General features: G+C 37.8%; 3 protein-coding genes and 1 long non-coding RNA gene across 4 annotated transcripts in view; 2 read left to right on the top strand and 2 right to left on the bottom strand.

Annotated features, from left to right (window-relative positions):
* The first annotated feature begins 33,009 nt into the window (after positions 1-33,009).
* tcea2 (transcription elongation factor A (SII), 2) lies at positions 33,010-91,548 on the top strand. Its single transcript, XM_072914691.1, has 11 exons — positions 33,010-33,168; positions 36,494-36,613; positions 48,689-48,751; positions 60,767-60,872; positions 65,874-65,973; positions 70,418-70,554; positions 70,644-70,705; positions 72,742-72,891; positions 77,855-78,001; positions 85,341-85,412; positions 91,322-91,548. The coding sequence occupies exons 2-11, from the start codon at positions 36,545-36,547 to the stop codon at positions 91,328-91,330; spliced, it is 915 nt and encodes a 304-aa protein (XP_072770792.1). The 5' UTR covers positions 33,010-33,168; positions 36,494-36,544; the 3' UTR covers positions 91,331-91,548.
* LOC133614509 (E3 SUMO-protein ligase ZBED1-like) lies at positions 33,548-36,081 on the bottom strand. Its single transcript, XM_061972513.1, has 2 exons — positions 35,870-36,081; positions 33,548-35,280 (listed from the first exon to the last, which is right to left on the bottom strand). Exons 1-2 carry the CDS (start codon positions 36,006-36,008, stop codon positions 33,731-33,733), a joined length of 1,689 nt encoding a protein of 562 aa, XP_061828497.1. The 5' UTR covers positions 36,009-36,081; the 3' UTR covers positions 33,548-33,730.
* Positions 91,549-102,819: 11,271 nt separating the features above from the next.
* On the top strand, positions 102,820-104,071 carry LOC133614504 (uncharacterized). Its single transcript, XR_009816588.1, has 3 exons — positions 102,820-102,903; positions 102,934-102,963; positions 103,022-104,071. It is a non-coding gene; the product is annotated as an uncharacterized lncRNA (long non-coding RNA).
* A 173-nt stretch (positions 104,072-104,244) lies between these two features.
* The window catches only part of plxna2 (plexin A2), a 665,104-nt gene continuing 639,348 nt past the window's right edge, over positions 104,245-130,000 (bottom strand). Inside the window, exons 28-32 of the mRNA XM_061925716.2 lie at positions 123,579-123,769; positions 115,094-115,296; positions 114,810-115,022; positions 111,119-111,269; positions 104,245-105,831 (exon numbers count right to left, since the gene is read on the bottom strand). Coding sequence (XP_061781700.2) covers positions 105,736-105,831; positions 111,119-111,269; positions 114,810-115,022; positions 115,094-115,296; positions 123,579-123,769 — 854 coding nt within the window. The 3' untranslated portion in view covers positions 104,245-105,735. The remainder of the gene's footprint in view (positions 105,832-111,118; positions 111,270-114,809; positions 115,023-115,093; positions 115,297-123,578; positions 123,770-130,000) is intronic.

Raw genomic sequence — 130,000 nt, 5'->3', positions numbered from 1 at the left:
ATTTAAGTTGATTGTTTTCAGTTTGTCTTTCTGGTGACATCCCACAATTATGCTCTGCACATTTCTGACACTTGATTTCACGTCCATCGTTCATGCTGCTCCTTTTAGTCCATGCCAAGTAAGTTTTGTTTATTAATGCTATAGTCTTTTGGTTTCATAGTTTGTTCTCCGCCACTGTGCGCGCTTTTCGTTTGTACTTTATTTTGATATATTAAATAAATCATGTATTTACATTCCCGTCTCGCCCGAGCCAACTTTCCGTTGCATTCCGGAAAAGCAAACACCCAGGACCAAGTCATGACAGTTTCAAATAATAATAATAATAATAATAATAATAATTAAAAAATATCAATGGCATATCAAATAAAATTTAAACAAAAATGTAATGCCTCTTTTCTATTTGCAGCTTTCTGAGGTAAATATCAACATTAACTTTTTCCACAGGCTAATAATACATTTGAAAAAAAAAAAAAACAATAATGAATGAATCAAACATTCAAGTAGCAAGAGAAAGTGCATGAATAAAACGTTAATTATTGCTCAGTTTGCTACACTGATTTGCTTTAACACTGAACATGGAACAAGCAACGCTTATATAACTTAATAGTGCAAAATCTACTTTCAAAAAACTAACGAAAAAACATCAATGGTATATTAAATAAAATGTAAATAAAAAATGTAATGCCTCTTTTCTATTTGCAGCCTTCTGAGGTAAATATCAACATTTGGTGGTAGCGGGGGTGTATATTGTAGCGTCCCGGAAGAGTTAGTGCTGCAAGGGGTTCTGGGTATTTGTTCTGTTGTGTTTATGTCGTGTTACGGTGCGGATAATGTCCTGAAATGTGTTTGTCATTCTTGTTTGGTGTGGGTTCAGTGTGGTGTATATTTGTAACAGTGTTAAAGTTGTTTATACGCATACTTGCCAACCCTCCCGGATTTTTCCGGGAGACTCCCGAAATTCAGCGCCTCTCCCGAAAACCTCCCGGGACAAATTTTCTCCCGAAAATCTCCCGAAATTCAGGCGGAGCTGGAGAGGCCACGCCCCCTCCAGCTCCATGCGGACCTGAGTCCGCTTTCCCACAATATAAAGAACGTCTACAGTAAAGCAGTCCGTCTGCCGTAAACAGCAATGTTGTGACACTCTTAAACAGGACAATACTGCCATCTAGTGCATTTGATGAAAGCACTTTTGTGCGTGCCACACAGCAATGCATCATCAGAGAGGGTGTTCAGCATGGTTAGAAAGATAGTGACAGAGAATAGAACAAGGATGGACAATTCAACCCTTAACTCAACAATGAGTAGATGAGTGTTATGTGTGTGTATATGTGTAAATAAATGAACACTGAAATTCAAGTATTTCTTTTATTTATATATATATATATATATATATATATATATATATATATATATATATATATATATATATATATATATATATATATATATATATATATATATATATATATAAAGCAGCATTAAAATGGACTTGTGAAAAAAAAATAAAGCAGCATTAAAATGGATTTGTGAAAAAAAAGGCAGCATTAAAATTGACTTGTTAAAAAAAAATAAAGCAGCATTAAAATGGATTTGTGGGAAAAAAAGCAGCATTAAAATGGACTTGTGAAAAAAAGCAGCATTAAAATGGTCTTGTGAAAAAAAAAGCACCATTAAAATGGATTTGTGAAAAAAAACAGCATTAAAATGGATTTGTGGGGGGGAAAAGCAGCATTAAAATGGACTTGTGAAAAAAAGCACCATTAAAATGGATTTGTGAAAAAAATAAAAAGCAGCTTTAAAATGGACTTGTGAAAAAAAAGCAGCATTAAAATGGACTTGTGAAAAAAAAGCAACATTAAAATGGATTTGTGAAAAAAAGCTGCATTAAAATGGATTTGTGAAAAAAATAAAAAGCAGCTTTATTTATTTATTTTATATATATATATATATATATATATATATATATATATATATATATACACAGTATATATAAAAAAGCAGCATTAAAATGGATTTGTGAAAAAATAAAAAGCAGCTTTAAAATGGACTTGTGAAAAAAAGCAGCATTAAAATGGACTTGTGAAAAAAAAGCAACATTAAAATGGATTTGTGAAAAAAAGCTGCATTAAAATGGAATTGTGAAAAAAAGCAGCATTAAAATGGACTTGTGAAAAAAAATGCAGCATTAAAATGAATTTGTGGGAAAAAAAGCAGCATTAAAATGGACTTGTGAAAAAAAAGCAGCATTAAGATGGATTTGTGAAAAAAATTAAAAGCAGCTTTAAAATGGACTTGTGGAAAAAAAAGCAGCATTAAAATGGACTTGTGAAAAAACAATTAAAAAAAGCAGCATTAAAATGGACTTGTGAAAAAAGCAGCATTAAAATGGACTTGTGAAAAAAGTAGCATTAAAATGGACTTGTGAAAAAAAAGCAGCATTAAAATGGACTTGTGAAAAAAAGCACCATTAAAATGGATTTGTGAAAAAAATAAAAAGCAGCTTTAAAATGGACTTGTGAAAAAAAAGCAGCATTAAAATGGACTTGTGAAAAAAAAGCAACATTAAAATGGATTTGTGAAAAAAAGCTGCATTAAAATGGATTTGTGAAAAAAATAAAAAGCAGCTTTATTTATTTATTTTATATATATATATATATATATATATATATATATATATATATATATATATATATATATATATATATATATATATATACAGTATATATAAAAAAGCAGCATTAAAATGGATTTGTGAAAAAATAAAAAGCAGCTTTAAAATGGACTTGTGAAAAAAAGCAGCATTAAAATGGACTTGTGAAAAAAAAGCAACATTAAAATGGATTTGTGAAAAAAAGCTGCATTAAAATGGAATTGTGAAAAAAAGCAGCATTAAAATGGACTTGTGAAAAAAAATGCAGCATTAAAATGAATTTGTGGGAAAAAAAAGCAGCATTAAAATGGACTTGTGAAAAAAAAGCAGCATTAAGATGGATTTGTGAAAAAAATTAAAAGCAGCTTTAAAATGGACTTGTGGAAAAAAAAGCAGCATTAAAATGGACTTGTGAAAAAACAATTTAAAAAAGCAGCATTAAAATGGACTTGTGAAAAAAGCAGCATTAAAATGGACTTGTGAAAAAAGTAGCATTAAAATGGACTTGTTAAAAAAAAAAAGCAGCATTAAAACGGATTTGTGAAAAAAAGCAGCATTAAAATGGATTTGTGGAAAAAAAGCAGCATTTAAATGGACTTGTGAAAAAAAAAGCATAAATATATATATATATATATATATATATATATATATATATATATATATATATATATACATATATATATATATATATATATATATATATGAAATACTTGACTTGGTGAATTCTAGCTGTAAATATACTCCTCCCCTCTTAACCACGCCCCCAACCACGTCCCCGCACCCACGCCCCCCCGCACCCACCCCCCACCTCCAGAAATTGGAGGTCTCAAGGTTGGCAAGTATGTTTATACGGCCACCCTCAGTGTGACCATTTTTTTCCCACAAGTCCATTTTAATGCTGCTTTTTTTCACAATTCCATTTTAATGCTGCTTTTTTCACAAGTCCATTTTAATGCTGCTTTTTTTCACAAGTCGATTTTAATGCTGCTTTTTTCCCACAAATCCATTTTAATGCTGCTTTTTTTCACAAATCCATTTTAAAGCTGCTTTTTATTTTTTTCACAAATCCATTTTAATGCTGCTTTTTTTCACAAGTCCATTTTAATGCTGCTTTTTTTTTCACAAGTCCATTTTAATGCTGCTTTTTTTTCACAATTCCATTTTAATGCTGCACTTTTTTTTCACAAGTCCATTTTAATGCTGCTTTTTTTTCACAAGTCGATTTTAATGCTGCTTTTTTCCCACAAATCCATTTTAATGCTGCTTTTTTTCACAAATCCATTTTAATGCTGCTTTTTTTTCACAAGTCCATTTTAATGCTGCTTTTTTTTTCACAAGTCGATTTTAATGCTGCTTTTTTCCCACAAATCCATTTTAATGCTGCTTTTTATCACAAGTCCATTTTAATGCTGCCTTTTTTTTCACAAATCCATTTTAATGCTGCTTTATTTTTTTTCACAAGTCCATTTTAATGCTGCTTTTTTTTTCACAATTCCATTTTAATGCTGCATTTTTTTCACAAGTCCATTTTAATGCTGCTTTTTTTCACAAGTCGATTTTAATGCTGCTTTTTTCCCACAAATCCATTTTAATGCTGCTTTTTTTCACAAATCCATTTTAATGCTGCTTTTTTTTCACAAGTCCATTTTAATGCTGCTGTTTTTTCACAAGTCCATTTTAATGCTGCTTTTTTTCACAATTCCATTTTAATGCTGCATTTTTTTTCACAAGTCCATTTTAATGCTGCTTTTTTTTTCACAAGTCGATTTTAATGCTGCTTTTTCCCCACAAATCCATTTTAATGCTGCTTTTTTTTTCACAAGTCGATTTTAATGCTGCTTTTTTCCCACAAATCCATTTTAATGCTGCTTTTTTTCACAAGTCCATTTTAATGCTGCCTTTTTTTTCACAAATCCATTTTAATGCTGCTTTATTTTTGTGGAAAAAAAGCAGCATTAAAATGGACTTGTGAAAAAACAATTAAAAAAAGCAGCATTAAAATAGACTTGTGAAAAAAAAAGCAGCATTAAAACGGATTTGTGAAAAAAAAAGCAGCATTTAAATGGACTTGTGAAAAAAAAAAAGCATATATATATATATATATATATATATATATATATATATAAATCTCCTGATGATTGAGGGTACCCCCCCTCATGAAACAGGCCTGTAGAGATGAAATAGTCTTGTGATTTTTTTTCACACACATACATACATATATATATATATATATATATATATATATATATATATATATATATATATATATATATATATATATATATATATATATATATATATATATCCATCCATCCATCCATCCATCCATTTACTACCGCTTATTCCCTTCGGGGTCGCGGGGATATATATATATATATATATATATATATATATATATATATATGAAATACTTGATTTGGCAAATTCTAGCTGTAAATATACTCCTCCCCTCTTAACCACGCCCCCAACCACGCCCCCACCCCCCCACCTCCAGAAATTGGAGGTCTCAAGGTTGGCAAGTATGTTTATACGGCCACCCTCAGTGTGACCTGTATGGCTGTTGACCAAGTATGCATTGCATTCACTTGTGAGTGTGTGTGTGTGTGTGTGTGTGTGTGTAAAAGCCGCATATATTATGTGACTGGGCCGGCACGCTGTTTGTATGGAGGAAAAAAGGCGGACGTGACGACAGGTTGTAGAGGACGCTAAAGGCAAATTTCATATCGCCTCAGGGGCCAGATGAAATTACACGGCGGGCCAAATTTGACCCGTGGGCCAGAGTTTTACACCCATGCACTAGAGAAAAGCGCTATATAAATTTAATTCACTTCACCGGTATCCAAAGTGCGTCCCGGCAACTATTTTTTTTTATTCCGCCCCTGGCAGAAATCCCACAAGTGCAGGGAAAAGTTCACTTTCTAATGCTTTAACCACAAAACCGCCGCCGCCATGAGGTGAGCCGGCGTCCGGCCCAGTCGACATGGCCAGGCGAGCGCGTCCAGAAGGTTCCAACAAAGCTCGGCGTGCCGACGGGAAGAAGGCGGGCCGGAACAGCCCGGAACGAACAGAATGGCTCCATCCATCCTCGGGAGAGGACACTTCCTGTCTGACGTCACCGCACACAATCCCTGGCGCTCAGGTAACGGCGGCACAGACGCCGTAGGTCCGCTTGAAGTGGAGGAGCACTTCCTGGCGACTTTGAAAGTCCATTTTCCTGTATTGGGTCGGCGAGAACTGGGACAAACACTTCCTGCTCCGGGGGGCGAGTCAAAATTGGGCCTTTGGGTGTGACCAAGGTTGGAAAGTTCAAATGTAATCTAGAAGCTAGTACTAGTATAGTATCGCGGTACTGATGAATCAAAAATGGTACTATAGTCTGTTTGAAAAGTACCTCTTCTATCTATCTGTGTCATCACCCTGTGATGAGGTGGCGACTTGTCCAGGGCGTACCCCGCCTTCCGCCCCAATGCAGCTGGGATAGGCTCCAGCACCCCCCCGTGACCTTGAAAAGAGACAAGCTGTAGAAATTATTTGTTTTTTTTTGGTATATTTTTTAAGCGGGTCATGACATTGCTGGTTTTAGGAGCAGGGGAGCATGTTCGGCAGCGCACACACACAGAGTACTTACAAGCAGACACAGTGTAAACAGAAAAGGGAGAATGGACGCATTTTGGTGTAAAAAGTCAAGATAAAGGTGAAGTTATAACACTGAAACAGTGTTTTAGCTACTTCTAAATCACTAATCCTGGCCTCCATGGCGACAAAATAAAGTAAGTTTCTTCCAAGTAGCATTATCACTGGAGGAGAAGGAATAGCTAAGCATGCTTCACTACACACCGTAGGAGGATACAATAGCTCACCGCCATCACAATGTAAACAAATGCCATGGGTGGATCTACACCTGACATCCACTGTAATGATACCAAGTACAGAAGCGTATCTAATCGATACTACTATATTTTTTAGCATCACAAAATCAATTTTTTAAAATTCATATTATGTTTATAAAGTCAGGAAATACGCCCTGGACACATGAGGACTTTGAATATGACCAATGTATGATCCTGTAACTACTTGGTATCGAATCGATACCTAAATGTGTGGTATCATCCAAAACTAATGTCAAGTATCAAAGAAGAGAAGAATAAGTGATTATTACATTTTAACAGAAGTGTAGATAGAACATGTTGAAACAGAAAATAAGCAGATATTAACAGTAAATGAACAAGTAGATTAATAATCAATTTTTTACAGTTTGTCCCTCATAATGTGTACAAAATAATAGGTGTATAAATGACACAATATGTTACTGCATAGACTAATTAGGAGTCTTTGTTTGTTTACTTACTACTAAAAGACAAGTTGTCTAGTATGTTCACTATTTTATTTAAGGACTAAATGACAATAATAAACATATGTTTCATCTACACTAACATTTTTTGTTACAATAAAGACAATAATGACATTTTTTGTGGTCCCCTTTATTTAGATAAGTATCGGAAAGCATCGAAAGTATCAAAATACATTTTGGTACCCGTACAGGTACCAAACTATTGGTATTGGGACAACCCTAGACACAATCCAAACAACCTTCCCTAGTCATGGTGCAAAAAAAAGAAAGAAGCAAAATGCTAAATTTTGGATACGTGTGAACGTCGTAGATATAATGAAACATTTTTACAGTTTGTCCTTTATGTGTACAAACTAATAGGTATAAATGACACAATATGTTACTGCATAGACTAATTAGGAGTCTTTGTTTGTTTACTTACTACTAAAAGACAAGTTGTCTAGTATGTTCAACATTTTATTTAAGGACTAAATGACAATAATAAACATATGTTTCATGTACTCTAACATTTTTTTGTTCAAATAAAGACAATAATAACATTTGTTGTGGTCCCCTTTATTTAGAAAAGTATCAAAAAGCATCGAAAGTATCGAAATAATTTTTGGTACCCGTACTGGTACCAAACTATTGGTATCGGGACAACCCTAGACACAATCCAAACAACCTTCCCTAGTCATGGTGCAAAAAACAAAAAGAAGCAAAATGCAAAATTGTGGATACGTGTGAACGTCGTAGATATAATGAAACATTTTTACAGTTTGTCCTTTATGTGTACAAACTAATAGGTATAAATGACACAATATGTTACTGCATAGACTAATTAGGAGTCTTTGTTTGTTTTCTTACTACTAAAAGACAAGTTGTCTAGTATGTTCACTATTTTATTTAAGGACTAAATGACAATAATAAACATATGTTTCATGTACAAACATTTTTTTGTTCAAATAAAGACAATAATGACATTTGTTGTGGTCCCCTTTATTTAGAAAAGTATCGGAAAGTATTGAAATAAATTTTGGTACCCGTACTGGTACCAAACTATTGGTATCGGGACAACCCTAGACACAATCCAAACAACCTTCCCTAGTCATGGTGCAAAAAAAAGAAAGAAGCAAAATGCTAAATTTTGGATACGTGTGAACGTCGTAGATATAATGAAACATTTTTACAGTTTGTCCTTTATGTGTACAAACTAATAGGTATAAATGACACAATATGTTACTGCATAGACTAATTAGGAGTCTTTGTTTGTTTACTTACTACTAAAAGACAAGTTGTCTAGTATGTTCACTATTTTATTTAAGGACTAAATGACAATAATAAACATATGTTTCATGTACACTAACATTTTTTTGTTCAAATAAAGACAATAATGACATTTTTTGTGGTCCCCTTTATTTACAAAAGTATCGAAAGTATTCAAATAAATTTTGGTACCCGTACTGGTACCAAACTATTGGTATCGGGACAACCCTAGACACAATCCAAACAACCTTCCCTAGTCATGGTGCAAAAAAAAAAATGCAAAAAGCAAAATTGTGGATACGTGTGAATGTTGTTTATATTATGAAACATTTTTACAGTTTGTCCCTCATAATGTGTACAAAATAATAGGTATAAATGACACAATATGTTACTGCATAGACTAATTAGGAGTCTTTGTTTGTTTACTTACTACTAAAAGACAAGTTGTCTAGTATGTTCACTATTATATTTAAGGACTAAATGACAATAATAAACATATGTTTCATGTACCCTAAGATTTTTTGTTCAAATAAAGACAATAATGACATTTTTTGTGGTCGAAACACATTTTGGTACCGGTACCAAAATATTGGTATGGAGACAACCCTAATCAGAATATTTCAAATGTACAGAAACACTGGTGGTGAATGACTATATTCTGAAATATTGCCTTTAATTTGTTTGTTATGTTTTTTTTATTGTAAACATTCCATTAGGCGGCGCTATATCTTCATGCTTTGACAGTGGGTTAGGGTTAGGGTTAGGGTTAGGGTTAGGGTTAACCCTAGGCATTTCGAATATAACGGAAGCACAGGAGTATTTTAACCATACTTGCCAACCCTCCCGAATTTTCCGGGAGACTCCCGAAATTCAGCGCCTCTCCCGAAAACCTCCTGGGACAAATTTTCTCCCGAAAATCTTCCGATTTTCAGCCGGAGCTGGAAGCCACGCCCCCTCCAGTTCCATGCGGACCTGAGTGAGGACAGCCTTTTTTTCACGACGGGAGGACAACAGGGTGACAAGAACTAAATCATCCAGCCTAGAGATACATTGTATTATTATGTTTATCTTACCTAAAAATAAATATATTTGTTAATTTAAAAAAAATAAAAATAAAAATTACTATATTTTGCTAAAAACATCAAAATTAATTGTATTTTTATTTGTATTTTTTCCTGACTCCTTATTACATCCAGCCATAGAATTATACATTAAAATAAACATATTTGAAATAATTGATTTTAAATTAAAATGACCATATTTAATTATTAAAATAATTGCTTGTTTATCAACAACTTTAGCATTTTATTCATTACATTTTGAAATTCTCAGAAGCCAAATTATGTTATATTCCTTAATATTTATTTATCAAGTTTGAAGTATCAATTATCTAAACACAGTTTTGTTTGCATATTTTCAGGATATATATATATATATATATATATATATATATATATATATATATATATATATATATATATATGTGTATGAAATACTTGACTTGGTGAATTCTAGCTGTCAATATACTCCTCCCTCTTAACCACGCCCCCAACCACGCCCCGCCCCACCCCCGACCACGCCCCCACCGCCCGAAATCGGAGGTCTCAAGGTTGGCAAGTATGATTTTAACTAAACAAATACAGAGAAATTAAGTAAGAATAAAATGTATTTATGGAAATAAAAGTATAAAATAAAATTAGAATAAAAATTAGGAAATCACAAAAATGTCAAAACACCATCAAACAATTGACAAAAGAATTGAATCTAAATCATACTTGCCAACCTTGAGACCTCCGATTTCGGGAGGTGGGGGCGTGGTTAGGGGCGTGGTTAAGAGGGGAGGAGTATATTTACAGCTAGAATTCACCAAGTCAAGTATTTCATTCATATATATATATATATATATATATATATATATATATATATATATATATATATATATATATATATATATGTATATATATAAGAAAGACTTGACTTTCAGTGAATTCTAGCTATATATATATATATATATATATATATATATATATAGCTAGAGTATATATATATATTTATTTTATTGTATATATATATATATATATATATATATATATATATATATATAAGAGAAATACTTGAATTTCAGTGTTCATTTATTTACACATATACACACATCACACTCATCTACTCATTGTTGAGTTAAGGGTTGTATTGTCCGTCCTTGTTCTATTCTCTGTCACTATTTTTCTAACCATGCTGAACACCCTCTCTGATGATGCATTCTGCTTCGTCTCCTTGTTGTGTGCGCAGTTGTGCATTCTCTAAAAGCCCTAGATGTTATTGTCACATATGCATGCACAGTAGATGGCAGTATTGTCCTGTTTAAGAGTGTCTCGACATTGCTGTTTACAACAGACAAACTGCTTTACGGTAGACGAAAACGTGACTGCTGTTGTTGTGTTGTTGCCGCGCTGGGAGGACGTTAATGAAACTGCCTAACAATAAACCCACATAAGAAACCAAGAACTCGCCCTCCATCATTCTACAGTTATAACGTCATTGGGCAGGCACGCTGTTTATATTGTGGGAAAGCGGACGTGAATAGAGGCTGTCGACACGTCACTCAGGTCCGCATGGAGCTGGAGGGGGCGTGGCCTCCAGCTCCGCCTGAATTTCGGGAGATTTTCGGGAGAAAATTTGTCCCGGGAGGTTTTCGGGAGAGGCGCTGAATTTCGGGAGTCTCCCGGAAAATCCGGGAGGGTTGGCAAGTATGATCTAAATAAATACATTAAGAGATAAATAAGTATACAACTTAAATATATGTATATTTATAAATGTGTTTTTAAACAGGAAAACAAAGTAAATTGAAGGCTGCTGTTTCGTGGCTTAATTTATTTTGTATGTACATAAAAACGAACGGTTCGAAACTGAGAATCGGTTCTTTTTAATCGGTCACCTAAAAGAACCGTTTCAAAATACTCGATTCGTTCGCGAACGTCACATCTCCAGCACCAGCCTGGGAAAGCATTTCAATGAACTGAATGACGTTAAGACGACATAACTCTCTCCAAACCTCTTTGGGGGAATCACATCTGCCACGGAATGTTTCTAGAAGGTGAGGAGGAAAAAAAGTCATTTGTCGTGTTTCGGTGTTTAATGTTCGAAGAAAGGAGGAACCGGAAGTCCATTTTTGTGTCGATATGGCGCAACTTCTAGCACAATTCGGTGACCCCGAAATTGTACATGTTTTGTGCTTCTTCTTCTTAAACTAAAGACGTAACTTTAAATCTATTTTATATTGCAGTGTTTAACGAAGCTAACTATGTTAGAAGAAAGGAGGAACCGGAAGTCCATTGTGTGTCGATATGGCGCATTTTCCAGTGCAATTTGGTGACCACCAAATGTAATATTTTTTTTTTGCTTCTTCTTAAACTAAAGACGTAAAAAAATCGAATTGACTCGAATTTAGATTTTAATGTAATTGAAATATACTTTACATTGTCGTGGGAACATTTTAAGCAGAAACAACATGACATGTAGTGCGGAAGTGCGCTGCTTTAACGAGCTATATTTACGTTACAAATGTCAATGAACTGAATGAAGTTCAGACGACATAACTCTCTCCAAACCTCTTTGGGGGAATCACATCTGCCACGGAATGTTTCTAGAAGGTGAGGAGGAAAAAAAGTCATTTGTCGTGTTTCGGTGTTTAATGGTCGAAGAAAGGAGGGACCGGAAGTCCATTTTTGTGTCGATATGGCGCAACTTCTAGCACAATTCGGTGACCACGAAATTGTATATGTTTTGTGCTTCTTCTTCTTAAACTAAAGACGTGACATTAAATCTATTTTATATTGCAGTGTTTAACGAAGCTAACTATGTTAGAAGAAAGGAGGAACCGGAAGTCCATTGTGTGTCGATATGGCGCATTTTGGTGACCACCAAATGTAATTTTTTTTTTTTTTGCTTCTTCTTAAACTAAAGACTTAACAAATCGAATTTACTCTCATTTAGATTTTAATGTAATTGAAATATATTTTACATCGTCGTGGGAACATTTTAAGCAGAAACAACATGACATGTAGTGCGGAAGTGCGCTGCTTTAACGAGCTATATTTACGTTACAAATTTCAATGAACTGAATGAAGTTAAGACGACATAACTCTCTCCAAACCTCTTTTGGGGGAATCACATCTGCCACGGAATGTTTCTAGAAGGTGAGGAGGAAAAAAAGTCATTTGTCGTGTTTCAGTGTTTAATGTTCGAAGAAAGGAGGAACCGGAAGTCCATTTTTGTGTCGATATGGCGCAACTTCTAGCACAATTCGGTGACCACGAAATTGTATATGTTTTGTGCTTCTTCTTCTTAAACTAAAGACGTAACATTAAATATATTGTATATTGCAGTGTTTAACGAAGCTAACTATGTTAGAAGAAAGGAGGAACCGGAAGTCCATTGTGTGTCGATATGGCGCATTTTCCAGCGCAATTTGGTAACCACCAAATGTAATATTTTTTTTTGCTTCTTCTTAAACTAAAAACGTAACAAATCGAATTTACTCTAATTTAGATTTTAATGTAATTGAAATATATTTTACATCGTCGTGGGAACATTTTAAGCAGAAACAACATGACATGTAGTGCGGAAGTGCGCTGCTTTAACGAGCTATATTTACGTTACAAATTTCAATGAACTGAATGAAGTTCAGACGACATAACTCTCTCCAAACCTCTTTGGGGGAATCACATCTGCCACGGAATGTTTCTAGAAGGTGAGGAGGAAAAAAAGTCATTTGTCGTGTTTCGGTGTTTAATGTTCGAAGAAAGGAGGAACCGGAAATCAATTTTTGTGTCGATATGGCGCAACTTCTAGCACAATTCGGTGACCCCGAAATTGTATATGTTTTGTGCTTCTTCTTCTTCTTAAACTAAAGACGTAACATTAAATCTATTTTATATTGCAGTGTTTAACGAAGCTAACTATGTTAGAAGAAAGGAGGAACCGGAAGTCCATTGTGTGTCGAATTTAGGGTGACCAGGTGTCCGGATTTAGGCCGGACAGTCCGGATTTGTAATGCCCTGTCCGGCGTCCGGCGCAGCATCAAGCCGGACATGTATTTTTGTCCTCCTTTTTGAGGCACTAGGCTTAAAGAGCGGAGTTTTTTCATCTTTGCTGGGCTGCAGCGCGATAGCCAATCAAAGACCGTAAAAAATGCCCCCAACGCAGTAACGTATCAAATGATTGGCTAAGAGCGGTGTCGGATACAAATCTGCTTATCATTGGTTAAAAAAGTAAACAAGGGTCCATGTGGCATAACATTGACAGAAAGTTAGCATCATGCCAAAACGCAAGACCTCGTTTAATTCTGAATGGATAAAAGAGCACGAATTTATAACGAAAAGCAGCCGAGACTCATTCCATGGCTTCTGCACACTTTGTCGATGTGATGTCGACGTAAGTAGTCAGGGGAAAGCTGCAATTGAACGGCATGCGGGTACGGATAAACATAAAAGTAATAAACGTGCGGCAGGTACCTCTTCAATGAGGACATTTTTTCAAGAAGTTTCGTACGTCGCCCCTGGATGACAAGATAACTGCTGCGGAGCTGTGCAAGGTGTACCATGCTGTAAAGCAGTGGTTCTCAAATGGTACCCTGGGGGTATGTAATGTAATGTAAGTTCATAAACTGAACATCAAATCAAGTAGGCTATTCCATTCATTACCATAAAGCCAGAGTTTCCCCCATGCCATGATGGTTTGACCCTCACTAAAATGTCGGTCAAAAAGAACTGTGAAAAGAAATGCAACAATGCAATATTCAGTGTTGACAGCTACATTTTTTGTAGACATGTTCCATAAATATTGATGTTAAAGATTTCTTTTTTTGTGAAGAAATGTTTAGAATTAAGTTCCTGAATCCAGATGGATCTCTATTACAATCCCCAAAGAGGGCACTTTAAGTTGATGATTACTTCTCTGTGTAGAAATCTTTATTTATAATTGAATCACTTGTTTATTTTTCAACAAGTTTTTAGTTATTTTACATATTTTTTTCCAAATAGTTTAAGAAAGACCACTACAAATGAGCAATATTTTGCACTGTTATACAATTTAATAAATCAGAAACTGATGACATAGTGCTGTATTTTACTTCTTTATCTCTTTTTTTCAATCAAAAATGCTTTGCTCTGATTAGGGGGTACTTGAATTAAAAAAATGTTCACAGGGGGTACATCACTGAAAAAAGGTTGAGAACCACTGCTGTAAAGCATCACCAGTCCTACAGAAGTTTAGACTGTGACATGAAAGTGGACCGGGAGATTTTCAGTGACTATCCCACAGCTAAAGGGATGGCCTGTGGCCGAACAAAAGCCAAGGCATTGTGCGAGAACGTCATCGCTCACTATTCGGTACAGGAACATACCGACTACATAAAAGAAAACAACCTACCCTTTTCCGTGGCAACCGACGCCTCAAATAAAGGAACAAACAAGTGTTTTCCCATTGTGGTAAGGTATTTTCACTTTGATGAAGGCATCCAACATGTCCTGTTGGATTTTTATAGTGACAGCAACGAAACGTCAGAAGCCATAACAAACCAGCTGCTGGCAAAACTTGAGATGTCTGGCTTAGAGGTGAAAAACATGTCTGCATATGCAGCAGACAATGCCAGTGTCAATTGTGGCAAACATAACAGTGTGTATCAGAAGCTGAAACTGAGCCAAAAAGATGTGCTCCCTGCAAACTGTTTGGCCCATATTCTGCATAACGCAACCAGATATGCAGCAAGCAGCCTTGATGTTGATGTGGAAACATTTTTGTGGCATTTTTTTATTTATTATATATGTTAACTACATTTAAGTCCACACATGTTATGCTTTGTGGCACTCTGCACTTGAAAAGATTCATCTCAGTGGTCACTTTTTGAACACCACAATGTATTGAATAAATACAAATACTGTTAAAAAAACACTTGACTTTAATATTTTTTCCTATTCAGCCACACAAACATCATCTTTAAACCACTCAAAATTGTACTATAAATAAGAGTATACCAGAGTCCTATGTACACCATAGTAATTTATTGATATGCCGCATAATGTCCTCCTTTTTGGTATCATGGAAATGGTCACCCTAGTGTCGATATGGCGCATTTTCCAGCGCAATTTGGTGACCACCAAATGTAATATATATATTTTTTTTGCTTCTTCTTAAACTAAAGACGTAACAAATCGAATTTACTCTCATTTAGATTTTAATGTAATTGAAATATATTTTACATCGTCGTGGGAACATTTTAAGCAGAAACAACATGACATGTAGTGCGGAAGTGCGCTGCTTTAACGAGCTATATTTACGTTACAAATGTCAATGAACTGAATGAAGTTAAGACGACATAACTCTCTCCAAACCTCTTTGGGGGAATCACATCTGCCACGGAATGTTTCTAGAAGGTGAGGAGGGAAAAAAGTCATTTGTCGTGTTTCGGTGTTTAATATTCGAAGAAAGGAGGAACCGGAAGTCAATTTTTGTGTCGATATGGCGCAACTTTTAGCACAATTCGGTGACCACGAAATTGTATATGTTTTGTGCTTCTTCTTCTTAAACTAAAGACGTAACATTAAATATATTTTATATTGCAGTGTTTAACGAAGCTAACTATGTTAGAAGAAAGGAGGAACCGGAAGTCCATTGTGTGTCGATATGGCGCAATTTGGTGACCACCAAATGTAATATTTTTTTTTTTTGCTTCTTCTTAAACTAAAGACGTAAAAAAAAATCGAATTTACTCTAATTTAGATATTAATGTAATTGAAATATATTTTACATTGTCGTGGGAAAATTTTAATCAGAAACAACATGACATGTAGTGCGGAAGTGCGCTGCTTTAACGAGCTATATTTACGTTACAAATTTCAATGAACTGAATGACGTAAAGACGACATAACTCTCTCCAAACCTCTTTGGGGGAATCACATCTGCCACGGAATGTTTCTAGAAGGTGAGGAGGAAAAAAAGTCATTTGTCGTGTTTCGGTGTTTAATGTTCGAAGAAAGGAGGAACCGGAAGTCAATTTTTGTGTCGTAATGGCGCAACTTCTAGCACAATTCGGTGACCACGAAATTGTATATGTTTTGTGCTTCTTCTTCTTAAACTAAAGACGTAACATTAAATATATTTTATATTGCAGTGTTTAACGAAGCTAACTATGTTAGAAGAAAGGAGGAACCGGAAGTCCATTGTGTGTCGATATGGCGCAATTTGGTGACCACCAAATGTAATTTTTTTTTTTGCTTCTTCTTAAACTAAAGACGTAACAAATCTAATTTCCTCTAATTTAGATTTTAATGTAATTGAAATATATTTTACATCGTCGTGGGAACATTTTAAGCAGAAACAACATGACATGTAGTGCGGAAGTGCGCTGCTTTAACGAGCTATATTTACGTTACAAATTTCAATGAACTGAATGAAGTTCAGACGACATAACTCTCTCCAAACCTCTTTGGGGGAATCACATCTGCCACGGAATGTTTCTAGAAGGTGAGGAGGAAAAAAAGTCATTTGTCGTGTTTCGGTGTTTAATGTTCGAAGAAAGGAGGAACCGGAAGTCCATTTTTGTGTCGATATGGCGCAACTTCTAGCACAATTCGGTGACCACGAAATTGTACATGTTTTGTGCTTCTTCTTCTTAAACTAAAGACGTGACATTAAATCTATTTTATATTGCAGTGTTTAACGAAGCTAACTATGTTAGAAGAAAGGAGGAACCGGAAGTCCATTGTGTGTCGATATGGCGCAATTTGGTGACCACCAAATGTAATATTTTTTTTTTTGCTTCTTCTTAAACTAAAGACGTAAAAAAAAAATCGAATTTACTCTAATTTAGATATTAATGTAATTGAAATATATTTTACATCGTCGTGGGAAAATTTTAATCAGAAACAACATGACATGTAGTGCGGAAGTGCGCTGCTTTAACGAGCTATATTTACGTTACAAATTTCAATGAACTGAATGAAGTTCAGACGACATAACTCTCTCCAAACCTCTTTGGGGGAATCACATCTGCCACGGAATGTTTCTAGAAGGTGAGGAGGAAAAAAAGTCATTTGTCGTGTTTCGGTGTTTAATGTTCGGAGAAAGGAGGAACCGGAAGTCAATTTTTGTGTCGATATGGCGCAACTTCTAGCACAATTCGGTGACCACGAAATTGTATATGTTTTGTGCTTCTTCTTCTTCTTAAACTAAAGACGTAACATTAAATGTATTTTATATTGCAGTGTTTAACGAAGCTAACTATGTTAGAAGAAAGGAGGAACCGGAAGTCCATTGTGTGTCGATATGGCGCATTTTGGTGACCACCAAATGTAATATTTTTTTTTTTTGCTTCTTCTTAAACTAAAGACGTAACAAATCTAATTTACTCTAATTTAGATTTTAATGTAATTGAAATATATTTTACATCGTCGTGGGAACATTTTAAGCAGAAACAACATGACATGTAGTGCGGAAGTGCGCTGCTTTAACGAGCTATATTTACGTTACAAATTTCAATGAACTGAATGAAGTTCAGACGACATAACTCTCTCCAAACCTCTTTGGGGGAATCACATCTGCCACGGAATGTTTCTAGAAGGTGAGGAGGAAAAAAAGTCATTTGTCGTGTTTCGGTGTTCAATGTTCGAAGAAAGGAGGAACCGGAAGTCCATTTTTGTGTCGATATGGCGCAACTTCTAGCACAATTCGGTGACCCCGAAATTGTATATGTTTTGTGCTTCTTCTTCTTAAACTAAAGACGTGACATTAAATCTATTTTATATTGCAGTGTTTAACGAAGCTAACTATGTTAGAAGAAAGGAGGAACCGGAAGTCCATTGTGTGTCGAATTTAGGGTGACCAGGTGTCCGGATTTAGGCCGGACAGTCCGGATTTTTAATGCCCTGTCCGGCGTCCGGCGCAGCATCAAGCCGGACATGTATTTGTCCTCCTTTTTGAGGCACTAGGCTTGAAGAGCTGAGTTTTTTCATCTTTGCTGGGCTGCAGCGCGATAGCCAATCAAAGACCGTAAAAAATGCCCCCAACGCAGTAACGTATCAAATGATTGGCTAAGAGCTGTGTCGGATACAAATCTGCTTATCATTGGTTAAAAAAGTAAACAAGGGTCCATGTGGCATAACATTGACAGAAAGTTAGCATCATGCCAAAACGCAAGACCTCGTTTAATTCTGAATGGATAAAAGAGCACGAATTTATAACGAAAAGCAGCCGAGACTCATTCCATGGCTTCTGCACACTTTGTCGATGTGATGTCGACGTAAGTAGTCAGGGGAAAGCTGCAATTGAACGGCATGCGGGTACGGATAAACATAAAAGTAATAAACGTGCGGCAGGTACCTCTTCAATGAGGACATTTTTTCAAGAAGTTTCGTCGCCCCTGGATGACAAGATAACTGCTGCGGAGCTGTGCAAGGTGTACCATGCTGTAAAGCAGTGGTTCTCAAATGGTACCCTGGGGGTATGTAATGTAATGTAAGTTCATAAACTGAACATCAAATCAAGTAGGCTATTCCATTCATTACCATAAACCCAGAGTTTCCCCCCATGCCATGATGGTTTGACCCTCACTAAAATGTCGGTCAAAAAGAAGTGTGAAAAGAAATGCAACAATGCAATATTCAGTCTTGACAGCTACATTTTTTGTAGACATGTTCCATAAATATTGATGTTAAAGATTTCTTTTTTTGTGAAGAAATGTTTAGAATTAAGTTCCTGAATCCAGATGGATCTCTATTACAATCCCCAAAGAGGGCACTTTAAGTTGATGATTACTTCTATGTGTAGAAATCTTTATTTATAATTGAATCACTTGTTTATTTTTCAACAAGTTTTTAGTTATTTTACATATTTTTTTCCAAATAGTTTAAGAAAGACCACTACAAATGAGCAATATTTTGCACTGTTATACAATTTAATAAATCAGAAACTGATGACATAGTGCTGTATTTTACTTCTTTATCTCTTTTTTTCAACCAAAAATGCTTTGCTCTGATTAGGGGGTACTTGAATTAAAAAAATGTTCACAGGGGGTACATCACTGAAAAAAGGTTGAGAACCACTGCTGTAAAGCATCACCAGTCCTACAGAAGTTTAGACTGTGACATGAAAGTGGACCGGGAGATTTTCAGTGACTATCCCACAGCTAAAGGGATGGCCTGTGGCCGAACAAAAGCCAAGGCATTGTGCGAGAACGTCATCGCTCACTATTCGGTACAGGAACATACCGACTACATAAAAGAAAACAACCTACCCTTTTCCGTGGCAACCGACGCCTCAAATAAAGGAACAAACAAGTGTTTTCCCATTGTGGTAAGGTATTTTCACTTTGATGAAGGCATCCAACATGTCCTGTTGGATTTTTATAGTGACAGCAACGAAACGTCAGAAGCCATAACAAACCAGCTGCTGGCAAAACTTGAGATGTCTGGCTTAGAGGTGAAAAACATGTCTGCATATGCAGCAGACAATGCCAGTGTCAATTGTGGCAAACATAACAGTGTGTATCAGAAGCTGAAACTGAGCCAAAAAGATGTGCTCCCTGCAAACTGTTTGGCCCATATTCTGCATAACGCAACCAGATATGCAGCAAGCAGCCTTGATGTTGATGTGGAAACATTTTTGTGGCATTTTTTTATTTATTATATATGTTAACTACATTTAAGTCCACACATGTTATGCTTTGTGGCACTCTGCACTTGAAAAGATTCATCTCAGTGGTCACTTTTCGAACACCACAATGTATTGAATAAATACAAATACTGTTAAAAAAACACTTGACTTTAATATTTTTTCCTATTCAGCCACACAAACATCATCTTTAAACCACTCAAAATTGTACTATAAATAAGAGTATACCAGAGTCCTATGTACACCATAGTAATTTATTGATATGCCGCATAATGTCCTCCTTTTTGGTATCATGGAAATGGTCACCCTAGTGTCGATATGGCGCATTTTCCAGCGCAATTTGGTGACCACCAAATGTAATATATTTTTTTTTTTGCTTCTTCTTAAACTAAAGACGTAACAAATCGAATTTACTCTCATTTAGATTTTAATGTAATTGAAATATATTTTACATCGTCGTGGGAACATTTTAAGCAGAAACAACATGACATGTAGTGCGGAAGTGCGCTGCTTTAACGAGCTATATTTACGTTACAAATTTCAATGAACTGAATGAAGTTAAGACGACATAACTCTCTCCAAACCTCTTTGGGGGAATCACATCTGCCACGGAATGTTTCTAGAAGGTGAGGAGGAAAAAAAGTCATTTGTCGTGTTTCGGTGTTTAATGGTCGAAGAAAGGAGGGACCGGAAGTCCATTTTTGTGTCGATATGGCGCAACTTCTAGCACAATTCGGTGACCCCGAAATTGTATATGTTTTGTGCTTCTTCTTCTTCTTAAACTAAAGACGTGACATTAAATCTATTTTATATTGCAGTGTTTAACGAAGCTAACTATGTTAGAAGAAAGGAGGAACCGGAAGTCCATTGTGTGTCGATATGGCGCATTTTGGTGACCACCAAATGTAATATTTTTTTTTTTTTGCTTCTTCTTAAACTAAAGACGTAACAAATCGAATTTACTCTCATTTAGATTTTAATGTAATTGAAATATATTTTACATCGTCGTGGGAACATTTTAAGCAGAAACAACATGACATGTAGTGCGGAAGTGCGCTGCTTTAACGAGCTATATTTACGTTACAAATTTCAATGAACTGAATGAAGTTAAGACGACATAACTCTCTCCAAACCTCTTTGGGGGAATCACATCTGCCACGGAATGTTTCTAGAAGGTGAGGAGGAAAAAAAGTCATTTGTCGTGTTTCGGTGTTTAATGGTCGAAGAAAGGAGGGACCGGAAGTCCATTTTTGTGTCGATATGGCGCAACTTCTAGCACAATTCGGTGACCCCGAAATTGTATATGTTTTGTGCTTCTTCTTCTTCTTAAACTAAAGACGTGACATTAAATCTATTTTATATTGCAGTGTTTAACGAAGCTAACTATGTTAGAAGAAAGGAGGAACCGGAAGTCCATTGTGTGTCGATATGGCGCATTTTGGTGACCACCAAATGTAATATTTTTTTTTTTTTGCTTCTTCTTAAACTAAAGACGTAACAAATCGAATTTACTCTCATTTAGATTTTAATGTAATTGAAATATATTTTACATCGTCGTGGGAACATTTTAAGCAGAAACAACATGACATGTAGTGCGGAAGTGCGCTGCTTTAACGAGCTATATTTACGTTACAAATTTCAATGAACTGAATGAAGTTAAGACGACATAACTCTCTCCAAACCTCTTTGGGGGAATCACATCTGCCACGGAATGTTTCTAGAAGGTGAGGAGGAAAAAAAGTCATTTGTCGTGTTTCGGTGTTTAATATTCGAAGAAAGGAGGAACCGGAAGTCAATTTTTGTGTCGATATGGCGCAACTTCTAGCACAATTCGGTGACCACGAAATTGTACATGTTTTGTGCTTCTTCTTCTTAAACTAAAGACGTGACATTAAATCTATTTTATATTGCAGTGTTTAACGAAGCTAACTATGTTAGAAGAAAGGAGGAACCGGAAGTCCATTGTGTGTCGATATGGCGCAATTTGGTGACCACCAAATGTAATATTTTTTTTTTTTGCTTCTTCTTAAACTAAAGACGTAAAAAAAAATCGAATTTACTCTAATTTAGATATTAATGTAATTGAAATATATTTTACATCGTCGTGGGAACATTTTAAGCAGAAACAACATGACATGTAGTGCGGAAGTGCGCTGCTTTAACGAGCTATATTTACGTTACAAATTTCAATGAACTGAATGACGTAAAGACGACATAACTCTCTCCAAACCTCTTTGGGGGAATCACATCTGCCACGGAATGTTTCTAGAAGGTGAGGAGGAAAAAAAGTCATTTGTCGTGTTTCGGTGTTTAATGTTCGAAGAAAGGAGGAACCGGAAGTCAATTTTTGTGTCGTAATGGCGCAACTTCTAGCACAATTCGGTGACCACGAAATTGTATATGTTTTGTGCTTCTTCTTCTTAAACTAAAGACGTAACATTAAATATATTTTATATTGCAGTGTTTAACGAAGCTAACTATGTTAGAAGAAAGGAGGAACCGGAAGTCCATTGTGTGTCGATATGGCGCAATTTGGTGACCACCAAATGTAATTTTTTTTTTTGCTTCTTCTTAAACTAAAGACGTAACAAATCTAATTTCCTCTAATTTAGATTTTAATGTAATTGAAATATATTTTACATCGTCGTGGGAACATTTTAAGCAGAAACAACATGACATGTAGTGCGGAAGTGCGCTGCTTTAACGAGCTATATTTACGTTACAAATTTCAATGAACTGAATGAAGTTCAGACGACATAACTCTCTCCAAACCTCTTTGGGGGAATCACATCTGCCACGGAATGTTTCTAGAAGGTGAGGAGGAAAAAAAGTCATTTGTCGTGTTTCGGTGTTTAATGTTCGAAGAAAGGAGGAACCGGAAGTCCATTTTTGTGTCGATATGGCGCAACTTCTAGCACAATTCGGTGACCACGAAATTGTACATGTTTTGTGCTTCTTCTTCTTAAACTAAAGACGTGACATTAAATCTATTTTATATTGCAGTGTTTAACGAAGCTAACTATGTTAGAAGAAAGGAGGAACCGGAAGTCCATTGTGTGTCGATATGGCGCAATTTGGTGACCACCAAATGTAATATTTTTTTTTTTGCTTCTTCTTAAACTAAAGACGTAAAAAAAAAATCGAATTTACTCTAATTTAGATATTAATGTAATTGAAATATATTTTACATCGTCGTGGGAAAATTTTAATCAGAAACAACATGACATGTAGTGCGGAAGTGCGCTGCTTTAACGAGCTATATTTACGTTACAAATTTCAATGAACTGAATGAAGTTCAGACGACATAACTCTCTCCAAACCTCTTTGGGGGAATCACATCTGCCACGGAATGTTTCTAGAAGGTGAGGAGGAAAAAAAGTCATTTGTCGTGTTTCGGTGTTTAATGTTCGGAGAAAGGAGGAACCGGAAGTCAATTTTTGTGTCGATATGGCGCAACTTCTAGCACAATTCGGTGACCACGAAATTGTATATGTTTTGTGCTTCTTCTTCTTCTTAAACTAAAGACGTAACATTAAATGTATTTTATATTGCAGTGTTTAACGAAGCTAACTATGTTAGAAGAAAGGAGGAACCGGAAGTCCATTGTGTGTCGATATGGCGCATTTTGGTGACCACCAAATGTAATATTTTTTTTTTTTGCTTCTTCTTAAACTAAAGACGTAACAAATCTAATTTACTCTAATTTAGATTTTAATGTAATTGAAATATATTTTACATCGTCGTGGGAACATTTTAAGCAGAAACAACATGACATGTAGTGCGGAAGTGCGCTGCTTTAACGAGCTATATTTACGTTACAAATTTCAATGAACTGAATGAAGTTCAGACGACATAACTCTCTCCAAACCTCTTTGGGGGAATCACATCTGCCACGGAATGTTTCTAGAAGGTGAGGAGGAAAAAAAGTCATTTGTCGTGTTTCGGTGTTCAATGTTCGAAGAAAGGAGGAACCGGAAGTCCATTTTTGTGTCGATATGGCGCAACTTCTAGCACAATTCGGTGACCCCGAAATTGTATATGTTTTGTGCTTCTTCTTCTTAAACTAAAGACGTGACATTAAATCTATTTTATATTGCAGTGTTTAACGAAGCTAACTATGTTAGAAGAAAGGAGGAACCGGAAGTCCATTGTGTGTCGAATTTAGGGTGACCAGGTGTCCGGATTTAGGCCGGACAGTCCGGATTTTTAATGCCCTGTCCGGCGTCCGGCGCAGCATCAAGCCGGACATGTATTTGTCCTCCTTTTTGAGGCACTAGGCTTGAAGAGCTGAGTTTTTTCATCTTTGCTGGGCTGCAGCGCGATAGCCAATCAAAGACCGTAAAAAATGCCCCCAACGCAGTAACGTATCAAATGATTGGCTAAGAGCTGTGTCGGATACAAATCTGCTTATCATTGGTTAAAAAAGTAAACAAGGGTCCATGTGGCATAACATTGACAGAAAGTTAGCATCATGCCAAAACGCAAGACCTCGTTTAATTCTGAATGGATAAAAGAGCACGAATTTATAACGAAAAGCAGCCGAGACTCATTCCATGGCTTCTGCACACTTTGTCGATGTGATGTCGACGTAAGTAGTCAGGGGAAAGCTGCAATTGAACGGCATGCGGGTACGGATAAACATAAAAGTAATAAACGTGCGGCAGGTACCTCTTCAATGAGGACATTTTTTCAAGAAGTTTCGTCGCCCCTGGATGACAAGATAACTGCTGCGGAGCTGTGCAAGGTGTACCATGCTGTAAAGCAGTGGTTCTCAAATGGTACCCTGGGGGTATGTAATGTAATGTAAGTTCATAAACTGAACATCAAATCAAGTAGGCTATTCCATTCATTACCATAAACCCAGAGTTTCCCCCCATGCCATGATGGTTTGACCCTCACTAAAATGTCGGTCAAAAAGAAGTGTGAAAAGAAATGCAACAATGCAATATTCAGTCTTGACAGCTACATTTTTTGTAGACATGTTCCATAAATATTGATGTTAAAGATTTCTTTTTTTGTGAAGAAATGTTTAGAATTAAGTTCCTGAATCCAGATGGATCTCTATTACAATCCCCAAAGAGGGCACTTTAAGTTGATGATTACTTCTATGTGTAGAAATCTTTATTTATAATTGAATCACTTGTTTATTTTTCAACAAGTTTTTAGTTATTTTACATATTTTTTTCCAAATAGTTTAAGAAAGACCACTACAAATGAGCAATATTTTGCACTGTTATACAATTTAATAAATCAGAAACTGATGACATAGTGCTGTATTTTACTTCTTTATCTCTTTTTTTCAACCAAAAATGCTTTGCTCTGATTAGGGGGTACTTGAATTAAAAAAATGTTCACAGGGGGTACATCACTGAAAAAAGGTTGAGAACCACTGCTGTAAAGCATCACCAGTCCTACAGAAGTTTAGACTGTGACATGAAAGTGGACCGGGAGATTTTCAGTGACTATCCCACAGCTAAAGGGATGGCCTGTGGCCGAACAAAAGCCAAGGCATTGTGCGAGAACGTCATCGCTCACTATTCGGTACAGGAACATACCGACTACATAAAAGAAAACAACCTACCCTTTTCCGTGGCAACCGACGCCTCAAATAAAGGAACAAACAAGTGTTTTCCCATTGTGGTAAGGTATTTTCACTTTGATGAAGGCATCCAACATGTCCTGTTGGATTTTTATAGTGACAGCAACGAAACGTCAGAAGCCATAACAAACCAGCTGCTGGCAAAACTTGAGATGTCTGGCTTAGAGGTGAAAAACATGTCTGCATATGCAGCAGACAATGCCAGTGTCAATTGTGGCAAACATAACAGTGTGTATCAGAAGCTGAAACTGAGCCAAAAAGATGTGCTCCCTGCAAACTGTTTGGCCCATATTCTGCATAACGCAACCAGATATGCAGCAAGCAGCCTTGATGTTGATGTGGAAACATTTTTGTGGCATTTTTTTATTTATTATATATGTTAACTACATTTAAGTCCACACATGTTATGCTTTGTGGCACTCTGCACTTGAAAAGATTCATCTCAGTGGTCACTTTTCGAACACCACAATGTATTGAATAAATACAAATACTGTTAAAAAAACACTTGACTTTAATATTTTTTCCTATTCAGCCACACAAACATCATCTTTAAACCACTCAAAATTGTACTATAAATAAGAGTATACCAGAGTCCTATGTACACCATAGTAATTTATTGATATGCCGCATAATGTCCTCCTTTTTGGTATCATGGAAATGGTCACCCTAGTGTCGATATGGCGCATTTTCCAGCGCAATTTGGTGACCACCAAATGTAATATATTTTTTTTTTTGCTTCTTCTTAAACTAAAGACGTAACAAATCGAATTTACTCTCATTTAGATTTTAATGTAATTGAAATATATTTTACATCGTCGTGGGAACATTTTAAGCAGAAACAACATGACATGTAGTGCGGAAGTGCGCTGCTTTAACGAGCTATATTTACGTTACAAATTTCAATGAACTGAATGAAGTTAAGACGACATAACTCTCTCCAAACCTCTTTGGGGGAATCACATCTGCCACGGAATGTTTCTAGAAGGTGAGGAGGAAAAAAAGTCATTTGTCGTGTTTCGGTGTTTAATGGTCGAAGAAAGGAGGGACCGGAAGTCCATTTTTGTGTCGATATGGCGCAACTTCTAGCACAATTCGGTGACCCCGAAATTGTATATGTTTTGTGCTTCTTCTTCTTCTTAAACTAAAGACGTGACATTAAATGTATTTTATATTGCAGTGTTTAACGAAGCTAACTATGTTAGAAGAAAGGAGGAACCGGAAGTCCATTGTGTGTCGATATGGCGCATTTTGGTGACCACCAAATGTAATATTTTTTTTTTTTTGCTTCTTCTTAAACTAAAGACGTAACAAATCGAATTTACTCTCATTTAGATTTTAATGTAATTGAAATATATTTTACATCGTCGTGGGAACATTTTAAGCAGAAACAACATGACATGTAGTGCGGAAGTGCGCTGCTTTAACGAGCTATATTTACGTTACAAATTTCAATGAACTGAATGAAGTTAAGACGACATAACTCTCTCCAAACCTCTTTGGGGGAATCACATCTGCCACGGAATGTTTCTAGAAGGTGAGGAGGAAAAAAAGTCATTTGTCGTGTTTCGGTGTTTAATGGTCGAAGAAAGGAGGGACCGGAAGTCCATTTTTGTGTCGATATGGCGCAACTTCTAGCACAATTCGGTGACCCCGAAATTGTATATGTTTTGTGCTTCTTCTTCTTCTTAAACTAAAGACGTGACATTAAATCTATTTTATATTGCAGTGTTTAACGAAGCTAACTATGTTAGAAGAAAGGAGGAACCGGAAGTCCATTGTGTGTCGATATGGCGCATTTTGGTGACCACCAAATGTAATATTTTTTTTTTTTTGCTTCTTCTTAAACTAAAGACGTAACAAATCGAATTTACTCTCATTTAGATTTTAATGTAATTGAAATATATTTTACATCGTCGTGGGAACATTTTAAGCAGAAACAACATGACATGTAGTGCGGAAGTGCGCTGCTTTAACGAGCTATATTTACGTTACAAATTTCAATGAACTGAATGAAGTTAAGACGACATAACTCTCTCCAAACCTCTTTGGGGGAATCACATCTGCCACGGAATGTTTCTAGAAGGTGAGGAGGAAAAAAAGTCATTTGTCGTGTTTCGGTGTTTAATATTCGAAGAAAGGAGGAACCGGAAGTCAATTTTTGTGTCGATATGGCGCAACTTCTAGCACAATTCGGTGACCACGAAATTGTACATGTTTTGTGCTTCTTCTTCTTAAACTAAAGACGTGACATTAAATCTATTTTATATTGCAGTGTTTAACGAAGCTAACTATGTTAGAAGAAAGGAGGAACCGGAAGTCCATTGTGTGTCGATATGGCGCAATTTGGTGACCACCAAATGTAATATTTTTTTTTTTTGCTTCTTCTTAAACTAAAGACGTAAAAAAAAATCGAATTTACTCTAATTTAGATATTAATGTAATTGAAATATATTTTACATCGTCGTGGGAACATTTTAAGCAGAAACAACATGACATGTAGTGCGGAAGTGCGCTGCTTTAACGAGCTATATTTACGTTACAAATTTCAATGAACTGAATGACGTAAAGACGACATAACTCTCTCCAAACCTCTTTGGGGGAATCACATCTGCCACGGAATGTTTCTAGAAGGTGAGGAGGAAAAAAAGTCATTTGTCGTGTTTCGGTGTTTAATGTTCGAAGAAAGGAGGAACCGGAAGTCAATTTTTGTGTCGTAATGGCGCAACTTCTAGCACAATTCGGTGACCACGAAATTGTATATGTTTTGTGCTTCTTCTTCTTAAACTAAAGACGTAACATTAAATATATTTTATATTGCAGTGTTTAACGAAGCTAACTATGTTAGAAGAAAGGAGGAACCGGAAGTCCATTGTGTGTCGATATGGCGCAATTTGGTGACCACCAAATGTAATTTTTTTTTTTGCTTCTTCTTAAACTAAAGACGTAACAAATCTAATTTCCTCTAATTTAGATTTTAATGTAATTGAAATATATTTTACATCGTCGTGGGAACATTTTAAGCAGAAACAACATGACATGTAGTGCGGAAGTGCGCTGCTTTAACGAGCTATATTTACGTTACAAATTTCAATGAACTGAATGAAGTTCAGACGACATAACTCTCTCCAAACCTCTTTGGGGGAATCACATCTGCCACGGAATGTTTCTAGAAGGTGAGGAGGAAAAAAAGTCATTTGTCGTGTTTCGGTGTTTAATGTTCGAAGAAAGGAGGAACCGGAAGTCCATTTTTGTGTCGATATGGCGCAACTTCTAGCACAATTCGGTGACCACGAAATTGTACATGTTTTGTGCTTCTTCTTCTTAAACTAAAGACGTGACATTAAATCTATTTTATATTGCAGTGTTTAACGAAGCTAACTATGTTAGAAGAAAGGAGGAACCGGAAGTCCATTGTGTGTCGATATGGCGCAATTTGGTGACCACCAAATGTAATATTTTTTTTTTTGCTTCTTCTTAAACTAAAGACGTAAAAAAAAAATCGAATTTACTCTAATTTAGATATTAATGTAATTGAAATATATTTTACATCGTCGTGGGAAAATTTTAATCAGAAACAACATGACATGTAGTGCGGAAGTGCGCTGCTTTAACGAGCTATATTTACGTTACAAATTTCAATGAACTGAATGAAGTTCAGACGACATAACTCTCTCCAAACCTCTTTGGGGGAATCACATCTGCCACGGAATGTTTCTAGAAGGTGAGGAGGAAAAAAAGTCATTTGTCGTGTTTCGGTGTTTAATGTTCGGAGAAAGGAGGAACCGGAAGTCAATTTTTGTGTCGATATGGCGCAACTTCTAGCACAATTCGGTGACCACGAAATTGTATATGTTTTGTGCTTCTTCTTCTTCTTAAACTAAAGACGTAACATTAAATGTATTTTATATTGCAGTGTTTAACGAAGCTAACTATGTTAGAAGAAAGGAGGAACCGGAAGTCCATTGTGTGTCGATATGGCGCATTTTGGTGACCACCAAATGTAATATTTTTTTTTTTTGCTTCTTCTTAAACTAAAGACGTAACAAATCTAATTTACTCTAATTTAGATTTTAATGTAATTGAAATATATTTTACATCGTCGTGGGAACATTTTAAGCAGAAACAACATGACATGTAGTGCGGAAGTGCGCTGCTTTAACGAGCTATATTTACGTTACAAATTTCAATGAACTGAATGAAGTTCAGACGACATAACTCTCTCCAAACCTCTTTGGGGGAATCACATCTGCCACGGAATGTTTCTAGAAGGTGAGGAGGAAAAAAAGTCATTTGTCGTGTTTCGGTGTTCAATGTTCGAAGAAAGGAGGAACCGGAAGTCCATTTTTGTGTCGATATGGCGCAACTTCTAGCACAATTCGGTGACCCCGAAATTGTATATGTTTTGTGCTTCTTCTTCTTAAACTAAAGACGTGACATTAAATCTATTTTATATTGCAGTGTTTAACGAAGCTAACTATGTTAGAAGAAAGGAGGAACCGGAAGTCCATTGTGTGTCGAATTTAGGGTGACCAGGTGTCCGGATTTAGGCCGGACAGTCCGGATTTTTAATGCCCTGTCCGGCGTCCGGCGCAGCATCAAGCCGGACATGTATTTGTCCTCCTTTTTGAGGCACTAGGCTTGAAGAGCTGAGTTTTTTCATCTTTGCTGGGCTGCAGCGCGATAGCCAATCAAAGACCGTAAAAAATGCCCCCAACGCAGTAACGTATCAAATGATTGGCTAAGAGCTGTGTCGGATACAAATCTGCTTATCATTGGTTAAAAAAGTAAACAAGGGTCCATGTGGCATAACATTGACAGAAAGTTAGCATCATGCCAAAACGCAAGACCTCGTTTAATTCTGAATGGATAAAAGAGCACGAATTTATAACGAAAAGCAGCCGAGACTCATTCCATGGCTTCTGCACACTTTGTCGATGTGATGTCGACGTAAGTAGTCAGGGGAAAGCTGCAATTGAACGGCATGCGGGTACGGATAAACATAAAAGTAATAAACGTGCGGCAGGTACCTCTTCAATGAGGACATTTTTTCAAGAAGTTTCGTACGTCGCCCCTGGATGACAAGATAACTGCTGCGGAGCTCTGCAAGGTGTACCATGCTGTAAAGCAGTGGTTCTCAAATGGTACCCTGGGGGTATGTCATGTAATGTAAGTTCATAAACTGAACATCAAATCAAGTAGGCTATTCCATTCATTACCATAAAGCCAGAGTTTCCCCCATGCCATGATGGTTTGACCCTCACTAAAATGTCTGTCAAAAAGAACTGTGAAAAGAAATGCAACAATGCAATATTCAGTCTTGACAGCTACATTTTTTGTAGACATGTTCCATAAATATTGATGTTAAAGATTTCTTTTTTTGTGAAGAAATGTTTAGAATTAAGTTCCTGAATCCAGATGGATCTCTATTACAATCCCCAAAGAGGGCACTTTAAGTTGATGATTACTTCTATGTGTAGAAATCTTTATTTATAATTGAATCACTTGTTTATTTTTCAACAAGTTTTTAGTTATTTTACATATTTTTTTCCAAATAGTTTAAGAAAGACCACTACAAATGAGCAATATTTTGCACTGTTATACAATTTAATAAATCAGAAACTGATGACATAGTGCTGTATTTTACTTCTTTATCTCTTTTTTTCAACCAAAAATGCTTTGCTCTGATTAGGGGGTACTTGAATTAAAAAAATGTTCACAGGGGGTACATCACTGAAAAAAGGTTGAGAACCACTGCTGTAAAGCATCACCAGTCCTACAGAAGTTTAGACTGTGACATGAAAGTGGACCGGGAGATTTTCAGTGACTATCCCACAGCTAAAGGGATGGCCTGTGGCCGAACAAAAGCCAAGGCATTGTGCGAGAACGTCATCGCTCACTATTCGGTACAGGAACATACCGACTACATAAAAGAAAACAACCTACCCTTTTCCGTGGCAACCGACGCCTCAAATAAAGGAACAAACAAGTGTTTTCCCATTGTGGTAAGGTATTTTCACTTTGATGAAGGCATCCAACATGTCCTGTTGGATTTTTATAGTGACAGCAACGAAACGTCAGAAGCCATAACAAACCAGCTGCTGGCAAAACTTGAGATGTCTGGCTTAGAGGTGAAAAACATGTCTGCATATGCAGCAGACAATGCCAGTGTCAATTGTGGCAAACATAACAGTGTGTATCAGAAGCTGAAACTGAGCCAAAAAGATGTGCTCCCTGCAAACTGTTTGGCCCATATTCTGCATAACGCAACCAGATATGCAGCAAGCAGCCTTGATGTTGATGTGGAAACATTTTTGTGGCTTTTTTTTTTAATTATATATGTTAACTACATTTAAGTCCACACATGTTATGCTTTGTGGCACTCTGCACTTGAAAAGATTCATCTCAGTGGTCACTTTTTGAACACCACAATGTATTGAATAAATACAAATACTGTTAAAAAAACACTTGACTTTAATATTTTTTCCTATTCAGCCACACAAACATCATCTTTAAACCACTCAAAATTGTACTATAAATAAGAGTATACCAGAGTCCTATGTACACCATAGTCATTTATTGATATGCCGCATAATGTCCTCCTTTTTGGTATCATGGAAATGGTCACCCTAGTGTCGATATGGCGCATTTTCCAGCGCAATTTGGTGACCACCAAATGTAATATTTTTTTTTTTTTGCTTCTTCTTAAACTAAAGACGTAACAAATCGAATTTACTCTAATTTAGATTTTAATGTAATTGAAATATATTTTACATCGTCGTGGGAACATTTTAAGCAGAAACAACATGACATGTAGTGCGGAAGTGCGCTGCTTTAACGAGCTATATTTACGTTACAAATGTCAATGAACTGAATGAAGTTAAGACGACATAACTCTCTCCAAACCTCTTTGGGGGAATCACATCTGCCACGGAATGTTTCTAGAAGGTGAGGAGGAAAAAAAGTCATTTGTCGTGTTTCGGTGTTTAATGTTCGGAGAAAGGAGGAACCGGAAGTCAATTTTTGTGTCGATATGGCGCAACTTCTAGCACAATTCGGTGACCCCGAAATTGTATATGTTTTGTGCTTCTTCTTCTTCTTAAACTAAAGACGTAACATTAAATATATTTTATATTGCAGTGTTTAACGAAGCTAACTATGTTAGAAGAAAGGAGGAACCGGAAGTCCATTGTGTGTCGATATGGCGCATTTTCCAGTGCAATTTGGTGACCACCAAATGTAATATTTTTTTTTGCTTCTTCTTAAACTAAAGACGTAACAAATCTAATTTACTCTCATTTAGATTTTAATGTAATTGAAATATATTTTACATTGTCGTGGGAAAATTTTAATCAGAAACAACATGACATGTAGTGCGGAAGTGCGCTGCTTTAACGAGCTATATTTACGTTACAAATAACATAGCATTAATACTAATACAAATGTAACACTACTAGTAGTAATAATACAACATGAGGATGGGAGTTTATGCATTTACTTTCAAACAGACATTTTAAAATAAAGAAGAAAAACCTCCGCCGCCAATTAGCGCCGAGCCGGAACCCGGATATGGACTACGAGTCCCAGCATGCCCCGGGCGAGCCGGCTCTCAGCCCCCCCCCCCCGCCATAAAGAGGACACGCCGCGGTGTATACTGGTTAGGGATGGGCGATACCACACTTTTAGGATTCGATACGATACCGATACTTTTTCTTGCATTTTCACCGATACCGATACCGATACCGATACCAATACCATTAATTTCTTATTGCAATTTTTGTCAGTCAAAAATATTATTACTATTGTTATTATTTAAGACAACTCACAAGACAAATACAGAACATTTATACCACATTTATTATGGTCAATATGTAATAAAAGTAAAATTAAAATAAATAACATAAATATGAAAAATAAATTAAATATAAACAAAAATATACACATTTTCACTTTTCTTATTTCTCAAAAAAAAAGTATTGGTAGAAAAACCTTAAAAAAACAATTATTCATAACAATGTTATGTTTCAAACCTCTTTGTGGAAGTAAACTTATAACACTTCTCTGAAGCAAAGTCAATAATTTCCTTATCACAATAAACTAGGATTTCCTTGTCCTATAAACCTGCATACGCAAGACAGTTCCCTGAGAAAATGAACTTGAAAAAATGTCTGACACCATCACACTTTTAGTGTGCTCGAGATATGTCGTCAAACGTCACACTTTACTGAAGTCTCAGATTGCTGTTCAGGAAAAGTAACATGTTCACGTTTTCTGCTTTGATACGATTACGCCTCTGGCTGATTATTTCTCCGGCCTTAGAGAAGAGTCTCTCTGCTGGAACAGACGTTGCAATAGTTCCAAGGTATTTTTTCGCAACTTTGTTCAGCATTGGGAATGTGGTTTCATTTTTTTTCCACCAAACCAAAGGGTCCTCACTCCTTGGGATCACCTTTTCCTCCATGTATCTTCTCATTTCAACATACGCATCTGTGTTTGCTGTGCGATTGCTCTGAAAAGCCAGAACACGACTGTCAAACTCCTGCCATATTCCCTTGGATGATGAGCACTCAGCAGGTGACTCTTGTGTCACAGTTGATGCAGTCGCGGCGGCCTCATGTCTCGTTGACTGTGTTTCAGCGCAGGCCAGGGCTTGCATTTCTGTGATGATCCGTGATTTAATCATCTCCACATTTGCAGAATCACTGAACACAATGTTTCTGAAGCGAATGTCCAAAAAGGTGCTGGCTGCAAGAGTGTGGTTGTGTTCAATGTTTTGGAACCTTCGCTTGCATTGTGCAGCAAGTTGTGAAGCCAGACTGTTACCCTGGTCAGCAGATGTGGTTACTTTCTGGAGAAGAAGACAGACCAGAGGTATGACTTTGGAAATCGTGACATACTGCTCTGCTGAAACCTCCTTGGTGGCCTCTTCAAAAGGCCTGAGGACATCACTGGCCTGCCTGATGTGGGACCATTCTTCATCACATAGGCACATGTTGTTTCTCCCGAGAAGACAAAGTGTTGTTGTGATGGCTTGTTGTTGCTCATACAGTCTGTCAATCATGTACAACACAGAGTTCCATCTAGTATCCACTGATTGGATTAGTTTATGCTGTGGTAAATTCAACTGATTTTGTACTTCTTTTAGCTTGTCAGTTGCTCTGGTGCTGTGATGGAAGAACCGAACAATGGCACTACATTTCTCCAAGCTGGACTCAAGACTTGTGTCAGCCTTAATGGAGTCCTTCACAATGAGGTTGAGTGTGTGAGAAAAACAAGGAATATGTTTCCAACAAGTTTTACGCACAGCAGAGACCATATTGGCTCCATTGTCTGTAACAACCGCATGAACCTTACTGGTGATGCCCCATTCATCAGTTGTTTTTTTGAGGAGTTCAGATATATTGTCTGCTGTGTGCTGCACAGCTACATGGATTGTTGCAAGATTGCAAGACTGCATCTGCCAGTCTTTGTCAATAAAATGTCCTGACAGAGTCAAATAACCTTCAGTGGTTCTTGCAGTCCACATGTCGGTTGTTAAAACCACACTGCTTGCTGATTGCATGGAGTCCTTTACTGTTTTTTGTGCATGCTCGTACAGTTTGGGAATTTCACCTGTCATCATGGATTTCCGACTAGGGATCTGGTATCGAGGATCTACCACCTTCATAAAATGCCGGAAACCTTGGTCCTCTACTATTGAAATGGGTTGCAAGTCCTTCACAATCATTTTGGCAAGGCTTGTTGTGATCTCACGTGCTCTTTGAGACTCATCTGAAAAGAATAACATTTTCATGTCACAATAAGGAAGATAAAATGTATTTGTTATAAAAGATATTAAGGATTTAATTAGATATTAGGGTTTTCCAATTAACTGTCAAATCCGAATCGCAAGAAGCTGCAGTTATTTTTTAAAGTTTGTGATATAATTAGAAATTAATGAAATATGAAATAGGCTAATGTTTTCGAAATGTAAGAAATCATGTTACAGATTAAAACCAAAATCAATTCAATCATATATTTCAAGATTTTCTTGGAAAAAAATAAAACTGTAATGCAAAGATGAAGAATCTCCACATTTTATCTCTTTCTTATCTTGTACTCAAGCAATTTTCAACTAACAGTAAATTCCCCTGTGTGGAAATTATTTGAATTTAGGATAATAATTTAAACAAAAATATTCAGTAAACATTACTAAAAAAAAACAAAAAAACAATGCCTGTTTTAAGTCAACAATTGGACAACACTGGATATAATTTCCCCCTTCACCTGAAGTGTCTGTTATTAGTAGATTGTGATCGGAATATTTATAGACTTTATCACTACACTGTCAAAGGTCGGACGCTAACTGTCTGTAGGCTACCTGGATACACTTGGCTTTTTTGCAGACTTTCGTGCAGGGTCTTCTGCCGGGCTGCGGGTGGCGGTGCAGGTTCTTTCACAGCAGCGTGAGCCTGTCTTTTTACCAGCTCGCTGTGGCTCTCGGGATGTGTGGTCTTCATATGTTTGAATAAATTGCTGGTGTTGCTGCTGTGTGGCACTTGTTTGTCACACAGTTCGCACCGCGCCGTGGCTTTGTCGACTGGTGAAAAATAACACCATACCACGCTTCTTTTCTTGTCTGCCATTATCGCGTCTCTGGCTTTTCCTTTCCTCCGGCTCCCGCATCCGTGGCCGTGCTGACCTCCTGGCCTGGCTGCATCGCTGTCGGCTGGCTGTGTGTGTGTGTTGCACGTTGACGACGCTCATTCGCTGTCTCCTGTGACGTGACTGGGCCAGCTCTATACTCTGCCAGGTACAGGGGTGTCCCAGCACATAGTAAGTTAAGTAAGTAATCAAAAACATCTGAAAGTGATGCTTGCACCCCCCACACGCCGTTTTTTGGTTTATATCGATACTTTTTTCAGAAAAGTGATGCCAAATGAGTAGCGTGTGAGTATCGATATATCGATACCACAGGATCGATACGCACATCCCTAATACTGGTCCTCTGCGTCCATGGAGCCGCTGCAGGGCCGCCTGTGAGAGTCTGCTCGACATGGCCAAGAACCAGGACGTGGAGCGTATCGCCAAAAAACTGGACAAAATGGTCCACAAGAAGAACACGGTGAGTGAATGAATTGTTGTCCCTCTTTGGCCCCCACCCTCCTGGGGGGAAAAAAAAAAAATCAATAAAAAAAGCTGGCATCAGCAAAAAAAAAAAAACGCCTTCGTCACAAAGACAACTAATGCTGAGCTGTGATTGGTCCAGACGACTGTCGATCAAACCACTACGCACCTGCAATCACTTTTAACACAACAATATCTAAATGTTTACATTCAAACACCTTTTAATAAAAGCAAGAATTGTTCTGCATTCTAATGACTTTTTCAATAAAGAGTAAATGACGAAGAAATCAAATAAAAATGTTTATTCTAATATTTCTGCAGGTATGTTTATACCTTTTTTTTTAAAAAATGCATTAAACTTGATTTATTGTTTCAAATTCGGAAAGTAAAAGGGTAACTTTATAGTCACACACAGAGGTGGGTAGAGTAGCCAGAAATTGTACTCAAGTAAGAGTACTGTTACTTTAGAGATGTATTACTCAAGTAAAAGTAAGGAGTAGTCACCCAAATATTTACTTGAGTAAAAGTAAAAAGTATGTTGTAAAAAAACTACTCAAGTACTGAGTAACTGATGAGTAACATACACACACATATCATATATATATATATATATATATATATATATATATATATATATACACACACACACATATATACATATATATATATATATACACACACATATATATATATATATATGTATATATATATATATATATATATATATATATATATATATACATTGATATATACATACATTGATATATACAGTATATAATTTATATATATTTTTTTTGCCGTTTTTGTTTACATGTTAATAGTGTTTTGATGAATATACATGCATGTTTAACACATATAGATTCCTTTCTTTCATGAAGACAAGAATATAAGTTGGTGTATTACCTGATTCTGATGACTTGCATTGATTGTAATCAGACAGTAGTGATGACAAACGTCCATGTTTTCAAATGGAGGAGAAAAAAAGTTCCTCCTTTCTGTCTAATACCACATGAAAGTGGTTGGTTTTTGGCATCTTATATGTCCAGCTTCCATATTCGTTTTTATACACTTTACAAGAAATACATTGGCGGCAAGCTCCGTCCCTTGCTAGCTTGTTTGCGCTGGCTTTCGGAGACTCTTATTTTGAAAGCGCAGGCGCGATGGAGCGGCACTTTTATTGTGAAGACAGGAATTGTGCAGTCAGTCTTTAGGCTTTTGACGGGAAGTACGGTTGAAATTAAAAAAAGGGTCTTTTTTCCTTCACATTTTTGATTGATTGATTGGAACTTTTATTAGTAGATTGCACAGTACAGTACATATTCCGTACAATTGACCACTAAATGGTAACACCCGAATAAGTTTTTCAACTTGTTTAAGTCAGGTCATGTGACCCCTGGCTCTTGTTTGATTGGTCCAACGTCACCAGTGACTGCATCTGATTGGTGGAACGGAGTGAACGTCACCAGTGACTGTATTTGTTGAAACGCAGGCACTATGAAGGTCTGTCTGACAGACCAAAACAAACAAAGCGTGCATTAACAGATCGATAAAAATTAGTAGCGAGTAGCGAGCTGAATGTAGATAAAAGTAGAGGAGTAAAAGTAGCGTTTCTTCTCTATAAATATACTCAAGTAAAAGTAAAAGTATGTTGCATTAAAACTACTCTTAGAAGTACAATTTATCCCAAAAGTTACTCAAGTAGATGTAACGGAGTAAATGTAGCGCGTTACTACCCACCTCTGATCACACATGGAATTTAAGGTCAGTTCAGCTGCATGAGCAAGGTAATATTCTAGAAATATTACTGTCTGAAATAATATAATAACCCAACTTTTGTTATTTTGGTGGTAGTGTGTTTGGACACGGGATGTCCCGATCCAGGTTTTTGCGCTTCCGATCCGATACCGATATTGTTTTTGCACTTCCGATCCGATACCGATACTGACCGATACCGATACTGGCCTATCCGAGCATGCAGGGCCGGCCCGTGGCATAGGCCGTATAGGCAAATGCTAAGGGCGCCGTCCATCAGGGGGCGCCACGCCAGTGCCACAAATGTTGGAGAGAAAAAAATAAAAAATAAAAGTTGGTATTATTATTTCTAAATACAACAAATAATCCCACGTTAATTAAAATGCAAAGTAAAGCCTATTTAATAGAAATATTATTTGTTACAACATTACGCCCCCCCCTCTCCTCCCCCCGCACGGTGCGCCCCCTCCCTTCCCGTATCATGACTCTTTTTGGACGTCACCACATCAAAAAATCAACACAAGATGTCAAAACGGCCAAAACTGTCAGGTGCCCAATATTTAACAAATTGGACCAAGCTATATTTCTAACAAAGACAAATCAGTATTTCTTCTAGATTTTCCAGAACAAAAATTTTAAAAGAAATTCAAAATACTTTGAAATAAGATTTAAATTTGATTCTACAGATTTTCTAGATTTGCCAGAATAATTGTTTTGAATTTTAATCATAGTAAGTTTGAAGAAATATTTCACAAATATTCTTCGTCGAAAAAACAGAAGCTAAAATATGTATTATTCTTTACAATAAAAAATAAATACATTTACTTGAACATTGATTTAAATTGTCAGGAAAGAAGAGGAAGAAATTTAAAAGGTAAAAAGGTATATTTGTTTAAAAATCCTAAAATCATTTTTAAGGTTGTATTTTTTCTCTAAAATTGTATTTCTAAAAGTAATAAGAAGCAAAGTAAAAAAATAAATGAATTTATTTAAACAAGTGAAGACCCATCCATCCATCCATTTTCTACCGCTTATTCCAAGTGAAGACCAAGTCTTTAAAATATTTTCTTGGATTTTCAAATTCTATTTGAGTTTTGTCTCTTTTAGAATTAAAAATGTCGAGCAAAGCAAGACCAGCTTGCTAGTAAATTAAAATGTAAAAAATAGAGGCAGCTCACTGGTAAGTGCTGCTCTTTGAGCTATTTTTAGAACAGGCCAGCGGGCGACTCATCTGGTCCTTACGGGCTACCTGGTGACCGCGGGCACCGCGTTGGTGACCCCTGCCCTAGTATATACAATAATATAAACCAAGTCATTGTATTTCATTTAGGATTATTTCATATCTTCATTTAAATAAAAATATATTTTTTATCTTTTTTAGATACAGTCAATAAATAATGTGAACATGTATCATAACATGGAAATCTAAGAGAACGTGTTGTGGATGATTGTGGACTGGGAATTTTTTTAATTTTATTTTTTACACATTTTTATAAAAAAAAATAATATTTCCGACGTATTACATTTTAGACGATTTCTCTTCTTAGTTATTATTTCACCGGCTGTAGAAAAGACACGCTCACAGGGCACAGAGGAGGCGTCAGTGCGACACAGTTGGCGTATCGGTCACGTGACCAAAACAGCTCATGATCGGTCACGTGACTTTCTAAAAGCGGTACGCGCACCGGCACAGGGTTTTGCTCTATGAGCTCGACGCATGCGCCGATGCATCACTAGTTTAAAGTTATTTAGCCTACTTAGTTGTCAGAATCATGTTGAAAAGGGTTTTAGTACTCTTGATAACAACTAGCCAGCTGAATTAGGGGAGTTTGAATAATACACAATGGTTGGTAACAAGAAACTGACCTGTTTATTCAAGGATAAACACAAAATAGACACAATTATACATGACAAACAGAAATGGCATCATTGAACTAGGGCTGGGCGATATGGCCTTTTTTAAAATATTGCGATATTTTAAGGCCATATTGCGATACACGATATATATCTCCATATTTTGCCTCAGCCTTGAATGAACACTTGATGCATATAATCACAGCAGTATGATGATTCTATGTGTTTTGATTGATTGATTGAGACTTTTATTAGTAGGTTGCACAGTGAAGTACATATTCCGTACAATTGACCACTAAATGGTAACACCCCAATAAGTTTTTACACTTGTTTAAGTCGGGGTCCACTTAAATTGATTCATGATACAGATATATACTATCATGTCATCACACAAGATCATCACATTGAATTATTTACATTATTTATAATCCAGGGTGTGGATGTAAGTGTCAAAAAGACAGCCAAAAGAGTTTGATATGAGAATAAATCTAAAGTTAAAATATAGGGTAGAAATGCACCCATTTGCAGGTAATGTGGTCTTGATTTTCAAAATGTTCTTTCAAGGCTTGCATGTCTACATTAAAACATTCTTCTTCATACTGCATTAATATATGCTACTTTTAAACTTTCATGCAGAGAAGGAAATCACAACAAAAAAAAAATCACGAATTTTTTCATACGGTGTTGATCTGGAAATGTTTGCCTCAGCATTTTGATGGTGTGGACGTGTGGCCCCGAATGGAGATAAGCGTCTCGACAGACGTCGCAATATTTGAACAATGATGACGAAAACTGTTTTCTCTGTCGTGTCCGTGTGTCGAAAATTGTTATGCGCTTATTTAGGGCCCGCATGGCCCATTGCATAAGGACTCCCAAGGGAGTCCTTATGCAATGGGACATAAGGACCTATTGTATTTGTAAGGTTTAATTAGGGCCCGCAATGGCCCATTGCAAAAGGACTCCCGAAGGGAGTCCTTATGCAATGGGACATAAGGACCTATTGTTATTCTAAGGTTTTATTATTATTATTATTATTCTTTCTTATTCCGCAGCTTTGTTAGGGCCCGCAATGGCCCGAAGGGAGTCCTTATGCAATGGGACATAAGGACCTATTGTTATTCTAAGGTTTTATTATTCTTTCTTATTCCGCAGCTTTGCGCACTACTTTCACCCCCTTAACATGCTTCAAAACTCACCAAATTTGACGCACACATAAAAAAACTCGAACAAAACTCTTTGGTAAAAATACCAAACCCCAAAACTCAAAATTGCGCTCTAGCGCCCCCTACCAAGTAAACTTGTTCTAACGCCCCGTACGAATGTCGTAGAGACATGAAACAAAAACCTCTATGTAGGTCTCACTTAGACTTAAATTTTATTAATTTATTTTCTCGGGCAAAAATCTACAGGAAGTTTGCTATTACCCCTTCAACACTAAATTTTAGTAAAATCAGTCACTTTTGCCTCTTTCAGCTGTAATTTGACCCCCTTAACATGCTTCAAAACTCACCAAACTGAACGCACACATCAGGACTGGCAAAAATTGTGATCTAATAAAAAAAACTAACCCCAAATTTAAAAATTGCGCTCTACCGCAATTTTTTAATAAAACGGAGAAAAAACTGCTCCTCGGAAGAAAAAAATGACAACTGCCTGTAACTCCCACTGGGAAGGTCGTAGAGACATGAAACAAAAACCTCTATGTAGGTCTCACTTAGACTTAAATTTTATTAATTTATTTTCTCGGGCAAAAATCTACAGGAAGTTTGCTATTACCCCTTCAACACTAAATGTTAGTAAAATCAGTCACTTTTGCCTCTTTCAGCTGTAATTTGACCCCCTTAACATGCTTCAAAACTCACCAAACTGAACGCACACATCAGGACTGGCAAAAATTGTGATCTAATGAAAAAAACTAACCCCAAATTTAAAAATTGCGCTCTACCGCAATTTTTGAATAAAACGGAGAAAAAACTGCTCCTCGGAAGAAAATAATGACAAAACTGCCTGTAACTCCCACTGGGAAGGTCGGAGAGACATGAAACAAAAACCTCTCCGTAGGTCTCACTTAGACCTACATTTCATAAATTGACAACCCCCGGCAAAAATCAACAGGAAGTTTGCTATTCCCCCTTCAAAACAAATTTTTTGTAAAAATCGGTCACCTTCCTTCAAAAACAATCTCCTCTGAGCGCGTTTGTCGTTTCGCCTTCAAACTAACACAGGAGAGAGATTGAACCCTTGCGATTACAATGACAGAAGCGCTTTTTTTCTAACTGCTCCGGTTTTGATTTTATGACCCTTCAAAGACCCGCTGCGCTGATGCTGCTGCGCTGCTGTTTTTTTAAGATGGCTGCTTAAAAGCAGGAAGCACCAACGTGCCCACACAATGCAGACAAGGTAGGTACACTAGACAAAAGTCTTGGGACACTTCAGACTAAAAGTAGACAAAAGTATTGGGACATTTAGGACTAGCACCTGCCAAATATGCGGGCCCGACCAATGCTGCTTGCAGCTTTAATTTTTTTATTTGATTTTGTGCGTGGCATATAATTGCTATGCGCAGAGGACGTTTGAGCAGTGCGCAATTGCAGTGCGCACCTTAGAGGGAGCGTTGGTCACACGGCTGCGCTAGCATCACAGCTAACGTTAGCCATGCTGCTACCTCTCTGCTGGGAGAGGACGTATACGTATATGACGTGACAGTATGTGACGTGTGTAAGAAGGTGCGCTTGCTGTCTGTGAGAGGGAGACACAGGAAAGAGTGAGAAGAGCCTGTCGTGTAATGCCAGCAGCTAAAAGCAACTGCGTGAGAATCCACAGACCTGTGGATGTGTTGAAGGTGTGCTGGAAAATGCGGAACGGAAATTAGGGAGCAGCAGAAAAGTATTATTTAAATATGTGCGTTGGAAAACACGGAGCGAATGTTTTTTTTTAACTGGATCTGGATCGGCATTTTCCCATGCCTTGCCGATACGCATTTTTTGGCAAATATCGGCATCCGATCCAAAAATCGGATCGGGACATCCCTAGTTTGGACTATCGATGGGGTCTTATTTTGAAGGGGCAATGCCATAGTTCAGTTAAAACAAAGCGCTTGTGTTAATGTTACAGCAATAATAAAAATAAAATAAAAACTAAATGCAAGTTTATGAAATATGACTAATATATGTATATTTATAGTCCCATATTTTGATATTTCAGCTGAGTTAGGATGCTGACATACCTGCCAACTACTCCGGTTTTCCCGTAATTAGTACGGTTTTCATCAACCTATTCCGGGTTACGGTTGCAGTGATAAAAAATACGGTTTTTCATTAATTAAAATTTTTTTTTTTTTTTTAAAGTTTTATTCACGAAATCGCGTAACAACAATGACAATCGACACTGCTTCCCGTAACTTCCTATCGAGCCATTCCCAATGCCATGCGCGAGGCTATTTATAGCACAGCTGCCAAGCACGAGTTTCCAAACGAGCGAACGATCATGGAATCAGCCGGAGAAAAATGGCAAACGAGTCTTAAACCGAAAAGAAAACTGCAGTCATTCCGTGAAGAATATTCAAAAGCCTATCCGGGAATAATTATCCGTTCCAAAAAGGGTGAAAACTACGCGAATTGCACCTTGTGCAGACAAGATTTTTCGATCGGACACGGAGGAATTAGCGATGTAAAAGACCACGTTGGGACAAAAAAACACAAGTCTAATGCCGTTGCTAGCGATACAAGTGGAAAACTTTCAACGTTTTTCGTCGCCCAAACAGATTCTTTGGATGTGATAAATGCCGAAGTTTTATTTACGGAGGCAATAATTGAGCATGGACTAGAATAAATTTGGATTTTAGCCACAAAAAGGTAATGACACCAATGTTATCTATTGGAATTGTTTAGTACTGTTATACTGTTAAAAGTGTTTATACTATTTATGCTTTCAAGTCCAAGTTGAAGAAATCTTGTTAAATGTTGACAGCATAACTACCAAAATACAGAAGTATGTCCTTCATATTTTTGCAGTGCTATTTCTGTTGAAAAGTTCAAATGATGACATTAGAGATGTGATGTGCCACTTTTCAAGTGTCTGATGGCTTCAATTAATGTTCATTCATTTTTCATATTTTGAATTCTTTTGAAAGGCTTACAAAAAAACTACATTTGAATTGTAATTCCATGCTATTGACAGGACTATTAATTTGAATGAAGTTAGCTTACCATGTTTACAGTATGATCATTGTGATAGAAATGTGAATTTTAGGCACAGAATATTTTTTACAATTGAACAAGGCAGTAGATTATACAAGCTTGGACAGAAAGTTAATAATGACACCAATTTTTTTTTTTAATGGAATTGTTTAGTACTGTTTTACCATTTGTTTACTGTAAAAAGTGTTTATACTTTCAATGAACAAATTGAAGTCTTGTGAAAGGTTGACAGGATAACTGGCATTAACTGTCAAAATAATTTCAAACTATTGAAGTTAGCTTACAGAATAAACATGTCAATCAACCCATATGATTTTTGCTGTAATATTTTTGTTTTGAAAAGTCACTGTGACTGATAGAAAAGTGATGGTTTTAGCAACATTTTAACCTGTCTGAATGCTAATAATCATTTTGCGTCGGGGGGGCGAAGCCTGAACCCCCCACCAGGACTTTGTCGGGGGCCTGCGGCCCCTGGACCCTGGCTACTAGGTTTTTCTGATTTCAAAAGTTGGCAGGTATGTGCTGATATATATTTTAAAATGTAAATTAAAAGTAGGTGGATAATGCAAGTAAAACCACTCCACCAGGAAGACACACAAAAAGTTGCGATAAATAAGAAAACTATTTATGGTGTATTATCATCTGCTTTGGTCGCTGAGAACATTTTTCAACCATATTTTGATTTGTGATGTCACATTTCAGTTAAAACTAAGGCTGAAACGACGCGTCGACTTAGTCGACGTCATCGGTTACGTAAATACGTCGACGCCGTTTTTGTGCGTCGGCGCGTCGCATATTTACGTCACACTACTTTACTGTCATGGCGGAGCGCAAAGCAGACGATGCGAGCGAGGGGAAAAAAGCACGCCAAAAGTCGTCAAAAGTGTGGGAGTATTTCAATAAACGGCCTAATAATGTTGTTGTATGCACACTGTGTCGAGCGGAAATGGCCTATCATAGCAGCACAACGGCTATGAACGAACATTTGAAAAGAAAACCCCCGACAGCGTTCTTGCCATCGCCATCAACAAGTCAATCGTCCGCGTGCGTATACGTTGTCATTATTACACAAAAACATGAATGTGTCATTTGTATCTGCGTTGTAAATTCATAAACTAAAGCACCGTTTCGCTCTGAGAGGCGCGTTTGGCGTGCCTGTTCAGTGTTTACAAAGACGCGCTCCTCTTTAACGCTGTGGAGAGGCGGCGGCGGCGAGCGAGCGGCGAGGCGGGGCGCGCCGGGAGCGACGCCGTAATCGTGCCCAGGTGCGCGATCCGCGCAGTTGGAAGAGAAAAGACTTTGTGTAAAATTAAAAGATTGTAAACCTGGCAAAGCCGTCTGGCGTTCAGTCTGTCGGTCCTGAAAGAACCCCACGGCACAAGACGTGTCACAAACGCTAACGTTAATTAGTTGTGCAAATACCTTTTACAACATTAACAGTTACATATACTATGTACAAACCAACAATTAACTTTCACTTTAATCATACTATCATTGTTGTGTTATTAAGCAAAATAAGCAATACTTTTACTTTTGTTGAAATGTTTACACTGTACACTTTTTTGTATTGGATGTTTAGCTTTATTTTTGCACATTTTAGCAAATAAGCAATACTTTTACTTTTGTTGAAATGTTTACACTTGTTACAGAATATTTCCGTTTTGCACTTTTTTGTATTGGATGTTTATCTTTATTTTTGCACATTTTAAAGCAAAATAAGCAATACTTTTACTTTTGAAATGCTTATACTATTCCAGAATATTAAGATTTGCACTGGATGTTTACTTTTATATTTGCACATTAAAAAGCAAATAAGCTACTTTTAATTTTGTTAAATGTTAAAAGTTTTAAATGTTTACATTGTTACAGAATATTTTGTCATGTTGTTGTCAATGTTGACTGAGTGGCCATACTTTTTTTTTTGTAAATAAAAGCCATGCCTTTTGAAAAAACTGGCCTACATTTATTTTTTCCTCTTCATTTTAAATTAAAAAAAAATCGGTAAAAGGAAAAATAATCTATAGATTAATCGAAAAAAAATAATCTATAGATTAACCGATTAATCGAAAAAATAATCTATAGATTAATCGATAGAAAAATAATCGTTAGCTGCAGCCCTAGTTAAAACAAAGCATCTTATGTCATTTTTACGCAGCGATACTTGCGCATATATGTTTCTGTGGTTTATTTGTACTGCTAACCTGCAAAAGTGACGCTAATATTAAGCCTTATTTGTTGTTTATGGTGTATTAGTGTCCGCTTGGGTCATATAGAACATTCCAGTCTTTCCCACAGGACTGCAATCTATTGTACATATTTGGCCATGACTCATTTAAATAAAAAAAATAAAAAAACACGTTATGCATATATTTAAAGAGTCATTGGAATTGAATAAACCTCTATAGCAAACTGAATATGTACTCCATCCATCCATCTTCTTCCGCTTATCCTAGGTCGGGTCGCGGGGGCAGCAGCCTAAGCAGGAAAGCCCAGACTAGGGCTGCAGCTAACGATTATTTTTCTATCGATTAATCTATAGATTATTTTTTCGATTAATCGGTTAATCTATAGATTATTTTTTCGATTAATCTATAGATTATTTTTCCTTTTACCGATTTTTTTTTTTAATTTAAAATGAAGAGGAAAAAATAAATGTAGGCCAGTTTTTTCAAAAGGCATGGCTTTTATTTACAAAAAAAAAAGTATGGCCACTAGTCAGTCAACATTGACAACAACATGACAAAATATTCTGTAACAATGTAAACATTTAAAACTTTTAACATTTAACAAAATTAAAAGTAGCTTATTTACTTTTTAATGTGCAAATATAAAAGTAAACATCCAGTGCAAATCTTAATATTCTGGAATAGTATAAGCATTTAAAAAGTAAAAGTATTGCTTATTTTGCTTTAAAATGTGCAAAAATAAAGATAAACATCCAATACAAAAAAGTGCAAAACGGAAATATTCTGTAACAAGTGTAAACATTTCAACAAAAGTAAAAGTATTGCTTATTTGCTAAAATGTGCAAAAATAAAGCTAAACATCCAATACAAAAAAGTGTACAGTGTAAACATTTCAACAAAAGTAAAAGTATTGCTTATTTTTCTTAATAACACAACAATGATAGTATGATTAAAGTGAAAGTTAATTGTTGGTTTGTACATAGTATATGTAACTGTTAATGTTGTAAAAGGTATTTGCACAACTAATTAACGTTAGCGTTTGTGACACGTCTTGTGCCGTGGGGTTCTTTCAGGACCACAGACTGAACGCCAGACGGCTTTGCCAGGTTTACAATCTTTTAATTTTACACAAAGTCTTTTCTCTTCCAACTGCGCGGATCGCGCACCTGGGCACGATTGCGGCGTCGCTCCCGGCGCGCCACGCCTCGCCACTCGCTCGCCGCCGCCGCCTCTCCACAGCGTTAAAGAGGAGCGCGTCTTTGTAAACACTGAACAGGCACGCCAAACGCGCCTCTCAGAGCGAAACGGTGCTTTAGTTTATGAATTTACAACGCAGATACAAATGACACATTCATGTTTTTGTGTAATAATGACAACGTATACGCACGCGGACGATTGACTTGTTGATGGTGATGGCAAGAACGCTGTCGGGGGTTTTCTTTTCAAATGTTCGTTCATAGCCGTTGTGCTGCTATGATAGGCCATTTCCGCTCGACACAGTGTGCATACAACAACATTATTAGGCCGTTTATTGAAATACTCCCACACTTTTGACGACTTTTGGCGTGCTTTTTTCCCCTCGCTCGCATCGTCTGCTTTGCGCTCCGCCATGACAGTAAAGTAGTGTGACTTAAATATGCGACGCGCCGACGCACAAAAACGGCGTCGACGTATTTACGTAACCGATGACGTCGACTACGTCGACGCGTCGTTTCAGCCTTAGCCCAGACTGTGAAAAATCCAAATTCAAATACATTTACTCTTTATAGGGGTGTGAATACTCGCTAACTTAACACCGCATGAGCTTTGTTAAGCGGAAAATTTGTGACAATTGAAGTTTATTTCTCGTGGGCTGCCACAAATAAATTAATGTATGGGAAACATTTTAAATATCCTTTTCAAAAAGTAATCACAGATTGTAGTCTTTAAAGGCAAATAATAATGAATGAATTTTGAATCATTTTTTGTTTTGAATAATGGAAAAAGCAAAGAAATGCAAGCTTGTTACAGTCGATGGCCATGTTTTTTGTTTACAATCGATGTGGAATATTTACACATGTTGTTGTTGTCGTTGTTTTGCAGGACGGCTCATTGGACCTGCTGAAGGAGCTAAAGAACATGACCATGTGTCTGGAGACTCTGCAGGTTTGACACGCCGTGGTCCTCTGGTTGTTAGTCAACATGTGGCACGATTTGTGTGTGTTTCAGTACGTGGACGGCCATTTAAAAAAAAAACACATTTCATATACTTTGCAAAAAATATGTCGACATTTAAACGTGTTCAAAGACGGTCAAGTGCCTGCCACACCAACAGGTGGCGCCAGAACTCTTAAATGTAGGACAGTTTTAGCCAGTGTTGGGACTAACGCGTTACAAAGATTACGTAAATACGTCGACGTCGTTTTTATGCTTCGACGCGTCGCGTATTTACGTCACACTGCCGTCATGGCGGAGCGCAAAGCAGATGATGCGAGCGGTGCGAGCGAGGGAAAAAAAGCACGCCAAAAGTCGTCAAAAGTGTGGTAGTATTTCAATAAACGGCCTAATAATGTTGTAGCGGTGAACAGCTGTCTCGTCAGCTGAAGCGCGAGCTCGCAACCGTGGCTGTTTAGCAACCAGCCAAACCCCACTTAATAAAATTATATTTTATCTTAGAGCACATCCGCATCCCTATTCACCTAGGCAACCCCAGGAAATGTATATAATTCGGCATTATTTCGGCCAGTCGGCTTATAAAATCAGAGCCGATCAGTTTACGTTCGCGCGCAGGTATAACGCGGCGCGCTCCCGTCTCATCTGCTGGTGCGCGAGCCCGGTAATTAGACCGCTGTGTCAAATCAAGGAGTACAAAAGACGCCAGCGCAGAGTGGAAAAAGGTTTAGTTCATTACAGATAACCAAGAGTTGTGCCAAAAGTATGTAAGATTTAATATTTCTCTTCGTGGGTGTGGCGCACCTGTTGCGCTGGTGAGATGGGGGGGGGGTTGTGTGCATGTAGCGTGCTTAGTCTGGAGGCTAAATACACACAGTGTGTTATGTAACTGTTGTTTAGTGTTGATATTCTTTGCTTAGTTTGATAAATGTTGGAGCAGTTTGCTTCATCAGGAGGGTGAAGTCGCTCAATTTAAAGTGTTGGATTTAACTGTGTTGGTGAGGGCGTAGAAAAAGGGGCATTTTTCTACCAGTAGACAGCGTTTAAGATTGAGTGTTTCACTGCTAAATTAATAATATATTTATATTGAATATGGATTTTAAATATGTATCTAAATAGGTGGTTAATTGGTTAGGTATTTATGTATTTGCATATTGGGTTTTCTGCTGCATTTATCTATTGTGTTTCTGGTGTTAAATGTATTTTATATGTATCTTGGTGCATTTATGTTGAGACAATTTATTTAAAATCTGTTTTAACTTAAAGGGAAAAGATGTGTCCATTTTCTTGCACTTGTTTGATAGCCTAATTAATAGTTGTAAATTATGGGATTGATAATTGATTGATTTTTTACAGCATGTTAATCTTGTGGTGTTTTGTCCTTAAAGGTTTTTCACCTACTAAAGAAGCTAAAGGCTACTAAAGGCTACTAAAGACAGCTAATGACAGCTAAAGAAACTAAAGTCTATTAACACTGCTAAAGACTGCTAAAAAGACTAAAGAAGAAAAAAGAAGCTGTTTCTTGGTTGGAAAAACTGTTGCAAACTAAAGGAAAATAAAAGGAAAAAGTAACTACGGTCTGGTCTTTTGAGTGAAATCCAGAAGCCACATTCAGCATTGGTACATCCCTTCAAGTGTGGGATAAGCACAGCGAAAAAAGCAAAACACTTGACAGTTGTTGTATGCACACTGTGTCGAGCGGAAATGGCCTATCATAGCAGCACAACGGCTATGAAGGAACATTTGAAAAGAAAACACCCGACAGCGTTCTTGCCATCACCATCAACTAGTCAATGGTCCGCGTGAGTATACGTTGTCATCATTACACAAAATCATGAATGTGTCATTTGTATCTGCGTTGTAAATTCATAAACTAAAACACTGTTTCGCTCTGAGAGGCGCGTTTGGCGTGCCTGTTCAGTGTTTACAAAGACGCGCTCCTCTTTAACGCTAACGTTAATTAGTTGTGCAAATACCTTTTACAACATTAACAGTTACATATACTATGTACAAACCAACAATTAACTTTCACTTTAATCATACTATCATTGTTGTGTTATTAAGCAAAATAAGCAATACTTTTACTTTTGTTGAAATGTTTACACTGTTACAGAATATTTCGTTTTGCACTTTTTTGTATTGGATGTTTATCTTTATTTTTGCACATTTTAAAGCAAAATAAGCAATACTTTTACTTTTGAAATGCTTATACTATTGCAGAATATTAAGATTTGCACTGGATGTTTACTTTTATATTTGCACATTAAAAAGCAAATAAGCTACTTTTAATTTTGTTAAATGTTAAAAGTTTTAAATGTTTACATTGTTACAGAATATTTTGTCATGTTGTTGTCAATGTTGACTGAGTGGCCATACTTTTTTTTTTGTAAATAAAAGCCATGCCTTTTGAAAAAACTGGCCTACATTTATTTTTTCCTCTTCATTTTAAATTAAAAAAAAATCGGTAAAAGGAAAAATAATCTATAGATTAATCGAAAAAAAATAATCTATAGATTAACCGATTAATCGAAAAAATAATCTATAGATTAATCGATAGAAAAATAATCGTTAGCTGCAGCCCTAGTTAAAACAAAGCATCTTATGTCATTTTTACGCAGCGATACTTGCGCATATATGTTTCTGTGGTTTATTTGTACTGCTAACCTGCAAAAGTGACGCTAATATTAAGCCTTATTTGTTGTTTATGGTGTATTAGTGTCCGCTTGGGTCATATAGAACATTCCAGTCTTTCCCACAGGACTGCAATCTATTGTACATATTTGGCCATGACTCATTTAAATAAAAAAAATAAAAAAACACGTTATGCATATATTTAAAGAGTCATTGGAATTGAATAAACCTCTATAGCAAACTGAATATGTACTCCATCCATCCATCTTCTTCCGCTTATCCTAGGTCGGGTCGCGGGGGCAGCAGCCTAAGCAGGAAAGCCCAGACTAGGGCTGCAGCTAACGATTATTTTTCTATCGATTAATCTATAGATTATTTTTTCGATTAATCGGTTAATCTATAGATTATTTTTTCGATTAATCTATAGATTATTTTTCCTTTTACCGATTTTTTTTTTTAATTTAAAATGAAGAGGAAAAAATAAATGTAGGCCAGTTTTTTCAAAAGGCATGGCTTTTATTTACAAAAAAAAAAGTATGGCCACTAGTCAGTCAACATTGACAACAACATGACAAAATATTCTGTAACAATGTAAACATTTAAAACTTTTAACATTTAACAAAATTAAAAGTAGCTTATTTACTTTTTAATGTGCAAATATAAAAGTAAACATCCAGTGCAAATCTTAATATTCTGGAATAGTATAAGCATTTAAAAAGTAAAAGTATTGCTTATTTTGCTTTAAAATGTGCAAAAATAAAGATAAACATCCAATACAAAAAAGTGCAAAACGGAAATATTCTGTAACAAGTGTAAACATTTCAACAAAAGTAAAAGTATTGCTTATTTGCTAAAATGTGCAAAAATAAAGCTAAACATCCAATACAAAAAAGTGTACAGTGTAAACATTTCAACAAAAGTAAAAGTATTGCTTATTTTTCTTAATAACACAACAATGATAGTATGATTAAAGTGAAAGTTAATTGTTGGTTTGTACATAGTATATGTAACTGTTAATGTTGTAAAAGGTATTTGCACAACTAATTAACGTTAGCGTTTGTGACACGTCTTGTGCCGTGGGGTTCTTTCAGGACCACAGACTGAACGCCAGACGGCTTTGCCAGGTTTACAATCTTTTAATTTTACACAAAGTCTTTTCTCTTCCAACTGCGCGGATCGCGCACCTGGGCACGATTGCGGCGTCGCTCCCGGCGCGCCACGCCTCGCCACTCGCTCGCCGCCGCCGCCTCTCCACAGCGTTAAAGAGGAGCGCGTCTTTGTAAACACTGAACAGGCACGCCAAACGCGCCTCTCAGAGCGAAACGGTGCTTTAGTTTATGAATTTACAACGCAGATACAAATGACACATTCATGTTTTTGTGTAATAATGACAACGTATACGCACGCGGACGATTGACTTGTTGATGGTGATGGCAAGAACGCTGTCGGGGGTTTTCTTTTCAAATGTTCGTTCATAGCCGTTGTGCTGCTATGATAGGCCATTTCCGCTCGACACAGTGTGCATACAACAACATTATTAGGCCGTTTATTGAAATACTCCCACACTTTTGACGACTTTTGGCGTGCTTTTTTCCCCTCGCTCGCATCGTCTGCTTTGCGCTCCGCCATGACAGTAAAGTAGTGTGACTTAAATATGCGACGCGCCGACGCACAAAAACGGCGTCGACGTATTTACGTAACCGATGACGTCGACTACGTCGACGCGTCGTTTCAGCCTTAGCCCAGACTGTGAAAAATCCAAATTCAAATACATTTACTCTTTATAGGGGTGTGAATACTCGCTAACTTAACACCGCATGAGCTTTGTTAAGCGGAAAATTTGTGACAATTGAAGTTTATTTCTCGTGGGCTGCCACAAATAAATTAATGTATGGGAAACATTTTAAATATCCTTTTCAAAAAGTAATCACAGATTGTAGTCTTTAAAGGCAAATAATAATGAATGAATTTTGAATCATTTTTTGTTTTGAATAATGGAAAAAGCAAAGAAATGCAAGCTTGTTACAGTCGATGGCCATGTTTTTTGTTTACAATCGATGTGGAATATTTACACATGTTGTTGTTGTCGTTGTTTTGCAGGACGGCTCATTGGACCTGCTGAAGGAGCTAAAGAACATGACCATGTGTCTGGAGACTCTGCAGGTTTGACACGCCGTGGTCCTCTGGTTGTTAGTCAACATGTGGCACGATTTGTGTGTGTTTCAGTACGTGGACGGCCATTTAAAAAAAAAACACATTTCATATACTTTGCAAAAAATATGTCGACATTTAAACGTGTTCAAAGACGGTCAAGTGCCTGCCACACCAACAGGTGGCGCCAGAACTCTTAAATGTAGGACAGTTTTAGCCAGTGTTGGGACTAACGCGTTACAAAGATTACGTAAATACGTCGACGTCGTTTTTATGCTTCGACGCGTCGCGTATTTACGTCACACTGCCGTCATGGCGGAGCGCAAAGCAGATGATGCGAGCGGTGCGAGCGAGGGAAAAAAAGCACGCCAAAAGTCGTCAAAAGTGTGGTAGTATTTCAATAAACGGCCTAATAATGTTGTAGCGGTGAACAGCTGTCTCGTCAGCTGAAGCGCGAGCTCGCAACCGTGGCTGTTTAGCAACCAGCCAAACCCCACTTAATAAAATTATATTTTATCTTAGAGCACATCCGCATCCCTATTCACCTAGGCAACCCCAGGAAATGTATATAATTCGGCATTATTTCGGCCAGTCGGCTTATAAAATCAGAGCCGATCAGTTTACGTTCGCGCGCAGGTATAACGCGGCGCGCTCCCGTCTCATCTGCTGGTGCGCGAGCCCGGTAATTAGACCGCTGTGTCAAATCAAGGAGTACAAAAGACGCCAGCGCAGAGTGGAAAAAGGTTTAGTTCATTACAGATAACCAAGAGTTGTGCCAAAAGTATGTAAGATTTAATATTTCTCTTCGTGGGTGTGGCGCACCTGTTGCGCTGGTGAGATGGGGGGGGGGTTGTGTGCATGTAGCGTGCTTAGTCTGGAGGCTAAATACACACAGTGTGTTATGTAACTGTTGTTTAGTGTTGATATTCTTTGCTTAGTTTGATAAATGTTGGAGCAGTTTGCTTCATCAGGAGGGTGAAGTCGCTCAATTTAAAGTGTTGGATTTAACTGTGTTGGTGAGGGCGTAGAAAAAGGGGCATTTTTCTACCAGTAGACAGCGTTTAAGATTGAGTGTTTCACTGCTAAATTAATAATATATTTATATTGAATATGGATTTTAAATATGTATCTAAATAGGTGGTTAATTGGTTAGGTATTTATGTATTTGCATATTGGGTTTTCTGCTGCATTTATCTATTGTGTTTCTGGTGTTAAATGTATTTTATATGTATCTTGGTGCATTTATGTTGAGACAATTTATTTAAAATCTGTTTTAACTTAAAGGGAAAAGATGTGTCCATTTTCTTGCACTTGTTTGATAGCCTAATTAATAGTTGTAAATTATGGGATTGATAATTGATTGATTTTTTACAGCATGTTAATCTTGTGGTGTTTTGTCCTTAAAGGTTTTTCACCTACTAAAGAAGCTAAAGGCTACTAAAGGCTACTAAAGACAGCTAATGACAGCTAAAGAAACTAAAGTCTATTAACACTGCTAAAGACTGCTAAAAAGACTAAAGAAGAAAAAAGAAGCTGTTTCTTGGTTGGAAAAACTGTTGCAAACTAAAGGAAAATAAAAGGAAAAAGTAACTACGGTCTGGTCTTTTGAGTGAAATCCAGAAGCCACATTCAGCATTGGTACATCCCTTCAAGTGTGGGATAAGCACAGCGAAAAAAGCAAAACACTTGACAGTTGTTGTATGCACACTGTGTCGAGCGGAAATGGCCTATCATAGCAGCACAACGGCTATGAAGGAACATTTGAAAAGAAAACACCCGACAGCGTTCTTGCCATCACCATCAACTAGTCAATGGTCCGCGTGAGTATACGTTGTCATCATTACACAAAATCATGAATGTGTCATTTGTATCTGCGTTGTAAATTCATAAACTAAAACACTGTTTCGCTCTGAGAGGCGCGTTTGGCGTGCCTGTTCAGTGTTTACAAAGACGCGCTCCTCTTTAACGCTAACGTTAATTAGTTGTGCAAATACCTTTTACAACATTAACAGTTACATATACTATGTACAAACCAACAATTAACTTTCACTTTAATCATACTATCATTGTTGTGTTATTAAGCAAAATAAGCAATACTTTTACTTTTGTTGAAATGTTTACACTGTTACAGAATATTTCGTTTTGCACTTTTTTGTATTGGATGTTTATCTTTATTTTTGCACATTTTAAAGCAAAATAAGCAATACTTTTACTTTTGAAATGCTTATACTATTGCAGAATATTAAGATTTGCACTGGATGTTTACTTTTATATTTGCACATTAAAAAGCAAATAAGCTACTTTTAATTTTGTTAAATGTTAAAAGTTTTAAATGTTTACATTGTTACAGAATATTTTGTCATGTTGTTGTCAATGTTGACTGAGTGGCCATACTTTTTTTTTTGTATATAAAAGTCATGCCTTTTGAAAAAACTGGCCAACATTTATTTTTTCATCTTCATTTTAAATAAAAAAAATAATCGGTAAAAGGAAAAATAATCTATAGATTAATCGAAAAAAATAATCTATAGATTAACCGATTAATCGAAAAAAATAATCTATAGATTAATCGATAGAAAAATAATCGTTAGCTGCAGCCTTATACTACATGATGCGTTACTGCGTTATTTTACGTTACTTTTTATGTAGTATAAAGTGTGTTTTATCGGAGCGCTGCTGTGTCATCGTTCTGATTCTTCTTGTGTCACAAGCCGGAGAAGAGAGACATGCGCTCTGTGTGTGAGTGTGGGGAGGGAGGAGAGGGGGGAGGGGGGGGGCGTGTCTGATCATGGCGGAGCCAGAAGTCGAGTTTTCTAACATGGAGATATTTTCACTACTTTTCTTTTGTCAAGCACAAAGAAAAGAACATTTTAGTTAAATGTAAATTGTGCTTTGGATCAAAGATGCCATCTACTGCCCAAAACAGCAATTCAAATCTGCTGAAACAAGCTACATAAGCAACATGCTTCCACGAAGCTAGTAAAGAGAGACAGAGACTCTGATGCCACTTCACCTCCACCATTTAAGGATTAACTCTGCCTCTGCTCATCATTCAGCGTTGAAGGTACACACACTCTGTCAATCAATGTTCCCTCTAATTGTTCATGTGTGTGAGCAAACGCAAAAAGTCCCTGAGCATGAGTGGAGCCCATGTGAGCAACATCCGACGTGCACACTGTGGCTACACCAGCAGCACACCTGTCCCAAACCTCACTAAATAACAACTTCAATCTCCATCCATCCATCCATTTTCTACCGCTTGTCTCTTTCGGGGTCGCAGGAGCCTATCTCAGCTGCATTCGGGCGGAAGGCAGTGTGCACCCTGGACAAGTCCCCCCCCTCATCACAGGGCCAACACAGATACACAGACAACATTCTCTTATTATTATAATCAAATGACAGCAGTCATTTCCATTTCTAATATAAGTGTTTAGGCCCACTTACAATGACAATAACAACAAATATTGTTTTTCATGAACTGTGTACTTGTATTGTTTGTCTGGGTGGAGGTCCTGCTTTGGAAATAGTTTGTACCCCTTTCATTTAGTTCCCATTAAAACATTCACATGTTGCACAATGAGATGTAAGCAGGGGATCATGTGTACATTCCTGCAACTTCCTGTTTGAAAAAAATATATTTTTATTAGTATTTATTTAATATACTAACAGCATTTAATAATTAATATTTATAAATTAAGATTCCTAATAAATGACACTAGAATAAGCACACATTTGATTGGTAAATCATAGTGTAACGACCTGGAATTACACTTTATGTGTGGTGTTGGAGTTGTCCGACTTTTTGTGTGGCTGTAAACGCATCACTGGCTAAGTGCCATATGTGCAAGTGTTGGCACACGTGAGAAAGAGCGAGTGGCTGCTGTTGATATAACAAAGTAGCTTTTGGTCTGGTTTGTACTGCAGAAAATGACCAGTTTTGCTAGATATCATATTTATTACTAATGTTTTGGTGATGTGTTTATGGCCGACAATAAAGAGTTTTGCTCAGTAAAGAAAATGCCTGGTTAGGCTTTGTGTATGTAGTGTGTGCCTTTCTTGGTTTACATCTATGCTGTTATTATGCTGTTTGTTACTTATGTACGTTATGTTGCAGCTATTTAAAATAGTTTTGTCAATTTGTTCTGGCCAGAAACAAATTGGCCTTTGTAACATATATTTGTCTTTGTGTGTTGTATGTAGAGCACATTGCTTAGCAGAGTTGAGTGATGCAAATGCATGTCAAGTTGATCAACAGATTGTATTATTCTCCAGTGCAATAACAGTACTGAAATGAAGGCTAAAAGGGCATTAATGGGAGCTTTAAAAGAAGAAAAAAAGAAGTAACTAAATAGTTACTTTTCACAGTAACGCATTACTTTTTGGTGTAAGTAACTGAGTTAGTAACTGAGTTACTTTTGAAATGAAGTAACTAGTAACTGTAACTAGTTACTGCTCTGCAGTAACTAACCCAACACTGGTTTTAGCCAATCAGAAGTTAAAAGAAAGTAATTTCAGGAAAAGACACGATAATAGTAGGGGTGTAACGGTACACAAAAATTTCGGTTCGGTACGTACCTCGGTTTAGAGGTCACGGTTCGGTTCATTTACGGTACAGTAAGAAAACAACAAAATATACATTTTTTTGGTTATTTATTTACCAAATTTGTAAACAATCCTTTTAACATTGGGAACACTATAATAATTCTTCCCACGTTAATCAACTGCCTCAAGTTGTTGCTCAGATTAAATAAAGTGACACAACTTTTCTTCTACATATAAAAAGTGCAACATTAAACAGTTTCAAGTCAACTCATCATGCTTAAATTATTACAGCATTTGGGAAGACTGTAGTTGATTTTTATTATGTCAATTTTCATCAACATGTGATAGCAGGGACCCTGCCATTCAAAACTAGGCTGCTGCATTACTAATGATTAATGTAACTATAGCTGAAAAAATAGTACAATAGCAATAGGAGAGACTATTCGTCCCTGAACACCATGGAGTTTATGTAGGCTTAATGATGCACTTACATTATTATATCAACTATCAGAGACAGAAACTCTTCATTTAACATAATGTCCTTTTTTGCTGCTTCAACACAGCTCAATCAACACAGAAAAAGGTAAAGTAAAATAACAGACAGACAGGGCTTTGCTGTCCGTAACACACACACACACACACACACCGCAAAATGAGCTAATGTTACGCTAAAAGCGAATTAGCCTTCACCTCAAGCCAGGACTGCGAGCGAACTGAGCTGCCTTTTATATTTCTAGAAGGTCAATGGGCTCATAGTTGACTGGGAGGTGTTTATTATCATTTGGGGAGAGTCCGCTGCCTGATGCTTACCTGCTAAACGCTAAGCACTAACTACATGCGCTCTGAATATCATACCTGCCAACTACTCCGGTTTTCCCGTAATTAGTACGGTTTTCATCAACCTATTCCGGGTTAGGGTTGCAGTGATAAAAAATACGTTTTTTCATTAATTGAATTTTTTTTTTTTTTTTAAGTTTTATTCACAAAATCGCGTAACAACAATGACAATCGACACTGCTTCCCGTAACTTCCTATCAAGCCATTCCGAATGCCATGCGCGAGGCAATTTATAGCACCGCTGCCAAGCACGAGGCACCAGTTGCCATTGTTTCCAAACGAGCGAACGATCATGGAATCAGCCGGAGAAAAATCGCAAACGAGTCTTAAACCGAAAAGAAAACTGCAGTCATTCCGTGAAAAATATTCAAAAGCCTATCCGGGAATAATTATCCGTTCCAAAAAGGGTGAAAACTAGTCGAATTGCACCTTGTGCAGACAAGATTTTTCGATCGGACACGGAGGAATTAGCCATGTAAAAGACCACGTTGGGACAAAAAAACACAAGTCTAATGCCGTTGCTAGCGATACAAGTGGAAAACTTTCAACGTTTTTTGTCGCCCAAACAGATTCTTTGGATGTGATAAATGCCGAAGTTTTATTTACGGAGGCAATAATTGAGCATGGACTAGAATAAATTTGGATTTTAGCCACAAAAAGGTAATGACACCAATGTTATCTATTGGAATTGTTTAGTACTGTTATACTGTTAAAAGTGTTTATACTATTTATGCTTTCAAGTCCAAGCTGAAGAAATCTTGTTAAATGTTGACAGCATAACTACCAAAATACAGAAGTATGTCCTTAATATTTTTGCAGTGCTATTTCTGTTGAAAAGTTCAAATGATTACATTAGAGATGTGATGTGCCACTTTTCAAGTGTCTGATGGCTTCAATTAATTTTCATGAATTTTTCATATTTTGAATTCTTTTGAAAGGCTTACAAAAAAACTACATTTGAATTGTAATTCCATGCTATTGACAGGACTATTAATTTTAATGAAGTTAGCTTACCATGTTTACAGTACGATAATTGTGATAGAAATGTGAATTTTAGGCACAGAATATGTTTTACAATTGAACAAGGCAGTAGATTATACAAGCTTGGACAGAAAGTTAATAATGACACCAATTTTTTTTTTTATGGAATTTTTTTAGTACTGTTTTACCATTTGTTTACTGTAAAAAGTGTTTATACTTTCAATGAACAAATTGAAGTCTTGTGAAAGGTTGACAGGATAACTGGCATTAACTGTCAAAATAATTTCAAACTATTGAAGTTAGCTTACAGAATAAACATGTCAATCAACCCATATGATTTTTGCTGTAATATTTTTGTTTTGAAAAGTCACTGTGACTGATAGAAAAGTGATGGTTTTAGCAACATTTTAACCTGTCTGAATGCTAATAATCATTTTGCGTCGACCTGAACCCCCCACCAGGACTTTGTCCTGGACCTACCGGGGCCTGCGGCCCCTGGACCCTGGCTACTAGGTTTTTCTGATTTCAAAAGTTGGCAGGTATGGAATATGCACTGCTGATTGGCTGTTACCGCTCTGTGTGTAACCAATCAGATGGTTGTGTGGGTGGGACAATGCTGGGTGTGTGTAGAGGACTGACAGAGACAGGCAGAAGGAAGCGGAGGCGGTTACTTCATATGTCCGTGTGGAAACTCGTTCAGTACACCTCCGAACCGAACCGGAACCCCCGTACCGAAACGGTTCAATACAAATACGCGTACCGTTACACCTCTAGATAATAGCAATGCTAAACGGAGTAAAAGGTAAAAAACAGTCCTAGACGTATAATGTATATTCGAAAAATGTTGTGTAATTTGTCTCTTTCCAGTCCACAAGAGTGGGAATGTCCGTCAACGCTGTGAGGAAGCAAAGCTCAGACCAGGAAGTTCAGAATCTGGCCAAAGCGCTAATCAAGTCCTGGAAGAAATTAATAGGTACTTTGTGTTTGTCTGTACTGTACAGAATACCTCAAGTCTCTTCTAACCAAATGTTCCATTGGGGGCGGGGAAAAGCAAATTAAATTCAGTGGAGCCTCGGTTTACGCACCTCCTTTTATTTGCGAACTTTTCGGTTTACGAACATTTAGATCGTGACAAATATGTGTGGGAAACAACGCTGTATTCATTTGGTGTCCTGCTGGCAGGCGTTTTGTGCTTGCTCTTATTGAAGAGCTTGTCAAAATTGTGATGAGACTGGACTTTTCCGGGGAAAATACGCCAAAGTGGACTTATATCAAAGTGGAGGAGAAGACTACCGTATGTTCCGCACTATAAGGCGCACCTAAAAACCACAAATTTTCTCAAAAGCTGACAGTGCGCCTTATAACCCGGTGCGCTTTATATATGGATAAATACTAAGATTCATTTTCATAAAGTTTCGGTCTCGCAACTACGGTAAACAGCCGCCATCTTTTTTCCCGGTAGAACAGGAAGCGCTTCTTCTTCTACGCAAGCAACCGCCAAGGTAAGCACCCGCCCCCATAGAACAGGAAGCGCTTCTTCTTCTACTGTAAGCAACCACCCGCCCGCGTAGAAGAAGAAAAAGCGCGCGGATATTACCGTTTCATTTCCTTTGTGTGTTTACATCTGTAAAGACCACAAAATGGCTCCTACTAAGCGACAGGGATCCGGTTCATGAAAAGACGCAATCTCTCCATCCGCACACGGATTACTATTTCACAGCAACTGATATTCCTGTGAACCGCACTGTGGATACAACGGGAGCACGTACGGTGAATATTCGCACCACAGGGAATGAGAAGTCATCCTTCACTGTGGTTCTAGCTTGCCATGCTAATGGCCAGAAACTTCCACCCATGGTGATATTCAAAAGGAAGACCTTGCCAAAAGAGACCTTTCCAGCCGGCGTCATCATAAAACCTAACTCGAAGGGATGGATGAAGAAAAGATGAGCGAGTGGTTAAGGTAAGTTTAAGTTTACGCGAAGAGGCCGGGTGGCTTTTTTCACGCAGCTCCGTCCATGTTGATATACGACTCCATGCGCGCCCACATCACGCTGGTTTTAATATATTATTAAAGTTTGACTGACCTATCTGACTGTTTTTTTGACATTCCTTTAGCGCAGTTAGATGCGGCTTACAACACGGGGCGGCTTATAGGTGGACAAAGTTTTGAAATATGCCGTTCATTGAAGGCGCGGCTTATAACCCAGGGCGCCTTATGGTGCGGAAAATACGGTACCTCTCGTTTAGTGGCGCCTTTTCCATGAGAACACACACACACACGGCCCCTGCTTATCCCCCACTGTTTGCTCTAGAGATGTCCGATAATGGCTTTTTTGGCGATATCCGATATTGTCCAACTCTTAATTACCGATTCCGATATCAACCGATACCGATATATACAGTCGTGGAATGCTGGATGCATTAAACAATGTAACAAGGTTTTCCAAAATAAATCAACTCAAGTTATGGAGAAAAAAAAAGTGCCAACATGGCACTGCCATATTTATTATTGAAGTCACAAAGTGCATTATTTTTTTTAACAAGCCTCAAAACAGCAGCTTGGAATTTGGGACATGCTCTCCCTGAGAGAGCATGAGGACGTTGAGGTGGGCGGGGTTGAGGTGGGAGGGGTTAAGGGGTAGTGGGGGGTGTATATTGTAGCGTCCCGGAAGAGTTAGTGCTGCAAGGGGTTCTGGGTATTTGTTCTGTTGTGTTACGGTGTGGATATTCTCCCGAAATGTGTTTGTCATTCTTGTGTGGTGTGGGTTCACAGTGTGGTGCATATTTGTAACAGTGTTAAACTTGTTTATACGGCCACCCTCAGTGTGACCTGTATGGCTGTTGACCAAGTGACCACTTGTGTGTGTGGAAAAACCGTAGATATTATGTGATTGGGCCGGCATGGAAAGGCAGTGCCTTTTAAGGCACGCCCCCAATATTGTTGTCTGGGTGGAAATCGGGAGAAATTAGTGAGAATGGTTGCCCCGGGAGGGGCACTGAAATTCGGGAGTCTCCCAGGAAAATCGGGAGGCGTTTTAAAAAGTCATAAATGTTATTTTTTGAAACCGATACCGATAATTTCCGATATTGCATTTATCGGCCGATAATATCGGCAGTGCGATATTATCGGACATCTCTAGTTTGCTCCTTTCTTTCCTCTCGTGAGCTGTTCTTTTGCCGATAATGTTCTGTAAGTGGGTTTTACTTTTTTTGAATGTTTATTACTGTAGCAATATAGTTGTTAAAGTTAAGGATTTTTGTGATTTCTGATTGCTCGTGAGGGCACCAAAGGGAATTCTGTAAATATGAATAATGGGTTCCAGACTGGACAAAATTCCATATTTTAGTTAAGGCTTGAACACAGTATATAAAGTGCTATTCAGTACTTAATGTCAAAAAATTGTATGATGAATCAACTGTCTTCTTTTTATTAACAAACCAAAACAACAACAGCAAGCTGAACTGTCCTGTATGTGCTGCTCTGCAAACACGCGCACACATAGGACAGTTCAGCTTGTTGTTGTTGTTGTTTTGGTTTGTTAATAAAAAAAAGAGTTGATTCATCATACATTTTTTTTGACATTAAGTACTAAATAGCACTTTATATACTGTGTTCAAACCGTAACTAAAATATGGAATTTTGTCCAGTCTGAAACCCATTATTCATATTTACTTTTTTTTCTTATGGAGAAATTGGCTTCACTATACAATCTTTTCAATTTACGCCCCCTGTTCAAGAACCAATCAGGTTCGGTAATGGAGGTTCCACTGTAGTCTGTTCCCGTGTCAAATGTGACCCATCTTAATTACCGTATTTTCCGCACCATAAGGCGCCCTGGGTTATAAGCCGCGCCTTCAATGAACGGCATATTTCAAAACTTTGTCCACCTATAAGCCGCCCCGTGTTATAAGCCGCATCTAACTGCGCTAAAGGGAATGTCAAAAAAACAGTCAGATAGGTCAGTCAAACTTTAATAATATATTAAAAACCAGCGTTCTAACAACTCTGTCCCAAAATGTACGCAAATGTGCAATCACAAACATAGTAAAATTCAAAATAGTGCAGAGCAATAGCAACATAATGTTGCTCGAACGTTAATGTCACAACACACAAAATAAACATAACGCTCACTTTCTGAAGTTATTCTTCATTCGTAAATCCCTCGAATTCTTCTTCTTCGGTGTCCGAATTGAAAAGTTGGGCAAATGTGGGATCCAAAATGGCCGGTTCCGTCTCGTCGAAGTCATCGGAGTCAGTGTCGCTGTTGTTGTCCAGCAGTTCTGTGAATCCTGCCTTCCGGAAAGCTCGGACCACAGTTGAGACCGAAATATCTGCCCAGGCATTTACGATCCACTGGCAGATGTTGGCGTATGTCGTCTGGCGCTGTCTCCCTGTCTTGGTGAAGGTGTGTTCGCCTTCGGTCATCCATTGTTCCCACGCCGTTCGCAGTCGTGATTTGAATGCCCTGTTGACACCAATATCCAGCGGTTGGAGTTCTTTGGTTAATCCACCCGGAATGACGGCGAGTGTTGTATTTGTGTGCTTCACTTGTTTTTTGACACCATCTGTGATGTGGGCGCGCATGGAGTCGTATATCAACATGGACGGAGCTGCGTGAAAAAAGCCACCCGGCCTCTTCGCGTAAACTTCCCTTAACCACTCGCTCATCTTTTCTTCATCCATCCATCCCTTCGAGTTAGCTTTTATGATGACGCCGGCTGGAAAGGTCTCTTTTGGCAAGGTCTTCCTTTTGAATATCACCATGGGTGGAAGTTTCTGGCCATTAGCATGGCAAGCTAGAACCACAGTGAAGGACGACTTCTCATTCCCTGTGGTGCGAATATTCACCGTACGTGCTCCCGTTGTATCCACAGTGCGGTTCACAGGAATATCAAAAGTCAGTGGAACCTCGTCCATGTTGATAATGTTCTCTGGCCGGATCTTTTTTTCAGCTATCTTGTTTTTACAATATGCACGGAAAGTAGCCAGCTTTTCTTGAAAGTCTTTAGGCAGTTGCTGTGAAATAGTAGTCCGTGTGCGGATGGAGAGATTGCGTCTTTTCATGAACCGGAAACCCCAAGAAGCACCACCTTTAAAATCATCCAGGTGAAGTTCGCTTGCTAGCGCTGTTGCCTTCATTCGAATAGTGATGGTGCTGACACTTCTGCTTGCTGCTCTCTGCTCAACAACCCACTGTTCGAGTTTGTCCTCCAACAGTAGCCATCTTGCTTTGTTCCCTCGGAAACTCTGTTTTGTCTTCTTTACCTGGCGCAGGTCATCTTCTTGCTTCCTCCACCTACGCACCATTGATTCATTTATGTTATATTCTCTTGCTGCTGCTCTATTTCCGTGTTCTTCGGCATGACTTATTGCCTTAAGTTTAAATTCTGCGTTATACGCGTGTCGCTTAGTAGGAGCCATTTTGTGGTCTGGTCTTTACAGATGTAAACACACAAAGGAAATGAAACGAAAATCCGCGCGCTTCTTCTTCTTCCGGGGGCGGGTGGTTGCTTACAGTAGAAGAAGAAGCGCTTCCTGTTCTATGGGGGCGGGTGCTTACCTTGGCGGTTGCTTGCGTAGAAGAAGAAGCGCTTCCTGTTCTACCGGGAAAAAAGATGGCGGCTGTTTACCGTAGTTGCGAGATCGAAACTTTATGAAAATGAATCGTAATATTAATCCATATATAAGGCGCACCGGATTATAAGGCGCACTGTCAGCTTTTGAGAAAATTTGTGGTTTTTAGGTGCGCCTTATAGTGCGGAAAATACGGTAAACATGTGTTTAGTGTGTCTATCTCAGCTTTCATGAGGTATGCTAACATCAAGCAAAGTATTTCCTCCACAATATTTAGGTCCAATTTCTCATTGTTTGCACCATCAAATTTTCCTCCGTTTTTTTTTTATTTTTTATTTTTTTTGAAATGATGAAACTTTGACCTTTTTTTACATTTCTAAACGTTTTGCGTTTCAGATGGTTCAGAGGGGAAGTCGGAGGAAAAAGAGAAGAAGAAAAACGACTCTCCTGTGAGGACGTCGTCCACCTCCAAGGACTCGTGCAGCACTGAGACGAGGTGTGTCACATGGTCAAAAATAAATATTTACATAATATTACAAGCAACGTTCCCTCTAAGGTGCGCGCCTGTGCAATTGCGCACTGCTCAAGCGTCCTCTGCGCACGGCAAAGCTATGCCACGCACAAAATCAAATAAAAAAATAAGCGCTTAACAATTTTCGACACGACAGAGAAAACAGTTTTCGTCATCATTGTTCAAATATTGTAACGTCTGTCGAGACGCTTTGAGGACATGAATTCCATCCATCACTTTACGGAGCAAAACTCTTTATTGTCGGCCATAAACACATCACCAAAACATTAGTAAAAAATATGATATCGAGCAAAACTGGTCATTTTCTGCAGTACAAACCAGACCAAAAGCAACTTTGTTATATCAACAGCAGCCGCTCGCTCTTTCTCACTTGCGCCAACACATGCACATATGGCACTTAGCCAGTGATGCGTTTACAGCCACACAAAAAGTCGGACAACTCCAACACCACACATAAAGTGTCATTCCAGGTCGTTATACTATGATTTACCAATCAAATGTGTGCTTATTCTAGTGTCATTTATTAGGAATCTTAATTTATAAATATTAATCATGAAATGCTGTTAGTATATTAAATAAATACTAATAAAAATATATTTTTTACAAACAGGAAGTTGCAGGAATGTACACATGATCCCCTGCTTACATCTCATTGTGCAACATGTGAATGTTTTAATGGGAACTAAATGCAATGTCTGAAAGGGGTACAAATTATTGACCTCCACCCAGACAAACAAACAATACAAGTACACAGTTCATGAAAAACAATATTTTTTGTTATTGTCATTGTAAGTGGGCCTAAACACTTATATTAGAAAATAACCTCATGGAAATGACTGCTGTCATTTGATTATAATAATAATAATAAGAGAATGTTGTCTATCTGTGTTGGCCCTGCGATGAGGTGGGGACTTGTCCAGGGTGTACACCGCCTTCCGCCCGAATGCAGCTGAGATAGGCTCCAGCAACCCCGAAAGGGACAAGCGGTAGAAAATCCTTTCATTTTTGTCAAAACTCGACAGTGCGCCTAATGTACGGAATCATTTTGGTTGTGCTTACTGACGTCAAAGTTATTTTATTTTGTACATGGTGAGATAAGTGTGACCAGTAGATGGCAGCCACACATAAGAGATATGTGTAGACTGCAATCTGGTGGCAGTCACACATAAGAGAAACGTGTGGACTGCAATATGATGGCAGTCGCACATAAGTGATACGTGTAGACTGCAATATGATGGCAGTCACACATAAGAGATACGTGTGGACTGCAATATGATGGCAGTCACACATAAGAGATACGTGTATACTGCAATATGATGGCAGTCACACATAAGAGATAGGTGTAGACTGCAAGGTGATGGCAGTCACACATAAGAGATACGTGTAGACTGCAATATGATGGCAGTCACACATAAGAGATAAGTGTAGACTGCAATATGATGGCAGTCACACATAAGTGATACGTGTAGACTGCAATTTGATGGCAGTCACACATAAGAGATACGTGTAGACTGCAATATGATGGCAGTCACACATAAGAGATTTGTGTAAACTGCAATATGATGGCAGTCACACACAAGAGATACGTGTAGACTGCAATATGATGGCAGTCACACATAGGAGATACGTGTAGACTGCAATATGATAGCAGTCACACAAGTGATACGTGTAGACTGCAATATGATGGCAGTCACACATAAGAGATACGTGTAGACTGCAATATGATGGCAGTCACACATAAGAGATACGTGTAGACTGCAATATGATGGCAGTCACACATAAGAGATACGTGTATACTGAAATATGATGGCAGTCACACATAAGAGATACGTGTATACTGAAATATGATGGCAGTCACACATAAGAGATACGTGTAGACTGCAATATGATGGCAGTCACACATAAGAGATAGGTGTAGACTGCAATATGATGGCAGTCACACATAAGAGATACGTGTATACTGCAATATGATGGCAGTCACACAAGTGATACGTGTAGACTGCAATATGATGGCAGTCACACATAAGAGATACGTGTAGACTGCAATATGATGGCAGTCACACGTAAGTGATACGTGTAGACTGCAATATGATGGCAGTCACACATAAGTGATACGTGTAGACTGCAATATGATGGCAGTCACACAAGAGATTTGTGTAGACTGCAATATGATGGCAGTCACACATAAGTGATATGTGTACACTGCAATATGATGGCAGTCACACATAAGAGATTTGTGTAAACTGCAATATGATGGCAGTCACACACAAGAGATACGTGTAGACTGCAATATGATAGCAGTCACACATAGGAGATACGTGTAGACTGCAATATGATAGCAGTCACACAAGTGATACGTGTAGACTGCAATATGATGGCAGTCACACATAAGAGATACGTGTAGACTGCAATATGATGGCAGTCACACATAAGAGATACGTGTGGACTGCAATATGATGGCAGTCACACATAAGTGATACGTGTAGACTGCAATATGATGGCAGTCACACATAAGTGATACATGTAGACTGCAATATGATGGCAGTCACACATAAGTGATACGTGTAGACTGCAATATGATGGCAGTCACACAAGATATACGTGTATACTGCAATATGATGGCAGTCATACATAAGAGATACGTGTAGACTGCAATATGATGGCAGTCACACATAAGAGATAGGTGTAGACTGCAAGGTGATGGCAGTCACACGTAAGAGATACGTGTAGACTGCAATATGATGGCAGTCACACATAAGAGATACGTGTAGACTGCAAGGTGATGGCAGTCACACATAAGAGATACGTGTAGACTGCAATATGATGGCAGTCACACATAAGAGATACGTGTAGACTGCAATATGATGGCAGTCACACATAGGAGATACGTGTAGACTGCAATATGATGGCAGTCACACATAAGAGATACGTGTGGACTGCAATATGATGGCAGTCACACATAAGTGATACGTGTAGACTGCAATATGATGGCAGTCACACATAAGTGATACATGTAGACTGCAATATGATGGCAGTCACACATAAGTGATACGTGTAGACTGCAATATGATGGCAGTCACACAAGATATACGTGTATACTGCAATATGATGGCAGTCATACATAAGAGATACGTGTAGACTGCAATATGATGGCAGTCACACATAAGAGATAGGTGTAGACTGCAAGGTGATGGCAGTCACACGTAAGAGATACGTGTAGACTGCAATATGATGGCAGTCACACATAAGAGATACGTGTAGACTGCAAGGTGATGGCAGTCACACATAAGAGATACGTGTAGACTGCAATATGATGGCAGTCACACATAAGAGATACGTGTAGACTGCAATATGATGGCAGTCACACATAGGAGATACGTGTAGACTGCAATATGATGGCAGTCACACAAGAGATACGTGTGGACTGCAATATGATGGCAGTCGTACATAAGATATATGTAGACTGCAATATGATGGCAGTCACACATAAGAGATATGTGTAGACTGCAATATGATGGCAGTCACACATAAGAGATACGTGTAGACTGCAATATGATGGCAGTCACACATAAGTGATACGTGTAGACTGCAATATGATGGCAGTCACACATAAGAGATACGTGTAGACTGCAATATGATGGCAGTCACACGTAAGAGATACGTGTAGACTGCGATATGATGGCAGTCACACACAAGAGATACGTGTAGACTGCAATATGATTGCAGTCACACATAGGAGATACGTGTAGACTGCAATATGATGGCAGTCACACATAAGAGATACGTGTAGACTGCCATATGATGGCAGTCACACAAGAGATACGTGTAGACTGCAATATGATGGCAGTCACACATAAGAGATATGTGTAGACTGCAATATGATGGCAGTCACACACAAGAGATACGTGTAGACTGCAATATGATGGCAGTCACACATAAGAGATAGGTGTAGACTGCAAGGTGATGGCAGTCACACATAAGAGATACGTGTAGACTGCAATATGATGGCAGTCACACATAAGAGATAGGTGTAGACTGCAATATGATGGCAGTCACACAAAAGAGATACGTGTATACTGCAATATGATGGCAGTCACACATAAGAGATACGTGTAGACTGCAATATGATGGCAGTCACACAGGAGATACGTGTAGACTGCAATATGATGGCAGTCACACATAAGAGATAGGTGTAGACTGCAATATGATGGCAGTCACACATGATACGTGTAGACTGCAATATGATGGCAGTCACACATAAGAGATACGTGTAGACTGCAATATGATGGCAGTCACACATAAGAGATACGTGTATACTGCAATATGATGGTTTATTATTGTAATTTAGTCCTTACATGTTGAACATACAAGACAACTTGCGTGTTTAAAATGTGTTTTCTGTCAGCAGTAAGAGCACCGCTGAGCCCTCCGCCGTCACCACCTTCCCTCCCGTCCCCGTCACCACCTTCCCTCCCGTCCCCGTCACCACCGACAGTGTTCGCAATAAATGTCGAGAGCTGCTAGTGACGGCGCTGCAGACTGACGGTAAGAAAAAAATCATCACTTTTAACAGAAATGAGTGATATGAATTAGCTTTGTTTTGAAAGAAAGAAATACTACCTTTGTGTGTGCAGACGACTACAAGACCATCGGAGTAAACTGCGGTGTTCTTGCCGCCCAGATTGAGGAACATATCCTTTTTTTTACTAGTCATAATTGATACAGCGTATAAATGTATAAGCACTAGCTAAATGCTAGCCTAGCATCTTTAGCAGATTTTATTTCATTAGTAGTAGTAGTAGTAGTATTAGTATGTGTCCAAGTATTAGTATTAGTAGTTTTAGTATGTGTCCAAGTATTAGTAGTAGTATTAGTATGTGTCCAAGTATTAGTATTAGTAGTTTTAGTATGTGTCCAAGTATTAGTAGTAGTATTAGTATGTGTCCAAGTATTAGTAGTAGTATTAGTATGTGTCCAAGTATTAGTAGTAGTTTTAGTATGTGTCCAAGTATTAGTATTAGTAGTAGTATTAGTATGTGTCCAAGTATTAGTAGTAGTATTAGTATGTATCCAAGTATTAGTAGTAGTATTAGTATGTGTCCAAGTATTAGTAGTAGTATTAGTATGTGTCCAAGTATTAGTAGTAGTTTTAGTATGTGTCCAAGTATTAGTAGTAGTAGTAGTATTAGTATTTGTCCAAGTATTAGTATTAGTATGTGTCCAAGTATTAGTATTAGTAGTAGTATTATTATGTGTCCAAGTATTAGTAGTAATTTTAGTATGTGTCCAAGTAATAGTATTAGTAGTAGTATTAGTATGTGTCCAAGTATTAGTATTAGTAGTAGTGGTATCTGTCCAAGTATTAGTATTAGTAGTAGTATTAGTATGTGTCCAAGTATTAGTATTAGTAGTAGTATTAGTATGTGTCCACAGCCCTTTGAGACACTTGTGATTTAGGGCTATATAAATAAACATTGATTGATTGATTGAAGTAATAGTATTAGTAGTCATTTTAGTATGTGTCCAAGTATTAGTATTAGTAGTCATTTTAGTATGTGTCCAAGTATTAGTATTAGTATGTGTCCAAGTATTAAGAGTAGTTTTAGTATGTCCAAGTATTAGTAGTAGTATTAGTATGTGTCCAAGTATTAGTATTAGTAGTAGTATTAGTATGTGTCCAAGTATTAGTAGTAGTATTAGTATGTGTCCAAGTATTAGTAGTAGTTTTAGTATGTGTCCAAGTATTAGTATTAGTAGTAGTATTAGTATGTGTCCAAGTATTAGTAGTAGTATTAGTATGTGTCCAAGTATTAGTAGTAGTTTTAGTATGTGTCCAAGTATTAGTAGTAGTATTAGTATGTGTCCAAGTATTAGTAGTAGTTTTAGTATGTGTCCAAGTATTAGTAGTAGTAGTAGTAGTAGTATTTGTCCAAGTATTAGTATTAGTAGTAGTATTAGTATGTGTCCAAGTATTAGTATTAGTAGTAGTATTATTATGTGTCCAAGTATTTGTATTAGTAGTTTTAGTATGTGTCCAAGTAATAGTATTAGTAGTAGTAGTGGTATCTGTCCAAGTATTAGTATTAGTAGTAGTATTAGTATGTGTCCAAGTATTAGTATTAGTAGTAGTATTAGTATGTGTCCAAGTAATAGTATGAGTAGTAATTTTAGTATGTGTCCAAGTAATAGTATTAGTAGTAGTAGTGGTATCTGTCCAAGTATTAGTATTAGTATTAGTATTAGTATGTGTCCAAGTATTAGTATTAGTAGTAGTATTAGTATGTGTCCAAGTATTAGTATTAGTAGTAATTTTAGTATGTGTCCAAGTAGTAATTTTAGTATGTGTCCAAGTATTAGTATTAATAGTAGTTTTAGTATGTGTCCAAGTATTAATAGTAGTTTTAGTATGTGTCCTAGTATTAGTATTAGCATGTGTCCAAGTATTAGTAGTAGTATGTGTCCAAGTATTAGTAGTAGTATTAGTATGTGTCCAAGTATTAATATTAGTAGTAGTATTAGTATGTGTCCTAGTATTAGTATTAGTAGTAGTATTAGTATGTGTCCTAGTATTAGTATTAGTAGTAGTATTAGTATGTGTCCAAGTAGTATTAGTATTAGTATTAGTTTTAGTATGTGTCCTAGTATTAGTATTCATGAAAGTGGTGGTGATGTAGTTGAAAGTGTAAGAAGAAGTGAGGTGTCCTTGACGTGAGATGATGCTCCTCACATATCTTCAAGGAGATGAAGTCCACGGACATAAAATACAAATCTCGTCTGAGGAGTCGCATCTCCAACCTGAAGGACCAGAAGAACCCAGACCTGCGACGTAATGTCCTGTGTGGCAACATCTCTGCTCACAGCATCGCCTCCATGACCTCTGAGGTACCTTTGCTCACCTTTATACCTCACACACACACACACACACACACACCTGTTTGCTCACCTTTATACCTCACACATACACACCCTGAATTTATTATGGCTCTACTGGAAATGTGAGAGTCAAAAGTATACATAATATTTGCTTCCATGTCCCTTGGCAAGTTGACCTGCAATAAGGTGCCTTTGGTAGTCATCCACAAGCTTCTGCTTGACCACTAAATGTGTTGCTTTTCTGACATGGACTTGTTTCTTCAGCATTGTCCACACCTTTAAGTCAGGACTTTCTAAAACCTTCATTCTAGCCTGATTTAGCCATTCCTTTACCACTTTTGATGTCATTGTCCTGTTGGAACACCCAACTGCGCCCAAGACCCAACCTCCGGCCTGATGGTTTTAGCTTGACCACAGAACTTTCCTCCAGAACAGACCTGGGCAATCTAAGGCCCGTTGAGCTTTTCAATCTGGCCCACCGGACATTCCTAAATCATTGTTTTAGATGTAAAGTGTAGCTGTCATTATGATGTGCACTCATCTTTTATAATGACTAAGTCTTCAACTATACTAAGTCTTTACATGCTTGGAATCTGCATCATATACTAGTCACTATTATAAGGCGCACATTCAATGAATGGCCTATTTTAAAACTTTGTTCATATATAAGGCGCACCGCATTATAAGGCGCACCTTCAATGAATGGCCTATTTTAAAACTTTGTTCATATATCAGGCGCACCGCATCATAAGGCGCATCTTCAATGAATGGCCTATTTCAAAACTTTGTTCATATATAAGGCGCGCCACATTATAAGGAGCACCTTCAATGAATGGCCTATTTCAAAACGTTGTTCATATATAAGGCGCGCCGCATTATAAGGCGCGCCTTCAATGAATGGCCTATTTTAAAACTTTTTTTCTATATAAGGTGAACCTTCAATGAATGGCCTATTTTAAAACTGTGTTCATAAATAAGGCGAACCGCACTGTAAGGCACACCTTCAATGAATGGCGTATTTTAAAACTTGGTTCATAAATAAGGCGCACCGCACTGTAAGGCGCACCTTCAATGAATGGCCTATTTTAAAACTTTGTTCATAAATAAGGTGCACCGCACTGTAAGGCACACCTTCAATGAATGGCCAATTTTAAAACATTTTTTTCTATACAAGGCGCACCTTCAATGAATGGCCTATTTTAAAACTTTGTTCATATATAAGGCGCACCGCATTATAAGGCGCACCTTCAATGAATGGCCTATTTTAAAACTTTGTTCATATATAAGGTGCACCGCATTATAAGGCGCACCTTCAATGAACGGCCTATTTAAAAACTTTGTTCATATATAAGGCGCACCGCATTATAAAGCGCACCGCATCATAAGGCGCACCTTCAATGAATGGCCTATTTTAAAACTTTGTTCAAAAATAAGGCGCACCGCACTGTAAGGCGCACCTTCAATGAACGGCCTATTTCAAAACGTTCATATATAAGGCGCACCGCATTATAAGGCGCACCTTCAATGAACGGCTTATTTCAAAACTTTGTTCATATATCAGGCGCGCCGCATTATAAGGCGCACCTTCAATGAATGGCCTATATTAAAAATGTGTTCATATATCAGGCGCACCGCATTATAAGGCGCACCTTCAATGAATGGCCTATTTCAAAACTTTGTTCATATATAAGGCACACCGCATTATAAGGCGCACCGCATCATAAGGCGCACCTTCAATGAATGGCCTATTTCAAAACTTTGTTCATAGATAAGGCGCACCGCATTATAAGGCGCACCTTCAATGAATGGCCTTTTTTAAAACTTTTTTCTATACAAGGCGCACCTTCAATGAATGGCCTATTTTAAAACTTTGCTCATATATAAGGCGCACCGCATCATAAGGTGCACCTTCAATGAATGGCCTATTTTAAAACTTTGTTCATATATAAGGCGCACCTTCAATGAATGGCCTATTTTAAAACGTTGTTCATATATAAGACGCACCGCATTATAAGATGAACCACATTATAAGGCGCACCTTCAATGAATGGCCTATTTTAAAACTTTGTTCATATATAAGGCGCACCTTCAATGAATGGCCTATTTTAAAACTTTGTTCATATATAAGGCACACCGCATTATAAGGCGCACCTTCAATGAATGGCCTATTTTAAAACTTTGTTCATATATAAGGCACACCGCATTATAAGGTGCACCTTCAATGAATGGCCTATTTTAAAACTTTGTTCATATATAAGGCGCACCTTCAATGAATGGCCTATTTTAAAACTTTGTTCATATATAAGGCAAACCTTCAATGAATGGCCTATTTTAAAACTTTGTTCATATATAAGGCGCACCGCATTATAAGGTGCACCTTCAATGAACGGCCTATTTCAAAACTTTGTTCATATATAAGGCGCACCGCATTATAAGGCACACCTTCAATGAACGGCCTATTTCAAAACTTTGTTCATATATAAGGCGCACCGCATTATAAAGCGCACCGCATCATAAGACGCACCTTCAATGAATGGCCTATTTTAAAACTTTGCTCATATATAAGGCGCACCTTCAATGAATGGCCTATTTTAAAACTGTTCATATATAAGGCGCGCCACATTATAAGGTGCACCTTCAATGAATGGCCTATTTTAAAACTTTTTTCATAAATAAGGCGCACCGCACTGTAAGGCGCACCTTCAATGAATGGCCTATTTTAAAACTGTTTTCTATATAAGGTGAACCTTCAATGAATGGCCTATTTTAAAACTTTGTTCATAAATAAGGCGCACCGCACTGTAAGGCGCACCTTCAATGAATGGCCTATTTTAAAACTTTGTTCATAAATAAGGCGCACCGCACTGTAAGGCGCACCTTCAATGAATGGCCTATTTTAAAACTTTTTTCTATACAAGGCGCACCTTCAATGAATGGCCTATTTTAAAACTTTGTTCATATATCAGGCGCACCGCATTATAAGGCGCACCTTCAATGAATGGCCTATTTCAAAACTTTGTTCATATATCAGGCGCACCGCATTATAAGGCGCACCTTCAATGAATGGCCTATTTTAATATTTTGTTCATAGATAAGGCGCACCGCATCATAAGGCGCACCTTCAATGAACGGCCTATTTCAAAACTTTGTTCATATATAAGGCGCACCTTCAATGAATGACCTATATTAAAAATGTGTTTATATATCAGGCGCACCGCATTATAAGGCGCACCTTCAATGAATGGCCTATTTTAAAACTTTGTTCATATATAAGGCACACCGCATTATAAGGCGCACCTTCAATGAATGGCCTATTTTAAAACTTTGTTCATATATAAGGCACACCGCATCATAAGGCGCACCTTCAATGAAAGGCCTATTTCAAAACTTTGTTCATATATAAGGCGCACCTTCAATGAATGGCCTATATTAAAAATGTGTTTATATATCAGGCGCACCGCATTATAAGGCGCACCTTCAATGAATGGCCTATTTCAAAACTGTGTTCATATATAAGGTGCACCTTCAATGAATGGCCTATTTTAAAACTTTGTTCATATATAAGGCACACCGCATTATAAGGCGCACCTTCAATGAATGGCCTATTTTAAAACTTTGTTCATACATAAGGCACACCGCATCATAAGGCGCACCTTCAATGAACGGCCTATTTCAAAACTTTGTTCATATATAAGGCGCACCTTCAATGAATGGCCTATATTAAAAATGTGTTTATATATCAGGCGCACCGCATTATAAGGCGCACCTTCAATGAATGGCCTATATTAAAAATGTGTTCATATATCAGGCGCACCGCATTATAAGGCGCACCTTCAATGAACGGCTTATTTCAAAACTTTGTTCATAGATAAGGCACACCGCATTATAAGGCGCACCGCATCATAAGGCGCACCTTCAATGAATGGCCTATTTTAAAACTTTGTTCATATATAAGGCGCACCGCATTATAAGGCGCACCTTCAATGAACGGCCTATTTCAAAACGTTCATATATAAGGCGCACCGCATTATAAGGCGCACCTTCAATGAATGGCCTATTTTAAAACTTTGTTCATATATAAGGCGCACCGCATCATAAGGCGCACCTTCAATGAACGGCCTATTTTAAAACTTTGTTCATAGATAAGGCGCACCTTCAATGAACGGCCTATTTCAAAACTTTGTTCATATAAAAGGCGCACCGCATTATAAAGCGCACCGCATCATAAGGCGAACCTTCAATGAATGGCCTATTTTAAAACTGTTCATATATAAGGCGCGCCACATTATAAGGTGCACCTTCAATGAATGGCCTATTTTAAAACTTTTTTCATAAATAAGGCGCACCGCACTGTAAGGCGCACCTTCAATGAATGGTCTATTTTAAAACTTTTTTCTATATAAGGTGAACCTTCAATGAATGGCCTATTTTAAAACTTTGTTCATAAATAAGGCGCCCGCACTGTAAGGCGCACCTTCAATGAATGGCCTATTTTAAAACTTTGTTCATAAATAAGGCGCACCGCACTGTAAGGCGCACCTTCAATGAATGGCCTATTTTAAACTTTGTTCATATATAAGGCGCACCGCATTATAAGATGCACCGCATTATAAGGCGCACCTTCAATGAATGGCCTATTTTAAACTTTTTTCTATATAAGGTGAACCTTCAATGAATGGCCTATTTTAAAACTTTGTTCATATATAAGGCAAACCTTCAATGAATGGCCTATTTTAAAACTTTGTTCATATATAAGGCGCACCGCATTATAAGGCGCACCTTCAATGAACTGCCTATTTTAAAACTTTGTTTATATATAAGACGCACCGGATTATAAGGTGCACTGTCAGCTTTTGAGAAAATTTGAGGTTTTTAGGTGCGCTTTATGGTGCGGAAAATACGGGACACTTTTGATCATGACTCTGTGTGTGTGTGTGTGTGTGTCTGTGTGTGTGTGTGTGTGTGTGTGTAGGCGATGGCGAGTGCTGAGATGAAGCAGATGAGAGAAACTTTGACCAAAGAGTCCATTCGTGAGCATCAACTGTCCAGAGTGGGCGGGACAGAGACAGACATGTTTGTGTGCAAAAAGTGTAAAGGCAAGAGCTGCACGTACACACAGGTACACACACACACACACACACACACACACACACACACACACACACACACACACACACACACACACACACACACACTATACTTGTATTATTACCTTGTCAGTGAGCTAGCAAAATATACTTTTATAGGCAATTTTGTATGAAACTTTCAGGAAATGTCTGTAAAGAGATCAGGAAGAACAATTTGTGCCATTTCTACTACAAACCCTGTTGCCATATGAGTTGGGAAATGGTGTTAGATGTAAATATAAACGGAATACAATGATTTGCAAATCCTTTTCAAGCCATATTCAGTTGAATATGCTACAAAGACAAAATATTTGATGTTCAAACTCATAAACTTTATTTGATTTTTTCCAAATAATAATCAACTTAGAATTTCATGGCTGCAACACGTGCCAAAGTAGTTGGGAAAGGGCATATTCACCACTGTGTTACATGGCCTTTCCTTTTAACAACACTCAATAAACGATTGGGAAGTGAGGAAACTAATTGTTGAAGCTTTGAAAGTGGAATTCTTTCCCATTCTTGTTTTATTTATGCTTTAGTCGTTCAACAGTCCGGGGTCTCCGCTGTCGGATTTTACGCTTCATAATGCGCCACACATTTTCGATGGGAGACAGGTCTGGACTGCAGGCGGACCAGGAAAGTACCTGCACTCTTTTTTTTTTTTTTTTACGAAGACACGCTGTTGTAACACGTGCTGAATGTGGCTTGGCATTGTCTTGCTGAAATAAGCAGGGGCGTCCATGAAAAAGAAGAAGCTTAGATGGCGGCATATGTTGTTCCAAAAGCTGTATGTACCTTTCAGCATTAATGGTGCCTTCACAGATGTGTAAGTTACCCATGCCTTGGGCACTAATACACCCCCATACCATCACACATGCTGCCTTTTGAACTTTGCGTCGATAACAGTCTGGATGGTTCGCTTCCCCTTTGGTCCGGGTGACACGATGTCGAATATTTCCAAAAACAATTTGAAATGTGGACTCGTCAGACCACAGAACACTTTTCCACTTTGCATGAGTCCATCTTAGATGAGCTCGGGTTCCAGAGAAGCCGGTGGCGTTTCTGGGTGTTGTTGATTAATGGCTTTCGCTTTGCATAGTAGAGCTTTAACTTGCACTTACACATGTAGCGACCAACTGTATTTAGTGACAGTGGTTTTCTGAAGTGTTCCTGAGCCCATGTGGTGATATCCTTTAGAGATTGATGTCGCTTTTTGATACAGTGCCGTCTGAGGGATGGAAGGTCACGGTCATTCAATGTTGGTTTCCGGCCATGCCGCTTACGTGGAGTGATTTCTCCAGATTCTCTGAACCTTTTGATAATATTATGGAGCGTAGATGTTGAAATCCCGAAATTTCTTGCAATTTGCACTTTGAGAAACGTTGTTCTTAAACTGTTTGACTATTTGCTCACGCAGTTGTGGACAAAGGGGTGTACCTCGCCCCATCCTTTCTTGTGAAAGACATGGAAACTACTTTCATACCCAATCATGGCACCCACCTGTTCCCAATTAGCATGTTCACCTGTGTAAGTGTTTGATGAGCATTCCTCAACTTTATCAGTATTTATTGCCACCTTTCCCAACTTCTTTGTCACGTGTTGCTGGCATCAAATTCTAAAGTTAATGCATACCTGCCAACTACTCCGGTTTTCCCGTAATTAGTACGGTTTTCATCAACCTATTCCGGGTTACGGTTGCAGTGATAAAAAATACGGTTTTTCATTAATTAAAAAAAAAATTTTTTTTAAAAGTTTTATTCACGAAATCGCGTAACAACAATGACACTGCTTCCCGTAACTTCCTATCGAGCCATTCCGAATGCCATGCGCGAGGCTATTTATAGCACCGCTGCCAAGCACGAGGCACCAGTTGTATGGCGTCACATTAGTGCCAAAAATCCGAGCGCATAAAAACTGTTATCGCGCGCTGATTCTCCACTTCGTGCGCGCGCGTGGTGCCTTTTAGCGCGCGCGCGGTGCCTTTCTGCACGCTCTCTGTGTACTCCTGGCATCTCTCCTCGCGCTGTCATGTTTCTTTTTGGCACTTTGGGGGCGGGTATGCTTAGACGGCCCCTCCTTTCTGATTGGTCAGGTGAAAAATGCTCAGAGCCAATCAGAAGTATAGCAGGGCGGGTCATCGTCAATATGTATCAAGATTTACGGAGGAAGAAGTGGATAAAAAAAATGTAGCGCGCTGATGAAGGTTATTTCATACCACATAAACACAATACAGGGTAATACAAAATGTGAGCCAAATAAATAAGACAACAAACACCATAATGACATCTTTCAGCCAGAACTGGTCCACCAGCAATAACATTATTTTATATTTTCACTTCTTCTTGAACATTTGTTTTCTAATTTATGGAATTTCTTTTGATTCAGCCATAAAATTAATGAAATAATCTTTGAATTTTGTTTTTAAAATGTTAAAAATAGCCTTTTAATAATGTATTCTGAAACAGTTTAAAATAATCAGAGAACTGACTAACACTGACCCTACACAACTATGTTGCACAATTAAGTCTTTTTTTTTTTTAAAGCGAAAGAGGTCATTTCAACAGCATCCTATGTCATATCTACATGTAATAAGATTTGTAACAAGGCAAACCGTTTGTAAATTGGTCGAAAATCTAGCAAGTTATGGTAATTTAATTAGTACATGTACCATTGACATCAATGTAATGATTGAGGCTAGATGTCTGAAGTAAGATGGCTACAACGTTGCTACGCTGGAGAATGATTGGTCATATGAAAAATGCTCACAGCCAATCAGAAAGAAGGGGCCGTCTAAGCATACCCGCCCCCAAAGTGCTAAAAAGAAACATGACAGCACGAGGAGAGATGCCAGGAGTACACAGAGAGCGCGCAGAAAGGCGCCGCACGCACCGCACGCACCGCACGCACCACAGAAAGGAACCGCGCGCGCGCAAAATGGTGTCGCGCGCGCGCACGAAGTGGAGAATCAGCGCGCGATAACAGTTTTTATATGCGCGCGGATTTTTGGCACTAATGTGACGCCATACAGTTGCCATTGTTTCCAAACGAGCGAACGATCATGGAATCAGCCGGAGAAAAATCGCAAACGAGTCTTAAACCGAAAAGAAAACTGCAGTCATTCCGTGAAGAATATTCAAAAGCCTATCCGGGAATAATTATCCGTTCCAAAAAGGGTGAAAACTACGCGAATTGCACCTTGTGCAGACAAGATTTTTCGATCGGACACGGAGGAATTAGCGATGTAAAAGACCACGTTGGGACAAAAAAACACAAGTCTAATGCCGTTGCTAGCGATACAAGTGGAAAACTTTCAACGTTTTTCGGATTTTAGCCACAAAAAGGTAATGACACCAATGTTATCTATTGGAATTGTTTAGTACTGTTATACTGTTAAAAGTGTTTATACTATTTATGCTTTCAAGTCCAAGTTGAAGAAATCTTGTTAAATGTTGACAGCATAACTACCAAAATACAGAAGTATGTCCTTAATATTTTTGCAGTGCTATTTCTGTTGAAAAGTTCAAATGATTACATTAGAGATGTGATGTGCCACTTTTCAAGTGTCTGATGGCTTCAATTAATTTTCATGAATTTTTCATATTTTGAATTCTTTTGAAAGGCTTACAAAAAAACTACATTTGAATTGTAATTCCATGCTATTGACAGGACTATTAATTTTAATGAAGTGAGCTTACCATGTTTACAGTATGATAATTGTGATAGAAATGTGAATTTTAGGCACAGAATATTTTTTACAATTGAACAAGGCAGTAGATTATACAAGCTTGGACAGAAAGTTAATAACACCAATTTTTTTTTTAATGGAATTGTTTAGTACTGTTTTACCATTTGTTTACTGTAAAAAGTGTTTATACTTTCAATGAACAAATTGAAGTCTTGTGAAAGGTTGACAGGATAACTGGCATTAACTGTCAAAATAATCTCAAACTATTGAAGTTAGCTTACAGAATAAACATGTCAATCAACCCATATGATTTTTGCTGTAATATTTTTGTTTTGAAAAGTCACTGTGACTGATAGAAAAGTGATGGTTTTAGCAACATTTTAACCTGTCTGAATGCAATCAATCATTTTGCGTCGGCCTGAACCACCCACCAGGACTTTGTCCTGGACCTACCAGGGCCTGTGGCCCCTGGACCCTGGCTACTAGGTTTTTCTGATTTCAAAAGTTGGCAGGTATGTAAGTAGCGTAACGGCCGTTGTGTAAACAATGCACACCGAGGCACAACACACGGCGTGCTAGCAGCTAACGGGCTAGGATAGACTGACCATACGTCCTCTTTTCACCGGACATGTCCTCTTTTGCGGAGTTACTTAAATGCCTCAAATGTCCGGCATTTTGAGTTAGGGTTGCGTGTATTTTCAATGTACGTTCAGGGTTAAGAAGGGGTTAAAAACAAAACAAGCAGCAGCATTGGTGAGGGAGGGGCAGAGACAGAGAGAGAGAGAGAGTTATGATAAACTGCTTTTTATCCATTTAATTTGTTATTATGTATAGCAGGGGTGTCAAAAGTGTGCCCCGGAGGCCATTTGCGGCCCACAGCTAATGTTTTAAAGGCCCACGGCACATTCTAAAAATACTATTCAAATAAACAAAAACATAACAAAAGTGAAGTAAAAAAGCTTAAATGTCATTTAGAAAAAGTTGCAATGTTGACTAATAAAACAAAGCTGGGTTTTTTTCTGTCATTGCTCAAAACATAATATTGAATCAAAATCAATGTTATTATGAATTATTGACCTATCCAAGGTTCCCGTAAATATTACACTAAGAAAAATATTTTTGGTGGAAGATTTTGCAAATTTGGTAAATAAATAACCCAAAAATGTATATTTTGTTGTTTTCTTACTCAGTGTTTCCCACAGAACAGGCATCTATTTGTGGTGGTGTGGTCGGGGGGCGGGGGGTGACGGCGGCAGCGGCGATGACCAAGAAGAACGCGGAGTTGGAATATAAGTACAACACTTTATGCACATATTTAGCTCATTAAAATTACCGACAGGAAGGCGAGAAACACTTTATTTCAACAGACTCTGGCGCCGTACCTGTCGTCAAAACTCCAAAGACCGACTGCGCAGTTGCGCTAACAAAATAAGAGTCTCAAAAAGTTGGCGTGCACAAGCTAGCAAGCTACGGAGTTTGCCGACAATGTATTTCTTGTAAAGTGTATACAAAGGAGTACGGAAGCTGGACAAATAAGATGCCAAAAACCAACCACTTTCATGTGGTATTGGACAGAAAGGAGGACTTTTTTTCTCCTCCATTCGAAAATGCGGACGTTATCAGCACCACTGTCTGATTCCAATCAATGCAAGTCATCACAATCAGGTAATACACCAACTTATATTCTTGTCTTCATGAAAGAAAGGAATCTATATGTGTTAAACATGCTTGTATTATCTTTAAACACCTTTAACTTGTTAACAATATTAACTATATGTGTTAAACATGCTTGTATTGTCATTAAACACCTTTAACTTGTTAACAATATGTGTTAAACATGCTTGTATTATCTTTAAACACCTTTAACTTGTTAACAATATTAACTATATGTGTTAAACATGCTTGTATTATCTTTAAACACCTTTAACTTGTTAACAATATTAACTATATGTGTTAAACATGCTTGTATTATCTTTAAACACCTTTAACTTGTTAACAATATTAACTATATGTATTAAACATGCTTGTATTATCATTAAACACCTTTAATTTATTAACAATATGTGTTAAACATGCTTGTATTATCATTAAACACCTTTAATTTATTAACAATATTAACTATATGTGTTAAACATGCTTGTATTGTCATTAAACACCTTTAACTTGTTAACAATATTAAATATATGTATTAAACATACTTGTATTATCATTAAACACCTTTAATTTATTAACAATATTAACTATATGTGTTAAACATGCTTGCATTATCATTAAACACCTTTAACTTGTTAACAATATTAACTATATGTGTTAAACATGCTTGTATTATCTTTAAACACCTTTAACTTGTTAACAATATTAACTATATGTGTTAAACATGCTTGTATTGTCATTAAACACATTTAATTTATTAACAATATGTGTTAAACATGCTTGTATTATCTTTAAACACCTTTAACTTATTAACTATATGTATTAAACATGCTTGTATTGTCATTAAACACCTTTAACTTGTTAACAATATTAAATATATGTATTAAACATACTTGTATTATCATTAAACACCTTTAATTTATTAACAATATTAACTATATGTTAAACATGCTTGTATTATCATTAAACACCTTTAACTTGTTAACAAAAACATATATTTCATAAATAAGTAAATATAAATGATATATATGAATGAGGTAGATCCCCACGACTTGATCAATTGAAAAGTAGCTCGCCTGCAGAAAAAGTGTGAGCACCCCTGAGTTACACTCATCTGAACAGGTCAGCCACCTGCTTAAAGCCCGATCACAGTTGAAATCTTGAAATGAATGGCCAAAACATTAACCTGGACAACATTTTAACAGCTGCTTGGCTCAGATTTTATTCTTTTCATTGCATTCACATGCTGCAGTGGACAGTGGACATTTTAGCTTCAGTACACGTGTGTTTATTGACAACAGGGTTATAACCTGGACACGTTAGCTCGTCGGTATGAAAACAGGTGACCGAGTCAAACAGCGGCGTTGTTAATGAAGCAGCGTCAGGTTGCTCACCGTGAGTGAAACGCTCGGTGAAATCGCGGATTAACGTTAAATATATGACGAGCCGCGAGCGACGCAGCTATAACCTATCTACCTATATTACCCTCATATTTTGATCCGGTCGGTCCGTTCTTTTACTCCGCCGTCTTCTTCGTCTTCGTCTTCTTCTTCTTCTGGCCCACCAGGTGAATTAAATGATATTGGCGGAGTTACAATGCATAGTAGGCTACCGCCACCTACTGCACCGGAGTTGTAACTACAAGCAACATTCACAGACAGAGTCCCATTGCTTTTATGAGCGGTCGAGCGAGTCAAAAGCCGAAAAATCCATTTGTGGCGGACGTAATTCTTTCGTGGCGGGCCGCCACAAATAAATGAATGTGTGGGAAACACTGTTACTGTACCGAAAATGAACCGAACCGTGACCTCTAAACCGAGGTACGTACCGAACCCAAATGTTTGTGTACAGTTACACCCCTACTAAATGGTCTTACCTTTTATTACCCACAGAAACAAAGATCCTCGACAAGAGGTCTCACTTGGTGTCTTTCACTCCCCAGTAGAGATAGAAAAGACTTAAGTGCAGCAACGTTGTCTGTTTGTGTTTCCAAGGTGCAAACTCGCAGTGCAGACGAGCCAATGACCACATACGTGTTGTGTAACGACTGCGGACAACGCTGGAAGGTAAGCACGTGTGTGTGTGTGTGTGACTTGTGTATGGACTTCAATCAATCAATCAATCAATCAATGTTTATTGATATAGCCCTAAATCACAAGTGTCTCAAAGGGCTGCACAAGCCACAACCACATCCTCGGTTCAGAGCCCACATAAGGGCAAGGAAAAACTTACCCCAGACTTATGACTTATTAGTCATCTTGTAAAAGTACAGCTATCACTTCAATGCATTATGTCAATGTTTCAAATACTGTCAATCAATATATTGTTGTATTCTACATTACGTCAATGTTTCACAAATATACATTTGTAGTACAAAAAATATATTTATGAAAAACTACATTATAAATGTTTCTATGAACTGATTTTATGTATTTTTTTCAATCAAAATAAAGTATAAAAAACTCAATTTAAAATATGTATCATGTCAAAAGATAAATCATACATTAAGACAATTGATAATAACATATTACAATGTTTATCCTACTGTATTGAGTCATGCTAATTTATTTATTTTTTTAAATATGAGGGAAATGTACAAATTTTTACAAACATATTTTTTTTAAATCCCCAAAAATTTGTAATAACAAAATAGTAGTAGTAGAACTGATTTTATGTATTTTTTCAATCAAAATAAAGTATAAAAAAACTCAATTTAAAATAAGTATCATGTCAAAAGATAAATCATACATGAAGACAATTGATAATAACATATTATTACAATGTTTATCCTACTGTATTGAGTCATGCTAATTTATTTACTTTTTTAAATATGGGGGAAATGTACACATTTTTACAAACATATTTTTTTAAATCCCCCAAAAATTTGTAATAACAAAATGGTAGTAGTAGAACTGATTTTATGTATTTTTTCAATCAAAATAAAGTATAAAAAAACTCAATTTAAAATATGTATCATGTCAAAAGATAAATCATACATGAAGACAATTGATAATAACATATTATTACAATGTTTATCCTACTGTATTGAGTCATGCTAATTTATTTTTTTAAATATGAGGGAAATGTACAAATAATTTTTACAAACATATTTTTTTAAATCCCCCCAAAATTTGTAATAACAAAATAGTAGTAGTAGAACTGATTTTATGTATTTTTTCAATCAAAATAAAGTATAAAAAACTCAATTTAAAATATGTATCATGTCAAAAGATAAATCATACATGAAGACAATTGATAATAACATATTATTACAATGTTTATCCTACTGTATTGAGTCATGCTAATTTTTTTTAAATTTTTTTTAAATATGGGGGAAATGTACAAATATTTTTTACGAACATATTTTTTTTAAATCCCCCCAAAATTTGTAATAACAAAATAGTAGCAGTAGAACTGATTTTATGTATTTTTTCAATCAAAATAAAGTATAAAAAAACTCAATTTAAAATATGTATCATGTCAAAAGATAAATCATACATGAAGACAATTGATAATAACATATTATTACAATGTTTATCCTACTGTATTGAGTCATGCTAATTTATTTATTTTTTTAAATATGAGGGAAATGTACAAATAATTTTTACAAACATATTTTTTTAAATCCCCCAAAAATTTGTAATAACAAAATAGTAGTAGTAGAACTGATTTTATGTATTTTTTCAATCAAAATAAAGTATAAAAAAACTCAATTTAAAATATGTATCATGTCAAAAGATAAATCATACATTAAGACAATTGATGATAACATATTATTACAATGTTTATCCTACTGTATTGAGTCATGCTAATTTATTTTTTATTTTTTAAATATGGGGGAAATGTACATATATGTTTTACAAACATATTTGTTTAAATCCCCCCAAAATTTGTAATAACAAAATAGTAGTAGTAGAACTGATTTTATGTATTTTTTCAATCAAAATAAAGTATAAAAAAACTCAATTTAAAATATGTATCATGTCAAAAGATAAATCATACATTAAGACAATTCATAATAACAAAATTATTACAATGTTTATCCTACTGTATTGAGTCATGCTAATTTATTTATTTTTTTTAAATATGGGGGAAATGTACAAATATTTTTTACAAACATATTTTTTTTAAATCCCCAAAAAATTTGTAATAACAAAATAGTAGTAGTAGAACTGATTTTATGTATTTTTTCAATCAAAAAAAAGTATAAAAAAACTCAATTTTAAATATGTATCATGTCAAAAGATAAATCATACATGAAGACAATTGATAATAACATATTATTACAATGTTTATCCTACTGTATTGAGTCATGCTAATTTTTTTATTTTTTTTTAAATATGGGGGAAATGTACAAATATTTTTTACAAACATATTTTTTTAAATCCCCCAAAAATTTGTAATAACAAAATAGTAGTAGTAGAACTGATTTTATGTATTTTTTCAATCAAAATAAAGTATAAAAAAACTCAATTTAAAATATGTATCATGTCAAAAGATAAATCATACATTAAGACAATTGATAATAACATATTACAATGTTTATCCTACTGTATTGAGTCATGCTAATTTATTTATTTTTTTAAATATGGGGGAAATGTACAAATTTTTACAAACATATTTTTTGAAATCCCCCAAAAATTTGTAATAACAAAATAGTAGTAGTAGAACTGATTTTATGTATTTTTTCAATCAAAATAAAGTATAAAAAAAACTCAATTTAAAATATGTATCATGTCAAAAGATAAATCATACATGAAGACAATTGATAATAACATATTATTACAATGTTTATCCTACTGTATTGAGTCATGCTAATTTATTTACTTTTTTAAATATGGGGGAAATGTACAAATATTTTTTACAAACATATTTTTTTAAATCCCCCCAAAATTTGTAATAACAAAATAGTAGTAGTAGAACTGATTTTATGTATTTTTCCAATCAAAATAAAGTATAAAAAAACTCAATTTAAAATATGTATCATGTCAAAAGATAAATCATACATTAAGACAATTGATAATAACATATTATTACAATGTTTATCCTACTGTATTGAGTCATGCTAATTTTTTTTTTTTTTTAAATATGGGGGAAATGTACAAATATTTTTTACAAACATATTTTTTTTAAATCCCCCAAAAATTTGTAATAACAAAATAGTAGTAGTAGAACTGATTTTATGTATTTTTTCAATCAAAATAAAGTATAAAAAACTCAATTTAAAATATGTATCATGTCAAAAGATAAATCATACATTAAGACAATTCATAATAACATATTATTACAATGTTTATCCTACTGTATTGAGTCATGCTAATTTTTATTTTTTTTTTAAATATGGGGGAAATGTACAAATATTTTTTACAAACATATTTTTTTAAATCCCCCAAAAATTTGTAATAACAAAATAGTAGTAGTAGAACTGATTTTATGTATTTTTTCAATCAAAATAAAGTATAAAAAACTCAATTTAAAATATGTATCATGTCAAAAGATAAATCATACATTAAGACAATTGATAATAACATATTATTACAATGTTTATCCTACTGTTTTGAGTCATGCTAATTTATTTTTATTTTTTAAATATGGGGGAAATGTACAAATATTTTTTACAAACATATTTTTTTAAATCCCCCAAAAATTTGTAATAACAAAATAGTAGTAGTAGAACTGATTTTATGTATTTTTTCAATCAAAATAAAGTATAAAAAACTCAATTTAAAATATGTATCATGTCAAAAGATAAATCATACATTAAGACAATTCATAATAACATATTATTACAATGTTTATCCTACTGTATTGAGTCATGCTAATTTATTTGAATTTTTTAAATATGGGGGAAACGTACAAATATTTTTTACAAACATATTTTTTTTAAATCCCCCCAAAATTTGTAATAACAAAATAGTAGTAGTAGAACTGATTTTATGTATTTTTTCAATCAAAATAAAGTATAAAAAAAACTAAATTTAAAATATGTATCATGTCAAAAGATAAATCATACATGAAGACAATTGATAATAACATTTTTTTACAATGTTTATCCTACTGTATTGAGTCATGCTAATTTATTTATTTTTTTTAAATATTAGGGAAATGTAAAAATTTTTTACAAACCCCCCAAAAATTTGTAATAACAAAATAGTAGTAGTAGAACTGATTTTATGTATTTTTTCAATCAAAATAAAGTATAAAAAAACTCAATTTAAAATATGTATCATGTCAAAAGATAAATCATACATTAAGACAATTGATGATAACATATTATTACAATGTTTATCCTACTGTATTGAGTCATGCTAATTTATTTTTTATTTTTTAAATATGGGGGAAATGTACAAATATTTTTTACAAACATATTTGTTTAAATCCCCCAAAAATTTGTAATAACAAAATAGTAGTAGTAGAACTGATTTTATGTATTTTTTCAATCAAAATAAAGTATAAAAAACTCAATTTAAAATATGTATCATGTCAAAAGATAAATCATACATTAAGACAATTGATAATAACATATTATTACAATGTTTATCCTACTGTATTGAGTCATGCTAATTTATTTATTTTTTTTAAATATGGGGGAAATGTACAAATATTTTTTACAAACATATTTTTTTAAATCCCCCAAAAATTTGTAATAACAAAATAGTAGTAGTAGAACTGATTTTATGTATTTTTTCAATCAAAATAAAGTATAAAAAACTCAATTTAAAATATGTATCATGTCAAAAGATAAATCATACATTAAGACAATTCATAATAACATATTACAATGTTTATCCTACTGTATTGAGTCATGCTAATTTATTTATTTTTTTTAAATATGAGGGAAATGTACAAATAATTTTTACAAACATATTTTTTTAAATCCCCCAAAAATTTGTAATAACAAAATGGTAGTAGTAGAACTGATTTTATGTATTTTTTCAATCAAAATAAAGTATAAAAAAACTCAATTTAAAATATGTATCATGTCAAAAGATAAATCATACATTAAGACAATTGATAATAACATATTATTACAATGTTTATCCTACTGTATTGAGTCATGCTAATTTTTTTTTTTTTTTTTAAATATGGGGGAAATGTACAAATATTTTTTACAAACATATTTTTTTAAATCCCCCCAAAAATTTGTAATAACAAAATAGTAGTAGTAGAACTGATTTTATGTATTTTTTCAATCAAAATAAAGTATAAAAAAACTCAATTTAAAATATGTATCATGTCAAAAGATAAATCATACATGAAGACAATTGATAATAACATATTATTACAATGTTTATCCTACTGTATTGAGTCATGCTAATTTTTTTTTTTTTTTTTTAAATATGGGGGAAATGTACAAATATTTTTTACAAACATATTTTTTTAAATCCCCCCAAAAATTTGTAATAACAAAATAGTAGTATTAGTTGAGATTTTTTATTTTTAATAATTTTTAAAGTGTCACGTTCATGAAAAAAAGAGACTGTAAAAAATACAGAATATATTGTTACATACAATGTTTATCTTAATATATTGTGTATATTTACAATCTTAAACGTGTGTGTGTGTGTGTGTGTGTGTGTGTGTATATACACAAAAAATAATTTGGTTTCAATATTTATCACTAATGTAATTTTACGACTTTTACATGTCAGAAAAAAGTAGTTTATATTTCAGACTAAAAGAAAACCAAAAATGTGTAGCGTCACTTGCCAGCTCTCGCCACTAGATGGCAGCATAGACTAACCTTTTACTGCCATGCTGTATATCATACATGATTATACTCACTGTACATCATACATGATTATACTCACTGTACATCATACATGATTATACTCACTGTATATCATACATGATTATACTCACTGTACATCATACATGATTATACTCACAATGACATACAATTATTTAACAATACATATGTCATGTTTTAATTGTATTTTAAAAGATGAATTCTAATCTTGCATTTGTCTTCCAGTTCTGCTGAGGATCCAACTTTTATTCTCCTGCTGTGAAGTCAAACTAAAAAGGCCAGTTTTGCTTTGATTGCTTTATTTTGTAAGCGTTCTCCAAATATATGGAAGTAGAAATGTGTTTGTGTCACAAGTAAACAAACAAGAAGGTATTTGTTGAGGACGTGGGATATTCAGTTGTAGTCAATTATTTGATGTAAATATAAATAAAAACATTTTCTCCAGTAGAGATTAAAAATCACTTTTGCTTTTCTTCTGATGCCTTTTAAGTTGCACATACTATTTATTAGCACCACTACTATTTATTAGCACCACTACTATTTATGTGTACTATTAGTACTACAACTATTAATGGGTACTACTATTTGTTTACTATTTATTAGTACCACAACTGTTTGTGTACTACCGTACTATTTATTAGCACCACTACTATTTATGTGTACTATTAGTACTACATCTATTAACATGTACTACTATTTGTGTACTATTACTATTTATTAGTACCACAACTATTTGTGTACTACCGTACTATTATTTATAAGCACCACTACTATTTATGTGTACTATTTATTAGTACCACAACTATTAATGTGTACTACTATTTATGTGTACTATTTATTAGTACCACAACTATTAATGTGTACTACTATTTATGTGTACTATTTATTAGTACCACAACTATTAATGTGCACTACTATTTATGTGTACTATTTATTAGTACCACAACTATTTGTTTACTACTATTTGTGTACTACCATGTGTACTACTATTTGTGTACCATTTATTAGTACTACCACTATTAGTACTGCTACTACTACTTATAAATACTACTACTATTTATTAGTACTATTTATAACTACTACTATGTATGTGTATTACTATTTACGTGTAGTACTACTATTTATGTGACTATTTCTATTAGTACCACAACGATGTGTACTATTGCTATTTATTAGTACCACAACTATTTGTGTACTACCGTACTATAATTTATTAGCACCACTACTATTTATGTGTACTATTTATTAGTACCACAACTATTAATGTGTACCGGTACTACTATTTATCTGTACTATTTATTAGTACCACAACTATTAATGTGTACTATTTATTAGTACCACAACTATTAATGTGTACTACAATGTGTACTACTATTTGTTAGTACTACTATTTGTGTACCATGTATTAGTACTACCACTATTAGTACTACTGCTACTTATAAATACTACTACTATTTATTAGTACTACTATGTATGTGTATTACTATTTACGTGTAGTACTACTATTTATGTGACTATTTCTATTAGTACCACAACAATGTGTACTAATGCTATTTATTAGTACCACAACTATTTGTGTACTACCGTACTATTATTTATTAGCACCACTACTATTTATGTGTACTATTTATTAGTACCACAACTATTAATGTGCACTACTATTAATGTGTACTATTTATTAGTACCACAACTATTAATGTGTACTACTATTTATGTGTACTATTTATTAGTACCACAACTATTTGTGTGCACTACTATTTATGTGTACTATTTATTAGTACCACAACTATTAATGTGCACTACTATTTATGTGTACTATTTATTAGTACCACAACTATTTGTGTACTCCCATGTGTACTACTATTTGTTAGTACTACTATATTTGTACCATTTATTAGTACTACCACTATTAGTACTACTACTTATAAATACTACTACTATTTATTAGTACTATTTATAACTACTATGTATGTGTATTACTATTTACGTGTAGTACTACTATTTATGTGACTATTTCTATTAGTACCACAACAATGTGTACTATTGCTATTTATTAGCACCACAACTATTTGTGTACTACCGTACTATTATTTATTAGCACCACTACTATTTATGTGTACTATTTATTAGTACCACAACTATTAATGTGCACTACTATTTATGTGTACTATTTATTAGTACCACAACTATTAATGTGTACTACTATTTATGTGTACTATTTATTAGTACCACAACTATTAATGTGCACTACTATATATCTGTACTATTTATTAGTACCACAACTATTAATGTGTACTACTATTTGTGTACTATTTATTAGTACCACAACTATTTGTGTGTACTACTATTTGTGTACTACAATGTGTACTATTTGTGTAGTACTGTTTGTTAGTACTACTATTTGTGTACCATTTATTAGTACTACCACTATTAGTAGTACTACTACTACTACTACTTATAAATACTACTACTATTTATTAGTACTATTTATAACTACTACTATGTATGTGTATTACTATTTACGTGTAGTACTACTATTTATGTGACTATTTCTATTAGTACTACAACAATGTGTACTATTGCTATTTATTAGTACCACAACTATTAATGTGCACTACTATTTATTAGTACCACAACTATTTGTGTTTACTACTATTTGTGTACCATTTATTAGTACTACCACTATTAGTACTACTACTTATAAATACTACTACTATTTATAACTACTATGTATGTGTATTACTATTTACGTGTAGTACTATTTATGTGACTATTTCTATTAGTACCACAACAATGTGTACTATTGCTATTTATTAGTACCACAACTATTTGTGTACTACCGTACTATAATTTATTAGCACCACTACTATTTATGTGTACTATTTATTAGTACCACAACTATTAATGTGCACTACTATTTATGTGTACTATTTATTAGTACCACAACTATTAATGTGTACTACTATTTATGTGTACTATTTATTAGTACCACAACTATTAATGTGTACTACTATTTATGTGTACTATTTATTAGTACCACAACTATTTGTGTGTACTACTATTTGTGTACTACAATGTGTACTATTTGTGTAGTACTGTTTGTTAGTACTACTATTTGTGTACCATTTATTAGTACCACCACTATTAGTAGTACTACTACTACTACTACTTATAAATACTACTACTATTTATTAGTACTATTTATAACTACTACTATGTATGTGTATTACTATTTACGTGTAGTACTACTATTTATGTGACTATTTCTATTAGTACCACAACAATGTGTACTACTATTTATTAGTACTATAATGTATGTGTACTACTTCTATTTGTGTAGTACTATTTATTAGCACTACTATTTGTGTACCATTTATTAGTACTACTACTACTAATAAATACTATTTTAGTACTATTTATGTGTACTATTTACGTGTAGTACTATTTGTGTACTATTATTTATTAGTACTACCACTGCTAGTACAACTATTTATAAATCTATTTATTAGCACTATTTATAACTACTATGTATGTGTATTACTATTTACGTGTAGTACTACTATTTATGTGACTATTTCTATTAGTACTACAACAATGTGTACTATTGCTATTTATTAGTACCACAACTATTTGTGTACTACCGTACTATTATTTATTAGCACCACTACTATTTATGTGTACTATTTATTAGTACCACAACTATTAATGTGCACTACTATTTATGTGTACTATTTATTAGTACCACAACTATTACTGTGTACTACTATTTATTAGTACCACAACTATTGATGTGCACTACTATTTATCTGTACTATTTATTAGTACCACAACTATTAATGTGTACTACTATTTATGTGTACTATTTATTAGTACCACAACTATTTGTGTGTACTACTATTTGTGTACTACAATGTGTACTATTTGTGTAGTACTGTTTGTTAGTACTACTATTTGTGTACCATTTATTAGTACCACCACTATTAGTAGTACTACTACTACTACTTATAAATACTACTATTTATTAGTACTATTTATAACTACTATTTACGTGTAGTACTACTATTTATGTGACTATTTCTATTAGTACCACAACGATGTGCACTACTATTTGTGTACTATTTATTAGTACTATAATGTATGTGTACTACTTCTATTTGTGTAGTACTATTTATTAGCACTACTATTTGTGTACCATTTATTAGGACTACTACTAAATACTATTTTAGTACTATTTACTATTTATGTGTACTATTTACGTGTAGTACTATTTGTGTACTATCATTTATTAGTACTACCACTGCTAGTACCACTATTTATAAATACTTCTACTATTTATTAGCAGTAATATTTCTTAGTACTATTACTATTTATTAGTACTACTACTGTGTACTACTATTTATTAGTACTACTATTGTGTACTACTATTAATGTGTACTATTTATTAGTACTACTTTTTATGTCTACCATTTATTAGTACTATTACTACTTATAAATACTACTATTTACTACTAGTACTTATAACTACTACTACTACTAATAATGTGTAGTACTATTTATTAGTACTACTACTATTTAGTTAATAAGTGTAATTGCAGCTGGAAGTAATGGATGTTACTTTCACTGCTGAGACTAATCATCCAGGAAGTAGACGTGTTACAATGATCATGTTGAGTCAGGGCTGTGACATCATCATAGTGGGGGTGTGACATCATCATAGTGAAGGGGTGACATCATCATTGTGTCTGCACTGATGTCACTAACTGCAAAACAACAAATAGTTTGTGCAATAAGGAAGTGAAGTGTTGCTGCAGGTCAGTCACATGACATTTTGATGATGAGTCTTTCATCCCAGACACACCTGGACCATCATTAACTAAATACTACTCTTTATTTCAATAGTCAAGTGTGATGATAACCATAGAACACTTTGAATAGTCAAGTGTGATGATAACCGTAGACACATTTGAATGAAGTGTGGTGATAACCATAGAACAATTTGAATAGTTAAGTGTGATGGTAACCGTAGAACCATTTGAACTGTGAGATGATATCATCACACTTCAACATCTCTAATTGAGGAAATAAATGTTCCTAATCATCCTGTGCTGGATTCAAAAAATCAAGTAAAATAGTGATGTAAGCGTATAACATTACCCAGAAGGCAGGAACAGGAAGTAGGTCTGGGCTGCGCGGGAGGACAATTGTGCCGTTTGTTGCCAGATTGTGCAGCTTTTATTTTGAAATTTTTTTTAAAAAGTGCATACTTTAAATTTTCCACAAACTCATGAAGATGTTTAGACCCAAAAGTGATCTTTGAACTATTTAGTGAGAACGTTGTTCCAACTGCACCTTGACCTGGTGAAGACTTATAAAAGAATGTTGCTGCACAGCAAAGTTTATTCATATATAACAATGGTACAAAGTCATCCTTGGCTTGCAAAATAGGTGTGCTTGATATTTACAGTAAGTACACAATCATATATTATCAGAGGACAAGTTAAATACTTCATCTTCACAACACCTTTTCATAGAAAATAACAAAGACGGACGGCCATTAATTATCTTACAGTGTCTGCAGAGAGTTCTTCTACACGCTTTCTTTACTGGGGGGGGGGGGAGTTTTACGTGGATCATTTCAACTGCAGGTTTGGTTGTTGTGCGGGCAACAAAAACAAAGGAAAATCTTTTTGAGGTGGCGTTGTTGTGCGGGCATCGGTTTGCTCGCACAAATGGGAAAAAATGAAAAGGAAAAAAACGCTTTTGTAGTTTTAGAAACGTTGGCGAAGGAAAGGAGTTTTCATGGGAGGAGAAGAGAAGACGCTTCAACTCTGATGGAGTTTTAGAAGAAGAAGAAGAAGAAGCTAAAAGTGAGGAGCATTTCTATCCCCTGGAGGAAGAGAAGAAGGCATTTAGGTCTGGGTTCTGTGAAAGTCAAGTGAGGTACGACGAGGAGCTTGGGAAGACTGTCCATGGAGACTGAGAGTCCTGAATCTAACCAAGGACCCTGGGGAGGGTGAGGTTAAGGCTTAGTCTTTAGGGGCTCAGGTTGGGGTTAGGACTAAGGTTAGAGTTGGGGGCAGGTTAGGGTTAGAGTTGGGGTTAGGGTTAAGGTATAAAGAAGCTAAAGATTAAAGAAAAAAAAGAATACGGGTTTGTTGAGGTTAGAGTTGGGGTTAGGACTAAGGTTAGAGTTGGGGGCAGGTTTGGGGTTAAAGGTTAGGGTTAGGTTTAGAGTTGGGGTTAGGGTATAAAGAAGCTAAAGATTAAAGAAAACAAAGAATACGGGTTTGTTAAGGTTAGAGTTGGGGTTAGGACTAAGGTTAGAGTTGGGGGCAGGTTTGGGGTTAAAGGTTAGGGTTAGGTTTAGAGTTGGGGTTAGGGTTAAGGTATAAAGAAGCTAAAGATTAAAGAAAACAAAGAATACGGGTTTGTTAAGGTTAGAGTTGGGGGATAGAGGTTATGGTTAGGTTTAGAGTTGGGGTTAGGACTAAGGTTAGAGTTGGGGTTAGGGTTAAGGTATAAAGAAGCTAAAGATTAGAGAAAAAAAGAATACGGGTTTGTTAAGGTTAGAGTTGGGGTTAGGACTAAGGTTAGAGTTGGGTTTAGGGTTAAGGTATAAAGAAGCTAAAGATTAAAGAAAAAAAGAATACGGGTTTGTTAAGGTTAGAGTTGGGGTTAGGACTAAGGTTAGAGTTGGGGGCAGGTTTGGGGTTAAGGGTTAGGTATAGAGTTGGGGTTAGGGTTAAGGTATAAAGAAGCTAAAGATTAAAGAAAACAAAGAATACGGGTTTGTTAAGGTTAGAGTTGGGGGCAGGTTTGGGGTTAAGGGTTAGGTATAGAGTTGGGGTTAGGGTTAAGGTATAAAGAAGCTAAAGATTAAAGAAAACAAAGAATACGGGTTTGTTAAGGTTAGAGTTGGGGATAGAGGTTATGGTTAGGTTTAGAGTTGGGGTTAGGACTAAGGTATAAAGAAGCTAAAGATTAGAGAAAAAAAAGAATACGGGTTTGTTAAGGTTAGAGTTGGGGTTAGGACTAAGGTTAGAGTTGGGGGCAGGTTTGGGGTTAAAGGTTAGGGTTAGGTTTAGAGTTGGGGTTAGGGTTAAGGTATAAAGAAGCTAAAGATTAAAGAAAACAATGAATACGTGTTTGTTAAGGTTAGAGTTGGGGGATAGAGGTTATGGTTAGGTTTAGAGTTGGGGTTAGGACTAAGGTTAGAGTTGGGGTTAGGGTTAAGGTATAAAGAAGCTAAAGATTAGAGAAAAAAAAGAATACGGGTTTGTTAAGGTTAGAGTTGGGGTTAGGACTAAGGTTAGAGTTGGGGGCAGGTTTGGGGTTAAAGGTTAGGGTTAGGCGTGTCTTCTTGTTATTCCTGACTGTTCTTTCATTAGGGCGTTTAACTCGTGTTATTTTGGGTTTATTACCCCTAGAAGTCACCCGGGGGTTGGGAGGAGTTGGAAATGTACCCTGGTTTTAGGGGTCATGTTGTATGCCGGAAAAAGAGAATATTGAGATTGCAAGCCTCTGGAAAAAATTATTTCGGGGTGTAGTGCCGTTGTTTTGCCACTGGGGGGCGCTGTCGCGCATCCCACGTGCTTCGTAACCATGGCGATGTGTGTCCCCGCGGGGGCGAACAAATAACCATCAGGATAGCCCCGAGTCACCTCTGCATAAGTTCTGTGGGGAAGGTTCTGCAGACGCTCTACAAGGCAGCTATTTTGAGCGTTATAGCGGACATTTTCAGGTGGGGGTCGGGAAGGCGGAGCTATTCAGTTTTCAGGTGGGGGTCAGGAAGGCGAAGCCATTTCGCGCTGTGGTCGATGTTTCCGCCCGCGCAGACAGACCGGGATCCACTCCTCGTTTTCCCACGCCGCCATAGTTCAAAACCAGACGGTTATTTTAATATATGAAATAAAGTTTGTAGGTGAAAATAATGATGGGAACTCAGGTAAGGGTTAGGGTTAGGTTTGGGGTTAGGGTCAAAGGAAAAATAACTGGAGAGTTTCCACCCGCTGTGACCCACACGCACACTTCCACCCCGACCGGATGTCTCCAAAACGGCCGAGGATGCGAACGCACTCTCGACAAAAAGTAAATAAACGAACAACTAAGGGCGGTTCTGTGAAGAACGATGAAAAACTGGTTAGGACTAAGGTTAGGGTTAGGGTTGAGGTTGGGGTTAGGTATAAAGAAGCTAAAGATTAGGGGGGAAAAAAGAAATAGTTGATTAAGGTTGGGGTTAGGTATAAAGAAAAAGAGTTGGTTAGGGCTAGGTTTGGGTTTTGAGGGTAGGGTTAGAGTTGGGGTTAGGGTTAAGGTTAGAGTTGGGGGCAATTTTTGGGTTAGAGGTTAGGGTTAGGTTTCGAGTTGGGGTTAGGGTTAAGGTATAAAGAAGCTAAAGATTAGAGAAAAAAAGAAAAAGAGTTGGCTAGGGTTAGGACTAAGGTTATAGAGTTAGAGGTTAGGGTTAGAGTTGTGGTTAAGGTTAGGTACACAATATTATGTCAGACCCACTCGACATCCATTGCATTCGGTCTCCCCTAGAGGGGGGGGGTTACCCACATATGCGGTCCTCTCCAAGGTTTCTCATAGTCATTCACATCGACGTCCCACTGGGGTGAGTTTTTCCTTGCCCTTATGTGGGCTTTGTACCGAGGATGTCGTTGTGGCTTGTGCAGCCCTTTGAGACACTTGTGATTTAGGGCTATATAAATAAACATTGATTGATTGATTGATTGAGAGTTGGGGTTGGGGGCAATTTTGGGCTTAGAGGTTAGGGTTAGGTTTCGAGTTGGGGTTAGGGTTAAGGTATAAAGAAGCTAAAGATTAGAGAAAAAAAGAAAAAGAGTTGGCTATTAGGACTAAGGTTAGAGTTAGAGGTTAGGGTTAGAGTTGTGGTTAAGGTTAGGTATAAAGAAGCTAAAGATTAGAGAGAAAAAAGAAAAAGGGTTGTTAAGGTTAGAGTTGGGGAAAGAGGTTAGGGTTAGGTTTAGAGTTGGGGTTAGGACTAAGGTTAGGGTTGAGGTTAGGTATAAAGAAGCTAAAGATTAGAGAAAAAAAGAAATAGTTGATTAAGGTTAGGGTTAAGTATAAAGAAAAAGAGTTGCTTAGGGTTAGGGTTGGAGTTAGAGGTTAGGTTTCGAGTTGGGGTTAGGGTTAAGGTATAAAGAAGCTAAAGATTAGAGGAAAAAAAGAAAAAGAGTTGGCTAGGGTTAGGACTAAGGTTACGAGTTAGAGGTTAGGGTTAGAGTTGGGGTTAAGGTTAGGTATAAAGAAGCTAAAGATTAGAGAGAAAAAGAAAAAGGGTTGTTAAGGTTATGGTTAGAGTTGGGGATAGAGGTTAGGTTTAGGTTTAGAGTTGGGGTTAGGACTAAGGTTAGGGTTGAGGTTGGGGTTAGGTATAAAGAAGCTAAAGATTAGAGAAAAAAAATAGTTGATTAAGGTTAGGGTTAAGTATAAAGTAAAAGAGTTGGTTAGGACTAAGGTCAGAGTTAGAGTTGGGGTCAGGGTTGGAGTTAGAGGTTAGGTTTAGAGTTGGGGTTGAGGTTGGGGTTAGGTATAAAGAAGCTAAAGATTTGAGAAAGAAAAATAGTTGATTAAGGTTAGGGTTAAGTATAAAGTAAAAGAGTTGGTTAGGGTTAGGACTAAGGTCAGAGTTAGAGTTGGGGTCAGGGTTGGAGTTAGAGGTTAGGTTTAGAGTTGGGGTTAGGTATAAAGAAGCTAAAGATTAGAGAACAAAAGAAAAAGGGTTGATTAAGGTTAGGGTTAGAGGTTAGGTTTAGAGTTGGGGTTAGGGTTAGGGCTAATGAAGTTAAAGGATAAGGTAAGAAAATTGGTTAGGGTTAGAGAAGAGGGGGGTGGGAGGACAGAAGAAAAATGGCTTCCTCATTGAGGCCTCCCGGATGCTTCGTGCCCAACCTGCTGATCCAAAGGAGCTCCGCCCTGTGGCGTTGGGTGAGGCTCCATTTGGGATCCATTTCCACAACGGTCGCCCGGACGGAAGACCACCCGTGTCGGACAAAGTGCTGAACCAGGCGAGGGTTCCTACTTTTCTGCCTAACGATGTTGTACTTGTGCTGGGCGAATCTCATGGCCAGGGTATTGCCAGTCTCGCCCACGTAGGCCAGGGTATTGCCAGTCTCGCCCACGTAGGCCAGGGTATTGCCAGTGTCGCCCACGTAGGCCAGGGTATTGCCAGTCTCGCCCACGTACATAATGCCACATCGCTGACACCAAACCACGGACACACAGTTCTTAGTGTGTCGACCACCTCGGCACAACGGCTGAAAGACTTTGCCGTTGTGGGGGTTCACCAACCATGATGAGTGGCGGAAAAGGGAATCCCTCCGAATGGAGTGCGGGTCCCGAAGTGAGCTGACCCAGACCCTGACCAGCAGATCACTCAAGTTGGGGTTCTTTGGGAAGGTCGACACCACATAAAGCTCTCGCAGCCTCCCACTACTCTCCACAAAGGTCTGGAAGTTGTTTTTTTACCTTCCTGGCGACCTTTACGGCCGAGGGAGAGTAGGTGGTGATCAGAGGAATCATGGTTGTCCCAGGGGGAGGCCTCTTCCGGTCCAAGAAGACCCTCAACTGTCGCCTGAGGAAGGACCTGGAATAGCCCCTCCCCTTCAGGGCAGAAAAGAGGGCCCTCAAGGCCACCAAGAAGTCCTCCCGCCTCGTGCAAATCCTATGAAACCTTAAAAGTTGTGACTTCACCAACCCCGCAAAGGTGTGTTTGGGGGGGGAGCTGTTTTTGTAGAAGAGAGTGTGGGTCTCCTTGAAAAACACCTTGATGTCAAGGAGGTGTGTACTTGAAGTCAGGACCCTTAAAGGTCCAGGAAGTCGATAGAGACACTCTCCACATCGACAGAAACCTTGGTTTTTTGGAGGATGGCCTCCGCGTGGCGGAAGTTAACCCCCGGGTAGTTGTCCATCTGTAGGTCCAGGGACTGAAAAGATAGGATGCGGCTAATATCGGGTTAGGACTGAGGTTAGAGCTAAAGTTAAGGTTAGGACTGAGGTTAGAGCTAAATTTAGGGTTAGGACTGAGGTTAAGGTTAGGGCTAAAGTTAGGGTTAGGACTGAGGTTAAGGTTAGGGCTAAAGTTAGGGTTGGGCGCGACGGCAGGTACGCAGCCCGACCCCGAGCGAGGGGATCTCATCATCCTGGACCATCGCCTGGAATTCTGGAGGCAACAGTCCAGGGGAGGGCTCCCAGTCGAATATGGGGGGTGAAAAAACCTTGACGCTCCTGTGATATTGCTGGAGGTCATAGTTCACCTGACTGAGGTTGGTACAAAGGACCAAATTGAGGCCTTTGTTGAGGGACAACTGTGAGGGCCACATTTGTATTGCTCCCCCGAGTGGTGGGGTTTATGGGGACAGCAGGTTTAAATGCCGAAGCCAGTGGTTTAGCATTTTCCTGGCCGTATCATCCGTCCAAAGGATGCTGTCCCTCTCGGTCTCAAAATCCTGGCTGTGGAGGACCGGGATGTAGTGGTCCCTAAGGATTTGATTCAGCTGCCTGAGATGGTTTTTCTGTTCCACAGGCAAGGAATCTCAAAAATCCATCAGAGGGACACCTGGGCCAAGGTGGCCTTGGATGTCCTGACAGCCTTTTTGGAGCTGCTTGACTGTGGTCGCCTTGGTGTTCCGCTCACGGTTGTTCAGGCCGGAGGACAAGACCACACTCTCCACATCGACCCTGGTTTTTTGGAGGATGGCGGCAGTTAACCCCCGGGTAGTTGTCCATCTGTAGGTCGAGGGACTGAAAAGATGGGATGCGGCTAATATCGGGTTAGGACTGAGGTTTGGGGAAAAGTTAGGGTTAAGACTGAGGTTAGGGCAAAAGTTAGGGTTAGGACTGAGGTTAGAGCTAAAGTTAGAGTTAGGATTGCCGTCAGGGCTAAAGTTGGTTAGGACTGAGGTTAAAGCTAAAGTTAGGGTTAGGACTGAGGTAAGGGTTAGGGCTAAAGTTAGGGTTGGGCACGACGGCAGGTACGCAGCCCGACCCCGAGCGAGGGGATCTCATCAGCCTGGACCATCGCCTGGAATTTGTTGTTAAGGCGACCGCCTTGACAACAAAGAGCCACCGCCTAAACTAAAGTCTTAACAAGCTCTCCGTTTAGTTCTGCCTCTGTCAGTACTTCTCTGCAGCACCCAGCATTGTCCCACCCACAGAACCATCTGATTGGTTACACGCAAAGCGGTAACAGCCAATCAGCAGTGCGTATTCAGAGCGCAGGTAACAGTGCTTAGACAGGCAGAGAGGAGAGACACTTCCAAGTCAACTACGAGTAACATCACAATGAGCCCGTTGACGTTCTAGAAACATAAGCGGCAGCTCAGCTCGCTCTCAGTCCTTGAGGTGAAGGCTACTTAGCTTTTAGCGTAACGTTAGCTCACTGTGCTGTGTGTGTCTGTCTGAGAGAAAGACAAGCATGGTTGACCTACAGTTAACAGCTAAGTTATTTCACTTTACCTTTTTCTGTGTTGAAGCAGCAAAAAAGGACATTATGTTAAATGAAGAGTTTCTGTCTCTGATAGTTGATATAATAATGTAAGTGCATCATTAAGCCTACAAGAACTCAATGGTGTTCAGGGATGAATAGTCTCTCCTATTGCTATTGTACTATTTTTTTCAGCTATATTTACATTAATCATTAGTAATGTAGCAGCTTAGTTTTGAATGGCAGGGTCCCTGCTATCACGTTGATAAAAATATAACATTTACATAATACAAATCTACTACAGGCTTCCCAAATGCTGTAATAAATTAAGCATGATGAGTTGAACATGTCAGCATGTGGCCCCACGCTTACTTACATTAAGTCATTAATTTGACTTTGTAAGCCATTATTTGGACTTAGTTAATTACTAAGTAATAATAATGACGTACTTTGTATCTCAGGTAACTAGGACTGTTTTGTTTTTACTTTACGGAAAAAATATCGAGATATATATCGTCAGTCAGCAAATAGAGCGGAAAACACAACCTTCTTCACGCGACGGAGCCGGCCTACTTCACCGCAGTCTGTAGTCTATTGCCCCCCTTGGCTGTGGTGGCAGCGACGAGGTGGAGACTTGATGGCGACAGGCCGAGTTACACCGATCCTTACGCCCACCCACCCCCTTCCCTGGTCTCCTCCCCCTGGAGAGTCACCACCTTAACTAACAAATTTTCTGGGGGAAACACTGAACAGTCCAGGGGAGGGCTCCCAGTCGGACATGGGGGGGTGAAAAGACCTTGACGCTCCTGTGATATTGCTGGAGGTCATAGTTCACCTGACTGAGGTTGGTAGAAGGAACCAAATTGAGGCCTTTGTTGAAGAGGGACAATTGTGAGGCCCACATTTTGGGGACGGCAGGTTTAAATGCCGAAGCCAGTGGTTTAGCATTTTCCTGGCCGTGTCATCCGTCCAATGGATGCTGTCCCTCAAAATCCTGGCTGTGGAGGACCGGGATGTAGTGGTCCCTAAGGATTTGATTCAGCTGCCTGAGATGGTTTTTCTGTTCCACAGGGAAGGAATCTGAAAAATCCATCAGAGGGACACCTGGGCCAAGGTGGTCTTGGATGTCCTGACAGCCTTTAAGGAGCTGCTTGACTGTGGTCGCCACTCACGGTTGTTCAGGCCGAAGGACAAGACCGCACTCTCCACATCGACCCTGGTTTTTTGGAGGCTGGCCTGTGCCTGGCGGAAGTTAACCCCCGGGTAGTTGTCCATCTGTAGGTCGAGGGACTGAAAAGATGGGATGCGGCTAATATCGGGTTAGGACTTAGGTTAGGGCTTAAATTAGGAATTGAGCTGGAGTTGGGGCTCGGGGTTAGAGCTCGGTTTAAGGCTTGGGTTAAGCGTTATGGTTGGCTGGTTTAAGGTTGGGGGTAAAAACAGGGTTAGCCATGATGTCCTATCTCTTTTGGTACTTGGACTTGCTTGGTCCTCCCAGTTCTCAGTTGGAGTCCTTTAAGCTCCGTAAGTCCTGAAGAAGGCCGGACAAGAACTGCAGTTTTGGACGTGTTCCCACCTGCTCGACGACATCTTACGCTAAAACGCTACTGGAACGCTCAGAAGGACAAACTCTATCTCGCGACTAAGGGGAAAGCTCTCTCGCAACGAGGCGACCGTCGATGTCTGGTGCTCGACGCTCTACTTTGTAAAGCATAAACCGATTTTGGCACTCAAGTCAAAGTCCACTAAGACGCACTTAAAGCGCGCGGCTGATGAGCGGACGGCAAGCGAAGCACACGAAGACGCGAAGGAAGGAATGCAGGAAAACCAAGGATTTTGGTGCTTTTGAGGTCTGGGAAGCTCTTGGCGAGCTCCGTTTGGAAAACGTTTTTCTACATTCACTCCATGGACGCTGCTACAAGAACCGGTGGACTCATTCCGAGGAGAGTGCCAGAATCCTCAGTGGTTGTGGATCAGTTCCCAAAAGGTCCGAGTATAAAAATAAAATCTGAATGCAGCAGAGTTGAGTCCCACACACACGCACACCAAAGTCCTGGAAAACAACATCAATAAATAAGTGGGTCCTTCCATGCTGAGGCGTCCTCACAACCGCCTGTGCCCACGACGGACCAAGTCCGGGACTCGGACTCGTCCCCGTCTCGCGAGAGCCGCAAAGGATCCAAAGCGGTCCTCAACTCTCCAGGGACATGGCGCCGATGAGCTGCTCCACCTTGTAGGCCAGACGCTGCTTCCTGGCGTGGTCGTCCTGCTCCAAGGCCGCCGTGATCTGAGGACAAAAAACAAAACGGGGTCATGAAAGTGGCGAGCGGAGAATATTTGTCTGTCAGCCTTCGGCGTTTGATCCCCCGAGGAACCGCGGCGTTCAAAGGGTTCAAAGGAGGGCTGCAGACCAGCTCTCATCTTCCTGCTGCCTGTCAGGAGGAATCACGTCTGAGCAGGTGGCGTTCAAAGCCTTTCTTCACCACCAGGGGGAGCCATGGAGCTCTTGATGAGGCATATGTGGCAACTTGGGCGGGCGATCACAACAATAAGATCACCCAATATTGACAACAATGGACTTTAAAATGAGATTATATCAAAAATGTTTTTGAAAAATAAACATTTTCATTCATACTATTTGTTGCCCTCAGGGTTAGTAAGGATGTGTTATATTTACTCACATTTCCTGTTTCCTTTTAATATAACATACAAAAATAAGTGACGTTTTTTTGTATTGTTTCCCCAAAGGGATAAACAATATTCATAATATAGAATATTTGTAACATTGTGTATTATTGTTTGTATGTTTTATTGTAGAAAAAATTCATTAAAATATTGAAAACATGAATATCAAACTAACAATACAAAATATTACGCATAAAAATGTGTGATATATATATATATATATATATATATATAAATATATATATATGTATGTGTGGGAAAAAAAATCACAAGACTATTTCATCTCTACAGGCCTGTTTCATGAGGGGGGGTACCCTCAATCATCAGGAGATTTTAATGGGAGCATTCGCATACCATGGTTTATATAGGGCACAGAGTGGGTGGGTACAGGCTGGCCTAGGGGCGTGGTGATTGGCTCATGTGTTACCTAGGAGGTGTTTCCGTCTATGGCGGCATGTTGTTACAATTTCGCTGCGCTTGTTGAGGGATGACAGGTCTGGACGGTAAATAATAAACAGTTTCTCTTTCAAGCATAGGTTGCATCTTTTATTACCACTATTGTAAGGTGTGCTGGATGCAAGAATTTGCCATGTTATTGAATATTCAACATTATTGTCTTTGAGGTCCCAAATGTGTTTGCTGAGTTCTGTGGTATTTCGCAGGTTTTTGTTCCTGAAAGAAGCCTTGTGATTGTTCCATCTGGTTTTGAATTCTCCCTCGGTTAATCCTACATATGTGTCGGATGTGTTAATGTCCTTGCGTATTACCTTAGATTGGTATACAACTGATGATATACGACAAATCATCTCAAACCACAACAAAACAATTGCAAATGAGCCGTCGACCCCCAGACAAAGCGACTCCAAAACCAACAAAGGATGTAACTGTCGAAAGAAACCTGATTGCCCTCTCAACGGGGGGTGCTTACAAACATCAGTTGTATACCAATGCTTAACATGGAAAATTCTTGCATCCAGCACACCTTACAATAGTGGTAATAAAAGATGCAACCTATGCTTGAAAGAGAAACTGTTTATTATTTACCGTCCAGACCTGTCATCCCTCAACAAGCGCAGCGAAATTGTAACAACATGCCGCCATAGACGGAAACACCTCCTAGGTAACACATGAGCCAATCACCACGCCCCTAGGCCAGCCTGTACCCACCCACTCTGTGCCCTATATAAACCATGGTATGCGAATGCTCCCATTAAAATCTCCTGATGATTGAGGGTACCCCCCCTCATGAAACAGGCCTGTAGAGATGAAATAGTCTTGTGATTTTTTTTCCCACACATACATATATTGCGCTCTACTACGGTATCGAGCACTATTTTTTGGATAACCTTATTAAGACATATAAATATATATATATATATATATTTGAGATGCGCGGTTTGCGGACACAACCGCCCGAACCGCGGATTATCCGCGGTTCGGGCGGTTGAAATAAAAAAAAAAAAAGATTTTATCCGCGGGTCGGGTCGGGCGGTTGAAATAAAAAAAAATTAGATTTTAAATAGATTCAGGCGGGTGGCAGTTAAACCAATTGGTAAATATATATACATAGTTAAATGTTGTTACCCACATACGAAAAACGAGCAGGCACCTGCAGCATATGCCACAACAGAAGAAGGAAAAAAAAAGAGATGGACACTTTTACGGAGCGGAGAAGGGACGCCTCGCCGGGGTCCGGGACCGAGGCCCCTTCCCCCGAGAGGGCCCCACCGGGAGCCGTAGCTGAGGTGATCCGCGAGAAGGGCCCGACGCACGTCCAGGGTCACCACCGCACCGACACCCCGCCTCGTCCGCCTTCGCCACGGCCGGCGTCACGCGCAGCAGGTAAGCAGCTTACCTGCCCGCCACCCCCGTGGCCGGGGGCTCGTAACAGGGGTCACTCCGCGCGCTCCGCCCGCGCAGCTTACCTGCCCGCCACCCCCATTGCCGGGAGCGCGTAACAGGGGTCACTCCGCGCGCAGTGCGCTCACGAAAGGGGTGGGGCAAGCAGAACTGGCGCTGCGGGATGAACCGAACGCCGCATTAAGACGCCCGATGCCGACGCTCATCAGACCCCAGAAAAGGTGTTGGTTGATATAGACAGCAGGACGGTGGCCATGGAAGTTGGAACCCGCTAAGGAGTGTGTAACAACCCACCTGCCGAATCAACTAGCCCTGAAAATGGATGGCGCTGGAGCGTCGGGCCCATACCCGGCCGTCGCCGGCAGCGAGAGCCGCGAGGGCTAGGCCGCGACGAGTAGGATGGGCGCCGCGGTGCGCGCTGAGGCCTCGGGCGCAAGCCCAGGTGCGAGGGACAGCGCACCTCCACGCGCTTGGAGGTGCGCTCAGCGCGGCTCCCAGATGATTGCTGCATTGGATCAGTCTCCTTTCTTTAACAGGCAAAAGCTTTATAACCTCACTAATGCCTTGCATCGTCTATATTAGATATATAACAACGGGCGGGTGTGGTGTTGATTAAATGTTAATTCAGGTGGATGCGGATGGTTGACGACTTTTATCATGCGGTTGCGGATGAAATAATTGCCTATCCGCGCATCTCTAATATATATATATATATATATATATATATATATATATATATACATATATATGTATGTATGTATGTGTATGTATATATATATATATCAGTGACGTGCAGTGAGGTTGATGGCTGGTGAGGCACTGACTTCATCACAGTCAGATTTACAAACATATGAACCCTAAAGAGTATCTTATTCACCATTTGATTGGCAGCAGTTAACGGGTTATGTTTAAAAGCTCATACCAGCATTCTTCCCTGCTTGGCACTCAGCATCAAGGCTTGGAATTGGGGGTTAAATCACCAAAAATTATTCCCGGGCGCGGCGCCGCTGCTGCCCACTGCTCCCCTCACCTCCCAGGGGGTGATCAAGGGGATGGGTCAAATGCAGAGGACAAATTTCACCACACCTAGTGTGTGTGTGACAATCATTGCTACTTGAACTTAACTTTAACTTTACACATACAAACTGTAGCACACAAAAAAGCACATTTAATAAAAAAAAACGTTATTATGGTCTTACCTTTACTTATAAATGAAGTCCATGCGCCGCAACTAAAGCCCTCACTTCAACTTTCCACGTGCAAGATTGAATCTATTTAAAAAAGTGTAACCGAGGGTTTATAAATGTGGCCTATACTGTATGAAACTACAAAATAACAAACACGGAGGCTCCAGTTTACACGAGGACCACTTTATTTACCTTCTTTCAAAAACCTCCGCGACGTGACATCACTTCCGCTCTTAGCGCCTTCAAAATAAGAGCTCAAGGCATATACTGTATAACAGCGCATAACAGGAACTTAACATCACAAAGAGGAAAGCCCAGGAAAATAGGTTACAAAAGTTATTTAATAAGAAGCCAAAAAGTGCAAAAACAATAATGTTCGTGTTGGAGGAGTTGTGAATTAGGTACACCTGCAGTCTGCAGGTGTACCTAATGTTGTGTCCCTGCAGTCATTCACAACTCCTCCAACACCAACATTATTGTTTTTGCATTTTTTGGCTTCTTATGAAATAATTTTTTTAAAATAGATTCAATCTTGCACGTGGAAAGTTTAAGTGTGGGCTTTAGTTGATATAACAATTCTACGGCGGGGGTGCAGGAGGCGAGCCTCACACAGTGCGTCTTTTGCAGCCGTTTTATGATCGCTCAGCACAAGAAATACGTTACACACATACAGTTGTTGACAAAATACACTGTACATTATATACCTCAGCTAACTAAACTATGGAAATGTATAATATAATTCATACAGCAATACGGTCTCACTGCACAGCAGGCCAGCAGTTAGCCGAGTCATTGCGCAATCCATGTTGAGGCACTGAGTGACGTGCCTCAACTGGCTGCTGTTCACCGCACCGTCTCTTCTCAGTATTTGAACGGCAAATGTGAAAATTCAGCGATTTTGAATACAAATAATCTAAAACTGGTGAAGTTAAATGGAAAATAACTTTATAGTATAATCACTGGATACATTTAACAATATATTTTTTTTTCTTTTTACATTTTTTTTCTTTCCATGATGACGTCACTGATATATACATATATATATATATATATATATATATATATGTATATGTATATATGTATATGTATGTGTGTATATATATATAAATATGTATGTGTGTGTGTGTATATATATATATATACACACACACACATGTATATGTCTATAGACAAATGTACATATTTACAGATATATACATATATGTATACGTCTATAGATATGGATATATATATATATACACAAAAATATTGAATACACTATCAAACAAACAATACAAACTATTATGCATAGATATATAAAATACATATATCATACAAATATTCAGAATATTTTGTATTATTAGTACTTTTTATCGTAGAGAAAATCCATGAGAAATGTTTTGTACACTGATATCAAATAAAAACAATGCGATACATGCGTTTAGATGCATCACATTGTTAAAACAGAACATAAATAAAAGGTACAATAGATGTATTCATGCACTTCGATCATGTATACAAATACAAACAATTGACATAAATAAAATATATATTTTGGGCGGAATTTTCAATAACATATCTCAACCTAAAGCAAAATGTATCATTTTAACTCCAAAACATCTGCACTCTGTATGAAAACGTCACTCTTGCTTAAAAGACCACTTTTTAAATTGGCGTCCAAAATGCGACCCGGGGGGCTATTTTGTCATCTTTTATTGGTCCCATTAAATGAATTCATTATTAATGACATATTATTGGATATTACTTCATCACCAAAGCTAATATGTATTGTTTTGTTGCCCCCCCCTTAATGACTTCCACTACTGGTCGGCCACCAGCAGAGGGCGCCAATACAACACTCACCTCCTCGCTGTACTTGCTGATGTAGGAGTAGATCTCGTTGAGGGCGCTCAGCATGTTGAACTCGCTGGAGTGCAGCCGGGCCTGCTCCGCCAGGTAGGCGTTCATGTCCTGGTCGCTGATGGCCGGCAGTCGGTTGATGTCGGCGTAGTACCTGCGGGACAGCGGACATCGCCTCGTCATCGCTCGCGTCGACAAGGTTCGATACGTCGCTGAAATATACGTCGTACTTAAAGAGTGGGACCTGGGAACGCTACAGTGCATCCGGAAACTATTCATGTTTTTGCTATCTTACAGCCTTACTCCGAAATGGAACAACATTCATTTTTGTCCTCAAAATTCTACACATGATGACAATGTGAACATTTTTTTTTTTTTAACTTTTCAAATGTATTAAAACTAAAAAAAAAAAATCAATTACAGCCTCAAGTCTTTTTGAATAATAACAATATTTTTATTTTATTTTTATTTATTTGTAAAAAGCACTTTATATTGAGTAAACAATCTCAAAGTGCTACAGTGTATTCAAAAATAAAGAAATAGATAATAAAGAAATAAATAAAAATAAAAACTAGAACAGCCAAATAGCTATAAATAGTATGCATTTTTTTTTAAAAAGGCTTTTTAAAAAGAAGGGCTTTTAAGCCTTTTTTTAAAAAGCATCCACAGTCTGTGGTGCCCTCAGGTGGTCAGGGAGAGCGTTCCACAGACTACCATGCCACAAGCTTGGCACACAAATCTTTGGGCAGTTTCGCTTATTCTTATCAACAAAATATTGAGCAAAGGCTGTGAATACTTATGTACATGTGATTTTTTTAGTTTGAATGTATCTGGAAAAAAAAAAAAATTGACTATGTTATTGAGTGTAGAATTTTGAGGACAAAAATATTTATTTACTCCATTTTGGAACGAATCTGTGAGATAACAAAATATGGAAACGACTTTCCAGATGCACTGTGACTGGCTGACGGATCGTTGGCAGGGCTTTACTTTAGGACGTGTAGCGAAGCCTTCCATTGAGTGTGGCATGTTTACGTTTAATACATCTTCATGAGGTATTTATGAATAAAGTTAGGGAAAATATGCGGAGTCACGATTCGGGGTGCCCTGACGCACGCTTGTCACTTGCGATACTGGATTCCCGCGTGTTGGTTGATACGATATCCGCAGGAGTCATACCTGCTTTTATTATTACGTAGTGTTGATTGTTAGAAAAGGTTTGATCAAGTAAAACGAGTAAAACAGAGACATGAAAAACACTAACCTATTCAATGTCAACCATTTGGAATGGACTCACGCTGTCTTTAATTAAGTCGGGGTGGTAATTACTTCTTTTGTGACATCTGATGTCCATGATAATTAATGGAGTTCGACTCATGATGCGGACACATTTGTTACTGGACACTTTTCAATGCGCTTCTGCCTTGGAGACTTTGTATGTGTAAGTAATGTGAATGATTTGATACTTGTTTGTTTTATTGTTCAATTAACGACACGTATTACGTCCGTCTAGCTTGTGTGCTATCGTGTGCTTGGCTGTTGTGTAGCTGCTCGCCTACCACGGTGACCTTTTGTAAATGACTTGGAGGACATTGAGCTGTTAACTGTGTGTCCAGCTTTGGACACAGACTGCTTGTATCGCAGCGTTTATACCATCCGATACGTTCTTGCTGATATCGGACTGATATCAGTATCGGGTCACCCCAAGTCCTGAGGGTAAAAAAGTGTGAGCATATTGGCAAGTCTCTTGTAGTGTTGTCCCGATATCAATAATGTATTTCGATACTTTTCTAAATAGAGGGAACCGCAAAAAAAAACACTATTATGTTGGATCCACTATGGACTGGACTCTCACTATTATGTTAGATCCACTATGGACTGGACTCTCACACTATTATGTTAGATCCACTATGGACTGGACTCTCACACTATTATGTTGGATCCACTATGGACTGGACTCTCACACTATTATGTTAGATCCACTATGGACTGGACTCTCACTATTATGTTAGATCCACTATGGACTGGACTCTCACTATTATGTTAGATCCACTATGGACTGGACTCTCACACTATTATGTTAGATCCACTATGGACTGGACTCTCACACTATTATGTTAGATCCACTATGGACTGGACTCTCACTATTATGTTAGATCCACTATGGACTGGACTCTCACTATTATGTTGGATCCACTATGGACTGGACTCTCACACTATTATGTTAGATCCACTATGGACTGGACTCTCACACTATTATGTTAGCTCCACTATGGACTGGACTCTCACACTATTATGTTAGATCCACTATGGACTGGACTCTCACACTATTATGTTAGATCCACTATGGACTGGACTCTCACACTATTATGTTGGATCCACTCTGGACTGGACTCTCACACTATTATGTTAGATCCACTATGGACTGGACTCTCACACTATTATGTTGGATCCACTATGGACTGGACTCTCACTATTATGTTAGATCCACCATGGACTGGACTCTTACTATTATGTTAGATCCACTATGGACTGGACTCTCACACTATTATGTTAGATCCACTCTGGACTGGACTCTCACACTATTATGTTAGATCCACTATGGACTGGACTCTCACACTATTATGTTAGATCCACTATGGACTGGACTCTCACACTATTATGTTAGATCCACTATGGACTGGACTCTCACTATTATGTTAGATCCACTATGGACTGGACTCTCACACTATTATGTTAGATCCACTATGGACTGGACTCTCACTATTATGTTAGATCCACTATGGACTGGACTCTCACACTATTATGTTAGATCCACTATGGACTGGACTCTCACACTATTATGTTGGATCCACTATGGACTGGACTCTCACACTATTATGTTAGATCCACTATGGACTGGACTCTCACACTATTATGTTAGATCCACTATGGACTGGACTCTCACACTATTATGTTAGATCCACTATGGACTGGACTCTCACACTATTATGTTAGATCCACTATGGACTGGACTCTCACACTATTATGTTAGATCCACTATGGACTGGACTCTCACACTATTATGTTAGATCCACTATGGACTGGACTCTCACACTATTATGTTGGATCCACTATGGACTGGACTCTCACACTATTATGTTAGATCCACTATGGACTGGACTCTCACACTATTATGTTGGATCCACTATGGACTGGACTCTCACACTATTATGTCAGACCCACTCGACATCCATGCGGTCCTCTCCAAGGTTTCTCATAGTCATTCACATCGACGTCCCACTGGGGTGAGTTTTTCCTTGCCCTTATGTGGGCTCTGTACCGAGGATGTCGTTGTGGCTTGTGCAGCCCTTTGAGACACTTGTGATTTAGGACGATATAAATAAACATTGATTGATTGATTGATTGATTGATAATGGTACATGTAAGAAACTTACTTTATTTGTCACCATGGAGACAAGGTACTTTTTAGAGGCGGTATAGTACGGAATATGATTCATTAGTATACCGTACAACCCTAATCTCTTGTTGCATGAACTTTGCAATAGAGAGGATCATTGAATTGAAATAAATAGACTTTTTAAAGACGCGTAGTGAAGCCTGTGCCGAGTGAGGTAGGCTTGGATTTATCGCTCGGCACGAGGTGAGGATGACAATAAGATGATGTGGCCAAGAGATTGAAGGAGGGTCTGACCTTTCCACCCAGCTCTTGTAGTTGGGGATGTCTTTAGCGTAGAGCAGCTTGTTGGACGGCGAGTCTTTGCCCAGGCGGTGCTCGGAGGTGGAGCAGGAGTCCATGAAGGTCTGGGCCACCACGGACAGGCAGGCGTCCGTGATGCTGCTCTTGTGGATGTCGAACACAAACTGAGGGTTCTTGATCACGTTCACCCAGAAACGCAGCGGCAGGCTGGCAAGGACAAAAGGCGAGGAGGGCGTCAGTGGGGGGGGGGGGGGGACGGACGCACTCTCGCCTCTTACCAGTTGCTCTTCCACGTGTGACGCACGTCCATGTCGTGGATGTCGTGCTTGTCGGCCTGCTCGTCCAGGAAGTCGAACATGTACTTGATGGCCAGCGGCAAGGCGCTGCCTCGGTGCACCGTGCTGAACAACGTCTCGAAAAGGTCGTCCACGAACTTTTGGAGTGTTCCCTGAGCAGACGGGAAGTACGTACCATTCACAACCTGGGGGGGGGTTACTTTACGCAAAGACTGAAGAAAGTTTTGTACATTTTTAGTCAAGAAAATGTCATAAACATCAGAGGGGTTGTAGTCGACAACGTACATAACCTACTTCTTTCATTAACATGAACAGTTTGTCTTCTGTGAACATACTCAATTATCTTATAAATCGGCTCTGAAAACACGTTCTTCTGCAAAGCTAACATGCACAATGTTTCGTAAATATCGGAGGTGTTGTACTCGTCAACAAACCTAACCACGTTTTTTCGTAAACATTGCAGACAGTTTATCATCTTCGATTAACTTACTGAAATATCTTAAATGTATACGAATACACGTCTTATACAAAGCTAACATACTCGACCGTACGTTTCGAAAACATCGGATGCGTCAAAAAACCTAACCACGTTTTTTCGTAAACATTGCAGACAGTTTATCATCCTCGATTAACTTACTGAAATATCTTAAATGTATACGAATACACGTCTCATGCAAAGCTAACATACTCGACCGTACGTTTCGAAAACATCGGATGCGTCAACAAACGTAACGTTTTTTCGTAAACATTGCAGACAGTTTATCATCCTCGATTAACTTACTGAAATATCTCAAATGTATACCAATACACGTCTTGTACAAAGCTAACATCCTCGACCGTACGTTTTGAAAACATCGGATGCGTCAAACATAACCACGTTTTTCGTAAACATTGCAGACAGTTTATTATCCTCGATCAACTTACTGAAATATCTTAAATGTATACGAATACACGTCTCATGCAAAGCTAACATCCTCGACCGTACATTTCGAAAACATCGGATGCGTCAACAAACCTAACCATGTTTTTTCGTAAACATTGCAGACAGTTTTTTATCCACGAACAACTTACTGAAATATCTTAAATGTATACGAATATATGTCTCATGCAAAGCTAACATACTCGACCGTACATTTCGAAAACATCGGATGCGTCAACAAACCTAACCACGTTTTTTCGTAAACATTGCAGACAGTTTATCATCCTCGATTAACTTACTGAAATATCTTAAATGTATACGAATACACGTCTCATGCAAAGCTAACATACTCGACCGTACGTTTCGAAAACATCGGATGCGTCAACAAACCTAACCACGTTTTTTCGTAAACATTGCAGACAGTTTATCATCCTCGATTAACTTACTGAAATATCTTAAATGTATACGAATACACGTCTTATACAAAGCTAACATACTCGACCGTACGTTTTGAAAACATCGGATGCGTCAACAAACGTAACCACGTTTTTTCGTAAACATTGCAGACAGTTTATCATCTTCGATTAACTTACTGAAATATCTTAAATGTATACGAATACACGTCTCATGCAAAGCTAACATACTCGACCGTACGTTTCGAAAACATCGGATGCGTCAACAAACCTAACCACGTTTTTTCGTAAACATTGCAGACAGTTTATTATCCTCGATTAACTTACTGAAATATCTTAAATGTATACGAATACACATCTCATGCAAAGCTAACATGCTCGACCGTACATTTCGAAAACATCGGATGCGTCAACAAACCTAACCACGTTTTTTCGTAAACATTGCAGACAGTTTATCATCCTCGATTAACTTACTGAAATATCTTAAATGTATACGAATACACATCTCATGCAAAGCTAACATGCTCGACCGTACATTTCGAAAACATCGGATGCGTCAACAAACCTAACCACGTTTTTCGTAAACATTGCAGACAGTTTATTATCCTCGATTAACTTACTGAAATATCTTAAATGTATACGAATACACATCTCATGCAAAGCTAACATGCTCGACCGTACATTTCGAAAACATCGGATGCGTCAACAAACCTAACCACGTTTTTTCGTAAACATTGCAGACAGTTTATCATCCTCGATTAACTTACTGAAATATCTTAAATGTATACGAATACACGTCTTATGCAAAGCTAACATCCTCGACCGTACGTTTTGAAAACATCGGACGCGTCAACAAACCTAACCACGTTTTTTCGTAAACATTGCAGACAGTTTATTATCCTCGATTAACTTACTGAAATATCTTAAATGTATACGAATACACATCTCATGCAAAGCTAACATGCTCGACCGTACATTTCGAAAACATCGGATGCGTCAACAAACCTAACCACGTTTTTTCGTAAACATTGCAGACAGTTTATCATCCTCGATTAACTTACTGAAATATCTTAAATGTATACGAATACACGTCTTATGCAAAGCTAACATCCTCGACCGTACGTTTTGAAAACATCGGACGCGTCAACAAACCTAACCAAGTTTTTTCGTAAACATTGCAGACAGTTTATTATCCTCGATTAACTTACTGAAATATCTTAAATGTATACGAATACACATCTCATGCAAAGCTAACATGCTCGACCGTACATTTCGAAAACATCGGATGCGTCAACAAACCTAACCACGTTTTTTCGTAAACATTGCAGACAGTTTATCATCCTCGATTAACTTACTGAAATATCTTAAATGTATACGAATACACGTCTTATACAAAGCTAACATACTCGACCGTACGTTTTGAAAACATCGGATGCGTCAACAAACGTAACCACGTTTTTTCGTAAACATTGCAGACAGTTTATCATCTTCGATTAACTTACTGAAATATCTTAAATGTATACGAATACACGTCTCATGCAAAGCTAACATACTCGACCGTACGTTTCGAAAACATCGGATGCGTCAACAAACCTAACCACGTTTTTTCGTAAACATTGCAGACAGTTTATTATCCTCGATTAACTTACTGAAATATCTTAAATGTATACGAATACACATCTCATGCAAAGCTAACATGCTCGACCGTACATTTCGAAAACATCGGATGCGTCAACAAACCTAACCACGTTTTTTCGTAAACATTGCAGACAGTTTATCATCTTCGATTAACTTACTGAAATATCTTAAATGTATACGAATACACGTCTCATGCAAAGCTAACATACTCGACCGTACGTTTCGAAAACATCGGATGCGTCAACAAACCTAACCACGTTTTTTCGTAAACATTGCAGACAGTTTATTATCCTCGATTAACTTACTGAAATATCTTAAATGTATACGAATACACATCTCATGCAAAGCTAACATGCTCGACCGTACATTTCGAAAACATCGGATGCGTCAACAAACCTAACCACGTTTTTCGTAAACATTGCAGACAGTTTATTATCCTCGATTAACTTACTGAAATATCTTAAATGTATACGAATACACATCTCATGCAAAGCTAACATGCTCGACCGTACATTTCGAAAACATCGGATGCGTCAACAAACCTAACCACGTTTTTTCGTAAACATTGCAGACAGTTTATCATCCTCGATTAACTTACTGAAATATCTTAAATGTATACGAATACACGTCTTATGCAAAGCTAACATCCTCGACCGTACGTTTTGAAAACATCGGACGCGTCAACAAACCTAACCACGTTTTTTCGTAAACATTGCAGACAGTTTATTATCCTCGATTAACTTACTGAAATATCTTAAATGTATACGAATACACATCTCATGCAAAGCTAACATGCTCGACCGTACATTTCGAAAACATCGGATGCGTCAACAAACCTAACCACGTTTTTTCGTAAACATTGCAGACAGTTTATCATCCTCGATTAACTTACTGAAATATCTTAAATGTATACGAATACACGTCTTATGCAAAGCTAACATCCTCGACCGTACGTTTTGAAAACATCGGACGCATCAACAAACCTAACCAAGTTTTTTCGTAAACATTGCAGACAGTTTATTATCCTCGATTAACTTACTGAAATATCTTAAATGTATACGAATACACATCTCATGCAAAGCTAACATGCTCGACCGTACATTTCGAAAACATCGGATGCGTCAACAAACCTAACCACGTTTTTTCGTAAACATTGCAGACAGTTTATCATCCTCGATTAACTTACTGAAATATCTTAAATGTATACGAATACATGTCTTGTACAAAGCTAACATCCTCGACTGTACATTTCGAAAACATCGGATGCGTCAACAAACCTAACCACGTTTTTTCGTAAACATTGCAGACAGTTTATCATCCTCGATTAACTTACTGAAATATCTCAAATGTATACGAATACACGTCTTGTACAAAGCTAACATCCTCGACCGTACGTTTTGAAAACATCGGATGCGTCAACAAACCTAACCACGTTTTTTCGTAAACATTGCAGACAGTTTATCATCCTCGATTAACTTACTGAAATATCTTAAATGTATACGAATACACGTCTCGTGCAAAGCTAACATCCTCGACCGTACATTTTAAAACATCGGATGCGTCAACAAACCTAACCACGTTTTTTCGTAAACATTGCAGACAGTTTATCATCTTCGATTAACTTACTGAAATATCTCAAATGTAAACGAATACACGTCTCATGCAAAGCTAACACCCTCGACCGTACATTTTAAAACATCGGATGCGTCAACAAAACTAACCACGTTTTTTCGTAAACATTGCAGACAGTTTATCATCCTCGATTAACTTACTGAAATATCTTAAATGTATACGAATACATGTCTTGTACAAAGCTAACATACTCGACCGTACATTTCGAAAACATCGGATGCGTCAACAAACCTAACCACGTTTTTTCGTAAACATTGCAGACAGTTTATCATCCTCGATTAACTTACTGAAATATCTCAAATGTATACGAATACACGTCTTGTACAAAGCTAACATCCTCGACCGTACGTTTTGAAAACATCGGATGCGTCAACAAACCTAACCACGTTTTTTCGTAAACATTGCAGACAGTTTATCATCCTCGATTAACTTACTGAAATATCTTAAATGTATACGAATACACGTCTCGTGCAAAGCTAACATCCTCGACCGTACATTTTAAAACATCGGATGCGTCAACAAAACTAACCACGTTTTTTCGTAAACATTGCAGACAGTTTATCATCCTCGATTAACTTACTGAAATATCTTAAATGTATACGAATACACGTCTTATACAAAGCTAACATACTCGACCGTACATTTCGAAAACATCGGATGCGTCAACAAACCTAACCACGTTTTTTCGTAAACATTGCAGACAGTTTATCATCCTCGATTAACTTACTGAAATATCTTAAATGTATACGAATACACGTCTTATACAAAGCTAACATACTCGACCGTACGTTTTGATAACATCGGATGCGTCAACAAACCTAACCACGTTTTTTCGTAAACATTGCAGACAGTTTATCATCCTCGATTAACTTACTGAAATATCTTAAATGTATACGAATACACGTCTTATACAAAGCTAACATACTCGACCGTACATTTTAAAACATCGGATGCGTCAACAAACCTAACCACGTTTTTTCGTAAACATTGCAGACAGTTTATCATCCTCGATCAACTTACTGAAATATCTTAAATGTATACGAATACACGTCTTATACAAAGCTAACATACTCGACCGTACGTTTTGAAAACATCGGAAGCGTCAACAAACCTAACCACGTTTTTTCGTAAACATTGCAGACAGTTTATCATCCTCGATTAACTTACTGAGATATCTTAAATGTATACGAATACACGTCTTATACAAAGCTAACATACTCGACCGTACGTTTTGATAACATCGGATGCGTCAACAAACCTAACCACGTTTTTTCGTAAACATTGCAGACAGTTTATTAGCGCCCCCTAGGAAAAAAAAGAACTAGACTGCCTGTAACTCCCACTAGGAAGGTCGGAAAGGCATGAAACAAAATTCTCTATGTAGGTCTGACTTAGACCTAGATTTCATAATTGTACATCCTTGGGCAGAAATCAACAGGAAGTTGGCAATTCCCCCTTCAAGACAAAAAAAGTACTAAAAACAGTCACTTTTGCCTCTTTGAGCTGTAATTTGACCCCCTTAACATGCTTCAAAACTCACCGAACTGAACACACACATCAGGACTGGCAAAAATTGCGATCTAATAAAAAAACCTAACCCCAAATCTCAAAATTGCGCTAATAAAACGCTGAAAAAACTGCTCCTCGGAAGAAAAAAAATGACAAAACTGCCTGTAACTCCCACTGGGAAGGTCGGAGAGACATGAAACAAAAACCTCTATGTAGGTCTTACTTAGACCTACATTTCATAGACTGACAACCCCCAGCAAAAATCAACAGGAAGTTTGCTATTCCCCCTTCAAAACAAAATCTCCTCTGAGCGCGTTTGTCGTTTCGGCTTCAAACTAACACAGGAGAGAGATTGAACCCTTGTGTATAAAAGTACAGAACAGCGTTTTTCTAACTGCTCTGGTTTTGATTTTATGACCCTTCAAAGAACCGCTGCGCTGATGCTGCTGCGCTGCTGTTTTTTTAAGATGGCTGCTTAAAAACCAGCGTGCCTACACAATGCAGAAAAGGTAGGTACACTAGACAAAAGTATTGGGACACTTCAGACTACCACCGGACAAAAGTATTGGGACACTTATGACGGAAACTGGACAAAAGTATTGGGACACTTAGGAATAAAACTGGACAAAAGTATTGGGATACTTAGGACTACCACTGGACAAAAGTATTGGGACACTTAGGACTACAACTTGACAAAAGTATTGGGACACTTAGGACTAAAACTGGACAAAAGTATTGGGACACTTATGACGGAAACTGGACAAAAGTATTGGGACACTTAGGAATAAAACTGGACAAAAGTATTGGGACACTTATGACGGAAACTGGACAAAAGTATTGGGACACTTAGGAATAAAACTGGACAAAAGTATTGGGATACTTAGGACTACCACTGGACAAAAGTATTGGGACACTTAGGACTACAACTTGACAAAAGTATTGGGACACTGAGCACTAAAACTGGACAAAAGTATTGGGACACTTATGACGGAAACTGGACAAAAGTATTGGGACACTTAGGAATAAAACTGGACAAAAGTATTGGGATACTTAGGACTACCACTGGACAAAAGTATTGGGACACTTAGGACTACAACTTGACAAAAGTATTGGGACACTGAGCACTAAAACTGGACAAAAGTATTGGGACACTTATGACGGAAACTGGACAAAAGTATTGGGACACTTAGGAATAAAACTGGACAAAAGTATTGGGATACTTAGGACTACCACTGGACAAAAGTATTGGGACACTTAGGACTACAACTTGACAAAAGTATTGGGACACTGAGCACTAAAACTGGACAAAAGTATTGGGACACTTATGACGGAAACTGGACAAAAGTATTGGGACACTTAGGAATAAAACTGGACAAAAGTATTGGGATACTTAGGACTACCACTGGACAAAAGTACTGGGCCACTTAGGACTACAACTTGACAAAAGTATTGGGACACTGAGCACTAAAACTGGACAAAAGTATTGGGACACTTATGACGGAAACTGGTCAAAAGTATTGGGACACTTAGGAATAAAACTGGACAAAAGTATTGGGATACTTAGGACTACCATTGGACAAAAGTATTGGGACACTTAGGACTACAACTTGACAAAAGTATTGGGACACTGAGCACTAAAACTGGACAAAAGTATTGGGACACTTATGACGGAAACTGGACAAAAGTATTGGGACACTTAGGAATAAAACTGGACAAAAGTATTGGGATACTTAGGACTACCACTGGACAAAAGTATTAGAACACTTAGGACTACAACTTGACAAAAGTATTGGGACACTGAGCACTAAAACTGGACAAAAGTATTGGGACACTTATGACGGAAACTGGACAAAAGTATTGGGACACTTAGGAATAAAACTGGACAAAAGTATTGGGATACTTAGGACTACCACTGGACATAAGTATTGGGACACTTATGACTACCACCGGACAAAAGTATTGGGACACTTATGACGGAAACTGGACAAAAGTATTGGGACACTTAGGACTACCACTGGACAAAAGTATTGGGACACATACACTGCACAAAAGTATTGGGACACTTAGGACTTCAACTTGACAAAAGTATTGGGACACTGAGCACTAAAACTGGACAAAAGTATTGGGACACTTAGGACTAGCACCTGCCAAATACGCGGGCCCGACCAACGCTGCTTGCAGCTTTAATTTAACTTGTTTTCCTTCAAATGAAACCTATAAAAACGATGTAACCAACACTTTTTCATATCTCATTCCACTGTTGGCTCGATTTCCACATTTCAGTCGCTATAAATGAGCATCATTTAGCCTGTTAGCTGTGGGTCTTTGTAGTTTGATGGTAAAAGTGTGGACTGACCTTGGTGGCCAGAAGCCTGGTCAGGTAGATCTCAGAGACCATCTTGCTGCCGCGGTCTCCTTCCTTCTGGTCTCCGTGCTCGTGGTTCTTCACCAAGTGCCACACCTTCACGCCGCTCTCGAGGTCGGGCGTGATCATGGGGGCGCGGGACCGCAGGCTGTCTGGACTGCCGGTGTAGCGGAACGAAGAGTCTGGACGGCGACAACAACAACAACAAAAGGAACTTCTTAGGACCTATTTGCTTGATGGCGGCCATAAATGTTGATACACACATGAAGGCATGTGCCAAATTGAGTAAATACTCTCAAGCTGCAATGGTTTTTTTTTGTGAAGCCTGAAATTTGACGTGAATACAACTTTTGGGGTTTAAGAACAGTGACACCATTTTCACAGTTACACACTTCTGTGTTTCATCGTGTCCTGGCGGGGTTTCAAGTTTTGCACTCATTGTTGTGTTGGTGCTAACATTCTTGCTAGCGTAGTAGAACTCCGGCTTATTAGTGATTGCCCAACAAAAGTCTGCGGGCTATAGAGCGTCTTCTATTGGGGCTCCAGTACTCTGGAATGTTCTCCCACTAACAGTTAGAGATGCTACCTCAGTAGAAGCATTTAAGTCCCCATCTTAAAACTCATTTGTATACTCTAGCCTTTAAATAGACCCCCTTTTTAGACCAGTTGATCTGCCGTCTCTTTTCTTTTCTCCTCTGCTCCCCTCTCCTGCGTACACTCATGTGTGCATCAGTTGATGACATCTCTGTGCTGCTGACCTGTCTCCACTCAAGATGATCTCCTGCTGGCCCCACTATGGACTGGACTCTCACTATTATGTTAGATCCACTATGGACTGGACTATTACACTATTATGTTAGATCCACTATGGACTGGACTCTCACACTATTATGTTAGATCCACTATGGACTGGACTCTCACACTATTATGTTAGATCCACTATGGACTGGACTCTTACTATTATGTTAGATCCACTATGGACTGGACTCTCACACTATTATGTTAGATCCACTATGGACTGGACTCTCACTATTATGTTAGATCCACTATGGACTGGACTCTTACACTATTAACTAGATCCACTCCTGCTGGCCATCTATGGACTGGACTCTCACACTATTAACTAAATCCACTATGGACTGGACTCTCACTAATATGTTAGATCCACTATGGACTGGACTCTCACACTATCATGTTAGATCCACTATGGACTGGACTCTCACACTATTATGTTAGATCCACTATGGACTGGACTCTCACACTATTATGTTAGATCCACTATGGACTGGACTCTCACTATTATGTTAGATCCACTATGGACTGGACTCTCACTATTATGCTAGATCCACTATGGACTGGACTCTCTCACTATTATGTTAGATCCACTATGGACTGGACTCACACACTATTATGTTAGATCCACTATGGACTGGACTCTCACACTATTATGTTAGATCCACTATGGACTGGACTCTCACACTATTATGTTAGATCCACTATGGACTGGACTCTCACACTATTATGTTAGATCCACTATGGACTGGACTATTACACTATTAACTAGCTCCACTATGGACTGGACTCTCACACTATTAACTAGATCCTCTATGGACTGGACTCTCACACTATGATCTAGATCCACTCCACGTCCATAGCCCATTGGGTTGAGTTTTTCCTTGCCCTGATGTGGGATCTGAGCCGAGGATGTTGTCGTGGCTTGTGCAGCCCTTTGAGACACTGGTGATTGATGGCTATATAAGTAAACTTTGATTGATTGACACATGTTGCTAACATGATCGCACCTTCTCTGTGTTGAAAACGCGCTAGCATCAAAAACCACAATGAAGCCCCCCAAAGGTCTCCCTCGTCCCTCAGCGCCGCCTCCTCGTCCCTCAGCGCTACCGCGCAGCTAATTAAGCAAGCAGCCAAGCCTCTCTTGGGCCCCTGGAGGACCGGGGAGATCTGAGCATCTCCACGCCGTTGGAGATGAGGGAGATCTTCCTCACCTGACTTCAAAGGCAGCTACAAATTGTTGTCTGCCAATAACGACACAACACGGCTGACTTCACTTGCTCCTGCTACACCACACGCAACAGCAACAGCAACACAAAGTGGAAAGTCAAGCTGGCATGAATGAAATCACTCCACACTTAACTCATGTATTTGTGCTTTTTCTTTGGATTTTTGACCCTTTAAGAAGGGTTGAATGTGTAACATCATGCTGGGTCAGCATATTTGCTGGGGAAAAAAACAGATGTCTGGAACTGACGGGTGGATATCAGGGCTACCGTATTTTTCGGAGTATAAGTCGCACCCGAGTATAAGTCGCACCTGCCGAAAATGCATAATAAAGAAGGAAAAAAACATATAAATCGCACTGGAGCTATGAAAAAAACTATGAAAAAAACCGCGACTTATAGTCCGAAAAATACGGTACATTTCAAGTAGTGTAGCGAAGCCTTTTTTTTCCTTTTTTTACAAGGTTAATTTTGGTCAGCTGGTGGGCATAGTGGGCAGCACAGTGGAACAGGGGTTAGTGCGTGTGCCTCACAGAACGAACGTCCTGGGTTCGATCCCAGGGTCTTTCTGTATGGAGTTTGCATGTTCTCCCTGTGGCTGCGTGGGTTCCCTCCGGGTACTCCAGAGTTGATAAGGAAGCGACTAATAGCGGCAGAGAAGAAAAAAACCATATAAATCGCACTGGAGCTATGAAAAAAACTGCGACTTATAATCCGAAAAATACGGTACATTTCAAGTAGTGTAGCGAAGCCTTTTTTTCCTTTTTTTTTTTTTTTTTACAAGGTTAATTTTGGTCAGCTGGTGGGCATAGGGGGCAGCACAGTGGAACAGGGGTTAGTGCGTGTGCCTCACAGAACGAACGTCCTGGGTTCGATCCCAGGGTCTTTCTGTATGGAGTTTGCATGTTCTCCCTGTGGCTGCGTGGGTTCCCTCCGGGTACTCCAGAGTTGATAAGGGAGCGACTAATAGCGGCAGAGAAGAAAAAAACATATAAATCGCACTGGAGCTATGAAAAAAACTATGAAAAAAACCGCGACTTATAGTCCGAAAAATACGGTACATTTCAAGTAGTGTAGCGAAGCCTTTTTTTCCTTTTTTTTTTTACAAGGTTAATTTTGGTCAGCTGGTGGGCATAAGGGGCAGCACAGTGGAACAGGGGTTAGTGCGTGTGCCTCACAGAACGAACGTCCTGGGTTCGATCCCAGGGTCTTTCTGTATGGAGTTTGCATGTTCTCCCTGTGGCTGCGTGGGTTCCCTCCGGGTACTCCAGAGTTGATAAGGAAGCGACTAATAGCGGCAGAGAAGAAGAAAAACATATAAATCGCACTGGAGCTATGAAAAAAACTATGAAAAAAAACGCGACTTATAGTCCGAAAAATAGGGTACATTTCAAGTAGTGTAGCGAAGCCTTTTTTTCCCTTTTTTTACAAGGTTAATTTTGGTCAGCTGGTGGGCATAGGGGGCAGCACAGTGGAACAGGGGTTAGTGCGTGTGCCTCACAGAACGAACGTCCTGGGTTCGAACCCAGGGTCTTTCTGTATGGAGTTTGCATGTTCTCCCTGTGGCTGCGTGGGTTCCCTCCGGGTACTCCAGAGTTGATAAGGAAGCGACTAATAGCGGCAGAGAAGAAAAAAACATATAAATCGCACTGGAGCTATGAAAAAAACTATGAAAAAAACTGCGACTTATAGTCCGAAAAATACGGTACATTTCAAGTAGTGTAGCGAAGCCTTTTTTTCCTTTTTTTTTTTTTACAAGGTTAATTTTGGTCAGCTGGTGGGCATAGGGGGCAGCACAGTGGAACAGGGGTTAGTGCGTGTGCCTCACAGAACGAACGTCCTGGGTTCGATCCCAGGGTCTTTCTGTATGGAGTTTGCATGTTCTCCCCGTGGCTGCGTGGGTTCCCTCCGGGTACTCCAGAGTTGATAAGGAAGCGACTAATAGCGGCAGAGAAGAAGAAAAACATATAAATCGCACTGGAGCTATGAAAAAAACTATGAAAAAAAACGCGACTTATAGTCCGAAAAATACGGTACATTTCAAGTAGTGTAGCGAAGCCTTTTTTCCTTTTTTTACAAGGTTAATTTTGGTCAGCTGGTGGGCATAGGGGGCAGCACAGTGGAACAGGGGTTAGTGCGTGTGCCTCACAGAACGAACGTCCTGGGTTCGATCCCAGGGTCTTTCTGTATGGAGTTTGCATGTTCTCCCTGTGGCTGCGTGGGTTCCCTCCGGGTACTCCAGAGTTGATAAGGAAGCGACTAATAGCGGCAGAGAAGAAAAAAACATATAAATCGCACTGGAGCTATGAAAAAAACTATGAAAAAAACTGCGACTTATAGTCCGAAAAATACGGTACTTTTCAAGTAGTGTAGCGAAGCCTTTTTTTCCCTTTTTTTTTACAAGGTTAATTTTGGTCAGCTGGTGGGCATAGGGGGCAGCACAGTGGAACAGGGGTTAGTGCGTGTGCCTCACAGAACGAACGTCCTGGGTTCGATCCCAGGGTCTTTCTGTATGGAGTTTGCATGTTCTCCCCGTGGCTGCGTGGGTTCCCCCCAGGTCATACTTGCCAACCCTCCCGGATTTTCCGGGAGACTCCCGAAATTCAGCGCCTCCCCCGAAAACCTCCCGGGACAAATTTTCTCCCGAAAATCTCCCGAAATTCAGGCGGAGCTGAAGGCCACGCCCCCTCCAGCTCCATGCGGACCTGAGTCCGCTTTCCCACAATATAAAGAACGTCTACAGTAAAGCAGTTCGTCTGCCATAAACAGCAATGTTGTGACACTCTTAAACAGGACAATACTGCCATCTAGTGCATTTGATGAAAGCACTTTTGTGCGTGCCACACAGCAATGCATCATCAGCATGGTTAGAAAGATAGTGACAGAGAATAGAACAAGGATGGACAATTCAACCCTTAACTCAACAATGAGTAGATGAGTGTTATGTGTGTGTATATGTGTAAATAAATGAACACTGAAATTCAAGTATTTCTTTTATTTATATATATATATATATATATATATATAGCTAGAATTCACTGAAAGTCAATTATTTCTTATATATATATATATATATATATATATATATATATATATATATATATATATATGTCTTAATAAGGTTATCCAAAAAATAGTGCTCGATACCGTAGTAGAGCGCAATATATGTATGTGTGGGAAAAAAATCACAAGACTACTTCATCTCTACAGGCCTGTTTCATGAGGGGGTTCCCTCAATCATCAGGAGATTTTAATGGGAGCATTCACATACCATACCATACCCACCCACTCTGTGCCCTATATAAACCATGGTATGTGAATGCTCCCATTAAAATCTCCTGATGATTGAGGGAACCCCCTCATGAAACAGGCCTGTAGAGATGAAGTAGTCTTGTGATTTTTTTCCCCACACATACATATATATATATATATATATATATATATATATATATATATATATATATATATATATATATATATATATATATATATATATATATATATATATATAAATAAAAGAAATACTTGAATTTCAGTGTTCATTTATTTACACATATACACACACATAACACTCATCTACTCATTGTTGAGTTAAGGGTTGAATTGACCATCCTTGTTCTATTCTCTGTCACTATCTTTGACTTTCAGTGAATTCTAGCTATATATATATATATATATATATATATATATATATATATATATATATATATATATATATATATGTATCTATATATATATATCTATATATATATATATATATATATATATATATATATATATATCCCCGCGACCCCGAAGGGAATAAGCGGTAGTAAATGGATGGATGGATGGATGGATGGATATATATATATATATATATATATATATATATATATACATATATATATATATATATATATATATATATGCGTTTATGAAATACTTGAGTTGGTGAATTCTAGCTGTAAATATACTCCTCCCCTCTTAACCACGCCCCCCGCACCCACCCCCCACCCCCCATCTCCCGAAATTGGAGGTCTCAAGGTTGGCAAGTATGCTCCAGGTACTCCAGCTTCCTCCCACCTCCAAAGACATGTACCTGGGGATAGGCCCCTCCCACCTCCAAAGACATGCACCTGGGGATAGGCCCCTCCCACCTCCAAAGACATGCACCTGGGGATAGGTTGATTGGCAACACTAAATGAGCCCTCGTGTGTGAATGTTGTCTGTCTGTCTGTGTTGGCCCTGCGATGAGGTGGCGACATGTCCAGGGTGTACCCCGCCTTCCGCCCAAGTGCAGCTGGGATTGGCTCCAGCACCCCCCGCCACCCCAAGAGGGGCAAGCGGTAGAAAATGGATGGACGGTGGGCATAGTAGACTTGGAATAATAATGTTTTAATGAGTATAGCATGATAT

The sequence above is a fragment of the Nerophis lumbriciformis genome, linkage group LG01 (assembly GCF_033978685.3).
Source record: "Nerophis lumbriciformis linkage group LG01, RoL_Nlum_v2.1, whole genome shotgun sequence".
Taxonomy (NCBI): Eukaryota; Metazoa; Chordata; class Actinopteri; order Syngnathiformes; family Syngnathidae; genus Nerophis; species Nerophis lumbriciformis.
The sequence above is the reverse complement of the archived record's forward strand: the minus strand, read 5'-3'. Positions and strand labels throughout refer to the sequence as shown.

Excerpts from the sequence above, each read along its gene's own strand:
- LOC133614509 (XM_061972513.1), bottom strand. The coding sequence starts at position 36,008 with ATGAAGACCACACATCCCGAGAGCCACAGCGAGCTGGTAAAAAGACAG. Across the intron at positions 35,281-35,869 it reads AAAAAGCCAAGTGTATCCAG|ATGAGTCTCAAAGAGCACGT; the intron begins GTAGCCTACAGA and ends TATTCTTTTCAG.
- tcea2 (XM_072914691.1), top strand. The coding sequence starts at position 36,545 with ATGGCCAAGAACCAGGACGTGGAGCGTATCGCCAAAAAACTGGACAAA. Across the intron at positions 60,873-65,873 it reads GTCCTGGAAGAAATTAATAG|ATGGTTCAGAGGGGAAGTCG; the intron begins GTACTTTGTGTT and ends TTTGCGTTTCAG. Across the intron at positions 70,555-70,643 it reads GACGGCGCTGCAGACTGACG|ACGACTACAAGACCATCGGA; the intron begins GTAAGAAAAAAA and ends TTGTGTGTGCAG.